This window comes from Dermacentor albipictus, chromosome 5, assembly GCF_038994185.2.
Source record: "Dermacentor albipictus isolate Rhodes 1998 colony chromosome 5, USDA_Dalb.pri_finalv2, whole genome shotgun sequence".
NCBI classification, from domain to species: Eukaryota; Metazoa; Arthropoda; class Arachnida; order Ixodida; family Ixodidae; genus Dermacentor; species Dermacentor albipictus.
Window position 1 is genome coordinate 126,385,596 of NC_091825.1, and position 129,651 is coordinate 126,515,246.

Consider the following 129,651-nt stretch of genomic DNA (forward strand, 5'->3'; position numbering starts at 1 on the left):
TACTTCATTATAAGATTAATAATAATTAAGTTACTGTTCCTAAAGTGAGTTCTTGTGGTTTTTGAGGTCAGAACAGAACACTTCATGTGAGGAAGGAGTATAATGCAAGAATGCCAAGTCACTGCAAAGTTCTAATTGGGTGCAAAATCAGTGCCAGTGATCACACCTGCATGGCTACAATGCATATTGTACATTCAAAATAAAGTAACACAGACTGACACAATGGCCACACCTCTTAATGTTGGGTTATTACAATGACGAAACAGCTGGAGGTTTCATGCCAAGTTAGTGCACTTAGCTTACAAAATGAAGCTACTGGACACTGATGGCAAGAGGGGATTACTGCTTAGCTTGAACTCTAAATCACATTAAGAAGGCCAAGATGGACAGCATCAGCAAGCATAAAACACAGCCAATGGACAGCATCAGCAAGCATAAAACACAGCCAATGTACAGCACAGCTAATCTGAGTTCATTGTTCATGTTAATGTCAGGTGGCACTTTTCACCTCTAAAACTAAGTACAAATGTAACAAATATTCAGACACAAATGTAGTTTTTTTTTTCTTTCAAAGTTTCTGTTCTGTTCAAAGTATAAAAAAATGTTAATTTTCTTAAAGTGATCACTTACCCCGAAATATGCTGATGGCAAGTGTCACAGCTTTTGCAAAGATTTTTGACACTTTGTTAGTGATGATGCTGGTACTAAATACACCAGCTACTCTGCTGCTTGCTTTGTTTGTCATTCATTGTCGCTTTGCTGCTTGAACAAAATTGGCATGTGTGAATCTTGCGCAGGTTCTCTCGGTGCCATACTGCAGCCAGTGCTGGCCTGGGAACCGGCAGACCTTCCCCCAAGAGATGCCCTGGGATCCCAACGGAAGCCACCACGATGTGGTGCCTGATGCTATCCCCATACCTCACAGCAGGCGCCACGAAGTTATCGCAGCATTACGCGATTCTGGTACGTCCGGTGATCGCCAGCAGGACAGCTCTGAAAGAAACCTGCACAAACCTGCGCCTGCGACCAGGGATGCTGGTACCATGACAGAACCACAACAGAGGCGTTCAAGCTACAACAAACCCGCATCTCCACACTTGGATTCTCACCACTCAGAACAGCAAGGGAGAAAGGCGATGCTTGGGAACAACACGGAGAAGCCTGCACGCAAATAAGAAATGCAACTGTTTTTACTTTGAGAATTGCGTTGTGGTCCAGCACAAGAAACAAGTGGTGGAAAAGGAAGTCCCACATTGGGAAATGAACAGCTCCTCCATGTGACTAGGAAGGAATGATAGTGTTTTCACACAGTGCGATGTAAGAACCACCCTGGCAGAAGTGGCCAATGTCCAAGCCGACCAACGAATTTGCAAGTCCACAGTGTCGTGAACAAAAGGCACAAAGGCAGCCACACCAAGTATTTGCTGCGCTTCACCTCAGCAGGCAGTGGTGGCCACTGTGGCTGGTACTCGACGCATCCTTCCACCTGCATTTTAGAAAAACGACGACAATGTGACGTCTGCTTCACCATCCTGCACCGACACAGCAGCAGCAAAGACAAGGAAGGAAGTGGACGACTGCAAGAATGCTACCTCAAATTCTAGTAGATGACATAGTCAAAACTGGGATGAATTGATATGGCTAAACCAATGTTTGTGTGTGATGTGGAGAACATCTGGATGATCACATGCTAACTGAAGAAGACTCCCAACATTTGCAAAGCATTACATGATACACCAACTCTTTCGACGTAAAAATGTGTTGACAAAGCATGCATCAATTTAGTGAATGCATGCTTCCAAGGACAGCGAATGTGCAATGCCGGATGCCTTATGCGCATGTTGAACGAAGGCTGAATGATTTATTTGTTTTAACACCTCACGAGACGTTCTAGTAACTTTGCCAGTGCCTTATGGGTGTGAGGCCTTTATTTCTGTCTTTACTTCGCATTCATAGTACTGTATCTGAATGAATTTGCAGCTGACAAATAGCATATGCATAATGGAAGGGCTACAAGCCTGTATGAAATTAACAGAGCAGTACTAGTTAATATCATTAATTAGTTAGGTAGGAAATATAAAATACTTCCAAGGCAGGTGGTCACAAGAAATAAAATTTTTTTGTTGATGCCTTACTGATTGTTTGCTCAGTAATCCTTGTGTTGCAGGAAAATTAATGAGCTTCACACGAAATGTAGACAAGAAAGACAAGTCTTTTCACTTATCAGAACTGAAAGACAATCCAGTAGTTTGATTAGCATTAATGAACATGAATGGGCACACAAACTGCTGAAAGTGCAGCGGTGAATGAGCGAAAATTGTTTAAGAAGAAAGTGGTATGACCAAGGGTACTGCTGTAGAAATACAGGGTAAGTCAATCATGGCACATCTGCCAAATTCAATGTACAGCAAAACCTCGTTAATTCGGATTTGAAGGGACCAAAAAGAAAATAACTGAATTAATCGAATGTCGAATTATCGAGAATCAAGAAAGCAAACGAATTCTCACTACGTCAACACGTTATCTAATGCATTAATCAGCAAGTCCTGTTTATATTTTACACAATAGTACGTGATCTCGACACTGATTAGCGCTCGCAGCGGCGAAGGCCTCGCGACCTCCTTCACAGGGAGGCCGCGGCAGGCGTCTTCACCTGACTTTTTTTACTACTGCGCGCACATATCGATTATTTTTGCGCCAGGTCGCCGGCCATCGCGATGCAGACGGTGCTATTCATCCAGGACAGCCCTGCACTAGTAAAAACGAAACTACTGTTCGCCGCAACCGCCGAGTGCGAAACCGCGGCCGCTGTCGATGTGATCATGGACGGCGACCTTGCGGTTGTGAAGGCGCGCTGCCGACGCACGCACTGAGTGAAAACGAAACTACAGTCTGCCGCAACTGCGATGAAACCGGAGTCGCTGTCGACGCGATCATGCATGGCGACTACGCAGTCACGAAGGCACGCGGCCAACGCGTGTTAACGAGTCAATGCGAGTCAACTACTGTTTGCCGCAACCGCTGCGGACAAAACCGCAGCCGCTATCGGCGCGATCATGGATGGCGACTGCGCAGTCATGAAGGCACGCGGCCAACGCGTTGCTATGCGCAGCGGTAAACGCAAGAATAAAAAGGCTTCAAAGGCACAAATAGGCACGCAGCGTTCTGGCGTTGCTGTCAGTCATGGAGGAAGGAAACTAAGGAGAGGCCCTGACGTCACTCTTTGTGAAGCAAAAGTGAAGCCGGAAGTTGGCGTTGCTCATGGCGATGCTCCGCCTTTTGTGCCACCCTCCTCTCTTGTTTACATCTTTCGCGAAACCACGCCGCGCTGCGCGTGGTTTCGCGCGGGGAGCGCGCGCGCTCGCGCAACATCCGGCAGAGCACGGTGCAGGTAACACAGCGCAACAAGAGACGGTGACTAACGCAAACCCGCCCACACAGCGCCTTTGCCACGGCACGAAACCTATTAGAGCAACACGTGTGAGCGCTCAAAATCAGAACAACGCCGCCATTGTGGCCCAAAAGGCGTGGCCATACAGCAAAAAAAAATAAAAAGCAGCAAAAAAAATGAGAACCTACTACGTCATTTCCGCCACACTTTTCTCCTAGCGCGCGGAGGGGGTAGGGCCTCTCCTTAGTTTCCTTCCTCCGTGCTATAGTGAACTAGAATGTATTCTAGTTCACTATACTCCGTGCTGTCAGTCATGTACGATTTCCACTGATGACTATGGCGATGCGAACTCCGCCACTTCGTGCTCGTGGACGCCAATACCGTACTCGCTCTTGTGCGTCGCGCATTTGCGGCGCTCGCCGAGCTCCGAGAGTTGTCCGAATTAACCGACGCGCGGCCAAATACGCCCGAATTAACGAGCGTTTCATTGCATTATATAATACACACGCCTGCCGGGACCAACGGCCGAGTCCGAATTATTCGATTTTGCGAATAAGTGAGGGTCTAGTTAACGAGGTTTTGCGGTACCATACTTGCACAATTCTACCGCACCCCGCCCTCCCCCCCGCCCCCCCAATTGTAGCGCGCATTTATATTACCGCCACAATATTTAAAAATTAACTTGGTGCCGATTCTACTGCGCACATCAAGCAACAAAACCTGAATCGACATGTATCGATCGTGTTGAAACAATATTATGGAACGTACTAAAACACACTACACTGGAGGAAATAGCCGAGGCACAAGAAAGAGCCCAGTTCATTAGACTCTCCATCGCGTGATCAGGAAGACATATCCACAAACGGATTGGTATACCAATTACAGCACTATATAATAACCACAGAGAAATTCCAAAGATCTGGGGAAGAATATCACAATCATGCCTGTTCCAAGGAATGTTCACCCCATTCATAATGAGGGCAGAAGGCAAACCAGAGCCAAATCCCTTCTAGAGAAAGCTAAAAATCAGGCTGAAGAAAGCTCGTTCGTTGATGCGGCTTTCATGTCGAATAGACGAGCCTTCACAGTGGTTCTTCTGAACGGCAAAGGCGAAGTCGTCAACTCGGCTTCCTCGTACACCATGCAACCAGAAATTGCAGAATAGGTAGCCATCGCATTGGCACTTTTAGACTTAAAAAGACCCAGGATCCACAGCGATTCTAGGGTAGCCATCTGAGCATTTGCCAAAGGACTCATCTCTAGACAGGCCCTGGCAATTCTCGACAGAAAGGTCGTCAAACCCCACAAGATCATCTGGTTTCCTGCTAATATGGGAGAAATCACCGTTCTCGTGCGAGCCTCAACAAATCTGCCTACAAGGCTGCATGAGGACTTGCCAACTGTGCAGCCACAAGGAAAGAAGATGCTGAGGTTCCAGATTGCAGGGACCACCTCCTCACGTACAACGAGCTAACCAAGCACTTCTACCTAGGGCACAGGGCTTCCCCCTGCCCACATTAAACTAAACAGATATCAGGCCATTACGCTAAGACTCCTGCAAACAAGAACCTATCTGAATCCGCTTCTAAACAGCAAGATCTATCCGGAGTTCTCTACACCCACAACATGCAATAAACGTAACGACACCATAGATTTTAGTCATATGCTCTGGCGTAGCTCCGTGTTACACAGCGACAAGGACAACACTGAAGAGCAGTGGGATGCAGCTCTACGCAGTATTACGTTCGAAGAACAGATATGGGCAGTCCGACGGGCCTGCGAAGTGGCCGAAGGGCTTGGCCTTTCGATCCCAATGTGGGAGCAGCCCGCTTCGGGTAGGAAACAAGCGCGATCTAATGGACCATAATAAAGTTTTTCCATCCATCCATCCATACGAAGGCACACAGGCATGCACACAGCTGAATCTTAGCAGCTAGGTCACTATCAGAGTCGGAGGATACCTTCTTTTCGCTGTCTACCAAACACGGAAAGTCATCTTCAGTTCCATCTAATGCATCAGAAATGCCAGACGTACAACAAACTTGAAGATAGTGACCCTAAACCAAATAAGAAAAAGAAAAAATGTATGTTTGATGGTAGTGTGGGTAGCTACCTTGCATTGAGCTTTTTTTTTTTTCAGTAAGAATCTATTTTGTGTTTAATTTTGAGTAGAATTACAATTGTAATGCGCAATTTTGAACGCACCTTCTATCTAAAAAAAGGAGCCTATTAGAATCGTGCAAATATGGTAGCAATTCCTTTTGCTCAATTAAACTCCTTATAATCCATCTTTCATGACTGACCAATCCTAACGATAATGAAGGCAGAGCGCTACTCCAACCACTGACAAGGTGTGAAAAAGAAAACAATTGAAATAGAATCGTCACAATATCCCAGCCCTGAACTTCCAACTACATATCGCCTCAATGTGTTCCATCCACATGCACAGATGACAGTGGCTTAGAAACAGCCATGGTATCTGAACCAGCTTCAATCATACTTGCCTGTCAATGAAAGAGCACACACACTGGCTGCTGACTCCGGCTGCGGCTACTTTTAGCACATTACCAAAAATCATCGGGCCAAACTCCTTCAGGACATCTTAGTATATACAAAAGCTTCAATAACGCAGCTTAAGCAGGACCTAAACAATACTGTGGCAGTACTTTCGCCTCCTGCACAGTACTGTCCAATGGCTTCATTATTACACTAACTAGAAGTAACGAAGGGAGTAAAAACAGCTAAAGACAGCTAAAAACAACATAAAGGACAGGACAAAAGCAGAGACCACATACAAAGCGCTGTTTTCACCCCCTCCATCATGAACCAACCAGCCCAGTTCAGCACACCCCGACTAGAAACAAAACACTAAAGAACTATGTTTTCTATCAGGTGTTCCATTTATCATTGGTCAAATAAATGAATGTTTGAGCATGAAAATTTGACATCAAGCAACAAAAGGGCACAAAAGATTATCATACAAATAATACAGGAGAGAAGGACAGCTTAAGTGTATGTGTGCCTGCCAGTGTTGTGGTTAAACCAACCAGAATGACGGACAGTTCACTGATTTGCCTTTTAATATTTAAATGCATTATTCTGGACTCACATGTCCTCGTGGATTCTTATGCTAACATTCTTATGTGACACGCTTGTCACTGCAAATTTGTTACATGGCTATGATTAGTCATGGTGGTATTCTACTGCTTTCAGAACATTACGGAGATAGTTGTTCAGAATATCATGACTAATCAACTCACACCGGGTTTTATTCTTCGGATATAATTTAGACAGCAACAAATATATAGTGCTCAAATGCGTCACAATTAATATATTAGCAAGAAATTACTGCTTCATTAACTAATCATGCAAACAGTGAATAGTCAATTGCTGAAACAATGAAAGGCAAGCACATAGAACAACTGAGCCAGATTGCAAATAAAAATGTCGTTATGTGTTTCCTTCATGACGCCATATGAAGCCATTGAAAATTCACATAAAGTATGAAACAATACAAGAGGGATAACCTAATTTGTTATAATTATTCACTATGTGTTTTCATCTTAATCCGTTATGTTAATGCATAAGGAATAGCTTTACAATTACACATGTAATCTCACTGAACACTTTTCTGTGGAGCATGTGTGATCAGCCACAGCGGCCTCTTGAAAGCAATTTGTATGTTCCCTTTCATATCTTTTGAGAGGTACTACAAATGCTTACCAAAGTGGTTGAGTTTCCATAGAGTTTTCATAGAGTTTCCTACAAAATTTACAAGATGGAAATCTAGCCCTAGTGTCGATTGGAGCTGCAAGCACGGTGGTTCAACCAGCATGGGAATGAAGGTACATGTATACTACAAGGGGCGTTCATAAAGTTTGTGCTATCAGTACCATAAATTTGGAGCACACCTATATGATAGGCATAAAAATGAGTGCAAGTTTTAGCCTAGTTTTGGCGGAATTTAAGATTTGTATCCTATGAACCAAAGACTATGAACACCACTAGGGCATCAAAACAAAATGGACGACGTCCATCAGGAGAGTTGATTTCAGAACAGGCCGCAATCCGCTTTCTGCATTTGAAGAGACAAAAGTCCAAAGAGATCCATGCCAAGCTGGTGGCGGTGTACCAGTGATCGTCACCATAAACTGGGCTGTAAGGTGATGGTCACCATACACTGGGGTGTATGGTAAGCCAAGCACCTGAAGATAAGACAAATCCATGTCCTCCTGCACATCGTTTCAATAGCAGTAAAACAATAACAGTCCCAGATTTTCCTCTTCAGTGGAAAAGTGTAGAGGAAAATCTGGCATGTCTGGCAAGTTCCCTGGTCAAAATGTTGGGCCCAGTGACATTCTTTGTTTGACTACTGTTTATAAAGATTTCCCTCTAATTGAGTAGGCAACCCTATGAATTATACAACAGCAGTGCCCCATTTCCCTCTAGTGACACAAGTAGAAAGCTTCATGGCAAGCACCAACCTTAGCTGCCAGCTGGTCTAGTTTGCGCATCTGCATGGCCAATGAGCGCAGTGCCTGGTGGGCTTCCGCGAGCTCCTTACGCAAGTGGCGGGTGCTACAGAGGTCACGACCCAGCTGCAAATCTTGGGGTCTCTTAGTCAGGTGATTCCCCAGGTGGCTTACTGACACCTCTAGGTGACCCAGGTGCTGACGCAGGGTCGACACAACAGACACCGCCTCGGGGCACCTGTGTAGAGAAGCACAGCAGTGGCGCTACGTCAGTATTGCGAATTGAAGTAACTCCAAAGATACTGCGTTACAAATTGATTGTGATATTGTAAGCAACACGGTATTACATATTGCAGGTTTGATTACACAAGGTTCTACTAGGCTGGGCTAGCTGGTTCACAATGAACAAAGTGAACAGCACAGACGACGAGGCAAGTGACATGAACAGGACAAACACACTGTCCATATGCGACAGATACGAACAGGACAACGAATCACTTGTCCTGTCACCTGTGCTGTTCACCATGCTGATTGTGCAGCAATTCAACACTGCTCTTAGAATTGCTAAAAGCTGTGGCACAATTCTGAAATTTTCATATTATGAACAAAGACAAAAACACATTATGCCACCAGCTAACCTTGACCCTTATTTTTTGTACAACATACAGACCTTGTCCTCCCACCTATGTCCCTTATTCCAGCTCTTTTCAGGTGCCGATTCCCCTCCCCCATCCCTCTGGCGTATATATTGTCTTTCTACATGCATCTCTCTTTAATGAGCTGCCCTACCAACTTCTTTTTTTCATTACAAGTCCTACCTCCCTGCCTGCAGCCCTCTCCCCTCCCTTCTTTTCATACTAAAGAATTAAGGGGCGAAAAAAAAAGTCGCAAAAATGCTGCCCATATGCTTCCTTATGTCAGCAAAATTTTTGCAGTGCATGCAACCGTGGTCCTCAGTGCTTCTTTTTTTTACTTTTGTATGTCTGCAATGCCACCAACAACACACATTCACTGAAGAATGACATCCAATTAAGGATATTCCTGCTCCCACTCTCCGTTCTTTGTTAAACTACATGTCGCCAGCTTTGAAACTTCAAACGGTTGGCACTTCATCGATATGAGGCCACTCCGACTAACTATTTCCAGCCATTCCTTCACTTTCCCCAGCCCATCTCTCATTGGCTCCTCTCGCACTGAGCAATTGACTGACCCATCTTTTTTATTTATACATGGGTGCCTGTTAGACCTAGCGGCTTTTTTTACCAGTCTTCCCAGTTTGTCGATACCCTGTCTTTTTTATTTGATACTGCTCCCCCTCCCCCATTCCATTTCACCTGTTTTTGCCCCTCTTTATCCAACTCAGCTCTCACCACAGCAATGACTAGAAATGCAAAATAACAGCATTCATTTTCTTTTCAGTTTCTTTCTTTGCAGGTAGTCACTATCGCCAGTGACACCAGATCACGTCAGTCTTCTAACCTTTCAAAACTAACATGCCAAGCATGGGACGTATTCTGAAACGTTCGCCGCGGCGAACTTTTCGCACTGGCCACGCCTCCGCCGTAGCGGCGCGCGCTGAATGGCTGCTTTGACAAAACCGGAAATTCAGGTGGCGCAAGTGAATTTGCGGTTTTGTCAAAGCAGCCATTCAGCGCGCGCCGCAACGGCGGAGGCGTGGCCAGTGCGAAAAGTTCGCCGCGGCGAACGTTTCAGAATACATCCCCATGACGAGGCCACCTTTGACAAAAACATGGCCCACCGACTGAAATGTTGGCCAGCCTGTCTGAGGCACTTTAACCCTGTTTATCCAAACTTTATCCCGCAGTATGTTCACTCCATGTAATGGGGGGACCATCAAGGGGCCTTCAAGCCAAAAACATTGAAAAAAGCTGCAATGAAAGCACTGGTGGTGGGAGGAATGGAGTGGGAGTGCTCGCTTCCACTGAATTGTATCTACTCAGCTTTAATACGGGGTACGGACCAGAAGCACATGGTTAGCAACTAGCAAGCGTAGACACAGCTAGTGCGTGAACTTTTGCATGAGCAAAAGAAAGAAAGGCTGCTGAAGGCTTTCATTTCTCAGTTTATATGTGGCACATTTTGCACAATAAAGGGCGTCTATGCGCCATGGATTATGTGTATACATAGTACTATGGGAGGATAAAAGGGAGTCAGAAAGCACGGCATTATATCCAGAATGCTGGCTCCCTAAAGAGAGCCATATACAATAACTCTAATTTCAGTAATATATTTTTTGCAGTATATGCGAAGTGCGTGGTTATTTTGCAATCTAGTGAAACGCAAAGAGCACGAAGCTGTATGACGTACTCTGATGTCATGAACACTGCTCGTGACACATTACAGTTGGTTGTACATATTCATTCCCTTTGGTCTCGTTATTATTGAAAAAAATAACACATACACACACTCCACTGTTCACATTTGAATGACTAAGATTGTACACACTATATCACATGAACTGGGATAAGTGCCCACAGCGGCTATCACAGTGAAAAACCTGCATGTGGCAGAATGTGGCAGAACAAAGCAGGGAAGGGCAGCACAAACTTTTGCAGCAGCACTCACGTGATGGTGGATGCTTTGCGAAAGTCTGGTACGCTACTCTTGTGCCATGGCAACTGGTGAGCCCGACGTATTGCAGCTGCTAAACGCGCCCGCGAGCCAACCTGGGTGATGCCAGCTCTCTCGAGGCCCTCCTCATCCAACTTCAGCAGGGTGTCCAGAGTGCTCACACCATGCTCTCGCAGAGTGTCTCCAAGTTCTACTGTGTCTACAGCTGACAAGAATGACTCTAACGCATAGTCCACATTGACACCCCTGGAAGAAGTGAAACACAGCATATGTAAAGGCCAACATTCTGTACAAAAGAAAAGCACACATTTAAGCCATGGTGACTTTGGGCCGCAAAGCAACATAGTACAACAATTTCAAAATATAATCCAAATACAGTAGCCTTCCACCGATTAGATATTTTGGGCAATTCGATACAGACCAAAGGTCATAGGTGGTACCCATACATCTTTATGTGCCAAAACATTTATCTCAATCTTGAAACTGGTCTTTTCAGATAATTCAAACTTAACTGGTCAGCATGCACATGTCAAACCTCAATGGCCACAGTGTATTGGGAGCAGTAGAGGACAGAGAATGTGTCGATGACATTCTCATCTTCTGCTGAAGCTGCGCGTCTTGAGCCCGCCCCAGGATTTTCAAGTGGAAATAACAGCTCACAATGAATGATTGCCAATCGACTCAATCCTAACACATGCCTTCTTTCCAAGGAGATTTGTCCGAATATCGCCTGCACGTCGCAATTGGATATGAACACAAAACTGCATTCGCTGTGATCGCAGCAGCTTGCCATCAAAGCCAGCACCACTGCCACATTCATCACAAAATAGCAACAGAAGTTTTCTCGTAGAATGGTGATGATGATGGGCCACTTCCAGCTAATTCTAAAAGCCCATTTAAAAGACAAGTTATTTTTCACAACAAGCTAGTGGCAGTGAGTAGCACTGTTAGTGTTTTCAGCATTCCAGCGAATTGGATGAGTCATAAGAGGAATTGGTGAACTTTTTTGTCTAGGCAAGGACCATCATACCATTTGTGATTGTTGCAGAGCCATTTGACAAATTCGGAATATAAAACACACTGGACCACATTGAGGACGACAAGTTGTGGCCTATGTACAGCAACCAAAAGTTTTCGGAGAGAAAGAGGGCAGTGAAATTTAATCGTAAATTTACATTCTGTGAAGATAAACTTCACTGGCTCCACCTTTCCTCAATGCCAGAATCAGTGGCATGCTACATTTTTCTCGGTAAATAACGAGCTACGTGTTAGATTTAGGTGCACCTTGTTTCTTACTCTGAACCCATAATAAACGGGTGCACTTCAGATTCAATTAAATGCTGCCAAGTGAAGCAGCAATTTATCTGAACGTAGTCTGCACCTTCTTTAATTTGACCTGCTAGATAATTCGTTGAATTCCACCAGCCCCATCAAATACAAATTAACAGAAGTTAACTGTAGAACTAAATCCTCCAAGCGCCAATTCAACAATTGGCACATATAGTTGCCAAATTTTGGAGCATGGGTCCATTTAAGAGTGTCTCGAGATCTTTGCGACTCTCTGAATATTCTTATTTTCATTGGCATTGCTGATTTAGATGCAAAATGTTGTTGTGTACAATGGTACAAGCAGCAACTAAATGAGAAAGTAGGTAAGCCAATTCAGGAAATTAAGGTGAAATCACTTCTTTGGCGCATTGTCCCATAACTGTGCAAGCTGTGCGCAAATAAATGACATGATTACATTTCATTCTGCTTGCAACATAAACATGCTGTACACACCTCATAAAAGTACACTCCAATAAGGAAACATGCATACTTAGATTACTTAACCATTTTGGTAAAGGTACACGAGTTTACAAGACAGGGATATGGTGACAAACATTTGGCTTGCGGTGCAACACTCACGATGATGAGGAAACTATTTGGAAGCGTCTGGTGGATTCTACGCCTGCAATAATCTTTGCACGTTCTTCCTCTGATTCAATACCCATCTGCAAGCGAACAAAAACACACCCACCACACTTGTCAAGACAACACAAATTCTGACTTAACGATTTGCGAAACCACAGGCTGGGGCAAGTTAGTAAGTGGTTAAGAGAAGATACAGAAGGCCTAAATACTAATAGTATGAATAGAAAGAAGCATGCACACAGTCCACTCAAAACTAGCAAAGTTTATCACCACAACATATGCTATAAATAGATAGATACAATGAAAAACAAAATGAAAACACAAAAAGTGGCAATGTGCACGCATTCAAGAAGGACTGTGTGCAGCTGACCAGCAGCTGGAGCAAAAGGCTTCTCTGTTGACTAGGCAAGACCCGCACACCTGCTGAGCCAGCACACTACACCGCTGCATTTTTTTCTCCCTCTGTTCCTCATTCATTTGTTCGCTCTGCCTCTACTATCCTATGCATCACTTTTGTTGTTCTCAGGGGCTGTTGTGCAACTTGTAAAGGCATTGCCTGGCTACGCCGACAGCTAAGAGCTCTGTGACCATTTCGATCCTCTCTCTCTTTTTTTCTTTATGTCCCCCTCTCCTTCCCCAAGGCACTGAGCTGTGCTCCCTAAAGGGTTGCAGAAAATAATGCCCTCTACTCTTTGCAATCCCTCTCTCTTTCTTGGTTGGGGCACCTCATAGAGAAGCATGCTTGCTGCCTCACTCGTCTGCGGGATTTTCCAGCAACCACGTTATAACCGGTATTTTGCCTTGCACGACTGCACTATAAGCGGTATGCATATACATAACACTGTGTTCTATGGGAGGATAACCAGGAGTCGGAAAAGAGTGAATTATATCTAGTCCTGCACTATAACCGTTACGTTATAAGTGGTGCGAGCCGTAGTGTGATACATTGACAATTTGAAATATAAAATATGCCTATCTCAAGGCTATCTGGAAAGCAGTGAAGCAGGAAAACTTAGGGAAGCACAGATAACCTACGTGGTTTAAAAACAGAAGTCTTTTTTGTTATTAACCGCAGACATTTCTTTTTCTATTAACTGTTCACAACACAATGAATGCAGCTCACTAACACACAGGTGTGGGTGGCATTTGTACCTTGCAGAGAGCCTCTTCGTCGAGGTTCAGCATCTCTTGGAAAGTCACACCATGCTCCTGAAACAATGGTAGCCGTTCCTCTGCTCCAATGGCAGCCAGGACCAAGGCCACATCACCAAAGGCATCCTGATATTTACTTTAGCAAAACACAGAGTGCACACATACTATTTACTAACCAGACTGGCAACTAATATTCTGTCACAAAGTGCCAGATTTCCTGCCAGATCAGGAATCAGTACAATGCTACAAGACTCGATCTACAGTGCAGCCCATGGTTAAAGCAAACACATTAATGTGGAGCACACGCACTAATTTTTCTCTGAGAAATGTAAAATCACCTGGCTTTGCAAATGACTTGTGATCAGTGACTTGCAGCTAGAGTAAAAACAAAGTGACAGCCAAACATTAGTGTTCCCTTTAATACTGGTTTGCACTGTACATTGGGGCCCTAACCCACTCACAGAAAAAAAAAAAACATTAAAAAGAAATACTTGATATTTTTTTTATTACTGCTCCCTTAATTTTGCTCAGAGTTTGCAGCATGATTGCATCTTATATATTCTTTTCATCGTCTTGTTTGTGCCCTACATATGAGATGGCGCTTCCAACAAGCCCAGCCATTTCTCACCTTAAAACCCACCGCAATGCCTCAACAGCAGTTTGACTCCCAGTCACGGCAGCTGCGTTTCTATAGGGGTGGAATGCTAGAACATTCCTGCATTTCGATTTAACCCTTTCAGGGTCAAAGACTTAAGCATATGGTGCAGTGAACAAGTTCCAAATGGTCGATGCCATATATTTACACCTCCTGTATGTTTGAAAAATGCCATTTTTTAACTCTCTGTTGCCCAACAGGTGCTGCCACTTTGTCTGGATACAATAATTTTTTTTGTGTCGGTGTCAGTGGCGTAGCAACAAAAGAAGACGTGTCACTCACGAGTACTCATTAAGCATGCACGTTTTGCTAAAGCTTGCGTCCTGTTATGTGTTGTTTCTGTTGCAGCCATGGAGAAAAACGTTGAAACACCATCTAATTCAAAGCAAGGTATTGCTACAGCGAAAAAATATTGTGGCTCCTTTTTTTTTAATCAAGGGCAAACTTACAAAAAGTAGGCTGGCCAGATAACGCAAAAATCTAGTATACACTCACTTGCACTCATAAATTTTTTTCAGGTATCCACTAACGTCTATCTCTACTCAGTCAAGCCCACAGAGACTCACACTCATGAGTGCACTCATTAGTTATGCCGACAAAAAAGTGCTTTACATTGATTATATACAAATGTTCAAAGTTGTATATATCGTCATGAGCCACAATGTAAACAACTGACAAAACATATGTCTTTTCTAAGCCTGGAGCACAGCAAAAAGAGACTACTGCAATTGGGCACACTCATGGGTGATTAATCTAAAGGCATTTCACCAAAAAACTGCTATACTGAACCAAAAATGTCACATCCTGTAGCTTCAAAACCATTGGCAAATAAAAAAAGAACCTTATAACAAATGACAGTGATCATGATTTAATTCAGAGGTAGAATGTATGCACTACTGTGTCACAGGAAATAATTTTTGGCCCTGCCTTCTATACACGCATCACTTTGCATCATCTTGACAACTTTGGCCAAAGCTTCAGAGAACATGCAAATTTCGCAAATCCATCCTTCCGAGCATAGGTGTGAAGAGCTCGGAGGGACTGATATGCAAAACTTACATGTTGTCTTAAGCTTTATGAGCTCACAAGGACTTTTACATTTTACAAGCATTTACATGTTTGCTGACACTGGCCAAAGTTTCCTGTCATTCACTCAGTCACTGTTGCCAACACGTCCTGAAGCTGCGCCACAATGGCCCCATATGTTGCCACCGTAAAAAGAAGCAGCGGAGGTCGACTGGGGCAAGAACTGGAAGCGTTACAGCGTGATCAAACATGGCAGTACCCACAGGGTACTGCCATGAAAAGCGTCTGTAGCCTGGACAATTCGAACGCTTGGCACTGTTACTTTCCTGGCTTGTAAAGTAAAAATAATGCATAGATTCTTTTACCTGTGCCACTCTTTTTCAGCAGTACCCAAAAAAACCGCAAAGAATGGCCTCAGAGATTGGTTTTCATTGCTCTGATTAACCTGTCGTTGGGAGGTGCAATGAACTGGTACCACTTGAAGTGCAGATGAAGGCAATTAAATTTTTTTTTTCTTGACAAACCAGAAGAGTAATTATGCAGTTATTCTAAGTCCTGACTGGGGTCATAAAATGCGATCTTGCCATGAAGTTTGGTCAAAGCTAAGCAATGGGAAGTGCAAAATCTTCTTAAACGTTTTAAGATAAAAATGCAAGTTACCACAAAACTACCAAAGTAGGTCGGTAAGCATTCATTATGGCGGAAAGCAAAACTAAACAAGTGCAACAGGCTTACAGACAAAACAAGTTGCCAACAAACCACTTCCCTTAGTCATGCTATTAGTACTAAAGGCAGTAGTTCTAGATATGATGAGTTATTTGCCTACAGTATCTCCTTGTTTTTGTTTGTTTGTTTATTTGTTTGTTTACTTGCTTGAAATGCGCTGCACCAAGCGCAATGTGTTTCAATCGTTATTCCTGATATATGCTGATAAGCGAGTTAAAAGTCAGTGTGTGTATACGTTGTTTGTGTGCCTTCATGTCCTGTCTATTTGCACTGCAAAAACCCAGTTTTTAAGAACACTGGACTAACCAGCCAGCAAACAAACTCTTTTGGCTGTAACTATTCATTTGCAAAACAACAAGAAAAAGCTTCTGAGAGTTACCTATTGTCGCACCTCCAAATGAAGCAAACGGGAAACAGCGTGTAGCCTGTATGACTGCTTTTAAAGCTGATATCCTTCAATATTTGTATGATAGTCATCTTAATGAGCAGCTATAATGAATGCCCTCCCATTAGCAACATCTACAGACAGTTCATTACCTTGTAGACTGGCTTATAGTCCATGGTTCTGCCGAATTGAGGCTTGGTGCATCTTCATTGTTGCGTTTCTGCCGACACTCAGTCTCAAACTTGGACAAGATTTGTGAAAGCTACAACAACCACACAAACAAAAGGAATGAACTTCTCAGGAAAAGCACAATAACCAATATAGACACAAGGGCATGAAGCCAAGGCAAACAGCAGTGGAAGCAGTACCATCTGGTGCATGCATTGTGAAGCAAGCGGCCTTGTGACACCAGAAGGTGCAGCGGAGAATGGCTAAGCCTGTTCCACTCGACATGCCTTTGCGTGTTATCTTGATGCCTATACACAGTGCTTTAGCGTGAACTACGATCTCGTACAGTTGTTCATGCCCATTTTGTTGAACTGTGGAGTTTAACATGCTGACGTAGCATAGTGGTTTACAAGGGACACCATAGTGGAGGGCTCCAGATTATTCTGACCACCTGGGTTTCCTTGAATTACACCCAAGGCACAGCACACAAGCATTTTTGCATCATGCCCCATCGGAATGAGGCCCCCCACGGCCGCGACTCAACTTGTAACCTTGTGCTCAGCAGCACAGCACCATAGCCACTGAGCTATCACGGCAAGTTATTCATGGCTGTCAACTCGCATCTAAAGCTTTTTAAAGCTTTTTTTTTTTTTAAGGCTTTAAAGCTTTTTTAAAGCATCTAAGCTTTTTAAAGGGGGAACACTAATACCATTTCCTTTCTTTATCAATATTAATGTAACGTTACATGCTTGTTAAGTTTCTTAAACTTATTTCAAGACTAATTTATTTTTGGTACCACTCAATTAATTCCTAAGACATTTACCATTTCAATTTCATTATTTAAAGCTACGATGTAAAAAAAAAGTAGCATCATACATTTTTTTTGTTAGTGAGGTTACAGAGCCTAAAAATTAAGGAAAGAAATGTTAGAAGCATTTTGTAATCTCACAATTATAAGCTATATTACAGCCAACGGAATAAGAGCTTTGAAAATGTTGCGGCAGTGTGGCAAAATATGTAGCAGCATAATGTAGTACACTCAAGCCTGGTTATAACAAAACAAGCTATAATGACATAATAGATATAACAAAGTGAATGAAATTTCCAGTACTATATGCAATAATGCAGTGTTTTTGAAACTGCAGGTCATGACCCCCAAATAAGCCATCAGCCATTTTCTGCACAGTCGTGGAGGGTCCAACCATATGCACATTTTGTTGGCCAAAATATTAAGAATTTTCACCGACACTCACACCAAGGTGTGAGTGTCACATAAATAGGAATGCCATAGGTACATGACTCCTACACCTGAAATGCTGGCTGACTTCCCTTCAAATTTCATACAGATGTAGCAATTTACAGTGGGTTCAGTATGGTATAATACATTTGTGAGCAATATTAGCTTGATTCATTCACAAAAAAAGCTGAAGTTCATGCAGTCGTCGATAAAAGTTGAGTCTGCCCCAATGAAACCGTGCATCTGTTATCGTTATGACAGAACATAGTAGTGCTGTATCGTGCATAGTAGTGCTGCTGGAGAACACTGTAGTGCTGACAGATGGTGCTGCCATTGCATTGAAAACATATTTTTTTAGCAGTTCTGCCACAGATGGTGTACACTTTGGCCTTACTGCAAATGAAACAGGCAAGTAATGCTCACGAACAGGTGTAGTATTGAACTGAATCCACTGCAAAATGCTACCTCGGAGCAAAATTTGAGCAGCAATCAGCCAATGGTTTGCTGGAAGAGCCATGTATTCCTGGCGCTCCTATTAATGTGACACTGAGTATATATATGCCTGCTCACTGACCTTGTGGTATCCTTGGGAGAGGGCCAGATCCGAGGGCATCTGTCCTTCGAGTGTGGCAAGCGAGATCATATCAAAAGGCACCTTCATGAGAAGGAAACGGGCAGCCCTGCCTTGCCCCGCAAAGGCTGCCCAGCTTAAAGACTGCAAGTGAACAAGGTGCAATGTTAGCATAGATGAAAATGGTACAGGTGGTGCAGCATTGTGAAGAAAACAGGCACTCGCCTCGAACAGCAAATACATAATACCTTCTGAAGTGTTTTCTCTTTAAAAAGAACAGAAAGCAGTAAGCATGTACAAGCTATTTGTGTGGTTAATGGATAACAGTTCTTACACTACAGAGAATCAGACAATACGCATTGTAGAGTACATCTAAGCTTGTCATGTCTTCCCTGAGGAACATGAAGGTGATTTTCTTTGTCATTTTATTTCTCAGCTTAAGAGAACAATAAGAACACAAGCAAGCCGCCAGTGCCAACAACTGGCAGTGACAAGTTTAATCCGATATAGCACCTGGCTGACCAGCACAAGAGGCTGAATTGCAGGTTATGTTGAATATGCAATGTGCTAATGCACATGTGCGATGAACACAACATAAGCGCGTTACATAGATATCGCAGACATGTGTAAGTGGGGTTTCAATGGTGCTTACACCCTCATGCTGCATCGTCTGCTGCGCTGCTCCTTCGCACCTGCACTATTTCACCAAGTCGGCCCTGTCAGTAGGGAGGGTGCAGAGAGATTATGAACCAGCCCTGCACCGCTTTTGCACCTTTTGAAATGAACAGTGTGGTTCAGGAAGCACAACTGCTGCACCACTGAAACGAATGGCAGAGTGCAGTACCTCATGAACTGGTCCATCTCAATTAGAAAGCAGCAGCCGCAACTAAAATGAAACCCGTGACCTTATGGTCAGCAGCGGATTGTATTAGCCATTGCGCCATTGTGGCAGGTCAGTGTATTTTCGTAAAGAGCTGTTATGAGTTTAGTGTACTACAAATCCCACCCAGACATAGAACAAATGCCACACCATGATAGCAATCAACTTCCATGTATGGTGTGTGTGTACATTCAGTTTGTGTAGCAAAAACTTCCGTGAGCAGCAATTTTCTTTCATATACAGTTTTCTCTTACCTATCATCATGCAAAGTTATGTTGAATTCCAATGGCGGAGTCGGAGCAAGTTTTTCTGCTCGTTTCGGAGCAAGTTTGTTCCAATGGCAGAGTGAGGGCGGGAGTAAGGTGTTCCAGTGAGAGGGTCGGAGGGGATTCAGAGTGGGAGTCACTCCGTGGAGCAGAAAAAGCTGCTCCGCCAAAATCGGCGGAGTGGAACGGAACTCTGCCTGACGTATTTCCTTTACCACGTTTTTCTGCTGGGAGGCGCCACCGGTCACGACTCGCGAGGAAGCAAAAGCTGCTGCACGCTTGGCGAGATATCCATGCCGCACTTTTAAATAAACAACAGGTGAACGGCGCTGAAGAGACAAGTGACCGGTGCGGCGGTGCTGGGAGCAAACGGCGGAAGGAAATGACAACACGCAAGGTATCCTGGGTAACTCGGTGATAGAACTTCCGCTTCCGCCTTGCTTCGGCGGCGCAGGTTGTGTTCCACTCGCGGATCTGGAGTGGTTGTTCTTCGCCAGAGTCGAGTGCTCGCTCGCGGAGTTCGTCGGCTGCTCCGACTCCGCCATTGGAATTCAACATTAGTAGCATTTAATTTATAGGGTGGAGATTCCAGTCTGTAGAATAGAGATTCAAGGCGAAATGAGGTCACTAACCTCATTTCAGCTTATCATTGACCTCATTTCAGTCCCACAAAGATCTAACATATACTCGTGATAATGATGATTTCCAATAGCATAAACCTATCTCCAAGGCCCCTTTACGTTAAAGGCAAATATTAAGTTAAGATAAAGTGGCAGATTAGTGCTTGAGAATCTCTAAGGCGTCAATATTATCGCTAACAGAGCCTTAATAATTGAGAAATTGAGGTAAATGCAGGACATGATTAGCGACTCCCTTGGGACATTCAAGTACTACTTGCCCAATGACAAAGGCACTCCTTATTTAGATTCTACTGCTAGTGCTGAAACGCTCGTTGCAAAAAGACATTGTTGTATTGTATAATAAGACGAAATAAAATGCTACTTATCCAATTCTATTTTATTTCTAGAAAAAAGAACTAATTGAAATTACCCTTGCGAACAATGCAGGTGGTCAAAAGGCTTCGTTTTCGCTCAACTCTGCGCCACCCACGTTTTCGCGATACATACAGCAGTTTCGTTATCGTGTAGCACTGTGCTGGTTTTGCTGACTTGCACAAACTGCAAGTAGCAGAGAATTCACCTTCGACGTTATGTCGTGGGATGCCCGAACACTCTACGCCACTTGACGAAAAAGCAGCTGCACCGACGAATCCACCACTCTGTCTTGGCTCGGTGCCGCCGTCTGTCGGGTGCCATTTTACTCACTGACGGCAGCAAAGGCCGGTGATGGTGTATGCAAGGTCACCACTCTCCTGGTTGGGTGGCGGGAGATTTGTTTTTGGAAAAAGTTATTCAGACCCTTCAGATGCAATTTTCTTGTAAATTAGGTCCTTTCCTTTTCTCGTAAATTAAGTCTTTTAGTTTGCACGAAACAAACGTTGCGGGGTTTCTGGAATGGTATTTATACAGTCCACATCGACTTAATATTTGCCTTTAGTGTCTCTAATATTAAAGTGGGCCTAAAATACAAGTATGAACATTGCACAGCACCTACAAGGTGGAAGAATAAGTAGTCTTCTGTAAAGCAATGACACTTGTAATAAGATATCTCAACAATTCCAATTTGCACTTACTGTCCACCCCTGGCTATCCAAGCGTTTTGCATCGACACCTTGATCCAACAGCAGCTCTATAAGTTGGCAGTAGCCTTCTCGTGCAGCCAACATGAGAGGTGTTACGCCATCCCTGTCACAAAAGCCAGGGACAAATAGGGGTCACACTTCTTCAAATCAAGAATCAATGCAGCCTGATTTCTGTGCACGGACAGGCATCTCATGCCAAATATTGTCAAGTGAAAGTGATCTACGTGTAGTGATAGACAGGGAACAATGAATGGCAAGTAAAGAAAAAATTTACTGGGCCATTTGGGATCGCAAAAGGTAAAGCCCAACACGGCAAGTTGTAGCAGCAATACTGGCAGCATAATCAATGGTCATCAGATGGAATAGCAACTGTATGGACACTCCAGGCAAATTTTCACTGTAAATGTCACCATGAGGTTCCATATAAAATCCAAGTGCGATAAGATCATGCCTAGAGCCATATACTGTGGGTGGAAGGGAAAGCATGCGAAGGTTGAGCCGAGAAATATTGTGACTTGATGAGCGCCATGCATCCATTGTTGAACATCATGTGATCAAGTACATGCAAAGGGAGGAGGGGGGAGTGGAGCACGTGGTAAAGTACACGCACCATTTGACAGTTTTTCTTTACAGGCCTTTGGACTTTCATATGCAGCAAAAAACTGAATTGTCAAGGGGATTCACTCTTGATTCATTAAACTGTTCACCTCTCATGAAACGTTCATGCTATACGAAGTTGTGAGACTGAACGGACCATTCTTTCAGTTCATTGTTTTTATTATGAGCTTTTGCCCGTGAGCAGCGCTACTTCTGCTTCTCTCTGATATATCTTGTCAAAAGCCACCCATTGTACGCACTTATCGTGTCAGTTGGTGCTTTCAGTTTGGGCCACATGAGCAAAACGGATGCGCACTGTTCATTCACCTGCACTCATGCATCCCTGGGCTATGGAAACCATGCTCAGTGGACTGTTGGTTTAGCCTCTGGTCTATATTAAAGATTCTTAAATTTAGTGTGTACCAAATTTCTATAAAGCCTGCACACAAATTTCATTCATACAATGTTTTTACCGGTATCATCAATTTATTTTGTTTTCTTTCTCTTTCTTTTTTCGTTCAGTTTTGCGTTCACCCTCAGGCTTCCCCAGTGTCATTTTCTTTCTCAGAGAGATGGCAATTTTAAGCAAGACCACAAAGCTAAAAGGAGAACCGTTGAGTGTCTACCTGTCAGCCAAATCGGGCTCCGCCCCATGCTTCAACAAAACCTCGGCACACGTGACCAAGGCTGCCTCTGTGCCTTTCTGAGAACCACAGACTGCCATCAGTGGTGTGGCAAAACCTGCAGCGTCAGAGAGAACCAATAGTGTAAACAAAAACTTGCTCGTGTAAGCATTTTTTACTCCTGTCATAAATACAAGGACCGTAGCCTTGTCAAAACAAGATTACCATCTGTTGCGTGCTGTTTATATATATATATATATATATATATATATATATATATACCAAATTTCTATATGCAGCAAAAAACTGAATTGTCAAGGGGATTCACTCTCGATTCATTAAACTGTTCACCTCTCATGAAACGTTCATGCTATACGAAGTTGTGAGACTGAACGGACCATTCTTTCAGTTCATTGTTTTTATTACGAGCTTTTGCCCGTGAGCAGCGCTACTTCTGCTTCTCTCTGATATGTCTTGTCAGCAGCCACCCATTGTACGCACTTATCGTGTCAGTTGGTGCTTTCAGTTTGGGCCACATGAAACGGATGCGCACTGTTCATTCACCTGCACTCATGCATCCCTGGGATGTGTGCAATGTGTGCATATATATATATATATATATATATATATATATATATATATATATATATATATATATATATATATATATATATATATATATATATATATATATATATATATATATATATATTTTCCCCCACCTACTTCACTCAACGACATGTTGCATGGTATCCTTCAATTTTGCTGCAAGAATAAAAGTTGTTTAACAGTAGGGAACACCTAGTGCAGCACTTCCTATTGTGTTTTTCCACTGCACATAACCCTCTTTATGCACTCTGATCATTGCAGGGTTCATGTTCAAAGGTCCTTCATGTTTTGCGCACAAGAACCATTGTTAACTTTGCCTGTATGAGACATAGGCAAAGGGAGCTGGTATGAACAGGCTCACCTTTAGCAGCATTCACATCTGCTCCATGATCAATCAGCAGCTGTACCATCTCGGCACAGCCACTGTAACTGGCCTGCACCAGCGCAGACCAGTTACACCGGTACTCCCTGTTGACATCCAATCCTGTTGCAAAAAAAAAGGGACAAAAAGCAGCAACATTGGCCATTTGCAATTTTCTATGCAGATTGTAGTCTGTTTTACGCAATACCACTTATAGACAAAGGAGTTGCAAGAAAGTAAGAGATTTGAATTGATCAGCAGTACAATAACAAAGGAAGCTTCGGCATGGAGCCAATGTTTCGGCAAGTGGACTGATGAAAGGGACATCAAATGCCACTATGAAATGGTGCCACCAACTTGATCACCACAAACACAAGTCAGTATTGCATGGATCTATTTGTATAACTGTTATTTGTATGACTGTTGCGAGCATGACTGGGAATGTCTATCTCTGTCGAACCATAGATTTTTTATCCAAATAAGATTGTTAGGAGTTCGAATTACTACGACTTGACCGCACTTCTCAGATAGCTGGCTCATCTCCTTGAAGTGATACATTCAGCACTACATCGAGCAAGATGCGTGCAATGTGTGCATACCTTAGTTCGTACAGCGCTGACGTCTCGTTTACTGCTGCACAGTTTTGACATCACAAAAAAAGACACTGAACTGTTAATGGGCACTAATGCCAGTAGGTAAAGAAAGTAACCCCTAACCTTGTGCAATTAGGTTACGAGCAAGCTCAACATTGCCTCTTGTCACTGCCACTCGAAAGTCTTCTTGTAATTCCGGTGACGTCCGTGGCACGACTGAGATTTCTTCGTCTTTTTCCAACTTCTTGACATCATGCAGAGCTGGAGCAGGAGCCTGGAACAATGCAAAATATTTTGAATAAGTACGGAACAAACACAGTTGTTTTATGCAATGCCGACAAACTTAGCGACAGCGAATATGTGTTTCTTAACTACTTTTGAGCACATGTTTGGCTAACACTGCTTTACATGATTAGTTCCTTCTGAAAGCGCAAGGAAAGCACAGCCAATGATGACTGCCAGTGCTGCGAGAAACCTCGGCTGCCTCCACACAAGTCTCCACTTTCATGACGATCGGAGAGCTAGGCACCACGCAAGAATGCGTATCCTTGATTCAGCACAAATTTATTAATTCTGAGTACTACGATCCTGGCTAGCTATACTCATGTAGTGCGCCACCTTTCACATAGGTTACCTGATGAACTGACAGTAGTGCAACCCAATGTAACACACAGCAGGGGCTACTGTTTGGGTTGAATGACAAGTTTTAAAGTGAAGCTTTCTTTGCTTCTTCCTTCGACTTTCCCACTGCTGCTGATGTCAGACACACCGCACCGAGGGGGGGGGGGGGGGGTCAGAGCGTGTGTATACATGACAGGAGCGAGTCAGAGAGGAAAGGCGACGCTAGAAACTCGTTTTCACCCCACCGTGTCGAATGTGCACAATGCCCTCTGGAGCTCCCTGGCCGTCACCACATTACCCTCCTGAGAACTGCAATTATCCGTTATTCCCCTCAGAAGCATTGCAGAAACTGCAGCGCTTCCCTTTCTAGCAACGTGCGAGTCCAGAATGGACGCAGATAGAACTGCAGAGAGGAGGCAGGAGAAGAGGCAGTTTCCATACAAGGGAGGAGGTGACGTGAGAAGGCAAGGAAGCCCTACTACTATACGACAGCGGTTGCGGGAAAACTGGATAAGCTTACGTCCAAGGTACGGCACAGTACGTTGCCACTATTTCTGAAAAATAAACACCATGCAAATATGTCAAGCGGGCAAACCACACAGGCCGTGCAGAAGCAGAGCCGCATTAATTAAATCGCCGCAGTAGCTTTGCGGCTATGGCATTGCTAGAGGCCGTGGATTTGATCCCAACCGCGGCAGCCACATTTCGACGGGGGCGAAATAGCAAACGCACGTGCGCTTAGATATTGGGACACGTTAAAGAACATCACGGCGCCAAAATGAATCCGGAGTCCGCCAATACGGTGTGCCTTATAATCCGATTGTGATTTTGGCACGCACAGCCCCATAATTCAATTTAAGTTTAATACTTGTGCGACAATTCCATGAGCCATGTGAGGCAGTGACTATGCTCAGCCCTCAGAGGTTACGAAATATGGCGCACAAGAACGCGTCAAGCCAATTGGTCAAGCAAACAACTGTCCCTGACTGCTCTGTGTACTACGCAGACAAACAGCAGCGGTGCCCGCAAGGTTATGTTTAACATCAACTCACCACTCTCGTGTTAAACTAAACAATGAATAAATTAAGTTTTAGCCGTCAACATCACCGCTAATTATCGTCAATCAAAGCATCCAGCACGGAAAGCTTCGCTTACATCGATTCCCACAGTGGGTGGAATCTGCATAATTTTCCTTACGTCGCGGATTTCTCGCAGAACACATTTGCTACCTCATATGCAGCGAACAGACACTGCTACGATGAAGGGAAGTGGTACTGCGGCGACGCTAGCTACTAATGGCTTAGCTGTATAACTACTGAAGCACTTCCCCACCTCCAGTAGTTTTGGCATGTCGTCGGGGCAGTAGTCATCTCCAAATACAATCTCGTCATCGTCCGACTCCGACCACTCAAGATAATCCGCTGGAATTCCCGCCATGGTCTTCAACTTGAAGGCGTAGGTCTCACAGGCATCAAAAACTTCGAGCGCACTCAGATTTTCAGAAACGCGAATGAACGCGCCCGTAAACAAACTCAACCTCGTGCGACCTGCGCGCCAAGGCTGGCTTTTGGCTGTGCTTCGTTTGACTGATAACGGTCTGTGGATACGGCTGTGCCGTTTAGCGAAGCCACAGAAGCGAGAGCGCGAAGTTTGAATTTCTCACGCAGCGTTCTGGTTACGTTTGTCTGGTTCCTTAATATGTAGCTGTTTGACCTTACTTGTGCGGCTTCACCACTTCAACCGATCGTTCCGCCAATTCCCTTAATCGCAATGATAACTGCTTCAGTTGGTTGGCTGTGTGATCCTAGGTGATACAGTTCGCGGCTTCATCGACGAGACTTCGGTGGCCTGTTCACAAACACTAAAATCGCCTTTTAGATTTGCATGTGAACCTTGATTGCTCATTTGCTTTCTTGAAAACGCCTTCATTGTTAATTTTTTTTATATGCGCGAAAACAAATTGCTTTTCCAAGGACAGCCATGGCCTCGGTTTATATAGGTGTTCTGTGGCAGAGTGCCCACCTCGGCTGCGGGAGGTTGTGGGTCGCTTCCCACTGCAGCTGGGCGACCGCTGGTTCAAATGAGCACAAGTCTTCCAAGGCCTGGCGTTAGGCTTTCTTCAGGGGTGGTACGCTTGGGAAAGAAGCCTACACTCTTAATTCTCGACGAAACACCTGAACCCCCCCCCCCCCCCCACACACACACACACAAAAAAAAATATTAATAGTTTGGGCCGCTCTCATGACGACAACGTGGCGCCCCAAGTACACCTATTGAGGTGGGAGTGCCTTCGGGCTGGGGACAAACACTGCTTTCTAAGCGCTGAGGTTTGAAGTCCCATAATGGCCGAGCACTAGGTTGAAATCGAGCGCGCTTGTACCTATTTTACCGGTAGGGTACCGTGCGGCGGAAACTCGTGACATATCCACTCGGCCTCCTTTCGAGACGTGAAACCCCACGACAGCCGAGCACCGGGCCAGGAAATTCTCTGCTCATTAGGAAAAAAAAAAAAAACGGTGGGTTTCCGGCGGCACCAAAATTTTAACTTGGTACCTGTGCTGGGTGTGGCGCGCATGCCTGCGACTTTTTTACGCTGTGTACGTTTAGCCGGAAAATACAAATACTCCCAACATAAGAAATTATTCTTGCTCCATGACCTAGTAAGCTATATAGCAGTCAAACTTCTAATGCCAGAGTGTCTAGTTAAGCCCATGCCGTGATTACAGGCATTTAATCACGGCGGCATGCTTTCTTCAACAGGTAGCCTTACCACATACCCTGGAGATGGGCAAGAACAATGTTTAGCTGTCAAACATCATTCACAATCTTGTGTCACCATATGCATGCATTAGATATTCTGCATTTTTGAAGCCCCACTCCAAATACAAATAAAAAATGATCCTCCCTTAACTTCACACCTCAATATGAAGCGAGCTCATCCAGCAGCCAACTGAACTTAGTGAGAACGCAGTCTCCTACGAGCACTTGTCACCAAGGGAGCAAAGCAGTCTAACAAAGTGGCCTATGAACACAATGCACGCCCATGCAGTCTTGTCTCTGCAACTACAGCTCACCAAAGCTTATTCGTGACCTGTGCAGACAGCACATTGCTGTCCTGCTAGAATGCACGGTACAGTGCAACTGATCTGTTTCTGCAATACAAGCTCACGTAGGTGGTCCTACATGGGCACACATCACTGTACCAGACAATATGGTCTGCTATGCTAAAACTTTTATTTTAATCAGACGGCTGATAATGATAAAGCAAGGGCACTTAGCCACTCGGAAGGACTGGCCAATAATCAATGGTCAAATCTCTGTTGCATCTTCTTTATTTTCCCTTCTGAGCCTTCAAAAGTATTGATACCATAAAATTCCTACCGAATGCACACAAAGCAAATTCCTTGGAGCTTTGCATGTGCATATGCATTATTCTTGCGTACCACAACATTGTATTTGGTGCACTATACCATCCTGTCCACGAACAAGTAGATAATAGTACTTGGACACAGGATGCCTAGTAACGTGGCCAAATCCTCATCCCCGAAAATATACTGGCCACATCACCAAACTAAACATATTCATGTGTATATTAACACTTTAAGAATTGGTTGATATTTTCTCAGCACTATCAAAAAAATACCACCCAAAGGTAGACATATCCTGCCATAAATTGCGTAAAATAATTCAAGATTCTTTAAACGCCACAATTTCAGCAGATGTGGCACACATTTCTTTAAAGGGGCCCTCCACCACTTTTGATCGAAGTGGAGAAAGGAATTTGAAGTGAATATAGGCTACTTCAGAAATACTTTGCCGCAAAAAGTACTACAATGCGTTCAGCAGAAGCGGAGTTATTGGCAATCAAGCATGGCCTCCACTGTGCTCCCTTTCCTTCTTCAATGCCTTGCACTGCAAAGGCTACGGCGCAGTGGGGCGTACCCACAATGCTCCGCTTCCTAAATGCCACCGTGGCGTGCAGTTCAAATTTCATTTTGGTTGTTAACGTAGACGCCACGACTTCCGCGTTTGGTGCCTATGCTAAAACGTTAAGCTGAACGCGGTTGTCCTCAGTGAACCACAGTGCGCTTGGTCAGTGGACTCGTGGCAGCACCTCACAGCGGCCACAGTCTCTATGCCATGTAGCCGACCGCAGCTTGGTGTCAGCTATCGGCCAATAGCAGCCACCTAAGGGAATGACTAAATGGTGCGTCCGATGACAATATAGTGCATATAGAAGAGAGTGAGGACAGCACTTTCTGTTGAAAAGGGACCGTTTGAGAGAAATGTCACTTCGCAATCCACTTGAGCTCGACACACCGCGTACGACAGCAAAACTTAGCCGAGATGTTCACAGCAGCGTATCTTACCTGCGGACTATTATATTTCGCCAAACCAGAGGGGTGGTTCAGGGCCCCTTTAAGTGCTATATTGGCTGAAATGCATCGTGCATTTTAAAAATTTGGTCACACTCGACCATAATGGCTTAAGCACGTCGGTAAAGTATTACACCTTATTACATATTTATAGTTAGGTATGAAGGCCCACCTGAAGTTGCACACACTTAACCTAACAATTACAAGAAATACACGACAACACACGAAAAAGGGAAAGCTGCATTTATTGTTCGCGAACAATTCATGTATTACAGCAAAAAAAAAAAAAAAGTAATCAGCGCTGCATTTGCCATTAGAGCAACTCGTGCGTGCAGATTGTGTTTGTGTCAGCGTATCTATATTTGTAGTAACATTTAAAAGCCTAAAAAGAAAAACGAGGACATCATCGGAGGTAAATGAAGCGAGAAACCGGCACCCGCATGGCCTTTTTTTTTTCGAGGAACATGCGCAACTGTTGGCTTTGACTATATTACATTTGGCAAGCCATATCACACAATTTGCCCAAGGACTCCAGTCATCATTAGTCGGCCGAAAGAGCATAGGGTCACCCGCCCGCACAAACAGGGCAACGAGAAACTGCGACAACTGTGTCTCTCCAGCTGGGCTCTCTCCTTCAACTACGCGCTCAGTAACGACGCCCGCTATAACGACGCCCACTATATACAAAGTACAATCTCAAGCAAAACAAGTTAGTGCTCGCAAATCCCCAGGAAGAAAGACTTTAAAAAATGCGGGTGAAACAGTCCCCACCACTTCCTGATGAGGTTTGGCCCGCAAACCTCAGGTCGCAGCCGTGGAGAAGAAAAAAGCCAGCGGCAATATGTGACCGGTGTGTGGAGAACTGCCGTGCCTCCTCGGCACACATTGGTTAGCCTGGTTATAGCCCCAGCACAGCAGTCTATCCTCGAGAAACAAATGCACTGGAAGGGGATTTAGACGTGTGGTCGTCACAAGTCCCTGCGTTGAGGCACACAGGTCTTCTTCACAGTCCACAGATGATTGTGGATGGTAAAGGCATCTATGGTGACTGTTAGGTGCTTCGTGTGAATCTGAGTGAAGCTCTTGGCGCCAGAGTTGTATCTGAAATGAGAAGAAACAAATCAGTCAATCCAAGTGGCCACTCAAAAACAGCTAGCCCCACCAAACAAGGAAAATCATTCCAGCATCCATGCCGTGTACCCCTAGTTCTTGTGTATGCGTTCTCTCGCTGCTTGTCATCTTAGTTACTCATAAAACATGGCTTGGAAAATGCGATGTCACATTCGTGGCCTACTGGCGAGAAATCTTTAGTACCTGAGTAGAACAAAAATTGTTCATTAATGTTTCTCCAATATCGGCCCAATGGCGCTGTGGTGGCGCAATATTCGCTGTGCCGTGGGCTGTGGCTGATGATCATGAGCACCATGCAAGACTGGCACAAGATTAGAACATGCTAGCACACCCAGCCTAAACAGCTGCATCAGCCAACTGCTCTCGGGAACCATCGATACCATGGCTGGGCCAGTTAGATAAAATTGTGGCCATGGTAGCTTGCTCGTTGGGCCGCCTCTACGGATTGGAGGCCTAGGCACGATTATAAAGCTGGGTGTTCAAATCACATCTAGGTCACCAATCTGTGGAGGTGGCCCGAAGAGGAGGCAGGGATGGCCACAACTTATTATATCCAGCCAGGCATAATGTCGATGGTTTCTGGGAGCGTTTGTTAGAACATCAACAATAATAAATGCAACACTGTGAATTCTCTCAAACTTTTTTTTTTCAGGCTCCCTAATGTCAACAAAGTGCTAACTTCAGCCACTTGATGCATACTTGGGTGAAGAAACAGCACTGGTTGTAACATCTCCTCTTGCTCTGTTCTAAAGCACTGTTCCTACACGCGGGTTTCTCCTAATGTCGTATCTACTTTTATGCCAACTATTTACTGTCCCCTAGTAATGGGGAGATTCTGCAGTGCAGCAATGTGGCACAGCTCTTTGAAGAAAACTGGCAATGGGTACAAGAGGTCTCAAATGCATGCATCCCCAATGCTTACTTGAAGAACATGTCCATCATGGATGGCAGAACACTGCGCGGTCCGGTGCCATGAAGCCGCAGCACTTCCTCTCGCTCGGGGTAATACGAGTAGAGGCCGCGAAACTGGCAGCCAGAGTCTCGAAACAGGATCAGAAAGTGCTTGCTCTCAGAGATGTTTATCTCCTGCAGGCAACACAGAAATAAAGTGTCAAGTGACCACTGCCGAAATGACCACAGCGAAAAAACTCGGAAACATAAAGCACTCGCACAATCCTCGCACTTCTTTTTCTGTGGAAAATCGATGCAAAGTTTCAGGGTGCGATAATTACGCGGGGAAATTTTACCTCGAGAACGTACAAAGGTCTAAAACAAAAGACACAGTTTCGCCCGAAAGGCAAAGCATTGATTCTGATAAAAAATTAGTAGACAGCCGTACCAAGTAAGGAAAGTAGCCTTATCAGCCGTACAGACTTGGAAATATTTGCTTAGTAACTAAATCAACAAGCCTGGTATCAGCACGCACAAGCAAACATGAACACATCACACTCAATGATCGCGGACGCTCGCTGTCAAAATGCTGGCACGAGGAAGCGCGGCAGCGAGCGAACTGACCTTCATGCTGTCTATCGCTTCAATGCCAACTGACCGATGAGAACACTGCACGCACAAAGGTATGAGCTGCCTGCAGATGGCTTTCAAAATAGGCACGTGTGACTGTGAAAAGTACGCAGTTGGAGCCGGATTATAATGCAGGCCCCCCTCCCACCACTTCCCTCCCTGCGCGCATGAGACTGAGCTGCGATTGTCGGTTCCCCATGTGCACAGTCGCGAAACACGCAGTTGCTGTTGGAGAGCAACATCATCCACCCTCTTTTTCTCCCATCCTCTCATCCCCCCACGGCCTTTTGCGTGATGGAAGACGGTGTGTTCCCTGTCGGCTTGTGCACACCAGATTGAGCCGCGATCGTTGGCTCCCCTCACACGCTTTCAGGGATGGCGCTCCACTGTCATATGATATCATCATCAGTCGCTGGAACAAGCAGACAACATCCACTGCTGCAATTTCTGGGGGTGCGATGATTACTAGAGGAAAAAAAATATTTTTGATGGGCAATGCGAGGGGTGCGAGCATTACGCAAGTGCGAGAATTACGCGAGTAAATACGGTAGCTTTATGTTTCTAAATTTTTAGCCAAGCGTAGAAAGTGCCGCCTGAAGTATGTGCAGTCATGGAAGATTGGAATGAGAAGTTAGCATTAACTAGAATGCGTTACTTCATTAATGCTTTTGTCAATATGTGCATTATTAACAGAACTTCAGCTTGTACGCTTAGCATGAGAGTTATGCCACAAGCAGCAGCACAAGATCATGCTCTTGAGCTATATTACTTGCGAAGAGTGTTCCGCTTTGCAATCTTCTTTATTATTATTGTAAATAGAGTTTTGAGTATCATTTGTCTGTGAATGTACGTTACTATAGTCACCCATTTTAAATAATGCTCTGTGCTTTAAGAAATAAAATGCCTTACAAAATAAAATGGAGAAGAATTTCGTCAGTGAGTATGCATAGTCAAACACAAGCACTGGAAATCCAAGTGCTGCCATTTCTACTTGAAAAACGTCCCCTAGGACAACTGCCAAAATCCACTAGAATGCACTAAATAATTTTGCGAGTCCTCCGAAAGCTGACTGAAAAGGCATCATTCCAAGTCTGCCGAAAGATCTATCACATGCGATTTTGCTTATAAGGATGCCAAATGGAAAATCTACAAAAACAACATACTTCTCTGTTATTTCTGAATAAAAATTCTATAAACAGGCACTCTTATTGTCTAGTTGAAGGCACCAGAAGAACCAAAGTAGCCTGAACTAGCCTACCACGCAGAAATGTGTGGTACGTTAACAGTTGTGCACTGTGCATGACAGGTGAACCCAAACTTGTAGCACTGTTCCTGAGGAAAGCAAGAAGTGGTCGCACACCTCCAAAACTTTCCTCTTGGTTTCAGAGTTGACAGCTCCTGCTAGAACGGTGTTAATGGCATTGATGATGATGCTGCGATTGGACTTTGCTGTAGGCTTGACGAACAGCTTGGGCCCCACGTATTCACTTGATGAGGGCAACAGCATGAGCGAGTGGGTCGAGGCTGTGTCTGATGCCCCATCGCTGGCCGAAGCGCGCCACTCGGTTCCCGAGGGTGGTGGGCTAGCAGCACGCTGCCTTCCGCACTCTGCACGGAACCAGATCAGTCATGCTTCAGTCTTCAAGTTAAAGCTCTTGACAAACAAAGAAGCAAACAAGAAAAGAGAGAGAGAAAGAAAAAGAATAAAAGAAAATATGGGAGCAAGAGACGAAAAACTTCATCAGTAGGCTGTTTATTCTGGGCATTTAGGACACGACGGCGAAGGAAAATATAACACATGGTGAACAACCAAACTATAATATACAATGAAATGTTAATGGCAGCCCAGTAAAAAAAAAAAAGCATTTCGAATCTAAATGCACACATTTCTGCAAATGCTTACCGCAAATCCAGGTCCATCAAACGATCCTAATAACAGCACAACGACATACTCAAGTACCAATGTAGCAATAGGGCATTGTGGTGCAGCAGCAAACGCGGTTGCTGGCAAGAATAATTTAATAGTCATTTGCAATAAGTGCATTCCTGTGCATGACAATGGCTCTTAATGCCAAAGGCTACAAAGCAATAAAGCTAATATATAATGCCGCAGCAAAGAGACCTCAACTAAGGTTTATTAGATAAAACACATAACATTCAACTGCGGCGCAACCTAATTGCAGCGAAGCAGGAACTTCATGCACATGTGTGTCTTACCGTCAAGACTGGTATGAGAGCCGCGCTGCAACGAGCATGGCCCGAGGTGCATCGACTTTGGCCGGGGCCGTGAAGACGACCGCGGCTTGGCACTGCTGCGTGTTAGCGTAGCACCGCCTTCGCCGCCACGCAAGCTCATGTTGCTGCCCCCATGGACTGCAGCATCCTTCTCAGCCTCTTCCTGGGCTTTGCGCTGTCGATACTGCTCAAGGATCATCTGTCGTCGCTGACGGTCTTCCTCTCGCTTCCGTGCCTGTTCCTCGCGTCGCAGTCTGCATGCAGTTGGGAATTTCACATGTTGCTTCTGGAACCATCCCAGCTAAAAATGCTAATTCATTCTCATACCTGCCAACCCGTTAACGTAAAAATTTGTAAAAATCTTGCAGACATGATATCAGAAGGCCGGGAGGAGAAATAGCCTGCTATAAAAAAAAAAAGATAGCAGGCTATTTCTCCTCAAGAATGCAATAAGCATTCTTAGAGTACTTCAAACATTTTTAGGGGACTATCTGGCTGTCTGGATGAGTCTCTAAAAGTATTTCCACCAACTTGAATTCCTTTGTACAATGAAACCTCGTTAAGCCGTAATTGGCTGGAGCTTGGAAAAAGTATGTACTAAACAGTAGTACTGCTTAACCAAAATAGCGCGAGATTGTCCACTTACCTGTCATAAAAGGAACTACAAGAAAGTGTGATGAAAGGGCAGAAAACATGCAGTATCTATTCACTTCGCGCAGCAAAAGTATGTTATTTTCGTTTGGTGTAGCGGCGGGCTAGTAGCGACGGCGGCAGCCTCAAACTCGTTCAAGCTATGAGCCAGCTTCTCCGCCAGCCCCCTCTTCTCGGCAAACACCCGCATGAGGCTGCCACTGTAGGGCCTGAATCACCTGTGCTGTCTCTTTCTGTGCCGTCCTTATCACTGTCGTTAGGAGAAACTTCAGCGGTAACGGAGGCAATTATGGCAAAAAGTGAAACCTCGAACAGTCGAACCTATTAACCGACGTATTTTCACAGTCGCAGCGGCATTGCTGGCCATTCCAAATGCCACACACACCGTGGACAACAGTACCTCCCTCTCGCGTGCCAGCATCGACTTCTTCGTGCCACGTTCGGCAGCACAAACGATGTTCAATTTTCCTTCTATACTGAGCACCCGGCTTTTGTCCTAGCTTGCACAACACTACAACACAGGCCACAACGCTCTGACTCTAGCACGGCGCCGAAATGACACTGATGTTGATGTGGCCCCACCTTTCCAAGTGTCCTCTGCATTTGCGCTTGGAGGCCATTTTGATCTCTGAGGCTCTTTGTTATGCCGGGTCGACGTACCGCCATGATTACGTGACGAAAAGTGGAAACACTACATGTTAACCGATACGCATGCAATAAGCTGGTATGGTTTATGCGGATACAACACACATTATGTTCAATGGCCGCTGAGTCGGGCATCCGACTTTACTACTTTTAAAATGAAACAACTGTTTAAGCGGGTACGGTTTAACGAGGTTTTACTGTATTACAGTACAGTCCATGGTCAAATGGCTAGAACATCGGGCTACCGTGCTGAGGAAAGCGGGTTTGAAACCGACTGTTACACCAACTTCGGTCACTGCGTATGACCAACTGGGTATGTGCAACTATTCAATGAACCTCTTTGATGACAACTTGAGTCGCTGGGTATGTGCCTGTGGGTGTGAGCCGTACGTGCCGTTTTTCAATGGCAAAAAAATCCTTTAAAATTTCTCTTGTGTTCGGCGGAATCAAACCTGTGTCCCATATATTCATATAATCTCGTCTGAATATAGCACGGCCATACTGGTGGCTCATCAGTGTTCGGTCCCGAAAACATCTGTGTGGGTTACGTTGACAGCTCTTGAAGTAGCGTGAATTAAGTTCGTCACCACATATTTGACATGATCTGCATCCCTATTGGCAGCTAATCGGCCTGATTTTGGCACATGCTTTCGCACATTACGAAATAAGCGCTGCTTTTGTTGCCATTCCCTCAGTCCATGTGGCGCTACGATTTTTTTAGGCCCTGTTGACACAGATGAACCTTGTACGGACAGGGGCAGACCTGGTCGACATGTCACAGTTCTGCAAATTGCAGCATTCGGGCGCTGTGTGTGCGATCTCCACATTCTGTCGACGTTGGGGAGACCTCGCAGTGACAAAGTTCGCTACGTCCTCAGTCAGGGCAGCCTGTTTGCAGTGCGCTTGATGCCCCATTTGCACCGAAAACAAAGTGAAATGCTCACTTGAGAGGCATCAAGCATGAGGGGGGTTCGCAGCACACACGACATGTAGCATTGCACGGTTCTCTACAGCGAATTTATTGATATTTTAGTTGCAAATTGAATTATTTGAACACTCACTATTGTATTTGATTCGGTGATGTTCAAGCATATTCGCACACCCCTAAAATTCAGTCTATAGCCATTATGTTTACTGATGCAAAACATAAAAGCGCAGAAAATGGCAGGGATTTAAACAAGTTGAATTAAATGCCAGGCGGTTCCTTTAGCAGGAATGTGCACCACGCTCTGTGAGTACAGGATTAATATATGGCTCAGGTGTTCACGAGAGCATAGTCTAACAACTAGGTGGGATTATTCTTTAAAATTCAATGAGTGCTGCAGTATCCCTTTAGGAATACTTACTTTATACCAAACAAATAAGGCAATGAATACATATTTAACTAAACCTGAGAAACATTAGGAAAAAGAAAAATGACACTGACTGCTCTTGCATTCGCTTGACAGCATTTCGTTGCTCTTTGGCAAGCCTGGCTGCCTCCTGTTCTTCTCTCCTCCGCAGTGAGACCAGCATCATCATCTCCTTGCGCCGCTGCATCTCATTCTCCGCCTCCTGCACAACATGCAAAACAAAGTACAAGTTTCATTACCTCGAAATTGAGAGGTGTTTGGCCACTGCTGCAATTTGGAAAATTTGTTAGAAGTGTCACACAAAAATAATGACGATTCCTTACATATGTACATCAAGACATTTCTGTAAAGACTCTGACAGATACACTCAAGCATATTCTCGGATATTAAACACCAGAGGCACTTGAGGCAAGACGCCTTATGTGTGTGTGATCTTCCTCAGACTGAAGTGCGCTTTTGCACCATATCTCAAAATTTCAACATGATGTCATAGGTGGCAATATCACATGAAGAGGGTTAGAACTCGCGTTCTCAAAGGCAATGGTTGTCATGCATCAATGAAGGGTGCCTACATTTCTCCTCATAATGCTGTTAAATGCTAGAAACCTTTGTAACCTCTCATTGGTGTCCCTTTATGATACCTTTGTGTGTGTGTGTCCACTAGCATTGGCTACACAAGACTGCTTTCTCACACTTTTCGATACTCTTTTCAGTAGTTCCATGCAGCACTGTGGAAGCTACAGGCTTCTTCAACCAATAAGGGGGGCAAACACATCTTAAAGGTGCCCTTCCGTGCCCTGTCGTCTGCTAGCGGCAAGTGCTGCAGTGCAGGAGACAGCAACAGCATCTACAAAGACTGGAACTGCACAGCGAGATCAGCTGTTGTGGTAGCAGTGGTAGAAACCAAAAAGATGCGAGTCTTCAAGATATTTTGAAATACAGAGGAGAAGGAGGGTTGCAGAGACAGTGGAAGCGGAGGGTTCAGAAGGAGCGCTTCGCCAGTGTGTCCCACAGGATGGTGGCGCCATCTCTTGATCCCTCTTGTAACATTCACTTGTACACGGCGCGCTCGCTGACATTCATAAGTGCATCAATTTTCTTAACCAGAATTCGTGCACGTTTACTGCACTCCTTCCGCACTGATCCGAGCGTGTTCAACGCCAACTTATTCATTCCTTTTGTGTAAAAGAGCACCTTGGAACAATACCACACAAGCAAAGCCTGCGGATGCCATTGATGCGAAGGACAAACCACTACCCAGGAAGGAGTCCTCCGCAGTGGTATGGCAGCGCTGACTATAAGTATGAATTTAGTGACTGTCTAATCAATAAGTTGCTTGTAGTTCTTAAATGCAAATTAGAATCACAGTCACTGACCAAGCCTGATGAATTGTCCCTGTTTGCGCCATAAGTACTTTATTAAAGAATGAACAAAATCTCGCAAGTGCCCCTGTGCTCTGTAGGGAAGCTTCCCAGAAAACACCTGCCGACAAGACCACTTGTCAAGGCCATTTAGTCGTCTAACAGGTGCCTAACTGTGGCATTACATCTCATTGCACCTTACTACATCTCACTTACGAGTCGCATAGCCTTGGTTCTGCAGCATGGAACTACTAAAACAGAGTATGAGGACTAGTGTTCCTTTTGTCACCTATGGTAAATCACCTATGCTTGTCATTCTCATTACCTGGTTTTATTTTGTCAGTGTATGCACTGGTCATGGCACCACCTGTGGTGATGGTGTGAGAGTACCTCGTGGCACTCATAACCACTACACATGGCACCAGAGAGAGAGAAAGCGTTCACGCACAGCACATGTGTGCATGTATGTGTACGCAGAAATCCGTGTGGGTGGGATCATACTAACCACTGTAACTGAAGCTGCCCAGGCTGAACAATTTCTGCATAACTGTTCTATGTCTAGTGATAAATCAAACTAAAATGAGGAAGCAAAGGTTCGTCAATTGCTTCTTGCATGGGACACCAACGTGCACAAACAACGTGTCAATAAGCTAAGTAGAAACTTCTTACCTACATTTACTCAGATTTACTGGCATTCTGCACAAAGAAAGGACTGGTGGCACTTTTCCTGTCGCCGACTCTTATTTGTCATCTTGTTTTGTGCCGATTATACCAAGATGAACTTGTATGAACTAGGCCAACAACAAATCCTACTCAAAAGCATTTTACCATCTGCCAATGCCTGCACTTTTCCTTACTCCTAGACTTACAAAGAACATAGAACTATGCTGCCACTCACCGGGTCAGGATTCACCAAGTCAGCTCCTATGACAAAACCAACCCCTAATGGCCCACTGGGAGGTCCTTGGTTCTCTGATGGGGCGCTGTTTGATGAGTTCTCAGAGCCTGCAATGAGAAAAAAAAAAAAAGAAGGTTCCTGCCATGCCCTTGCTGACTGAACTTCCAGATTTCCCTAGCGTAATTCTTGCACAAAATTTCATAAAGGCACAATTGGCTATCATAATGCTGCTGCATTTCTGAGGTGAGACGAGAAAAATTATCCGTTTACCTTTTGTGCTTTCTGTAGATGCTGCTGTGAGGGTACCATTGCTGAGGCCAAGCTCTTCTGGCCTAGCATTTTCCTCTGGCTTTGAAATTCTTGGTCGAAGCTTGGGCTTTGGCTTTTTGGGTTGCTGATCATCAAAGCTGATAAAGAAGCCCACTTCACTGCCGTCGTCAGATGGTTTGGCCTGATTCCGTGCTGGCTGCTGCCCTTTAGAAACACGGTACGTCTTGCCAAATTCAACACTCCTGGGCTGCGAAGCTAAGCTGCCCATTGACAGATTCTCAAGGCGGTCTGAAAGCTGCTCTTCCACAGCAGGCGGTGGCGGCGTCTGTGACGGGCGCTGAGATTCGAACTGAGTGGGTGCGGCAGCAGTCACCTGCTCTGTACTGACTGTGCAAAGTGCTTGGAATGGTGGGGGCAGTGGGTGCTGCTGTTGCTGCTGCTGTGGCTGTTGCGGCAGCTGCTGCTGCACCGGCTGCTGCGGTTGCTGTTGCGATGGCATTGTAAAACTGGCATAGCCCACTTGCTGCATGGTGGTAGCAGTGCCATTCTGGTAGAAAGGCGGTTGGTATGCAAACTCATTTTGGCCTGAGGGATAGACTACATAACCCGGGTCCACCAGTGCAGGGGCTGGGGCCCCCCAGCGCATGGGTTGCTCGGCAAGTGTGACCACAGGAGGGCCCCATTGCCCTCTTCTAGGCTGCTGCGGCGGAAGGATGGGTGCCATTGGGTATTCCCACTGACGTCGTTGATGGGACTGCTGCTGCTGTTGTTGCTGCTGCAGTTGCTGCTGCTGCAGTTGCTGTTGCTGCAATTGCTGTTGCTGCAGTTGCTGCTGCTGCTGGTGTTGCTGCTGCTGCAGTTGCTGCTGCTGCTGGTGTTGCTGGTGCTGCAGCTGCTGCTGCTGGAATAGTGGTGGTCTCACCACTTCAGTGAGGTAAGGTTGAGGACTGGCATGTGCAAATGTGGGCAGGCTCTGAGGCTGGCCGCCATCATTGCCACTATGCAGGAAGAACTGCTCTTGAGGCTGTGGCTGCAATGGCACCGCCTGGGGTCCGTGCAGAAGATTCTGAATGGCCTGCTGCTGTTTGGTGATGCGCGAGATGTCAGACTGCAGAACCGTCAGTTCTGTGCTGAGTTGTTCAATGGTCGTGGTGCTATCCTCAAGGTCCACATCATCACTCTGAGGGGATTCCTGCACGGGTTGTGGGCTGCCATTCTGATGCAGCCACTTCTGCTGGGAATGCTCAGAGTCAACACTGTCGGCAGAAGTCTCGTCGAGCAGTGTTTCACCAGATGACTCATGGATGCTAGCGCCTTCAGAGACTTTGCTGTCACCACGTGCAACAGCTTGCAAGAAAGCTGCCTTGCTGACCTTTTGTCGCTGCTTCTTGACACGATCTTCCATGCGGCGCTTCTCTTGTTCGATCTTACGCCGCCTTTCTTCAAGCTTTAATCGCACATTGTTCAGCTGTGCTGCCAGAGGTGATGAACTGTCCTCTGCAGTCCTGTTTTCCTCACTGTCTGCAGCCTGCTGCTGCCATGTGGTTGTTGATGATGACGATTTACTAACACCATCGGTTGGCGTCGTCTTCCGCTTCTCTGGTGGCAACCGATTGCCAGAGCCGTCCTGCTGCATGTAGACAATATTGATGCTAGCTGGTGCCTTACCGGAGTCTGTGGTATCCTTCATCTTTGACAGCTGTGCAAAGCTCATAACCTGAGCAGCCTTCTTCGTTCGTTCCCTGTGCTCTGCAAACATGTCAGTCTCAAATGGATCTGTCATTTCCAGGGCTGCTTTTTCGCCAGAAAAATTGTACATGTGCGAGAGGGATGACTCTCGCCGAAGTGGATAGCCCGCCTGTTTCTGCAAACCTCCCCCCAACTGGTCGTAGTAGGTTTCCAAGGTTGAAGGCTTCTTTGCTTCGGTCTCCATTGCAAGCCGACCCGTCCTCCGTATGGGAGAGCCTCCATAGATGTCAGTCTGCGAGGTGCTGCGACTCAGCGTTGTTGGCTGGAACAGGTCTGATCTGGAAGAGTTCCTCCGCAATGGTGAACCAACATCGGACTTGGAGGCACTCCTGTGCAGAGGCGAAGCGTGATCCGAGCCGACGAGGGTGCTGCGTGACCCACTCCGGTGAAGAGGAGATCCCAGTTCCGAGCGAGAGGTGCTCCTTCGAAGGCTCAGGTTTCCGCTTATGGATGATGCCCTGTGTGCTGGAGACCCCTGCTCCTCTGCTTCCCGCGCTCGGAGCATAGCTTCGTGCAGGCTTCGTGCGGGGGACTGGGGCGTAGGTGAAGAGCCTAGTGAGGTGTCTTCACCGCGCTCCAGGTACTTTGCGACATCACAGTTATTTCGCTCCTTGGGCTCCCGCAAGCGTGCCGGCAGAAGAGGGTCCATGGCTTCGACTGAGTGCCGTCGCAGAGAGGAACTTGGCCTCCGGCCAGTCAGAAAGGCATCATCTTCATCCGAACGACACCTGCAGAAGAGGTGGGTGCTCTGGAGGTTCACAGTAGCTAGCAAGCACACACAATCTCAAGGCACCACAATGTTAAACATTGCATCGTTACCCTAAGGACATTAAGCCAGGACCGAAATAAACATTTAAAATATTGTACTTTCTTTTTCAGCCCATTCTGTACAGCTTCCTGAGGAGCCATGCTTACAAAAATGAAGGTTTAACTCTTGCATCCCAACTGCAGAGTCTGGTGTGTGGTCTACCACTACTTCACTGACAGCATCTGCCACGGTTAAAGAGTCACGATTACTGTTTGTAGTGTATTGTGTAGTACAAGCTGCATGAACATGATCCCAAGAAGCTCACTGCCTTCACTATAAAGAAAACGAACCTGTAAGAGTATTGGTAAGAGAAAATGGTGAATAATATGGAGAGCAGAAGCTAAAATAAGCACGGTTCCACTTAGCCATCTTGAAAATGAGGGAATCTTGTATATACAATAAGAGCTTGCAAGAAGCTCAAACATTAGCCTCCCGTGAATGCCTGGCCACAGTCGAGCAGCATATCTAAGCAATGTTAAAGGAAAAAAATGACCTTAAAGCCAATTTCAACATGTCTACGCACGAACTAGCTCACAACTGGTACACCTGACACGCAATTCAGCTGCTCCTTAGAAAATCAATGTGTATGCATCAGAAATGGCATTCGACATCAGTATGTAAATCACAGAGGCTGCTTACACAGGAAAACATGGGAGCGTGAAAAAAATGTGTGCATGCATGAGGTTTACCGAGTTCTTTTACAAGCATTTGGCCCCAACATTAACTGTTTGGTTTGGTTTTCTGGGTTGCTCTTGTTTTTTCTTTCTTATGCATCAACAAGAACATTTTGAGTTATTAGAAACAAGATAGATATAGCAGGCACCATAAACATGAATGGCACGCGCGGAGGTAAGAAAGGCAAAGGTCAAGCCAACAATCACTCGTGGCAAGAGCTAGGGCACAGTCTAAAAATAAATGAACTGAGGGATGCAAATTGAACTATGTGTAACAACGCAGTCCGTGGTCACATTGGAAGCACGCACATGCAGGCACTCCAATGTTGACAAATGTGCACTTCACGTGGCACACAATGCGTATCCATTGCTCTAGCTCGTCACGCAGGCATGGTCGCATCAAGAAATTTAAAAAATGAGTTTTCCCAGACATCTCGAGGCGGCATATCCTCCTGCTATCACTTTCTCGAGCTTTCATGCGACTAAGCACGGAATGCATTGACATATACCACTGACAACACTTGTCACACTATGCCAAGCTCTCTATCGTCACACAGTACTAGCAATGCCAATCCACCAGGGGCTCAGGGTTGTAAAAGTGATTGCATGCCCAAAAGTGATGACTGGAGAATACTGCACCTGCTTTAACGTTATAGAGATGTGGCCAGAATGCTACTGGTGCCTGTGTCATTCAGTGATGTCATTGTGTCACTAAGAAAGCGCCCAGTCATGCTGTCACATTTTTTATTTAGTGAAATGCAAGTTGCCTTTGCACATGCCCTCACGGAAGCAATTGCTCACAGTTCTAATACTCCACCATGGCCTCCATAATCATGGCTGCCATGCTGGGGTACTATCAAGATGAGGTGCTGCATCCATTAAAAAGAATTTGGCGGTGTGTTTCTCATGCAAGTAAACATGATGCATCCATAAACAGCCACATAATTGTTTGTCTTTCAATAACTCTCAAATTTTGCGCAGTTAGTCACAGGCCTCGATTATAAGACAGAATACACAGCACGGTCACATGGCAGTTGGGAAAAATTTATCGGAAGGAGCTTTTCCAACAACCAAAATTCAAGAAACAGATGACACAATCCTTGCTTTCGTCCTCTTATCAATGCTCGCTAAGAATGACATTACTATGTTTGGGCTAGTTGTATTACATTGTTAAAACCAAGAGTGTGAAAACAAGACACAGAGACAGACAGAGCACAGCGATTTTTGATGTCTGTCTCTGTGTCTTTGTTGTTTTCATGCTCTTCGATTTTGCGAATGAGCCTAGCACACTTGTACAGCCAGTGAGGCCATCAGTGAAAATGTTACCTAGGCGACGAGCTCAGCTGATCCGAATCTTCATCCTCCCGGACAGAAGAACGTGAAACACGAGTGCTAGGCTTTGCACCTGCAATTCAAAACATGTTCACAATGCATCAAAAGCACCATTACACTGCACATGACTGTTTCACAAGCTTCAGGTTGCAAAGCCTAGTGACATAACATGCTGTGGATACTACATCGACCAGGCTTCGCTAGTTTCAGTTTTGATGAGGCGCCAGCAACATGGCCTGCGACCATGCCTGCAATGCATCAAGAAAGAAGATACCAAAGCAACAATATTGCTCTTTCTGCTCCGACAGGCGGCCGAATTAGCATGTGGTCATGCAAGCATAGTCCGAATTACTGAACTCGTGAGTGCACAAAGCACTGTGAGGTGTTCAAATTTTGGTTGTCTTTACAGATTAAGTCTATAGACCAGTTGTGGTGCCATGAAGCTGTCCAAATTATCAGTCAATGCAAGTATTTCACCAAGAATTCCATTGGCTAGTGAAAAACAGAAGTGTGCTCACCCTGGCTCAGCCTTCGCACTCCTTCTGGCCAGGCCCCATTGTGCTTTGTTTGGCTGATGGAGGAAGCAAAAATAAAGAGTGGTTAGATGGTTAACTGTACATGCCTACACCATACTGCAAACTGAAAGTTGTAAGTGCACACTGTTGGCAAGCATCTACATGTTGGCTTCTGGCAAGTATCCACGATTCTTACTCACCTTACAAATATTTCCTGCTACTATTATGCCAAGATATCGCTTACTGCCTTTCTCTGACAAATTATATTTGCTGGCATGGAGGGCGGTGAGTCGTGATACAATTATTAGAGGCAGCACAAAGGACAAGGACGAAGCAAGACTACAAACATGGTGCTGAATGAGCAACTGGAAAGTTTATGGAAAAAGTAAAAATATATATACATATGTACGCAGTACAAATCACGTGATTTGCAAACAAAACATCAACAAGAAGTGGCGTAAAAGCACCCCAGAAGAAATGTATATTTTTCCTTTTTCAATAAACTTCCAGTTGTTTGCACAAGGTTTGTGCACAGTGTTTGTGCACAGTGTTTGTGCACAGTGTTTGTGCTCTTCATCCTTGTCCTCTGCGCTTCCGCTAATCATGAACCTTAACCAATTTGCTCAACTCACCGCTTTTCTAAAGTCAGGATATTACAGTAAGTGGTTTCGATATGGTGGTCAATGAAAATTTTTATTTTTGAATGAACAGAAATTTTCAATTAAGTACACATTTGAACTTGAATGATTGCAGGTTGACTGTAACAGCAAGAAGTGTGCCTACAAACAATCAATCATACATACTTTTTATGCTTTTGGCAATCAGTAAAAATAAAATATGAACAACCTGCAAAATTACCATTCCAAAATAAGACACATGGGCTTTACACTGTACAGATTGTGGATGGGAGAGGGGCAGCGAAAGAGGGGCCCTTACTTGTGGTCGTCGGGTGGGCACAAATCTGGAATGTGGCTACATGAGTTCTGCAGGGCACGCGCCTTGCGTAGGGACTCCCCGCGATGCCGAGCCGCTGCACACAACAAAGGCATGGAAACGTTACATTGTGCTTTCGGACATGAAACACAATGTAAGAATGATGCGCAACTGCCCCTTTACGACAAGTACTTGACAAATTAGAGTTCGGAAACTAAACTTCCCAACCCCAAATTGTGTCAGGCGCTGTGTGCACAATTATGCATGCCAGGATAGTGCATCAAAAGCAAAAGCACTGATGAAAATATTTCGTATTTCAAACAAGTCACATACATCTTGAAACACTTCTCATAGGATCTGTGCTGCAAGTTTTACTAATATTTGTCAAATATCTCAGTAAAAGAAGCAACAATGTAGATGGACTGGAGTTGCTTTGGGCATCGGTATGTTGTCATGTAATGGGTTCGCTTATTTCACTGTTTTTCTATGTGTTTTACATCAGGCATACTTTTCATGTGGCTGAGTAGGTGATTTCCAAGTATGCTATACATGAAATAATGAATGTTTCCAAATGTGCCATTTCTGTTGAGAGTTGTCGCATGGAGTGTACATTTTGTAAACTTGACAAAACTCACTGAAGAATTGAAAATGTTTAACCTGTCTTGCAGCTGTACGTTTCTTGTGATTCTAAAGATGTAGAAAATGTGGCGAAATTAAATTTTCAATGGACACAATCAATGGACATCTGAAGGGAATTGTGAACGTCGAAAATAGTGTTGTATTCAATTGGCTGATGTCAAGTATGTGAAATAAAGAAGTGTCCTTTTGAACTCCAAACCACTACCAGAGCATTGCATTCAGAACGTAAAACTTTACAGTTTCCATATTCAAATAAAATGTATAAAGTGGTTTGTTGCCTAGAGAGATAATCAGTTCAAATGTTTATCATAAGAAAGAGTAACAAACACTAGCAGATCTTAGTAAAGCACAGTAATGCTTCTTTCACAACTGTGAGCCTTCAACGATGCAAAAGCTAAACACAATTAATAAAAGTTTACTTTGAATATTTGCGGGCTTTGTTTTCATCAGCCGCAAGTCGGTAATGGTAGTATTAACACAATATTGACAAATGCAATGAACACTTATTTCATGTCATAACAGCTGATCAGCAATCAAATTTATTCCCCACTGCTGCATTTTTAGCAAGGTACGTGCTAAGTTTAGTGTTGAATTTCAAATCAGACATTCTCGAGCTGCAGGCTGACTTGCTCCTTGACCTGCAAAGCTCCACTACATACAAGAGTTTGCAGTCGGCCGAAATGCCACTCTGATGAATACCAACTGCTTGTGGGCGGCCTCTGAATATGTAAGATCTGCCAAACAAACAGTGCTATTTCACATACTACCTTCCATTCAACAGCCCTTCTAAGCACCCAATATTTGAATCCTCGGCTGCGATAATGCATCAATTCTATTCCAATGCTATTCCTTTTCATGCTTCATCAGTGGTTCGAGCGGTGCTACACTCACTTTATAACAGGGATAGCCTGGCCGTGACCGGTGGATGATAAGAAGGGAACACAACTGAGCTGAAGGATTTCTTGCATTATACTGGCACTGGAGTGTTCAAATGCAGAAGCTAGTGTATTGAAGAATTCGCCCTCCCTCTCAAGCATGAATATTCCCAAGACATTCTATTTGCTGAAAGTGACTGTGTAGATTAGAGGCGCGTTATATGCTTCACAATTAAAAAGCTACGCCTGATACGGAACTGCGAGAATGAGTTTCATCAGCATTTACATAACATGGAAGAATCCATCCCCAAAACAGCTGAAAACAGTTAATTTCGCTGGGCAAGCGATGCACACTGCTGTCACAGTGAAATGCTGATTTATAAAACAGTTGCTCTATAAACAGGCCTAGGAAACAGAAAATCGTAAAATTCTTCACTTCACTGAATTCTTCAACACAATTCTTCACACAACACACAATTCTTCAGCACTACAGTGTAAGATATATACTCTTTAGGTGGGAACACTTCTCGGCTTGCTTGTGCGATGCAATCGACCGGATAAAATAGCAACAGCGCGCGTCCATCTGCTTGGTGACAACAGCAGATAGCTATTGGCAGGACGACGCAACTTCAGTTCGAACGCAGGTGAGAGCCTGCGCAGACAAGAAATGCGTAGATAACACAAGCAACCAGAGAACAGTGTCTGTATGCAGTGTTGCGTCGCTGTATCTGCTCCAACGAGGTGATGCCCTCTCCTCCATGCTCTCCCCTAACCATGGTGACCTACTTTCACATGTCACTCCATCATTCCGGATTTCCCATGAAGCACCAGTTTCTATAGCAACAGCAGATAAAACCTTTCCCGTCTTGAGGTTGCGCTCTTCCCTCCGAAAGGTATCCATCACTGTCACTGAGCCAGCGGACGTGTGCTGTTGCTACTTTATCTGGACGATTGTGTCTCGCATGATTGTGTCTCGTTGGCATTATTGTTTTCACTTTTCCGGCTATTGATGCATGCATCAAAATTAAATTTTATTTTTCCATTTTTTCATGATAGAGGCTGGAAACATTAGTATGTGATTTTTAATTATTTTAATCAACTTGTGAAATAATTAACAAAAACTAAATAATATTTGGAATCAGCATGAGAAACTAAACAAGTATACCTAATTTCATCAAGATTGATCAAAAAGTGATGATAAAAACAAGTTCACTTTCAGAGCCAGGCTGCTCCCATAAGCATGTCAAGGACAAGCATGGATGAATTCATATGTTCATAAAATTTATTCGAAATACCTGCAGCGCGCAAAGGCATTACTGCAGGGGGGGAAGAATACATATACATGTTGGACTTGGGAACGGTGCCCGCATCTACACATGGCATTCAATGTAAAATGCTTTACTAAAGGATGAAGAGTTTTGCGACTGAGTTTGTGCCCAGCCCATCTAAGCATAAGACACACGAGATTGAGAGATAGTGCTTTACACAATGTTATATGTGGGCACGTGTGCACACGCAAGCACATGCACACACACAAATGAAACAAACAAAAGGACATTTGCCACTACAGTGCAATCTGCAGCACACCGACTGTGACAGTTTCAGCCTTAATTGCCCAAACATGAGTCTGGTCACTTTGATTTCATTATGTTTAATTGCTGTTCATACAAGCAAAGTTTAGTCCTGCAGCTGTGTGTGGCTCGTTGAGGACAGACAAAGGTGAAAAACACTTCTCTTGCATCTCAAATCTCTTGCATTCAGCATATTGGGGTTGGGGATGAGGTTGTTTATGACATGACGACAACTACCAACAGCAACAACTACATCGCTTTTTCTAACAAGGGAAGAAGCTCACAACCGCTATTGCAGCACATCTAAAACAATGTAAAAAAAGAAGAGAGGAGTCTTACCCTGAAGAGAGTTTTCAGCACTGGGCGGATCGTACCGCAGTCCCGGCCGTCGCACACACTTTGCCGGCCGGATCTCAAACACAAACATGAGGTCGGCAAGGAGGGCGAGAAGGTTTTGACGGATGGAAGGGTGCACAAAGAGCACATCCTCCACCGTCAGGAAGAACACATCGTGCGGCAAATGCGCATCACAGAAGCGCTGGCTCAGCTGCAGGTTGTAAAGCGAGTCGGCTAGGCTGTCGCCCGGCAGGCACAGGTCGTGCCAGGGCAGGTGCTGCGGGCAGTAGAAGCTGAGCAACGCGGCCAGCGCACAACCGTCATTCAGGTCCGCCAGGTCCTGCAGCACAGGCGGGCCCCCAACAGGCGGCTGCCCGGGCCCCAGCTCGTCCTCGATGCGGTGCCGCATCTTCACTGAGCACTTGTTCAGCCAGAGCAGCGCTGCATCCTCTGCGTCCACGGGAACTTCCTCCGGGTAGCCGACAGCTGAAAACCGTCTGCAGGAAGAACAGTGACCCCTCGCCATTGCTTACAGTGTACAGTGTGTTTTGCTGTTAAAGGACCCCTCACTAGGCTTAGGCACTGAAAACAGACAAGTGCAGCGCACCGATCGCACACTCACGATTGTGTATGTATAAGAATCAAACCATGCAGCAAGAACAGAAAAAGAAAGCATCCAAAGCTCATGAGATAAATGGTACGTGGTCTCTCGGCTCTTGTATGTGAGAAGGCAGAGAATAAAAGTTGCTTGCAGGCACTAGTTGAGGCAAAGGTAGAGAGTACTGATGTTATCAGTAAAGCTCACCTCCTAGCAGAACGGCGACACAAATTAAATTTGTTTTGTCTCCTCTAATAATGAACTAGTTTGAAAATTTGTTGTGGTAAAACACTTCCTAGATGGCACTTAACAACTTCCAGTATACAAGCAAAATTTCAGATGGAGTCTGGTGACAGGCCCTTTCACTTTGCTAGCATCCTAAGCTGCAAGTGTCAGCTGAAGCTATGTCCACATGCGACACAAGCACCCGAGTAGTAAAGCCCCAGTGCCACTCAAATCAGAGTGATTGTACAGAGCGACTGCCCAGCGATAGTACTAGAGGGGGACAATTAGCATGTTGTATGTTCTAAAAAAAAAAATTAAATTATGTGGTTTTACGTGCCAAAACCACTTTCTGATTACGAGGCACGCCATAGTGGAGGACTCCGGAAATTTCGACCACCTGGGGTTTTTTAATGTGCACCTAAATCTAAGTACACGGGTGTTTCCGCATTTCGCCCCCATCGAAATGCGACAATGTATGTTCTGCAAGAGGTAAACATGCCACTGCAAATGAGATAAAAAAAACACTGATAAGCCACCTGATGGAATTTCTGTCACCCTAGTGACACATTCCATTTATTTAACATAACACCATTTTGGCCATTAATGGCACTGACTAACACAGGACTAAATTTAGTACAAAAAATGTGGATGAGGTGATAAATGTCACTACAGCTCAATTAGTGGAGCATCACATGGGTCATGCAGAAGAGGTGGGTATGGCTCCGAACGGCCACAAGCTGCCTGCCAATCTGTTTACTTTAATGTCTCCTTTCATTTTATCTGAAAATTTCAATTGAAAGAACAGTCAATTTTTTTCCCATGCTTTCCTTGATTTCATTGTCTGTTAGCTTCATCCACTTGTAAATAATAAGAGAAATCAAGGTCCTCAGTGTACCATTACTCTTGTCACTCATAATACATGTGAGAATAATAATCAATATTTTTACGCCTCAGGAGGAAGTTAACAGAAAATGAATATGCTGGCTGGTCATACCTAACAGCTCAAAAGCCCATTGTACACAGCCATACCATGCTTAAACTTGAAAATTCGCAAGCAAATTACAAGTCTTGCGCCAAGGAGAAACTGGACACGTCCGGCATCCGGCCAATTGAACTTACCTGACCACTTCAAAGACCTTGATGGGTATGAGCACTTCTTTGATGTACAATTCCATAATGCCATTGATGACAGCCATGTGGGCACTCTGTACAGCAAGAGAACAAGCACTGAGAACATGCCCCAAATGTTTCTTTCATAAACTGCGCTCACTCAAATGAAACGTATTAGTCAAAAAGCATTTGTAGATCACCTTTGTCACTTAGTTATGCGAACTGTACTCATGAAGCAACCTTATTTGCGAAGGTTCGTGCAGAACTTTCACTCAATGCACAAGGACAATTCAAGGATTTCAAGGATGACAAAGACCGAACTTCAAGGAGAGGAAACAAATCATACTTGTACACAAACACTGGAAAATAATGAAATCTTGTTTGTTTTTCCTGCAATTTCTCGCAGCTAAGTAGTTGCTGAGTACGACATGCGCTTTGAGCACTTCAAGTACCTTTTCAAGCTTGCCTTTTCCATTGTAACGATGTCCTTCTAGCATAATGGTTAGTAGTCTCCGACTTCAGTCAAAGATACTGGTCACATTAAAGACAAATGGCTGAAACTTACTTTTCACCAGCCATTTCTAGAGCTTAGGGCATGAAATTGGAGCCATGCTGGCTGCGGTACGAAACTAGCCAAAACAACGAAAATAGTGGTACGACTTGGTCCCTTGATCTGGCTTTGTCTAGTTCCATGATGGCAATGGTAATTTAAACATGCCTGTCATTGATGGCTGTGGACACTTCACATTTTATCACTTAGCGGCACTATGAAAAAAATATATATCCATGGTCATTTCCCGATACACAGAGTCTATGGTATAGCTGTAATGCGGAGTTTGTTACTTTGAATGTTCAATAATTGTCCCCAACCTCAGTTTTTAAGGAACACATTCATTTTCAAGGAACTTTAAAGGGGCCCTGAACCATTTTTTATCAAAGTGGAGAAAGACGTTTGAAGTGAAAATAGGCTATTTCAGAAGCACTCTGCCACAAAAAGAACTCCAAAGCGTTCAGCAGAAGCGGAGTTATCGGCAATCAAACACGGCCTCAACTGTGCTCCCCTTCCTCCTCCAATGCCTTGCACAGCGAAGGCTACGGCGGAGACATGACCGTGGCACACAGTTCAAATTTCTGATTTGGTGCCTATGCCATGCTAACCATAAGCAAAACGCGGCTGTCCTCAGAGAGCTGCAGTGCACTTAGCCACTGGACTCGTGGTGACACCTCGCGGCGGCCGCGGTGTAGCCGAGTGCAGCGACCAATAGCAGCCGCATATTGGAGTGTGCTTTATGACGAAATAAAGCACACAGAAATGAGCGAGGAGCATGGGGTTTTCGAAACGAGAGCGTTTGAAAAAAACATGACTTCGCACTCCGCTTGCGAGCTCCATGGACCGCGTACGGCAGCAGAACTTGGCTGAGATGTTCACAACAGCATATGCTACCCGCGGACTATGTTATTTCACCAAGCCCGAGAGGTGGTTCAGGGCCCCTTTAAGAGCCCTTGAGTTTCTTTTTCCAAATTCGAGTGTTTTCAACTATTTCAAGGAGGTATACGGACCTTGATTCACTCTTCCTTAAAGGGACATTAAAGAGAAAGATGACTTGAGCTGTATCAGTAAGTTACTCTTCCACAATACCAAAACAGCTGCTCTTACTGCAAGAAGTATGGTAAGGCAGAAAGGCACAAAAATATAAGACAGGCAGTGTCGACACCTTGAAATTCCCGCATGAATTCCAAATTGAAACTTTGGCCTTCATTTTCTTTTCTAATAATCACCCTATTACTGAGAGATCAATGAAAGTATAATTTTTCAAGAAAACATTATCAATTTGGACTGATTCAGTGTTTCTCTCTACGCTGACGATGTACCCTCAACAGCAGTTACTCTAGAAACAAGCTACAAACCATGCGCAGCGGAGCAGTCTGGGCAAGCACAGTCTCGGTGAGGGGGGTGTGGTCGGCAGGTGGCTCAACCTCAACACCCTTGCGCTGCAGTGCCTGCACGACGCCCTGGTGGCTGAGGCTGTGATAGTTGGGGTCGGCATAGATGTTGGCCAGCGCAAGGCAGTACAGCTCGCCACTGGCCAGCGCCTGCACAAGCTGCGGCCGCAGCCGGTCCTGTTCCGCCTGGTCCCGATAGAAGACCTCACGCAGCTCGGGGGGCACCCGGTTCTGGTGTGCCTTGGACACCAGCCACAGCACGGATGCTCGCTGCTTGGCCTGCATGCGTACACACACACCATATAATTTACTTGCTAACACATAAGTGTTCTTTTGCACTAAGGCAATATGCTATCCAAAGCGCTGCTGCTGCATGAAGGGCCGTAATTATTCAACTCTTGCACATACAAACACACAAAAAAATCTTGGGATTAATTATCCACCTAAGGAGTTGGGTTGAGGGAAGTGTGCTGCAAATGGTGATGCAGTATTACTCAAAGATCCCAGAGCTGTACAATGATATGAGGGCACCATAGTAGATAGTAGAAATGCCGATTAATTACAGCCACCTAGGGTTTCTTTAACACATTGACTATGTCGTGAGCCACCGGTAGGTCACAGCAGTTATTCCCGCTGCATGGCTATGCAAGGCTTTCCTGTAGTGCAAATGCGACACCTTTGCTAGAAATCAATGAAAAGAAAGAAGAATTGTTGTTTCTGGTCTAACACATTATGGCGCTATCTGTCTGCACCTTGATGAAGTTTCAAAGGAGCACAACTTCCTGGTGACTTCACGAGTGGGTTCTGACACATTAGGCATTGAGACTTCAAAATGTACTGCTGCAGTGAACGTGTTAATGTGCATCCGAAGCATGACATGCGAGCATTTTGCCTTCCTTTCCCATCAGAACGCGGCCACCGTGACTGGATATCGAGCCTCCAATGTTGTGCTCAGCTACCATGGCAAGTATACTTTTGCAGAATGCAAAGATATTGTGCAATGCGTTTAGTTAAGTGCAATCTTTCTTCTTTCAAACTTAGTTCACTCTTGCACAAAGAGATTGTGCTGAGAACCATGCTTAGTTTAAGCAGTACTGCATAAACGTGACGCTGACGATAAAACACAAAGTCACTAATTGTGAGATATTAAAGTAACTAAAAAAAACTTACATGAGCAAAGCATTAGTGATGAAAAGAAAGGCCAACAATGCACTACAAACACCCTACACTGATTGACTATTACGATTAAAAGGAATGACGCATAAAAGATGCATAGTTCAGAATGTAAGTTGAAGTGCTAAGAATGCTTGACAAAATTCTGCACCTTAATCTCCCCTTTTTTCAGAATTGCAGACAGAGACCATATTTTTCTATTTCATTTTTCATTCTTTTTACTCTTCGTCATTGATTCCCCTATCAAAATGTCCCATATGACACATGAAACATACGTATTCATATCATCATCATCATCATCATGTTTTATGTCCACTGGAGAACGAAGGCCTCTCCCTGCGATCTCCATTACCCCTGTTTTGCACCAACTGATTCCAACTAGCGCCTGCGAATTTCCTAATTTCATCGCTCCGCCTTGTCTTCTGCCGTCCTCGACTGCGTTTCCCTTCTCTTGGTACCCATTCTGTAACCCTAATGGTCCAATGGTTATCTAACCGCCACATTAGATGGCCTGCCCAGCTCCATTTTTTTCTCTTGATGTCAATAGAATATCGTCTATACCCGTTTGCTCTCTGATCTAAACCGCTCTCTTTCTGTCTCTTAACGTTCTTAATATTCATATGAGATTATTGAATTTGTTGCATACGTGCCATACCGAGATTTTTCGGTAAGGTGGGTTACGACTCGCATGCCACTGCGCCGCCGTTATCCGTGGTATCGGCCATTCGGCGTTACAACGTTATAAAATGCGGGCCCCGACATGCAACACCGTTACACAAATCACACAGCCATTAAAAAACACAGCCAATACTCCACAATTTCCAGGTACCGTCTTACTGATATCTTGCATGTCACTGCTAACGAATCAAAATGACGTGCGTAGGTGAGATAACACGCTCGAGAAAATTTAGAAAACATGAAATTTGACTGCAACTTGTAGGCCAGAGTATAGAATGAAAAATGTAAATCATATATTTCAAGTACACTTTTTCGTAATTACACGATTACGTAATGTTGCCTACAAGTTCCTACGCCAGGCATTTATCTCACATTAAATCGCGAGGAAGGGCGCAGGCGACCCGCGAACGTGCACCCGAAAGCAGGCCTCCGAGAAGCATCGTGCGGTGCGCATCATGGATGCCATGCATAGTCCGGGCGCCTTTATTATCATCATCATCATTTATTATTCCCTTAAGGGCCCCATGTGGGGTATTACATAAGGGGGAGGCAAAACAATTATACAAACGTCGAAGGAATGGTCATGTACAAAGCAAAAAAAGGCAACAACTGAAAAGACACTAAGAAGAACAGTCCGCAATTGGGCTGTAATGACGCGCACTTTCATAAGTAAGTCAACCATCGGTGATACGCCAGCATTAGTAAGTGTAGGGGCTTCAAGAGCTCAAGAGCTAACGCAATGACGCGACAACTGTTGCGCACTTGATGGGTACTATTCCAAGCAGAAGGCACCCATTTCCTTACTTTCATCTTGAGCACTGGCTTCAGTTTCAGTTTCCGGGAACTGTGCACGCCTTCGTAACAGACTATAAATAACATTCATAATGGTAACAGCGCGAACAAAACGGTGACAGTGAAAGGACACAGGACGATCGCTGTCTCTGTGTGTGTCAACGCTCGCGCATGTGTCCTTTCACTCCGTCGTCGTTTCGTTCGCGCTTTTACCATTATGAATGTATGTACCTACTCACCCAACTTTCCAGTGGCAATAACATTCAGTTTTTCCAAAATGGCAGGCTGTGTCGTAGATCCACAACTCTCGGCAAACGAGGCGGACTGCCATTTTTTCTACTACGACGCGTCACATTCAGGGAGGAGGAGGAGGAAAAAAGGGGGAGGGGGATCAATTTCTCTAAAGGGTGTTGGGGGGATGCACTGCCGGCGGCCGCTCGACCAAAGCGCGTGCATGAAAATCGTTTCATTAGGAAGGGATCACCGCACCGCCAGCTGGTCTGCCCCACGCACGCAACGGCGGCGCGCCGGAATACCCGCGCGCCCATTGAGGGGATTTCGCGCGTGTTTGCGGAGGCCCCAGCGGCGGCGGCGGCCCGCACAAACACACGCAGAGTGCGGTGTGCGTGGTTTACGGCGGCCAGAGCCAGCGATCCGAGCGTCGGCCGAGCGCGGCGCGCCCACGGCACGACCCACGAGTCGGCGGCCTTGGCAAGAACCCTCGCGCGCGACGAACGAATGCTGCCGCAGCCGCCGGAGGCGTTCGGGGCTGCCCGCCCAACGCCCCCCACGACCACGCGCGCGTCGGCGCACCTTCGTGTTCGCCCTCGCCTCGCACTCTCACGCCGGACGAGCAGTCCGTGTGGGGTACCGTCGGTCCGAGCAGCACCGGCAGACTTCCAGCAGCCCTGCACGCGCAAAAAGACGCGAGACCGTAGTACGAAGATCGGTTAGAGTATGGGGACGGTTGGAGCACGATCTCCTCTTTTCGCACGACGATAGCGCTGCGCGATCTTTAGCGGCACGTGATCGATCAGGCAGATGATCCACCCCTTTCGGGACTGCTTGGAGTGCATCGTTATTGCCGAGCGAAAAGATGATAGAAGAACGCCCCCCCCCCCCCCCCCCACCCGTTTGTCGCATTGCGTGTAGAGGTCGAAATGCGGTCTCTCAGCGTCCGATTCATACCATCACGATATATCAGAACACGAACTGTTCACAACAAACAAGTCGACCTCGTTAGCCGCGGTGGGCGCAGTTACCTCGATCATTTGGCACGTGCTGTAAAATCAGAGAGAATAAAAAGAAAACATGAAAGCGTCACAGACGACTCTTGCTTTCGAAGGGTAGGTTTGTGTCGCCTGTACGCTGCTGCCACACTTCGTTCGAGCGATCATGCGCAATCGCCCAAACATGTTCCTGAACGCAGCCGTGCCCAAGCAAGCAACCAAACGGAAAGGAAGGGGACACCTAAGGCGCCAGCGCGCAACACCTGGCGTCTGCCAGCTACTATCAAGGCAGCGCTAAATTCCCTTTGGCTCTTGCGTCAGGCACGCAGCCATGACTTATGCAAGACTATTTGTCGCCTGGAAAAGGCTGCGTGTACGAGTGCCTTGTAATATCAATGAATTGAGGCTCAGGATACGTTTCACCGTGGTTTAAAGGGACAGTAAAGGAAAATATTAAGTCGACTGTGTCGATAGATTCTTCGTCTAGGAGTCTGTCATCGTTTCTTGTGTGCCAATGTGTTACTTTGTTGCGTAGAAAATAGCTGCCGCAGGTGTCGCTGCTGCTCCTCAATTTCAACCGCCCGCGCCACAGCGCACGAGTTGGCGTAATCTTTAAGTGGGTGCATGGATGATGCATGGAGGAAGAAAAATATAGAAAGGAGCACTGTGTCACACAGGCAGCCTTGGCAAGAGAAGCCACAGCGGTGGTCCAACACGTGACCTCTTGCGTCGAGATCATAGAGCAAGAATCGAGATTTGCTGAGGCGCTTGGTTCCCAGTAAATAAGCCAGTAGTTTTCATTCGGTGCGCGCTTGTTCGACTGCTATGCCGTGGCATTGCCTGCTGAGCGGAAACACTAAAACCAGAGTCCTTTAATGCTTTGACGAACACTGCTAAAACCAACCGCGCTTTCCGACTTTCGATCACTAGTTGGGCCACCAGGCTGGCTTCAATCACGTTGCGGTATGCGCCCTCCTATCTTTTTCTTACTCTATGGATGGATAGATGGGATTGAAGGATCGATAGATGTATGGATGGATGCTATGAGCGTCCCATTTGAAACGGGACGATGGCTCGCGCCACCGAGATTTTTTCTTCTTACTTTGACTAATGTCTAACAGACAAACATTTCCCATTCTATGGTGCCCTTTGTGAATGAGTCAGTACTAAAGTGACAGGAAAGGTACTAGAGTCCACAACAGGTGGCGCCACTCCAATTTTCCATTTTTCTCTTTTCACACTTACTAAAGCTCTATTCTCGCTACGCATGACGAAATTATTAGATGCCTAATCTTTCAATCTAGCTCGACTTAATATTTTCCTTCATTGTCCCTCTAAGCTGAGGATACAGAGAAATACTAAATCAGCCTCGGACAGGCATACCGACCCTCAGAGAACTATTTCTGCAGTTCTTCGGCGGCAAAAGACTGGCTCAGCGCAAAATAAGAAAGCCAAATTTTGCTTCTCGAACAACGCGCCGATTCTGCTAGGTTGCTGATGCCAATATGACGTCACAGACGCCGCAAACATGACGCAAAGGTGACGTATTTTTCGCAAATAGTTTTCGCGCGCTTCTGTGCAGGAAAATTGCACAAGTGTTGCGAAAATGAGTTCTTTTCGAATGCAGCGCGACTGTTCTTATTTGTAAACGATTAGCTAGACTCGGCCAGATTAATGCTAAAATACATGACGGCACCAAGAGCTGCTGCCTATGGCTGGTGCAGGGTTTGCAAGGTGAAGTCGCTACCTGGATTTTTTTTTTCTTTTTGCAATTTTTGCTGCTTGCAAATCTAGTTGTGCAACCAACCAATGTACTATAATAGCTTGACCTCATTCTCATTAGGGCCCCTTTTAAAAAGATAATGCGACTGTTCGTTCGATGTTGTTTCCAAAGGCGTTTGCGGTATGTGAAGAGCAAGCGCACGTTCCAAAAGCATTACACACGCTGTCGTAGTGAGATATCGCGCAAGCATTCTCTGTGACCCAGAGAGATATGGGAGCATTGCGAGTTTCGAAGATAAAATGAGAAAAAGAAAGAAATACCGCGACAATGCAATTTTTGTCCAGAGCGCGTTACACATAGCGTTCGACGTATATCGAAAGATTAACATCTGGGCAAACGTAGAGTTTTCTTACTGTGGGGAACTTGGTAGGAACCCGTGAGCCATGTTGTGGTAGAATTCCACAATTCAATTTTTTTTAACCCTTTCAGGCGCTGCGTACACAATTGTATGCACCAAGGTGTTGCATCAACAACAAAAGCATTGATGAAAGTAAAAATATTTAAATTGTGTTGCGTACAACTTGAAACACTTCTGATTAGAATAGCGCTGTAAGTTTGCAAGTTTGAATAACAGGTGCAGAATGTTTTAGTAAATGTTTTAATAGAACGAGTGAGAAGGTAGGCAGCTGGGTATTTTTTATCGGTGTCAGTATGTCGTTTGTAGCAGGTTGACTTCTTTCGTTGTTTTTTTCACAACGTTTTCCACCAGGCATTATTTTCAAGTGGCTGGATAGGTGCTTTTCAATCCTGCTAGACATGAAATAGCTAATGTTTTCACATATGATGTTTCTGTCATGGTTTTTCACATGGAGTCCACATTCTGTAGACCTGACAAAACTCACTAAAAGAATTCAAAATTCTTATATGCTTTTTATGATTCTGAAGAAGTAAGAAATGCAGTGAAATAAGTTTTCAATTAACAGAATTAACCGACATCTAAAAGGGTTAAATTCGGCCGAGGTCGCCGATTTGCAGGCGTATCCGCTGATTAGAGACAAACCTGCAGGCCTCTATATGCCCAATAAAGGCTGTAATACGACCTTTATCGCATTCCAGCAGGCGGAGGCGACCTTTGTCGTCAAAGCCGGTCTGCGCAGTCAAATATGTTCCTTTAATTGGTTCATGCGCCCCACCGATGACTATAGCGCCATCCTATACTACTGAACACTCATTCATTCAGCATACGGTACGGTGCGGTATAGAGTAATGCGCAAAACAGATTCACGACAACGTCGACCGATAGAATCGTGCGACCGGAAGTGTTCTGGTGTAGCAGTCGCATTCCTGCCACCGCGAGCATCGACGAAAGGATCCACAGCTCCGCAAATGCCCAAAGAAAAAAGGCAGCAGTTCACGGCGCAAAACCGGCAGACGGCAGCAGCAGCGCCCTGAGGTAGCCCCCTCGGAAATGCGCACCGCCAGAGGCATGGCCTCAGGAATCGGAGCGCACCCGCCGATGTCGGAGGAGACGCTGGAGGATACGCGGCATCTCACATGGACCTTACACGGCGCCACAGTCTCGCAATACGGGTGTTCCCAAAAAGGAGCCGCGGGTACTTTGCATATATACCTCAACATGTCACCGCCCGAGAGCGTGGCCCTCTTCCGCAGCCCCTTCCCCTTCACGCTCGCTCGCTCCCTCTCCCCCCCCCCCCCAACCCCGCCCCAGTTTCAAACATGCATCGTACGTACTACATGCACGCGCTATAGGAGGCGCCCTTATAACGATCCAGCGCGCTTCGCTGTCTAAACATCCCGGACGGTTGGCACGAATGCAGCCTATACAACGAACGCGAGGTCAGTCCAATCGGTCAGGGGCGCTCTTGACAAAGTGAGGAGCGGCGTAGAGAGCGCTATGCGCACAAACGCCATGGGCGTGTAGAAAGGAGGCGACGCATTGAAGCCAAGTATAGTTACGGGAAAATATTGGCAGCATTTGGCGCCGCTTGTGCCTTGGAAGCAAACGAAAAAATAATAATAATAATAACGACAGCCTCGTTTGTCCTTACAAGATTTCGAACCACAGAAAATTTTTCGCACCTGACCAATATGACAACGCGCTCAACACCCCCTTCTTGCCGACAGCTACAGAGGCGTTTACTGCGTTGCATCAACGCAATCACCCCCCTCCCCCTCCTCCCCCTCACACACACCCAACCGCACGCTCACACGCAACGTTGCTAGATTAGTAACGTTGGCACACACGCGAGCGCGCATATACACAAGTGCGCTCGTTAAACTCCAACCGGCACGCACTGGGGGGGTCTATTTCTTTAGTTTCGTACACTTTGCTCTCAAAAGAAAAGAAACAAAGAGAGAGGCTACCGAACCTCGGCAGCACAAAGCAGCCCTGTGACATGTGTCTGCTAATGAACACCATTGTCTTCTTTACACTCTCAATACCAAATGCCCAGCTTTTTTTCTTTTTCTTTTTCCCCACGCACTTATTTCGGCGGTGCACTCCTCTCTCGCGTTTTCCTCGTCACCGCCGTAACTGCCTGAAGAAGCATAAAACCCACCAGAATATCGCCGTTACTTCAAACATCACTTACAGCGCATACAAGGTCAAGGGACCGAAAGAACGACTAAGACAAGCGCTGCCACCTATGCCCGCACCCAAACCTTGCTTCAGTACATCGCCTTTAGTTAACGGTGCGCCGTCACATACCGAGCGAAAGTTTTGCCGGGGGTGGCGCGCCCGGGAAATTCAGGCACCTGTGGGTTCAACTTCTAATACCCATGAGGCGCGCCCCCGAGATGAACGCAACTTTTTGTTATTGTTGTTGTTGTTGTTGTTGTTGTTGTTGTTGTTCGCGCTTGCTACCGCCGACGTCTCCCATACACGGATTGTGCACGCACGATGGTCATCCGCGCAAGGTCGCACACACGCCTCCGTGCCCTCGTTTTCCTGTCGCATTAAAAACATCACGGCGGACCAAGCAGGATCTCGTCAGTCGCCGGAGGGGCTCGGCTTGGCTCGGCTCGGTCCCCGCTTTCGGAAGAGAGGCACGGCTACAGGCCGACCCGGAACATAACGCGGCGGCTCGTACAGAACAGACTCCGAAGAAGCGTTCCGAGATAAGAGGCTATTCTTGGGAGGCGCCGCAGAAGAATGCGCCGTCCCTTCCGGGTTCCAGACAATTAAACTGACATTACGACGCGACGCGTACGTCATCAAAGAAACACTTAAAAAGAAAAATAATTCGGAATGTATCCGTAGGTTACCCTTCCACAATGCATACAAAAAAAAAGGAACACTATCAGCGCAAGGAGACTTGGTATATTTAAGTAAGAAAAGAAGCAAAAAGAAAGGATCGGTCCACCAGAAAGACCCACCAGCTCGATGGGACGTCATGGATTTTGACTGCGGCTACTCAGGCCTAGTTGAATATTAACTGGCAAAGATGGGCTACGTTGTACTCTATATGAGCCAAAGAGTGAACTGGCCGAATTTCAAGAACTTTTGCCGAGTCGCAGGCACCCAAGTACGAAAAAAACAAAATTCTTTGAGATGCATGACGTCGCTCTAATGTACTTGCTCTGGGGTTTATGAGCGAATTGCGAAAAATGTAACTCGGACCTTCATTTTGTATCCCAATAATGAGCACCACGACATTAAAAAAAAGCGGTTTTAAAGAATAGTTTATCGGTCCAAATTGATTGAGTGTTACTTAAGCAATAAAGCAGATTGATAAAGTAGGTGTGCGCCAATATTCGCAATTTCGAATACAAATATTGTGCTATTCGATTCGAGAGTTCGCTTTTCGAAGTCCACGAATATTCGTTTCTGTTCGGGTACTAAAAGGGAAGACGACAGCTGTTGTGGTATGCGGGGGGAAAAAACGACGTAAGTGGTATTTAAGACATTACCGTAGTAGTCATTGAAGCAACATATACATTTACCTTTCCGGGGTTTTTTTTGTTTTTTTTTACGATTTACAAGCCTCTCAATTGACGCGCAACCTATAAATCACATCATGTAATTTCTTTCCTTATTTTCCTCCTTACTGGAAACCTCCATATGGTAATTTGTTTAGAAAAAGAACATATTCGGTATTGGATACGATATTGGGAGGTCGTGCTTCTCGAAATCCCGATAAAGTATTATTTAAGAACTTTATTTGCGTTCACTTCTCGGTAATCGGTTTATAATTAGAATAGGAAATGAAGGTCAAAATTCCATTCTTTAACTTTCGCGCCGAAGCATCAGCTCCCGCACGTACGTCAGTGTGACGTCACAAATTTCAGATATTTTTTCTCGCGTATTTGGGCTGTAATGGTGCAGGAAAAGTTCTTGAAACTCGCTAAGGCTTTGGCTCCTTTCTTCAGAATACACTGTGGTCCGCCTTTGCAGATAAAAAAAAAATTAACAAGACCAGAGAAGAAGCCGGCAAAATCCGCGACGCAACAGCGAACTAGTGCGGCAACTTCACGGCGGCGTCGCCACAATGATAGGAGCGGCCTTTTCTATTACTTTTTTTTTTGGTCAATAGTTTACGATAGCCGTGCGTCGTGCGACAGTTTGCTCGCGCGTGTGTACACAACCGCTGCCGTCAATGGCACGCACAACTTCAGGAATGTCGTTCACAACGTACGTATTGTATTTCTTCAAACTGCACGACGGTCTGCCACTTCTCTCTTCCTTTCTTTTTTCGTGCCGCGGTTCTTGAACAAAGTAGACAAATAAAGCGCGCCGGCTGAAAAGGCGGCACAAGGTGAACGACCTTTGCGGGCATTCACGGCGGCCGCCGCGGCACACTGAGCACGTTTCGATTTCCAGAGAGCGAGAAGGAAAGGCTGGCAGTTTGGAAGCCTCTGCCGGTATAAAACACCTCCGGTCGACGACGTCGTCTCCTTCAAACGCACGTCTCACGGATCTTGCGACACCCCCCCCCCCCCCCCCCCCACCCAAGCACGGCCGAAGCTCATTGGATAGATCACTTGCAAACAGTTCACGGAAAATTTGGAAAAAAAAAAGAAAAACACCAGCACGTTTACAGTACAGGAAATTATACAATCTCGCACTGTTGCGAGAACATTCTTACATCACAAGGATGCGAACGAGATGGCAGCGCGCCACTCTACACCACTTTCGAACTTCTAAACAGTTCCATATATCCAGCAGATTTTCTTCCTAATCCATTCTTTATGCATCCCTTACGTCTTCAGCCAACCAAAAAATACTGAGATTTTCTTTCTCCTCCTTTTTTTCGCTGTAATCATACGTCTCTATCGCCAACAACCCCTAAAGCCCAGTTAGCCGTCGAAACACGATAATTCTGTGCCTCTTACGCGAAAATACAAAATGCAGTGAATGCGATCACAAGCACGAAGCCAACTTAATTTACGGGAAATGTCAGAAAGCAGCTAAAGCTAATGCGACACGCCAAAGAAAGACGAAATAAAACACGGTTGGAGCGCGCAACAGTCTGATGCCTCATATTCAAAGGGCAACCCCGGCGTTAAGATAAGTGGGTAAATGCACAGGTCCTCCCTGCCACAGGTTATAGTGCGCCAATCAGCTCGGAAACATGGAAACATTTTAAATATTCGAAAAGCAAGGTACGTAACCGAAAGTGAACAGGACAGCTTGGAGACGCCCCTTATGATGACGTCAGTGCCCACCTTTGTAAACGAGTAGAGCGTTGGTACAGCGTCGTTCTCCAAGTGCCTACCGTATAGTTTGGCTTCGCCAGCCTGAAGGTTACCGCCAAGTTCAAGTATAAGCAACTTGCGAAAAACAACGAAGCCGCTGAATATGCTATACCACGAAAAAGTAGGTGTGCTTAAACACACAGTCGTCCTAATGGAGGCCGAAGACACGGTTCTTGCATCTACTCGCGTTTGCGCAATATGACTACTTGGCAAGCACCCGCTCCTCGGTCATCCTCGTCTGTTAGTAGGCGCTGACGTCAGCAAGCAAAGGCTGGTCGGTAAATGTTCATACATTCGGATGCACGAGCCGGGAGCATGTATGTGGCAATCCTTCAAAGTTATTTTAAGGGAAACTAAAAAGAAAAACAGAACTTTCAGTCGTATACCGTTAGGCACAAAAATGATCAAGAGTGTCAAAACAGAACACGTAGTAAAATTTTTGTTTAGATTCGCTGAGCTCGAAAAATCGCCGGAGTTGCCCTTTCATTATTCAATGAGACCGTTATTGCCTATTATTCCGCATCTGGGAGGGGTTCAGGCACCCGTCACCGTATTATTCCAGACGTTGGCTGAAGCGCGCCACAACGCTCGTGTCCAAGTGTTGGATTCTGCATGCATCCACGCACAGCCGTATAGCGCGGGTTGTCCGCGGAGCAGCTGTTTTCTCCAGAAGTGCGCGTGATTTAGCGCGCTCAGGGCCCGTACATGGTCGCTCCGCCCGTCCGTTCCGCCCTCGTCCGGTCGCGAGCGGAAGCCCGAAAAGCGGAAGGTGTCGCAAAATTCGATGCACGCTCAATCCGCACGAGCGGAACGCACGCGCACTCCTATTGGGCGACGCGGTCTGTTGACAGCTGGCAACCGTTCGGCGGAGCAAAGGTGTTCAAGGTTGGCAACGACCTTTGACAGCAGACGACACTGGCATATTTTTGCATATGTGATTTCAATTTTCCGCGTTCCGGCGAAAATGCGACTCCAGGCTGCCACATTCTGTTCTGCATGCCGTATGTGTTGCATTGGCACCGTCATCCTTCTTCGAAACATTGCACAGTCGTCTTATCTGCGCCACCTTTTACAGATGTATTGCAATCGCATCACGTCGCAGCACGCGACGTATTCTCGGATGATTACTTTCAGTGCACGCTGCCTTGGCTGGTTGAACAAAACATCTCTAATTATCCAACGTGATGCGTTCTACGTCACGCGAAACTGAGAGTGTCGCCGGAAGCGCGGTGGCGCGGTTTCTGTAGTGCTAGTGACAGCTTGCAAGAATACGGAACGCACGCACATCTGTCGCGGAATGCATTTGCGTAGGTCGCCAAGACGCACCTTTTTACCACTGAGCACGCGTGTGAGGCTCCGAGTACAGCTTGCTGACACGCTTGCTCGTGCTTTTTTTTTTTTCACTCTGCCAATTTTAAGAGAGTGCTTAAAGCAGTTGGATTCATGGAATGCATTTTCCTTAAATTATTTGCTCAGCGATGACTGAAGTTCTCACCGTGTGCAAAAAAAAAAGTTATGCATAAGTGGTTAACTTCATGCAGCAAGGAATTGAAGGTTAAGCAGTGAATCTACAATTCATTATGACTGGCTTAAAGCAATATGTATGTATAGCGGTGACCTTATGCAGATATATGCATACTCATGAGATATGTTTCCAAGGGGAGTACTTATTTGAAAGCATATAATTTACATTGCTGATAGGAAAACTTATTTTGAGTGAAATCAAACAATTGCATTCTTTCTTGCCAGCCTGGCTACCCAATATGTTGCCAGCTTACTACTTAACATACCTAATTTAACATTTCAACAATGTACAAACATTACCAAAGCACACAAAATTAAGCAGTACCTTGACAGGCATGCTCCCTCTCTCACCCATGGCACCAAACAAGGATATTCGATTCGAGATTGTTTGATACTGTCGGCATCATACATGCGTGTTCTATTTTGATTACTCTACTTATAAAAAATAAGCTCTAATCAGGTTATATGAGTTAGTTGGGCATGAGCTGCATGTTGTTTATGTATTTATGTAGTAACAACCTTGCTAGCTCATGCACAGCCATATTTTAGGAAAATGAAAAATGCATAGCGTAACATAAACAGCTGGCTAGTGCCTGTATTTATTTGAGAGCAAACCGACATTATCAAGTGTAGCTTAGCAGTGAGCTCAGTGACCTCTTGTGGTGTGAAAAGGTTGATGTAGTTAGTAGTTTTGTGTTTGTCTTTCTTACTTAGTTGCTGTTTTAACATGCACATGACAATGAAATGAAGGTGCGTAGGGCAGAAGACAGGGCCACACAAAAAGCGAGGAAACATTCTTTGTCATTTTTTTATTTCCATAACAAACCAGCGAATAGTTCCTTAGGTTCAGTTTTGTGAATAATGCACAAGGTGTTCTGCGTAAAACTGAAAGATTGTAGTGCTCTATTACCTATACACTATTTGGGTAGCCAAATGAACGATACTCCCATTAGCACTGTGAGAGCACAGAAATTTGCAGTCAAGAGGCCGCAGTGGCTCAGCCTCTGTGCCAAATGTAAAATTGTTCCAAAAGAAAACATGCATACTGGTGAATTGGGTATGCATTCACATCTGCTATTCAAATCCACACATCACAAGTAATCTTTCATTCCTTGGCACATTTCTCACCATTGTACAGACTTTGCTTCAGCGCTCTTTGTGTGCAGTAATATAACTTGGTAAATCAAAGCTGCGGTTATTCAGTACACTGAAAGAAACTTTGCGTGTGGGTTAGATAAAAATAATGCTCCTACATATGGGTCAGCTTAGTATTATCAGCCGTTTTGTTTACTAGTTCACTGTTACGCCTGAACTATACGGTGCCACTGGACAATGCTGTATCCCTGTAGGCACGCTAGAACAGCTTGGATATGCACAAACAATCCTTTACATCGCACTTAAATTAAGGTGGTGTAGATTTGCTGTCACAATGTGCTTGTAAGCATAACTGCCGAGCATTCAAAAAAGTGTTTGAAATGTAAGGGTGGATGCTCAGGTTTGCAGGTGTGACATTTTACATTTATAGTGCAAGGACACACCGACGAACAGGAGGGATACCACACAAATCCTCGTGTTGTGACCTCGCAGTCACAATGCAAGTAGTTTTCAGTGGTGTTTAGCTATAAACATGTGAAGCAATCTGTAAATTCAAAACTGTATTAAGTAAACTGAGACACCATGAAAAGCAACATAACACTACGGTGTACACATTTTTGTCACATCAGCTCTTTGTGGTGCAGGTCAAATATGTATACAAGCTATTTGTAGGAAGTAGGAAGCCTATCCAATATAAACAAGAAACTTGCAGGCAAGGTAATCACAACAAACCAGCTGAGACGGTGGTACTATTCTACTTGTTTTCGTTTGTGATAGCACAAGTGTTCCCACTTGTGCTGCTGGATGGTTGCGACTGATATGCTCGCGAAGGTTTGGGTCATTCACATTTCAAGGGATGAGTAACTGTTACATACGTAAATCATCTTCCTCTGCATGCAGCCGCTGTGGCTGGCAGTCGATCCCGTAGCCACATGCTTAGCAGCCAAACACCACAAACACTAAGCAATCACGGCGGGTAACTGCTCCTCAGGTTGTGCAATCTGTGTGGCTGTATCAAAGCACTGATGTAACACGTGTTTCAGTGGGGTCCAACTACAGCACAGAAGTTGTGGTGCAGCTCTTCCTAATGGCAACATGTGTTGCAGCTGGGATACAAAGAGTTGAGCCTTTGTATCCGATGAGCATATGGTAAGTGGAAACTTTGTTTCCACTTCTAAAAATTTTTGAGTATGTTCTAAATGACATGAGCCAATGTTGTAATGCTATTTTAATTTTTATAATAGCTGTACACGTTTGTGTACATCAAGTACACCATGAAATAACAGTCATCGGGGTATGCTTGAAAGGCACCTTCAGCATCTGCACTTCAAACCGCAGCTATGTCGTAGCCATTGTAGGTGAAACAGCAGTAGTCAACGCGAAATTGACCGCCACTTTAGCAGTTTGCATGCAAACACACATTCATGTGGTGGCATTGTTTATTTTGGTTACCTGGCCCAGGCAAGTAATGTGAATAAGAGAACAATTATGAAACATCATTAGCTTAGTGAGGCCCAAAATACTAATTCGGGTAACTGTTAATAGAAGTAGTCGAGGGCACGCTTGAAAGGCACCATTAGCAGTCTGCACGTCAAAGCGCAGTCAAGTCGTCGCCACTGTTGGTGAAACGGCAGCACTCAATGCGAAAATGACAGCCACTGTTGGCAGCTTGCATGCAAACACACATTCATGTGGTGGCATTGTTTATTTTGGTTACCTGGCCCAGGCAAGTAATGCGAATAGGAGAACAATTATCAAACATCATTAGCTTAGTTAGGCCCAAAATACTCAGTCGGGTAACTATTCATAGCAGTAGTCGAGGGCACGCTTGAAAGGCACCATTTGTAGTCTGCACGTCAAAGCGCAGTCAAGTCGTCGCCACTGTTGGTGAAATGGCAGCAGTCAATGCGAAAATGACAGCCACTGTTGGCAGCTTGCATGCAAACACACATTCATGCGGTGGCATTGTATATTTTGGTTACCTGGCCCAGGCAAGTAATGCGAATAGGAGAACAATTATCAAACATCATTAGCTTAGTTAGGCCCAAAATACTCAGTCGGGTAACTATTCATAGCAGTAGTCGAGGGCACGCTTGAAAGGCACCATTAGCAGTCTGCACGTGAAAGCGCAGGCAAGTCGTCGCCACTGTTGGTGAAACGGCAGCACTCCATGCGAAAATGACAGCCACTGTTGGCAGCTTGCATGCAAACACACATTCATGCGGTGGCATTGTATATTTTGGTTACCTGGCCAAGGCAAGTAATGCGAATAGAACAATTATCAAACATCATTAGCTTACTTAGGCCCAAAATACTCAGTCGGGTAACTATTAATAGCAGTAGTCGAGGGCACGCTTGAAATGCACCATTAGCAGTCTGCACGTCAAATCACAGTCATGTCGCAGCCATTGTTGTATTTGTTTATCTCACGGCAAGTAACACCAATGTAAGCACAATTATTCACCCTGAATAGCTTTGCTAGCATTGTTTGTACTAAAAAATTCTGAGTGAAGTTGAATGTGTTTTATTGAGGCAATTATTTAATTCACAAGCCATCGGCATAGTGATCGACGGCCAGGTTCAAACAATGACATTTGTGAAGTAATAAATGGTGAAAGTTGCAAAAGCTATCAGTGCACTGCTTTGCTGGGCTCCATTTACTGAAAAATGTCTTTGCAACGACAAAAGCATCAGACAGGAAATGACACCCCACTGCACAATGTTATTCGTGTTGAACTTTTTTGCCATCATATGTGATGGGCAGCGAAACCATCCGTTTACTAAGACTGATTGCATGAAAAATGCAACAGCATAGCAAGGTGCAGTTTCACAATATGGCACCCTTTCATGTGCACTTCTGGCGAGCTGCCACATGCACTGATGCATAAACATGAACTGAGGTAAGAGGCTAAGTTGCTGTGCAACCCCCATGACGCTTTTAAGAAAATCTATCTCTAAACCTTTCTGTTTTCATAGGCGATGAAAATCTGTTTTGAGCAAGTTGGTTAATCACACTGCAGCAACAACACAAGAACCAAGGACAGAAAACACAGCGAGTAGGCAGACTGAGAAGACGAGGTAGACCAGTGAGAAAGGTTTTAATGAGATGGAAGAGGCCTGCCCTGCCGTGTACATGAGTTAGTGCTTTGAATAAGATTGGTTTATGAAAATGTCTAATGACTTTCCTGAAAGAAAACTAGCAAAAGCAAATGCTAATATAATATAAAAGGACAGAAATAATGGTAAGCGCAAGCACGCATGGAAACAGGCACGTATTCACACACAAATGCGAGAACTAAGAAGAACTCCAACGTAAAGAAATCTGGGAAATAGAAAAAAAATTGACAAACGCAAGAAAACATACATTTACAAACAGACGCGTGTCGAGGTATTATAGGAGCGGGTTCACAAGCTGCTGTGCTTACCTTCTCATATGTTTTCTTTTTTAACCGTTCTCTTAATACTGTCTCGGGAAATTTTAATTGCATTCATGACATTAGTGCTCTCAGGCGCGTCCACATTTCACGACAGCGCTGAACGTCTTGACGTATGCAATTATAATGTTGTTCCCTAATTTCCCCCCACCGATAGAAGCATCTTTAACCATGCAGTAACAACTTTTGAAACAAACGATAGATGTCCGAAGCAGAAAAGGCCGGTGTGATAGGGCTTCTCTATCGGGCTACTACATAAGAAAACGCAATCGGCAACACTTATGCTCAGCTCACTTCTGAGCACACGAACATCGCGTAGTACGACCACTTCTACACCCAGTAACGCTGCAACACATCGCACATATATATCACGATTTGTAGCTCGCAAACGCACTTCATAACGGCAAGAGCACAGCTCGAACGTCGCGGTCACCACGGCGCATCGCAGCCGGCAAAACGGCTCATACGCAGTACAGCACACGCAGAATGGCAGCGATAACTAGGCGATAAAAACTTATCGCTACTGATCGTATCGTTACTTTTGGTAAGTTGCGAAGGGCTGGCGTTCACCACACCGCGGCAACGATCGGCATACACAGAGCAGAAACCAAACGTGTACGCTGGGTGCGCAAATCGGACGCTACTTATTTCGCCACGACTTGAACGTGTGTGCTGCTCAGAATGCAGGTGTATGTGATGGAGTTCTCGTCTGCGACGCGCACGCGAAGCATGGCACAAGAAATCACGAAGTCGACGGCTTGAAATATTTCTTCCGACGCTCTCGTAAACACAACACACACTTCCTGCGCTCCGTCTGTTTCTGTTGGCGATCGCACGCACTGATGAGGTCTGGAAGCGTACACCGGCTTGCTTCTTCCGATGAATATCTCCGTGGGTGCCACATATCTCTGGTAAAAATCACAAACAGGAGAAAAAAATAGACTGTTTCTGACGCGGCTGTAGCCTAGGCCTTGCGTCCCTGCTTCGCTTCGCTTCGAGCACGCGCCATGTTTGCTGTGACGACAGCCGAACTATCCGCCTCGGACCAGCCAATGAGAGACGAGCAGGCGGCCGGACGGGAAACTTGCGTCCGCTCCATGGTCGCTCCGCACGTCCGTTCCGCCCTCGTCCGGTCGCGTGCGGATAGCTCTCTACTGGCGAGCGGAGAGCGGACGCAAGTTTCCCGTCCGGCCGCCTGCTCGTCTCTCATTGGCTGGTCCGAGGCGGATGGTTCGGCTGTCGTCACAGCAAACATGGCGCGTGCTCGAAGCGAAGCGAAGCAGGGACGCAAGGCCTAGGCTACAGCCGCGTCAGAAACAGTCTATTTTTTTCTCCTGTTTGTGATTTTTACCAGAGATATGTGGCACCCACGGAGATAGTCATCGGAAGAAGCAAGCCGGTGTACGCTTCCAGACCTCATCAGTGCGTGCGATCGCCAACAGAAACAGACGGAGCGCAGGAAGTGTGTGTTGTGTTTACGAGAGCGTCGGAAGAAATATTTCAAGCCGTCGACTTCGTGATTTCTTGTGCCATGCTTCGCGTGTGCGTCGCAGACGAGAACTCCATCACATACACGTGCATTCTGAGCAGCACACACGTTCAAGTCGTGGCGAAATAAGTAGCGTCCGATTTGCGCACCCAGCGTACACGTTTGGTTTCTGCTCTGTGTATGCCGATCGTTGCCGTGGTGTGGTGAACGCCAGCCCTTCGCAACTTACCAAAAGTAACGATACGATCAGTAGCGATAAGTTTTTATCGCCTAGTTATCGCTGCCATTCTGCGTGTGCTGTACTGCGTATGAGCCGTTTTGCCGGCTGCGATGCGCCGTGGTGACCGCGACGTTCGAGCTGTGCTCTTGCCGTTATGAAGTGCGTTTGCGAGCTACAAATCGTGATATATATGTGCGATGTGTTGCAGCGTTACTGGGTGTAGAAGTGGTCGTACTACGCGATGTTCGTGTGCTCAGAAGTGAGCTGAGCATAAGTGTTGCCGATTGCGTTTTCTTATGTAGTAGCCCGATAGAGAAGCCCTATCACACCGGCCTTTTCTGCTTCGTACATCTATCGTTTGTTTCAAAAGTTGTTACTGCACGGTTAAAGATGCTTCTATCGGTGGGGGGAAATTAGGGAACAACATTATAATTGCATACGTCAAGACGTTCAGCGCTGTCGTGAAATGTGGACGCGCCTGAGAGCACTAATGTCATGAATGCAATTAAAATTTCCCGAGACAGTATGAAGAGAACGGTTAAAAAGAAAACATATGAGAAGGTAAGCACAGCAGCTTGTGAACCCGCTCCTATAATACCTCGACCCGCGTCTGTTTGTAAATGTATGTTTTCTTGCGTTTGTCAATTTTTTTTCTATTTCCCAGATTTCTTTACGTTGGAGTTCTTAGTTCTCGCATTTGTGTGTGAATATGTGCCTGTTTCCACGCGTGCTTGCGCTTACCATTATTTCTGTCCTTTTATATTATATTAGCATTTGCTTTTGCTAGTTTTCTTTCAGGAAAGTCATTAGACATTTTCATAAACCAATCTCATTCAAAGCACTAACTCATGTACACGGCAGGGCAGGCCTCTTCCATCTCATTAAAACCTTTCTCACTGGTCTACCTCGTCTTCTCAGTCTGCCTACTCGCTGTGTTTTCTGTCCTTGGTTCTTGTGTTGTTGCTGCAGTGTGATTAACCAACTTGCTCAAAACAGATTTTCATCGCCTATGAAAACAGAAAGGTTTAGAGATAGATTTTCTTAAAAGCGTCATGGGGGTTGCACAGCAACTTAGCCTCTTACCTCAGTTCATGTTTATGCATCAGTGCATGTGGCAGCTCGCCAGAAGTGCACATGAAAGGGTGCCATATTGTGAAACTACACCTTGCTATGCTGTTGCATTTTTCATGCAATCAGTCTTAGTAAACGGATGGTTTCGCTGCCCATCACATATGATGGCAAAAAAGTTCAACACGAATAACATTGTGCAGTGGGGTGTCATTTCCTGTCTGATGCTTTTGTCGTTGCAAAGACATTTTTCAGTAAATGGAGCCCAGCAAAGCAGTGCACTGACAGCTTTTGCAACTTTCACCATTTATTACTTCACAAATGTCATTGTTTGAACCTGGCCGTCGATCACTATGCCGATGGCTTGTGAATTAAATAATTGCCTCAATAAAACACATTCAACTTCCCTCAGAATTTTTTAGTACAAACAATGCTAGCAAAGCTATTCAGGGTGAATAATTGTGCTTACATTGGTGTTACTTGCCGTGAGATAAACAAATACAACAATGGCTGCGACATGACTGTGATTTGACGTGCAGACTGCTAATGGTGCATTTCAAGCGTGCCCTCGACTACTGCTATTAATAGTTACCCGACTGAGTATTTTGGGCCTAACTAAGCTAATGATGTTTGATAATTGTTCTCCTATTCGCATTACTTGCCTTGGCCAGGTAACCAAAATATACAATGCCACCACATGAATGTGTGTTTGCATGCAAGCTGCCAACAGTGGCTGTCATTTTCGCATTGAGTGCTGCCGTTTCACCAACAGTGGCGACGACTTGCCTGCGCTTTCACGTGCAGACTGCTAATGGTGCCTTTCAAGCGTGCCCTCGACTACTGCTATGAATAGTTACCCGACTGAGTATTTTGGGCCTAACTAAGCTAATGATGTTTGATAATTGCTCTCCTATTCGCATTACTTGCCTGGGCCAGGTAACCAAAGTAAACAATGCCACCACATGAATGTGTGTTTGCATGCAAGCTGCCAACAGTGGCTGTCATTTTCGCATTGAGTGCTGCCGTTTCACCAACAGTGGCGCCGACTTGACTGCGCTTTCACGTGCAGACTGCTAATGGTGCCTTTCAAGCGTGCCCTCGACTACTGCTATGAATATTTACCCGACTGAGTATTTTGGGCCTAACTAAGCTAATGATGTTTGATAATTGTTCTCCTATTCGCATTACTTGCCTGGGCCAGGTAACCAAAATAAACAATGCCACCACATGAATGTGTGTTTGCATGCAAGCTGCCAACAGTGGCTGTCATTTTCGCATTGAGTGCTGCCGTTTCACCAACAGTGGCGCCGACTTGACTGCGCTTTCACGTGCAGACTGCTAATGGTGCCTTTCAAGCGTGCCCTCGACTACTGCTATGAATAGTTACCCGACTGAGTATTTTGGGCCTAACTAAGCTAATGATGTTTGATAATTGTTCTCCTATTCGCATTACTTGCCTGGGCCAGGTAACCAAAATAAACAATGCCACCACATGAATGTGTGTTTGCATGCAAGCTGCCAACAGTGGCTGTCATTTTCGCATTGAGTGCTGCCGTTTCACCAACAGTGGCGACGACTTGACTGCGCTTTGACGTGCAGACTGCTAATGGTGCCTTTCAAGCGTGCCCTCGACTACTGCTATGAATAGTTACCCGACTGAGTATTTTGGGCCTAACTAAGCTAATGATGTTTGATAATTGTTCTCCTATTCGCATTACTTGCCTGGGCCAGGTAACCAAAATAAACAATGCCACCACATGAATGTGTGTTTGCATGCAAACTGCTAAAGTGGCGGTCAATTTCGCGTTGACTACTGCTGTTTCACCTACAATGGCTACGACATAGCTGCGGTTTGAAGTGCAGATGCTGAAGGTGTCTTTCAAGCATACCCCGATGACTGTTATTTCATGGTGTACTTGATGTACACAAACGTGTACAGCTATTATAAAAATTAAAATAGCCTATTACAACATTGGCTCATGTCATTTAGAACATACTCAAAAATTTTTAGAAGTGGAAACAAAGTTTCCACTTACCATATGCTCATCGGATACAAAGGCTCAACTCTTTGTATCCCAGCTGCAACACATGTTGCCATTAGGAAGAGCTGCACCACAACTTCTGTGCTGTAGTTGGACCCCACTGAAACACGTGTTACATCAGTGCTTTGATACAGCCACACAGATTGCACAACCTGAGGAGCAGTTACCCGCCGTGATTGCTTAGTGGTTGTGGTGTTTGGCTGCTAAGCATGTGGCTACGGGATCGACTGCCAGCCACAGCGGCTGCATGCAGAGGAAGATGATTTATGTATGTAACAGTTACTCATCCCTTGAAATGTGAATGACCCAAACCTTCGCGAGCATATCAGTCGCAACCATCCAGCAGCACAAGTGGGAACACTTGTGCTATCACAAACGAAAACAAGTAGAATAGTACCACCGTCTCAGCTGGTTTGTTGTGATTACCTTGCCTGCAAGTTTCTTGTTTATATTGGATAGGCTTCCTACAAATAGCTTGTATACATATTTGACCTGCACCACAAAGAGCTGATGTGACAAAAATGTGTACACCGTAGTGTTATGTTGCTTTTCATGGTGTCTCAGTTTACTTAATACAGTTTTGAATTTACAGATTGCTTCACATGTTTATAGCTAAACACCACTGAAAACTACTTGCATTGTGACTGCGAGGTCACAACACGAGGATTTGTGTGGTATCCCTCCTGTTCGTCGGTGTGTCCTTGCACTATAAATGTAAAATGTCACACCTGCAAACCTGAGCATCCACCCTTACATTTCAAACACTTTTTTGAATGCTCGGCAGTTATGCTTACAAGCACATTGTGACAGCAAATCTACACCACCTTAATTTAAGTGCGATGTAAAGGATTGTTTGTGCATATCCAAGCTGTTCTAGCGTGCCTACAGGGATACAGCATTGTCCAGTGGCACCGTATAGTTCAGGCGTAACAGTGAACTAGTAAACAAAACGGCTGATAATACTAAGCTGACCCATATGTAGGAGCATTATTTTTATCTAACCCACACGCAAAGTTGCTTTCAGTGTACTGAATAACCGCAGCTTTGATTTACCAAGTTATATTACTGCACACAAAGAGCGCTGAAGCAAAGTCTGTACAATGGTGAGAAATGTGCCAAGGAATGAAAGATTACTTGTGATGTGTGGATTTGAATAGCAGATGTGAATGCATACCCAATTCACCAGTATGCATGTTTTCTTTTGGAACAATTTTACATTTGGCACAGAGGCTGAGCCACTGCGGCCTCTTGACTGCAAATTTCTGTGCTCTCACAGTGCTAATGGGAGTATCGTTCATTTGGCTACCCAAATAGTGTATAGGTAATAGAGCACTACAATCTTTCAGTTTTACGCAGAACACCTTGTGCATTATTCACAAAACTGAACCTAAGGAACTATTCGCTGGTTTGTTATGGAAATAAAAAAATGACAAAGAATGTTTCCTCGCTTTTTGTGTGGCCCTGTCTTCTGCCCTACGCACCTTCATTTCATTGTCATGTGCATGTTAAAACAGCAACTAAGTAAGAAAGACAAACACAAAACTACTAACTACATCAACCTTTTCACACCACAAGAGGTCACTGAGCTCACTGCTAAGCTACACTTGATAATGTCGGTTTTCTCTCAAATAAATACAGGCACTAGCAAGCTGTTTATGTTATGCTATGCATTTTTCATTTTCCTAAAATATGGCTGTGCATGAGCTAGCAAGGTTGTTACTACATAAATACATAAACAACATGCAGCTCATGCCCAACTAACTCATATAACCTGATTAGAGCTTATTTTTTATAAGTAGAGTAATCAAAATAGAGCACGCATGTATGATGCCGACAGTATCAAACAATCTCGAGTCGAATATCCTTGTTTGGTGCCATGGGTGAGAGAGGGAGCATGCCTGTCAAGGTACTGCTTAATTTTGTGTGCTTTGGTAATGTTTGTACATTGTTGAAATGTTAAATTAGGTATGTTAAGTAGTAAGCTGGCAACATATTGGGTAGCCAGGCTGGCAAGAAAGAATGCAATTGTTTGATTTCACTCAAAATAAGTTTTCCTATCAGCAATGTAAATTATATGCTTTCAAATAAGTACTCCCCTTGGAAACATATCTCATGAGTATGCATATATCTGCATAAGGTCACCGCTATACATACATATTGCTTTAAGCCAGTCATAATGAATTGTAGATTCACTGCTTAACCTTCAATTCCTTCACTGCTTAACCTTCAATTCCTTGCTGCATGAAGTTAACCACTTATGCATAACTTTTTTTTTTTGCACACGGTGAGAACTTCAGTCATCGCTGAGCAAATAATTTAAGGAAAATGCATTCCATGAATCCAACTGCTTTAAGCACTCTCTTAAAATTGGCAGAGTGAAAAAAAAAAGCACGAGCAAGCGTGTCAGCAAGCTGTACTCGGAGCCTCACACGCGTGCTCAGTGGTAAAAAGGTGCGTCTTGGCGACCTACGCAAATGCATTCCGCGACAGATGTGCGTGCGTTCCGTATTCTTGCAAGCTGTCACTAGCACTACAGAAACCGCGCCACCGCGCTTCCGGCGACACTCTCAGTTTCGCGTGACGTAGAACGCATCACGTTGGATAATTAGAGAGGTTTTGTTCAACCAGCCAAGGCAGCGTGCACTGAAAGTAATCATCCGAGAATACGTCGCGTGCTGCGACGTGATGCGATTGCAATACATCTGTAAAAGGTGGCGCAGATAAGACGACTGTGCAATGTTTCGAAGAAGGATGACGGTGCCAATGCAACACATACGGTTGAAGAACAGAATGCGGCAGCCTAGAGTCGCCTTTTCACCGGAACGCGGAAACTTGAAATCAGATCTGCAAAAATATGCCAGTGTCGTCTGCTGTCAAAGGTCGTTGCCAACCTTGAACACCTTTGCTCCGCCGAACGGTTGCCAGCTGTCAACAGGCCGCGTCGCCCAATAGGAGTGCGCGTGCGTTCCGGTCGTGCGGATTGAGCGTGCATCGAATTTTGCGACACCTTCCGCCTTTCGGGCTTCCGCACGCGGCCGGGCGAGGGCGGAACGGACGGGCGGAGCGACCATCACCAGTAGAGAGCTATCCGCACGCGACCGGACGAGGGCGGAACGGACGTGCGGAGCGACCATGTACGGGCCCTCACCGGGCTCTGAATGCACTAGCAGCAGAAGTCGCCGACAAGGGATACGGGGGCGGCTCTACACACGGCGGTGCACAGGGGCAAGGTCCATCATTGCGCGCGGTGGCCGAACCGCCAACGCTAAAAAAACAAGAGTATAGAGTTTTAGTTTGTCCGCATCTTCTTATAGTTTGAGGATTACCGTTTACCGAAGTCGTAAACATGAGATGACGGGCTGGTGGTGCCACCTGGTGGCGCAGAGCTCAACCAGAGAAACACAAAGCTATTATTGCAGTAACCAAGTGCATTCCACTTCACTACTAGCGTAAAATTTCGGCAGATGTGTGATCGTGAACACGTTGCCTCTTAAAACGCTTTGTTTTTCGACGGGGACACACATGGAACATGAAAACATGTCTATATGGCAGTGGCAGGTTAGTGGAAGCGTCACAAGATGTTACCACCGTCCGGTATTACCCGTTATTACGCAAACGACATTGCACGTACCGGAATACTGGACACGCCAAAAGACTCCCTAGTTTTAGCTAGTCTGTAAACGCATTATCCTTTAGCGACACCGGATTGCGGGAGCTGTTAGCGGCAGTAGCAACGCTGGTAGCGACAGCTTGTGACGCTTTGCCCAACTACACAGCGCGTTTGAAACGTTGTTAGCGTTGCGTGAGTCTTCTCAAAGGAAAAAAAAAATTGCGACACAGGGAGAGAGGCTGCATGTTAACGCTTAGGGTCAGTGCCAGCAGCCAAATATAGAATACGGTTCGTCATTACAGTAATTTCTGTGTATTCTCAGGTTAACGCTTTCGCTAAAAGATGGCACCACGCTGGAATGTGGTCCGTGAGTCCAGCTGAGCAAGTCTGGTGGCCGGTTGGGCTGAAGACCCACACGGCGCCGATGTCGTCGATAACCAGAAACACGTGCGAGCTTGGTAAGCCGGAACAGGTGTAAAACGCAAGGCGGGCTTGAAGTGCCTACGTGATGCCACGAGATTTGAACGGCGACGGCTCGAGACCAAAAGAGTTCTCGAAATCAGCTGATAAACAGTCCATTGACAGACAATGATTACAGTGCATACCGCGGGAACGAGAAACAAACGAGTTTTGGGCATTTCTACAGATCAAAAATGTATGATTGAATACATAAGTACACAAATGAAATAGAAAGGAACGAAAACTGCAAGAAATAAAAAAAAAATACCCCTTCAAATCTGTGACATCGTACTAACACAGCCGACACTGCGGTACCGCGCAGGAGTTAAGAAAAATGCGCAGGAGAAAAAAAAAACGTTGGCGCTCACTTTCACCGATAACAAACCGTTTTCTGCCAAATAAATACAAACCGAGTCCCCAAAAAAAAGGTGGGGGGGGGGGGGTATAATCAGGTTAGACGATGTCGGGGAAGTGCAAATATTCAAGTATTTCAAACAACAAATTTAATATTTTCGAATATTCGAATAACATTTCGAATATTTTATACTAAACAAACTGAAGCAAACGTGCTATAATTTTCATCCCGGTCATAGGAGACGTAAAACGTGAGAAGTTTACGCAGTAGACATAGGTGTGCGAATATCAAAACTTCTGAATAGCGAATAGAACATATAATGCACTAGCAGTATGCAGGCGCCACATCGAATAATCGAATAACTACTACTCAGACTGGCCTTTTAGTAGCCACCATTAGAAGATATGAATAATTTTCGAATACTTCATGTCATCGACTGCACAATATCGAACACGAAATAGAAGCAAAAATGCTATATTTTCCATCGCATCCACAATGGACATGAAATACTAGAGCACGCAGCGTCGCTCTCAGTCACGCTTTTCCGGATAAACGCGATGACTCGCAATAAAATGTCATTTATGCACTGCATTTGGCAGTGGGTATTGTTTGGTACTATTTTATGGACGCAGCACCTGTGTCCTCTCATTGCATTAAATCGGATACGTTTCACTGCAACATACTTCATACAATGGTGGCGTCATCTGCCGCGACAATTAGAACTCGAGATAAATTTTTTCTCCTTTTTTTTTTCTCTGCTGCGACACGCATGCCTGGCCGCAATGTATGACAGATGGTATTAATTGGCCCACAAGACTACGTTTATAAATTTTATATGATAATGAATGACGGCGTATTCTCCTAAGAGTGTGCGCGTGTTGTGTACTTCCCAGGAATCTCGTCCTTCATCCGGGGTTGCGCTGCCCACCCACCAACTCGCCCAGCTTGCCGGCTTAATTCTCCTCAGAGTCCTAAGTTGGCGAACAATCTGCTCAGTCGCTCCTAATGCTCCCTTCGCGCTTTTCATAACGAGCAGTGTAATGGCAAACTTCCTATTGTTGTGAATACCGGGTTGCTAAGATTGCCTGATATTAATCGTGAGAAGGTAGTACATGATTCGCAAAGTATTCGAAAAAACAATCGATTCGATTTTCGCACTATTCCATTCGGTCTCAAAACTGCTACTCGCATGCCCCTAGCAGTAGAGAGCCTGGTTCATCGCTCAGGAAGCCACGAGGTGTTGACGATTTTCGACTGAAGTGCGACCATTAGTATTGAAACTTCTCTCAGACATGAAATTAGGCATTGTGGAATTGTATCATACTATTTACGGATGCAGTGCCTGAGTATACGGCATAAATCTGAGTACACACCTTCGCAACGTTATCTGATATGTATTAACACTATCTACAGCTGTCATTCCAAATAAAGAAATTGTGCTTTATCATTTTTTTTTTTTCGTTTCGCCATCGGCTCAGGCAACAGGCCTTTTTCGATTTAGCGCGAACGTTTACGCGTGTGCTAGTGGGCTCTCAAGATTGCCTTTATATAAACTTCATTCTCATAATGCACGACCCCGTATTCGGCGAGAAGGTCAGAGTACGAGAACCAACTGCTTATTTGTTCCTAATGTTCCATTTGCGCTTACAATAAGGAATGCTCCAGGATATGCAGTGTAAAGACGTAGACTTGCTTATGATGCGAATGCTTATAGGATGTGAACATTGCATTCTATTAATGGTGAAAAAGGCTGTTCGTTATTCGAAAACTACTCGATATTCCATTCGGTTATGGCTCCAATCGACTCCCATTCGGTTCGGTCTCAAAAATACTACTTGCAAAGCCGTAAATTTTAGGCTTTCTCTCTATCGCGTCCCTTTAAGTGCCACTCAAGTAGCTGTCCCGAACGGCACGGCACAACATAAGTTGTGAACTGTGGCTTTTTCTTTTTTTTTTGCGCGTTATGACGGATACAACGAAAGCTAAAAGCAACTATAACAGCTGCGACTCAGGCGAGGAGACCCGCCATAGTTGCTTAGTGGTTATGGTGTTGGGCTGCTAAGCACGGGGTCGTGGGATCGGCGGCCGCATTTAGATGAGGGCGAAATGAGAAAACACCCGTGTGCTTAGATTTAGGTGCACGTTAAAGAGAACCCCAGCTGGTCCGGAGTCCCCACTACGGCGAGCCTCATAATCAGATCGTGGTTTCGGCACGTAAAACCCCACGATCCAATCTCAGGCGAGAAGGCGGGTGAGAGAGGGAAAATAAAATGACAAATCAACGAAGGAATGGCTCTTCCAAGCAACTGAACTCATTAAATTACAGTTGGTGTAGATGAGAGCGAAGTTCCGATATCGCCAGAACACGCCTCGTATACGTTCCACTTCAGCGCCACATCAATCTGAGTATCGCGGTGCCTCGATCGTGATTGAAAAGTTCAACGCCAATCGACTCAGGCGAGGACCGAGCCCAACCCCGTGTGAAAGGGGTCGGTCTCGCATGTGTGAAGCCTCTGCAAACGTTATTTCCAATGGCGTATAAACAGATATGAGAAAAATAAAGAAAACGACGCGGAAGAAAAAAGGACGGCGACAAGCGAAGTCGTTTTTTATCCGGACGCCTTTGACGAAAGCCTGGAAAATCGAACGCTCCCCCACCCCATCCACACACACACACAACACACACACACGGTTCAGCACTTCCTCCGAGATGGTAAAGAGGCGTCGGCCTTCGATGACGCGTGAGAAGCACGACCAAAGTAGTGATCAACGGAGCGGATCACGGCAGTTAAAGGAGGCGCAAAGGAGGAAGGAGGCGTTAATTTATTCCGCAGTCAAAGGGTCGCAGGTTTTTTTTTTTTTTTCATTTTAACCCCGCTCCTCATCGCCTGGTACAAACGGCCATTGCACTTTCACTCGTGCTCAAGCCGACGCGCGTGCGAAGCCTGCTGCAATACGCATCGTTTCGTACAGGTGCGAGGGTGTCATAAGAAAGGTAACGGTAAAAACTGCATACTTACAGACGCCAAGCATTCGAGGGCCCCTGGAACGGAAGGCGTACGTTTATACAGATTGTGTTGATGCACTGCAATCGTCGTTAAGCACTGAACGATCGGCAGTACGTGACATACATGGCAACGCCGAATGTAGCTGTTCGCCTAACTGCCTCGTCGATGCCGCTTGTTCTTATCGCAACCGTTTTCGTTCTAAGTAGGTTCAGGAACCTCGACGTCGGCTCCGAACGGGAGCACTGTTTCGAGGCCCTTATGGCCGCCGCTCCATCGTGTGCATATAGCCCTGGTAATCGTATGACCTCTGAAAAAAAATGTACACCATTTGGGGCTTATCTTGTACCAAAACAATAATTGTCATTACGCGCACTTCCTTTCTCAAACACTCGGCCGCTCGCAACTTTTCTTCTAAGAACGCTATGTCGCTTACATGGGCACGTTCCGTTCGTGACCTGAGCGGATGCAAGCGGCTTGCATATACCCAAAGAACCCAAATTCTGAGTTTCGCTGGGACACGAGCCGGGTTCGTATACGCAAGCGGAACGCACGTCTCCTGCGTACTCTAATATAAACCTGTATGTTCGGGAACAAGATCAGCTCGAAATGGTGTAAACTTTTCTTAAGAGATTAGCTATGCTATATATACACGGTGACAAGCTCCGCCCACAAATCCACACAGCACCTTCCCTCTATGCTCTGGCGCCTCAAGACTACTCCGTTTCATACTAAGCAGGCAACGCTGTGGAAGACATGTGAAGATATGCGCGTAGTGAGGTCGCGGAAATGTATCACTCCGCGCGTTCCAAAGTGAACTGGCTTGCGATCTGCAACGTCGTCTACGGGCCAACTTCTTGATGTATTAGAACTATAACGCATGGAGCTAACATTACGTCCAATCAAGCATTGTTTTGCATGTCTCGTGCTTCCAGTAAATGACGCACTAAGTTTAGGTCGCGAATGCTGTGGACTGAGTGCGGTCGAACGAACGTGTCACTCCGCCCGTCGTTCTGCGGTTATGGTTCAGATCTGCGGAGTCACCTATGTGATAACTAGTTTCCTATATTGTGACTGTAATGGATCAAGTCAACGTATCGGCGAACTACCAAGCACAGTTCTTGCTGTCACGTGGGAGGCGCCACTTTTTGGTCGCGAATTCAGGTAGTGCGAAAAGTTGCCCTAGCGTCCCCTGCAGCGTTACCCGATACGCTTGCCGCTCTCATGGAAATGAGAACGCAATTGGCCAACGCATGTACACAAACTGAAACGCAAACACGAAACAGATAATAACGAGTTAAACTAACTTTCCTTAGATATAACAGTAGCTCAACCGTAAGTCCTTCTTAAACACTGTTACTGGTGCCCGAGACAACTGACGGATCCAGATGGCAATCTGACACGGAGGTGCATACGCTGAAACGCGCTTGCGCCGTCAGCACGATCGCGCTCCTCCTGATTGAGTGATGCCAGCTGCAGCTTCCGTTCCGGCGCCAACACAACTGTAAACGTCGCAACAGTCGCGGGAACACCTAAGTTAACAATCCCTAAGTCCTGTCCTTCCGTCTCACGAAATATCGAACTAGCTGATATAAAACGACGTTTAAAGGTGTTCTCAAACAGGGCACGGAAGCCGTCCTGCTTCCAAATTGTCGATTAGCAATGAGTAAACACGCCATAAAAAAATAGGGCACCACGGAACAGACGCGTAGAAATGGGGACCACTAAGGACGTGCCACGAAACTTCCCAGGCTCGATCGAAACCGAAACCAGCGGAAAAGGGTTGCCGAGCCTCGTCGCAGGAAAAAAAAAAAAAAGTACTCTCCCATTTATCAGAGAGAAAGCAAAAATAAGCCGGCTATCAGCGACGCGATGTCGTCACGATGCCAAAGCGATCGTTTTACGCCTGCGAGAGGACAGTTCAGGCGCGGGCGCTTCGCCTCATGCTGATGTGGGCGCGGGGATATGTGGGAGTCGTGTTGGTGAAGGAGACGAACGAATGCAATGTTGGGCGGTGTCCTAGGTACAATATTTCGTTTTTCGTTTCTTATTCTGCGCAAAAAAACAGGAGGGGGGGAGGGTTGAAACGACAAAGAATGACCCCACCGCACCTCACTTCCTCCGCAACCAAAAGGGGAACCGGACGCTTTTGTTCCAACGGAGCTGCTAAATATACCGCATTCACTCGAATATAAGCAGCCTCCACCTCCAACCTCCTTTTTTATTATGCCCAGGCTGACCAATTACAGACGTCACCAAAATTGATATAAAATGTGCTTATTTCGACACTTAGCACTACTGCTAAGTCAAACAATGGGAATAGCCATGCTGATTTTGTTGTTCTGCTAATATTTTGTCTAGTCTAAAGGTAATAACAAGCACAGTGAAATTTGCAGGAACAGTTTAGAGGTAATTTCAGAGCCAGGTGTCATAGGAGCTTGCACACACTAGCGTTTATTTCAGGGCTTTAACTAATTCTGCTCGGTTGTCTTGACCTCACGCACAATATTCAGTATCCTGCCAACTCCAGTCTAATAATAACGGCTTTAACGATCCAATGTTGAATGACTCTGTGCTGTTGAGCACTTCTCTGTTTGCTAATATGTTAGCAATGCCGATAGACTGCTCCCAAACATCGCTGCGCCAACAAGAAAAAGGTTTTCTTATCACCAACTTGTCATCGAACATACATTTTTAAATGATCACACTTGTTGTGAACCTGCTTTAGAAAATAATTACTTCCCAGGGAAATCCAAGAATAGCCCAGCATGTTTTTTTTTGTGCCTTCCAAAGCAGCAGCAAAAAGGAATGCAGCATAGTGGCTATGCAGGTATCACCATGACTCCAGCCTCTTTCACAAAACCTTTCTTAACAGTGGATTATTAAATGAAAGAAAAGGAAGACATGGCAGTAAAGAAATAAAACACTCATCCACATGAGACCACCATGCAATGTGTACTGATTGCCTGTACATACTAATCTGTACAATGTCAGTGTATCATGCCCAATGCTGTACATCTTGTAGCAGCCCTGGGAGCCCAGGCTCAATAGCCAACAAGGAGCTAATGCTTGAAGAGATGGAGAACCTAGAAACCAAACAACCTGTTCAGCATGGACTCACACTGGTGACCACATTTTTGTCTGAAGCTCTACGTTAGCTGTCTGAAAGAACTTCTGACAAGCCTCTGTCTTCAAAAACGACTAGGCATCCACATTTGTCTGCCGATTGGTTGCAAGCACTTAGCCAATTCAATACCAATCGATTTAGCTTTGTCGATTTACATGTAGATCATCAATTAGAGAGGAGAAAACTACGTTTCTCATCATAGAGCTTTTCTTTTACAATGGCAGTTCATTATACCATGGTCAGGGTGGCTGTTCTTACAAGTCCATTGGCTTTTCTTTTTTTGTTTTTGAGTTTTCATAGTTCCACACTATTTGAGTTCTGATGAGCCTGAAAAAATTTACCGGTTAAAAGAAAGTAACTGCAGTCATAGCAATAATTTATTATCATGAAGTAGTGCTATTTAGGTGCTCCTAACGGCTGTTTTTTTTTTTAAATCTAAACATGGCAATAAATGCAAATATGCTGCTTTCGAATCTATCACTGTTGGCAGCTGCTGCCCCAACACGACTCTCACATATATTTTATCTGGGCTGCTGTAATTTCTGGGTTCTTGGGACACCAGTGGTCGACACAGGTAGTAAATTCATTCTTCATGTTTGTGTTCAATTCTCATGAAGAAAGAGAATGCTTTTAAATTTGCATGACAGGTTTTTCAAACATGAGAAAATAATACTGACCTTCAGGACACAAGAAAACAAGCAAAATCCCCCCTGTGGACAGGTGCTACCAATGAATGGGCATAGAAACCTGATTGTGTATATTTATACACAGCTCAGTGAGAACAGTATGAAACCCTGTTATCCCGTTACGATCAATTGTGTGATGGTAAAAGCACGCACTGAACAGTTATTTGGCGCCAAAGTTTATTTAAAGTAACCTCTGATCGGTGCTTTGACGCTCATCGTTTCGTGATCAATAATTTGTAAGATGCATGCTCAGTGACCAATCGTCTGGGTGCAGTGATAACTAAACTGGCCAACGCATGCCACTTACGCAAGTGTTCTCTGACGACACTTTATCCTACCTAGCGAAAAGTGAAAACGAAACTAGGCGATCATAAATAACGCAACCTAAACTACTTCGAAACCACCCGAACGTGAAGCAGAATACCAGGTGAACACACAACCAACGCACACAAACATAGATCATCCGGCCTTTGCACTGACTATGTCACCCCTAAAACGCGACAAGTGGAAAGGTGTTTCGCGTTGGTACAATGCAACGAGGCTGCCCGCTAACCCGATTATCTTTCATCGGGAGAAACGAGACAGCCATCGTCGTACGCAAGCCGGGCTTTCAAGCATTTCGGCGGATCGTGCGCTTCCGGTTGAAAAGGGGGCCGAAAGATTTTTCTTTTTTTAATTCGTGGGCGCTTGGCGAGACGTGGCCCGATCGTGTGCCTGCCGCAGAGCCACGAACTCGAGTCGTACGGCGCGGTCCGCGACCCTGTTTTTTTCTTCTTCTCTATTTACGGTCACACAAACGGCGCCCGCGCAGAGGCGTCGCAGGAATGCCTGCAAGAGCCACCCACACCCCACCACCGTGCCGAACCCAATGCGCCCATGAAGGATCATCTCTTGGCGGTGCACTGGCCAGCCACCGTTTTTCGGGGCATCGCTGAAATGAGGCCTTAGAGCCGCAGGCTGGCCGAACGAAGGGACCAGTAAATGTCCAAATAAGGACCGCTCCGTTGAATGTAGGACGCCAGTGACCCGTAGACGCGTTCACTCGCACGAGCCCGCGAGCGCAAGCGGTAAGCGGACTTGTCGCACTATCACCACCTGTCAAAAGCGGACGTAAACTCGAACACGGTAGAAATGCTACTTCTGGCGACCGTTTAGCGGCCAGACGCTCGCCCCCGCAGCGGCCGTACCTTGGCGAAGTCGTACTCTTCGATCGGCGTTAGCTCCACACCGTCCAGATCGTAGTCTTCGTCCATGGTGTCCATAACGGCCCGGTCGGATCGACGGGAGCCGCTGTCGACGACGTGAAGTGGTCCTCACGTGTGCCGTTGACGGGTTGCTGCCGTGGCTGTTGCAAGGCCTAGCATCACTGACTCACGGGTCCGTCAGTCGCCGTCGGCACCGTGCCGCTCCGGCAGCATCGCACCTCGCCCGCGGACAGTCCCACACGTTGTTCCATCACCCTCTCCGTTAATGTGACCGCGAGTAAAAGTCGTTCTATGCGTTTACGGGAATCGTATCCGACCATTGTAGCATTTTGAAAGGGGCCAAAATAAAAGTCATACCCCCACCACCACCAACGACAGCAACTACACCAACAACACGCCCCGAGCCGAGCAGCAGCACGAACGAGCGTGAAAACAAAACAAAAAAATCCAAACTTAATGACTTCAATGTGGCCAGGCGACTGGCTTGCGAGTGACCAAACTTGGACGAACCGAGATGTTTAAAAAATGTACACGTTGATGACAAATAAAAAATAAACGCATGCAAACAAATTATCTTAAAGACGAGAAGAAAAATATTTGCAAATTATTTGCTTTATGGTTCACACTGCTGTTGTAAGAGATGACGTGTGTTTTGAGGCGATGTGATGGCAACTTGGAGGTGGACGCCGGCTGCTGCTGCTTCTGCTATTTCCGCTGTTTATACAATGCCTTCTACTTTTTGGTGCAAAATATCTATGTTATTTATTGCCCTGGTGCAACTAGGAACATTAGTGTGCGCTGGTAAGTTAGCCGACTTACAGTTCGTGGGTCAAAATATCAATTTTTCATGGTATGAGTCTCGTCGGTCGTACTTGAAAAAGTTTCGTTGCTTGATGATTCACTGAATCTGTTATCCGCGTGTTCTGTGCAAAGTGTGGGGTAGCGAATATAGGAAATTATGGCACCGTTCTTCGACTGCTGTGTTTTGTGCGTGCTCGCGAAGTCGCGCCTTGCTTCGGTGCTACGGGATTCGCACGCATATACCTTCGATCAGTGCACAATTCTGACTGTCTTGAAGTTCCTTTGAGAAGTTGAGAGGTTTCACATCTTTCTTAGTGCAACGAAATACATGCCGCTTTTCAGCTTTTCACGTTAGCGTACAGATGTGACGCGCTGTAAGAGCTTGCTCGCACAAAAGCTCCGGTGTGTCCGTGCGTGTAGTGTAAGTGACGTGGTAACGTTCTTACGTGTCACGTCTAGACATGGCTACAAGCACACTCATTCATTTTCTCCGAACAACTTCTATTCACTGTTCGAAAGCCCTGTTGCCCTTCTGTGATTTGTGGTTTACTCCACTATACTATTTGAGCGATTGTAGTGAGCTTCGCGTGGCAGTAGCTTCTTAGGAATTCCGACGTTGCCCTGCTTTTCTCACTTTACCTTTCTTTTTCTTTTTACAAGAGTCAATCAATCACGCTCACACCAATTGTTCTCCCGCACCTTGCAGACCTACAGTATGTAACGTGCGGTTCGGTGCTGAAGCTGGAGAACCAGCAGTACCAAGTACGTCTGCACTCCCACGACATAAAGTACGGCTCTGGCAGCGGTCAGCAGGTGAGTTGTACGCATGCTGTGTGTGTTTGCATGCTGTTTGTGAGTCGGCTAATCAGAGCATCTCATTTTGCATTTGCCCAGTCTGTCACGGGAACTATGGATAGAGAAGATAATAACAGCCACTGGGTCGTCAAAGGCAAGCGTGAAAAGGCCTGCCTGCGTGGGTAAGGATCGCGACCTGGTCACAGCATGTCTCTCGACTAGGTGTACTTGCGTTCTTTTATGTGCAGTTCGTTGTCTTTCTTACTCACTAGGTTCGTGCAGGCTCGCCACCACTTGGCCGATCCCTAAGGGTAGATGGCACGTCACGCCATATTTTTGTGCCATCAAAAAACAGGAGCACTGTATTTGCTACTCCAACTTCAGGAAACTGTATAACTTGTCCCTGAAGTCGCATGCTTTCCTTGCAAATTCTCATGGCACGCTGCCAGCACTTCATTACCAAAGAAGAGACTATGTCTGATCATAAGTCGAAGACAGTGTTAGTTGGTATTTTTTGCAACATAGGATCAATAACACACTACTGCACTGCATTTTGGGTCTTCTATTTCTTCATCTTCAGCTTTCTGCATTGCTCTTACCACATTCAGGAAGATACTGTACCTAAAATGCTGCTCAACATACCTTGCACACTACTGCTCGAATTAAAACGAGCTGGTCTTCATCGAAAAGGAGCTTACGCAGACATCCAAATTTTCAAATGAGGCTGCTGCAATGTAGTGGGTTAATCTTGAACCGGGGGCACTCGTAGACTATATGAAAATTTTAGCAATTTCAATGCTTGTTCCACTTCTGTGGGGTTGCTTGTGATGGTTACCTGAAGGGTTGACAAAGGGTCTCTTCCTTTGATATCAGAGAATCTGTTCATTAACTATGAACTTTTGTGACGTACTAGTGGCAGAGGCATATCTTATTCCTGGAGATGAAACTGAATCTTCACTCTAGTCGAAATGCTGACCTGAAAAGAGCTCTGCACATATTAGGAACAAAAGCGAAACATAAAAACATTACATGATTAAATGTAGCATAAGTGTTATATGTTATAACCGTTGTAGACAAGACCTAAACGCATATAGATCATCATTATCATTGCAAATTTGGACAACTTCACTACGAAATGCATGGAGTGATTTTACAATCCCACTTATTGCATGCCCCCACAGCACTTTGTATGAAAAGGAGGGAACAAGGTTGTAGCTTCTTCAACTTGTGGTAGCTACAAGACTTTCATGAGTAAGTTGGTTCATACCTGAAAACTGCATTACAGTGCACTGATTGAGAAGTGGAACTGAAGGGCTCAATCTTTAGTAACAACCATGTGAAGCTAACATACAATTACGCACAGTGCATTGCAGTATATGTGCTGAGAAGGAACATGTTAACGAAACTGAAACATACAGGTAATGCATGCCCCTCCCTTGTCATCGTTGTTACCTTGCCTAGCTCAGCACCATGTTCTTGCAATAGCCCCGGCGATGACCTCATGACGATCTCATAACCTTATGACGACGTTATGAAAACATTATGACCTGCAAACCTTATGACGACCTCCGTCACTGCAGCTGCAGTTACTGTCAGTCCTTTCTCAGTGCAACACCACCTGGCTGTGCCACCTACGGCTCTGGGTAGCCTTCACAAATTCTTACTCGTTACTCATTGGAATGGTTACCCCCCCCCCCCTCTTTGCCACCATTGAAACTGCAAAGAGACCCTCAGGCATGTCCACTCCCACTGCACCCACTTCAGCATCCAACGTCAGTCTCCTCTGAGCGCGCATGGCCAACTGGACAGTTGGCCTTTTACAGAGGCAAAGATCTTGGGGGCATGAGCTCACTCATCATCAGTCCAGAAAGGTGTGCGCTCTCTAGTGACTTTCCTAAAATCAATGGACCTGAAAAAAACGCCTGTAGACACCCTGCATCTGCTACTGTGCATATGAACGCTCGTTTCCTTTACCTTTTGCTTATTTCTTTCAATCCTTCATCTCCTTTCTCCTGTAGAGTCTAGCCAAGCGGATGTCCATCTGGTTAACCTCACTGCCTCTCCTTGTTTTCTCCCTCTCTCTCTCTGTGAATCTTGTGACAACTTTGCATGCGTGCACCAGTCTGGGCAGCAACAACTTCCATAATGAATGTCGCCATACTGCACCATTTTGAGCCATTGTGCACCAGCCTGGGACCCTCAATGATCAGCTTGAACTGGGCAGCACCACATGGCAGCCAGGGCTGCCACATTGATGATGTAATCATGTTTGTGTGAGACAAATGATCTTGTTGACAGCAGAGTACATTATTGCAGGGATCCAATTCCGTGTGGGTCACCTGTGAGGCTGGAGCATCTGGTCACTCACAAGAACCTGCACAGCCATCATTTTGTGTCCCCGCTGTCCAACAACCAGGAGATCAGCGCATTTGGGGATGGAGGCGAGGGTGACACTGGTGAGGTCACCCTACACTTCTGAAGTAGAGCGTGCACCGCAAATGAGTTAGGAGGTAGCTTTATTTGAGTCAAAATGTTCATTTCCCTGTACGTATAAATGTGGGACCTGAAACTGCTCCCATTAGTGCCACTGGACTCATTTGAATAAACTTGTTGCACTTTAAAATAAAGTCAAAGTTTAGTGGCTGTTATAAGCAGAGCTTTTATTTAGGCCATCTGAGAGATATATCTGAGATATCTGAGAGAAAACTTTCTCTTTTTTAAAATTTTGTGAAATTTCAAATTTCATCAGTGTTTCTAAATTCACATAAAGGGAAGTTTCAGCAACTGGCAAAGGTGATGTTGCTTTTCATTTTTTTTATATGCAACAAATTTCATTCATATCGTTTGGCCACTTGCCTAATGAGATCTTAGCAGAATTTTTAGTATCACCTGTGGCAGAAAGCACAATTTTAGTCCTCGATCTAGATTACTGAAAGAGGCTGACATTAGTTGCACAATAAATCGAAAATGCATAGTCTTCTAATTAACAAAACTCACTAATCAAATTTCTAATTAATTGGTTTAAGGCCCATATAGCCAGTGAGCTTGCCAAGTGTATCCACTCGACTCGAAACGAAATCACTGGATGACATGAATGTCAAGATATTCATTTCTAAAGCGTGTCACAATATACATTGTCATTCCCATTACTTTTATACTCAAGTGCAGAAACAGCCATTTTATTTAAAACGTAATTGGAACAACAGTTCATTTTTACCGCGAGTTTGATGGCAATATCTTGAAACCAATGCCATCCTCAGAATTCATTCCAAACTCACCGGCTACAATTATTAGATTGCTAATATGTAAGAAAGCAATTACTTAAAACTTAATTTAGTGAAGCTTCATTGATTAGTCAACTATGCATTTCAATTTATTGTGCAAGTTATGTCCACCTCTTTGAGCAATCCAGTTCAAGGATTACAATTGCGCTATCTGCCACAGGGAATTTTTTTTAAAATTCTGCATAGGTTTAAAACATCAGGTATACATACTTCCATTGACTGCCCGAGGACATCCAATATGGTAGCAAAAGGGGCTCCCTGTTGTGTTGTAATTGACCAGTGTAACTGGTACAGATGGGAGTATGCAGGGCCATAGGGCATGTAGTAACAAGGGTGTTATAATTGCAGACACAAATGTGCAAGCATAGCAGGCCAAGCCAGCCTCAAATGTGTCCACCAGCAAGGCAGTGATTTTGCAGCCGTATGCACAATGTGCTGTCATGCTTAGGTGCATCTGTATTGCATCTCACAGGCTTTGCAGTGTGTAATTCACATCAATAGTGCGAAGGTTAGGTTAGGTTAGGTACGCATGTGTGTGCGGGTGCATGTGGTAGTTGTGCATTGTAGAAACTTCATACGTCGACACATGTGAAGGGAGGCTTCCTTGTTGCTTACACGAGATCTGGGAGGTAGTGGCTTGAAAGAGAGGTTATGGAAACCAATTATGTACATTGCTTTGCAGTAACAACAGCATTGTTTGTAGTGTATGTGTCATTAAGTAGGACATGCGTTGCTTCCACTTTTGAAATCAACACTCTTACTTGAAGATGTCACGAGAGCACTTACTAGTCCTGCTCCTTTCATTTGATGCTTGCATTGTGCGCTCAACTTCAAATGACTGGAACAGGTTGCTGTCTAATGTAAAAAGTAAACTTGGAGTACAAGAAACCTCTCTTTTTCTCTCTCTCTCTTTTTATGTTGGTCATTGACCTGTTCTACTAATGATGCTTTTACCTCATGTAACGGTGTTCCATTGAACTCTTGATTAAATGACTGATAAGTGTCTTCTCTGTGCAGGTGATAACTGGACTGTAGTCTGCAGCTCAGACTTCTGGGAGAGAGGCTCACCAGTTCGCTTCAAGCACGTCGACACTGATGCGTAAGTATTGGCACTGTAATGCACGTCTAGCACCTGACATCTTTAATTAAGCTTTCCTGGGTATAACATTGCAGAAGGCCAGCCCCCAAGATGTTTGCTTCATGTAGGACATTCATGTTCACGTTCGCATGCAGCATGCTTGTTCACGTGCCTACACACTATACTGAGGGCTCTTGCAAACCACTGCCTCATGAGATTAAAGTACTTGGAAGAAGTGGGGACACAATGGTCCACAGTATATTATTGTTACATACGTTAACCTGGGAATTAGATCTGATTGGAAAAGTCCTTTGGATCCATTTGTGTAGTAAATTTACCACTGTACCTGCACTTTACTGAGTGGCAGTGTATTGTATATATGGATGTCACTTCTAGAACAAAGAACTAGTTGCAGGTAAGCCCTTGTTCCACTGCTTTTATTGTATTCTGTTTTCATGCTAGTGTTTTTCTATAGTATGCTGTATGTCTGTAAATGAATCCTGCTGGTGCCACACACACACTAGCAAATGTGGAGTGGGAAATGCTTCATAGTACTTATATGCACTGTAGTATGGACCGATGCGTTTGACCTCTTTCAACCATCTCCCTCCATTCCATGATGCAGGTGGCTTTGCTCCTCAGGCCAGACATATGGACGGCCCATAGGCGGCCAAATGGAAATATGTGGGCTGAGCTACCCAGACAACTCGTGTCAGTGGAAGAGCGTTGAGGGCATCTTCATTAAGCCAACGGCAGAGATATCTTCTAGTCGACTGCTGCATGACCACTCAGAACTGTGAAGCCCCCTTCCCCTACACTCCTTGTGCATCACTCTTCACTGCATGGACTTGCCGTGTGCCTCCAGGTCCTCTTCCGTTTGGCCTGCACTTGCTGTACTCCCACCTCGTGCAATTCTGTGCCCGCATTGCCTTTGGGCAGAGCAGTTTGTGTTACTCCGTACCACTTCTCAATGCTCTCTTCAGCATTTGGCATCTGCTCAACCATTTCAAAAGCGTCTGCATCGAACTGTCTTTGCTGTTTGACTGAAGATATAGTACAGGGAATGCAAGCTAGTGTTGTGACAAATTCCACTGGCTGTTATTGAGGAGCAGCTTGAATCCTGGAGCTAGTGCCTAAATACCACTTGGATTTTCAAGCCAGCAGAAGCGATGCAACATGCTCAAGGACTTCCAGTTGAGTCTACATCCTGGTTGCAGAGCGAGAGAGCAGTCCACCGTAAATCAAGTGTATTGAGGACAACGAGTACAAATAGAAAATGTTTCCTTTATGGACGAGTGGGAAACGCATTTCCACCACGCAACAGAAGAATGTGCTCCAAGTCAAACAGCAGGGTTGACCTTTAGGTTGAATTTCAGCTCACTGCTACCCATGCGGGCCAGGCTCAGCTAGTGCAGGCAACAAACTGACGAGACCTGCGGTGTTTCTGCTGGCATCACTGGTGTCACTGCCCAAGTCACAAGCAGGAACGGAATGAAGAGACAAAGCCTCGCAGAATGCGCCTCGATTCAAATTGTATTCTTGTCTCACTGCACCTCTCATCAAAGGAACTGTTCCCATCTCGTCCGGCTTGTAGCAGCTGCCAGTCATTATCAAGTTGCTGCTTCACGGGACAGTTGAAAAACAGTTCTTCAGGACTTTATTATATAATATAGTACACAGAACCTCGTATGTGACTCGCTGCAACAGCCTAAGTATGCTTTGATGTTTGAGGTTCACTTTTTTCGCGCACAGTTGTGGACAGTGCTGCAAAGGTGGCGACTATTGTTTATGTTTCACATGGCGGTTTAGAAGACTACTTCAATGACAAACCGGTCTTTTATGTCTCAGCGAAATGTCTCGGTCTGTCACAATGAAAACAACATGCCGTATATTTGAATGAATTGCAAGCATGAGACATTACATGTTTAATAAAGCATTTCAATATTAACAAATGCATTTAGTGTTCTTTGCTTTTCTTTAGCCATATTAGCTTATCGATGCTGTGCATCAAATCTGCACTATTTCTAAGGTTTTGTTCATTAATAAGGCTGCTGCAACCACACAAGTATGCTGCAAGGTTTGGGATTAATGTTAATGTTGCTGGAAGGCACTAAATACAACTCTGCTATCAAGAGCACCTTTTCCAGCTTTTTTTGCAACCATCACAGTTATAATCATCACATCCCTCATTTCCTTGATAGAATATTGATAAAAGATATGACCTTTCTTGCTTCACCCAGGATTCTTGCAGCCATTACTGTTCGTGCCATCATGCTGTTGTTGCCCCGGGCACTGATGCTTTGGACAACACTCTGGGCTTTCCTATAATTGGCTCTCTGCAGTCGTGAAGTGAAGCGTCATTTGAAAACACTGCCAGACTTTCCTGGCCGTGGTGGTTGCTGCTGTTTTGCCGAATAGCTCATATGCAAGATAGCACTACCATCATATACTGCCTGGCTGCTGGCCTTGTTTTCTATGGAATGACTCTGTGTTAAGAAAGTTTTACAAATGTCCTCACTGCAACAAATGCATGTCGTAGCGAGCACAATTCCTTTAATAAAGCAAACCTTTCTATGCCTATTTTCCTAGGGCTTTAGCGCATCTGCTTGGTCAGTGTTTCACCGAGTGAAATGAAATTTACTGTTGCGCTATCTTCAGGATCGAGCTGCTCTAGTCAGCACAGCGTCATAGCAAAGGGGTCCAATCCCAGAAACAGTATAATGAGTGGTCATGTGGTGAACCATGTGAGGTCTTCAATGGCAGGCATGTAATTGCTATGGTTCAAAATGCTGTGCAGAACATTAGTTACGTGGCATTTAACTGCATCACAAAAGCTTTGCTTCTCAGATTCCAACATATGTGTTGGAGCTGCATAATTGTTTTCTCACATGCAGCAACCATTGAAAGGGGTACCTCACTGAAACAGCTAAGAGCCTGCTGCAGGATGTTGAGAATGAAAATGTGTTCATTTCTTTATGCTGGTCTCATTAATGTGAAACACTTGCTGCACCTAAGGGTGTGAGGAGGTTACATGGTTCAGTGCTCTTGCAAGTGGTTGCTAGGCAACACGTGGCGGTGCAAAGTTGGGCCGAGTTTTCTGGTAACACTTCACGGCGGAACTAAAGCTTAAACAGCTCTGCTGTTAGTAAGTTTTTGGAATTTGTCGAACTTGCAACGCCTCACAATTGTGAATCATTTGCATAGGTATCCTGCAGAGTTGGGAAATTAACCTGGTGCTTTGGCTTGTACCTAAAACTAAGTACAGTGCCACAGCCCAGAGGCCTAGTGAAAATGTATTATATGTTCCAAAAAACATAGCTGGTGCAAAATGCACACAATCGGAAGCTGTTTCACGGATACAGTTGGGAACAGAAGTTTGTGAGCCACAACTGCAGAAAAAAAAAGGAAAAAGCGTCCCCGCATGGCTTTTGCGTGTCCTGGCATTCGGCTTCCGTGCACCGCACACGCGATGACAGAGTCGGTGTCGTTGCTATATATTGTTGCTTCCAGCTGCGACGAGAGATGGCGCGCATGTTCAGATGCTACCGCGCTACCTGACGGCATGGATAACGTGCTAGCTTGCTCTTCGGCTGCGGGACATCGGCGTGCTCTACAGAGAAAAATATTCTGATCGGTATTAGCAAATTATGTTTATACAATACCAATAAAATGCCATTAGCCATTATATTACCAGGAGAAGAGGCTCGGTAAGTGAAAAAATGCCCAAAAACAAAAGATCGGCAGGTGGCGTCGCCGCCTTGAAGTTCCCGCACCAGCTTGCCGTGACGTCATGAATTTTGGACGACGTCTGCTCGAGCCTTGATAATTCTTTATTGGCAAAGATGGACTACAGTGTGTTTTAAAAGTCCCAAATACTGAACTCGGCAAGTGTCAAGAACTTCTACTGAGCCCACAACTGCACAAGTACGAACATTTTACTTTGAAATCCGCGACGTCTTGCCGATATTGACGCTGTGGAATCGGTGCAAAGTTCCAAACAAAAAAAGAAACTGACCTTCGTTTCAACTTCTATTAATCAACCTATCACCGCGAAATTAACAAAAATGGACTTTTGAACTACTTTATCAGTGAACATAGTAGTTCACGATTGGCGGGACTAACCCGTGGGAGGCTTCCCGTTCGGCTTCTGAAAGCGGCACCGGCATGGACGAACACGATCGCTCCAACATGGTCGCTTTCGTTCGCAAGGTCGCACTCGGCGGATGATTCGCCTCGGACACAGCCGAAATATTCGCTTGGTAACTCTTGTGTGGCGAATTGAACTTCATCGATTTGGAAACATGTTCCATCGAGGAACTATTCCTTGTATTTTGACGAGCTGGCTTTTTCTATAGAAATTGCTTAATGCCTTTTTTTTCCGTGTGCACTACCGTGTTGTCGCTTCTTTTTTTAGAGCACTCCAGACCCCACAAGGCATTACGGTGACCTGAAGGTTGGCATGTAGCATTCTGAATGTGCAGATTTGGCTAGGTTATAGGTGTACTGCATCTTCCCTCAAAAAGGCACTTAAAATATTAAACAAAAAATATTTTTTTCTATCTACTAATTCATCTGTGTATGTTTCTGCCACATTGCAACACTGGGCATTCAGATCGTTCTACATAAAAATATTTCTACATGATCTGAATATGAATGGCTGGGTGTAAACGAGTTCCCTTTATGTGCATCTTTCCATCACTTGCATCGAGCTGTTTGCACAGCTGTTCTTTAGATTGTCACACCAGTGCCACATGGGCGTTTTCGATAGAAACTCGATCCAGATTGGGCTCGACCATGATCAAAAGTGCCCCGCGGGACTTGGCTATTAGGGGTGAACTACACAATGTAGGTGTTGCCACTTTCCCTGTTTTTGAAGGAGTTTTGATGCTTGTTCGCAAAAGTCCAGCATGTGTTGCAGCAACACACACAGCTTTTTCAAGAAATGTGTTTATTTAAAAGCTTGCCTAGTCCCCACAGTTTCGCATCGGTTGGTTGGTATCTCACCATATAGGACACAGCTAACAGGCTTATAATGCATAGCAAGGAATAGGTCCGCAATATACTATCAGTGAGCCCACCAGCATTGTCTGTAATAAAATATTAAATCACGACATAAAACCTGCACATGTCAGCTCATAAATGTTTCTAATGCACATACACTTTACTTAAATACGATACTCAATGGCTTTCTTGAATTCCTTAAATTTGGTTTACCCCATTCTTAGGCCATTTGGTATATGCAACTGGATATGTCCTGCAACCTAAGGGGTACAGATTCCTTAAAATATGTTTACAGATGTGTCACGCTTTCTATACATACTCTCTAATCGCCATTCTTTCCTTGACAAGCATTGTACATTGCCTTTGTCCTCACAACATTGCTGCATCAACATCTCACATTGTGCATCCATTTTATTAGGTGCTTGCATTTTTCCATTGCTTGCGAATGATGCAGTGCATAGGCAGAAATTTTGCATGTTTACACGTTGCACTGCATGGAAATAATTTTATGCATCACATTTAGGTAGTCGCATAGGATTTGAGACTTCATTAAGCTTCATTTCACGTCATTCCAACAAGTGCATTCAATATGCATAATTTTTTTTTCCACAGTATTCACAGGACAACCAGCAAGAGCCATGTTATGTCAATCCTGCTAGCAGAGATGGGAACCAATAGCATTATCAGGACCTGCAAGTGTCAAACTGCAATATCACACATGGCCTAATACAAGAGTTGAAAGTAAAAAATTGAGAGAGTTCGTATCAATCAAGCTTTTAATCCGGCACATCTTTCCATTCATACAACAGCAGCAACAGGAGCCAAATAACAATGACATCGCACTGGAAGTGTTTGAAATTTCACATGCCAATAGTTGCTTCTTGCAGAACAGATTAATCTTGCTTAAAATGGAAAAAAATAATAATAGTTTCTTGACAACTGTCTAACACAGAAAAGTAAGAACAGCAAAGCATAACTGCTACACTGGTAGGCATGATGGAAATGGCTGCGTGGTCAAGAACAGTTCTGTATCTCTGTCACAAACAATGATAAACTACACAATGAAGTCAAACAGCCGGGGCAAAAAAAAGGTAAGCAGAGCTATCCAGCCTGTTTGCTGGTACTGCTTGGTTGACCAGATAAAGTTAGATGCATAACTTTAAAACTCCTCACGCAAATAATTTCTACTGCCTTAAAAGCTCAACATAGTTAAAGATCACTAGTAGTAACATATCACAGCTCCTCTTTACAGAACCATCACGAATGAGCAAAGCAAGAAAGAAATGCCTGCTGCAACCAAACATAATAGAGGAACATTATTGTATCTTGAATACAACAAGCAACTTTCAATGCAACACAAAAGTGCATGATGCACATGATTCTTGTGAACGCACAAGAACGGCAATGCTGCAAGAAGAGCCACAACAGATGTCTCAATCACACATTGTGCATCGTGTGATCTTATTCACCATTAATTTATAACAGAAACAAGCACTGTCATACGTAGCCAAGCATGTGACTGCAGCATGAAAAGGAGTTCTACATAATCACATAAGGTGCACCCATCCCTGGTTCCAATTGTTCCTGGGGGAGTGCAAGATGTCACAACGAGGCAAACAATGCCCCTGTCTCACAGCAATGGCAAAAACAAATATTGCGTTCATAAAGTGCTATATGTATAATCTGTAACAACAGTAAATATGATTCCATAACTATCAGTACTGCTTTTCTGAAAAAAATATATATGTATATTGCTATGCAAGTTTGCTTTTCTCACAAAAATATGTATTGCTGGGCCAGAATGAAATGCAAAGTAGAAAAAAACAATGTGGGGCATGACTCTGCATTGGAGGAATTAGACATAAGTATTACGATTTTATTTTTTTCCTACTTGCGTATGATTGCAGCTCAACATCACAAATAAATAAACTTCAAAATCTGGAACAACCACACCAGATACATTGCACTGCATATGTGGTGCGATGTATGTTATCCGTGACGAACAGATTTCATCAAAAGAAACCAAAGCCGCTGCACCTATGACTGCAGCTAACTCTGGGACGTTCAGTTGGCTTCTTGTTGCATCCCTATTTTTTAAAAGTTTTGAAGAGGTATTTGAACCCTTGTCCTAATTTTCCAGGAATCAAGAACTCTACAAGTACAATGCGATGCAGCGGTCGCAACACTAATATTTCTAGTGGCTATGTTTCTTCACAAGCCTTCCTTGTAATTTTACATCATGACAATTTTAAGGTTGTAATGCACATAATGGACAAAAATTTTTATCAACCATGTTGTATAATCACAATTGGGCAAATTAGGGCACTGTTTCAATCACAGTTTCTACTGGAATGGCTCTCCAGCAAATTGCTTTGGTAATGAACAAAAATGTTGAAAAAAAAAAGCAATGCAATGAAACAAAGAATGCTGCATCGCACTCCATATAAGCAGCATAAATGCTTTGAATGAGTTGGTATAATTTCATACTAAAGTGCACGAAGGACACTGCGAGGAGATAACAGCTCAACACAACATAGCCAGAATGGTGCCGTCATACCAACAGCATGAAAGATGTTGGAGATAGCACCAGCTTTCTTTCCTTCCTTCTCCTGTGTCCTTTGTGCCAGTCAGTATGAAACTCCAGGTGATTAAACTGGATGTCAGTAACACATATCAAAGGACAGTAATGACCTGGAGCTCATCACTGCCTGAACATGCTCACTGTGCTGCTGCATTTCGCTCAAATCAACCAACACCGTCATGCAAGTAAGTTGCCACGAGGCTCCGCTGCATCATTCTTGTTGTGGGATTTGCTGCTCATTCTCCTGTTCTCTCTCAAGGATTTCGAGCACAGCCTGGGGAATGTTGCCTTGGTCCATCTCTTTGAAGTACTGTTGGTACTGAAATACAAGGAACGAAAATACCATTTTTTTACACAGCTAGCTGTTGTTCTAGCAAGAAAGACTGCAAGGATAGGCTACATGTACTTACTCCAGACATTTACCACCTAAATATGTACACCTGCTATAGGACTTAAGCTGAACAATGAAGGCACACATATGGCAGCCAAACTTTAAGGAACAAAGGCTGCAAGGCACAGAAATTGAATGCATTGGATTAAAAATGCATCAAGCTAGCAACCAATCACAAATGTCTAGCGCCCTACTCAAGGAAGCAAAGAAGCACTTATGGTGTGTTCAGTTTAAAGTATGACATGTACCGCATGCTTGTGTGTAAAAGCAATTGAGCACTTCTACCCCCTCCAATTCTGGCCTCTATTTTTGCATTAGCCAGCAGAGATGTTGCCATCTTTTCTACTTAGGATGCCCTTTAGGGGTATGCCTACATCGTAAACAAGAAATAACATAGCTGTTTTGTCAAGTGATGTGCAACTGCAGTTTGCAACATGATGGAATGTCTATTACTTTAGCATGCAAATGTGCATTAAATGTTAACCGTTACATATATTTACCTCACAACAGGAGAGGAACATAGCATTTTTATGTGCACTTTGCAAAACAAGGTATAAAGGGCCACTAAAAGAGAATTTCAGTGCCACAATTAAATAATTAACTTTGATAGCTGCCACTTCACTCGTCTTTTTCTATGACTTGTTCTCATGGCACTTTGTTCCTACAGCAATACCGTTGCTATGGTGGCTTTAACCACAGCTCAAAACCAGGTGGAAAACCAGCTTCTGTCATTCATGCTGGCCCTTTTAATTCATTGTAGTGTAGACCGTTTTTTTTGTAGGCGCCGCCATATTGTGAACGCAGTGACGCCGCCTATGAGCAGCGCCATACTGGCTTGGGTGAAAGCGGTCTTTTGAATGGCAGGTATACGCTCGGCGGTAGGTTCTGGTGTTTGTTTTCGCGGTCGTGCGGTCTGTTTAGGATGACGTGCGTCGTCTACATGGTAAACAGTTCTGTGAGGCGTGTTGAAGTGGTTTAAGGCGTCATGGCTGGAATTTCTGCTGGCATTGAGGTGGACGAAACACGCAGCGCGATGTGTGCGCACATATTTGAGCCTACAATCAGCCTCGGAGATCAATTGTGTATTCTGAATGTTCCAATCACTAGTGTGACCTCAGTGCAGTATTATCCTCCATTTCTAAGCTGCGGTTTAGGAGCCATGAAACATAGGCAACGATCGTAACAGCGTGGGTACCGTTCTGCTACGATAAGAGCTGTGATGTTATACTTTGACAAGCATTCAAACTGTTCGCTGCAGTTTACATTGCGTGACTACTTGGTTTGATGGATGAGGTTTCTGCCCCTGATAAAGTAGTTTTGGCAAGTAATAGCAGCATACCTGACAGTCTGAATTAAGCTCTTCCAGCAAAGGGACTGTTTACGAACTGCGCAAGCGTCCTAAGCAGTGGTAGGTGCTGGATTACAGATATCTTTGTTCTACATACCGCATGGTCCACGCATACAGCATCAGCGGTTATATATCTATAAACGTCGTGCGGCGTGACTATGCGAGGTCGTATTGCGGCGTTAGCCCGTTTTCTCTTGCTTTTTCGAGAAAGAGGATGATAACCGAATTTTTGTTTTTTTCAGTTGTGTTCGTTCCGTTCTCTACGACGCACTCACACGTATTACGGAAATTTTGTCCTCAAAAATAGGTATCGCATTCTTTTTATGCGATCCCTCTCATATATTATGGCTGTATACAGGCCAAGAAGGCTATGCCGAAGCGCACAGCTTACATATGTATCGTGCTGGTTCACCAACCGCAGTGATTGCTGTGTTGAGCAGCGCCTATAGCTACACCATTACAAGATGGACGCTTATGTTCAAAAATGCTTTCGAGTCCCATTCCCCAGGAGTTACCCTAGAACGAGAAAAAGGCAATAGTTGATATTCTAGTTCACAACAAGGAAAGAAAATGGAGCTCGGCAGGCCACAAAACACGTAGGGCAGATAACCGGTGGACCATTAAGGTTACAGAATGGGTAACAAGGGAAGGGAAGTGCAGTTGGGGATGACAGAAAATTAGGTGGGCTAATGAAATTAGGAAATTTGCAGGCGCAAGTAGGGAATCAACTTGTGCAAGACAGGGTCATTGGAGATTGCTGCGAGAGGCCTTCATCCTGCAGTGGACAAAAAAGAAAAGGCTGACGATGACCCTCGAGCTGCAAGCTGCGGCACTTTTGCGTACACATTTACTATGGTGATATTGCTCAGAACAACAAACATAGAACCAAGCTTTAAGGTAAAAAATGATATTGGGTTAAAATAAATATGCCCACACTATAATTTTTTTATCACTTCTGTTGGTGCACCATGGTCGTCAAAAGTGCTGAAGAGACATCATGACAAAAAGTACACAGTTATTTGAAGCAGCTACAAAGTTTGTGTAACATAGCCAGGAGATATCCGGAGCTGAAAGAATTTAAGTGCAACCACTGTAGACCCACAATAATTCTTCATGCATTGAATGCTTTTGCTTCACAAAACCATCATGCGCAATGCTGCCCAATGAGCCACATAAACATATCAACAAGTGCCTTTTGTTACAGCAAGAGCATGTACCAACTGTTAAATTGCGCAGACATGGAAGTTGTAGAAACCAATTGCACTTGGTCAAGAAATATTTTGCAATGGTTATTCTCCTGACCCATCCTGTTGATTTTCTGCTCGTGGCAACATAAATTTAAACTTTGCTTTCCTCACGTGCATGTCACACCATGTCACTGAAGGACAAAGGTTCACAATGTCAAAATGACATTTGCACAAGCTTTATAGTAATCAACACGAATACTTTTAATTAAGGAATTGGAGCAACTCCATTAACGTAGATCTGGAGACAGCTGTCCCTATCAGCTTGTAAGATTGGAACATAGAAACTATGAACAGAATGACAATGAAAAGCTGGGCTGGCATAATGTGACGATTCCATTCCTTTACCTGTTTCATCAGAGGTCCAAATGTTGCTCCACCAACATTATCAGCAGGATCGGCCAGTAATGGGCGATGAATGATAAGAAAGGAATAGACTGAATCGAAAAATATTGTCACATTATACCAGCCCTGTTTGCAAAGGTATGCCACATGTCTGCGTTATGCCAATGTTTTTTTTTTTTTACTCTAACCCGCCACCTACCGAGCCCAATGTTGGTGCCTGTACATTCTATATTGATGACAGCCCATGCCAAAAGAGTACATCTAGGCATAAAAATGTGCAAAGAAGCAATTTTGCACGTGCTTATTACCACTGCATGTATGATGGTGTTTGCAAGAGGGCACACTTCAAGGGGGCCAGATCACAAAATTTCAGCATTCCATTCCAATTCTCTTGTCATGGGCAACAAGAACGGATCTCAAGAAGAGCCACTGCAATACATGGCGCCACCAGGAAGCCTGCAGCACTCACCAAATCGAGCTCATGGCGCAGCACCAGCACGGCCTTCTCCCGGTCGGCCACCAGTTCCTCGAGGTACTGGTAACGCAGCTTCTTACGTGCCCGGCACTCACGTGCACTTTGTCGGCTGCGCTCCAGCTTGGCTCGCATATCACCCCGCTTGCTCCCACTGCTGCCACTGCCGCTGCTGCGCCCTCCTCCGCCAGTCGCCGAAGTGCCAACCGAGCTGCCTGAGCTGCGCCGACCCCGTCTTCCGCCGTGGCCCTCCTCCTCTACACTCTCCTGCATTTGACGGACACAGCACGGATGAGCAAACGGTCAGTTGAATGGAGGAGTGGTAGAGGGCACCAGAGAAATATAAAAGGTGATGAGATTAGGAAATGTGTGGATATAGGGTATATTTATTCATTCATGATAAGGGTGGCTGGAGATCTCTGGGAGAAGCTCTATCCTGCAGATTCTTTAGTTAAGCTGCCATTGCAAGAGTCAATGATGAAAGGCAAACATAAAAGACACAGTTTAAAATTATGTTATACGTGCAATACGAATAGTGGCATGGACAGTGGCCATGTTGAATCCCATTCCAAGCCAACCAGGCAACCCACACAAGCCAACTCCAACTTGTGACTTCAGGCAACACTCAAGTTCTTCAATTCTTCCGATTCAATTAATTTAATGGCGTAATTTTGCATCCTGGAAGTAGGCATTTTCAGTTTCCAAATGTGTAGCCATGTTTCTGCGAAGCCCTCGGCAACATATGCTGTACTTTTGCAGCACAGAGTAATATTAGTGTGTAATGCATGCCTGGTTCTGCACGGTGGCAACATGCGGCAGCTAGAATGATACAGGAGGGAGGTCATTAAATTGAACATATGACAAGATGCATTACACAAGCATAAACAAACACCCACTACTCACAGAATGGGGATGTAAAAAGGAAGAATACAACAGCAACGGTGCAAGAAAAAAGGGCAGCAAATGTGGTTTCACTGATATTGAACAACCTTTTGCTGTCAAGAATAGGCACCTGTCTGAAGATGCCACAGCTGCAGGGGTATAGTTAGGGGAGTGGGGGTATAGTTAAGGGAGTTGGGGCAGAGGGGCGCACCGAGCACGTGCCCCCTTTCTCCGGTCAAGTGGGTGACTCCATAAAAAAAAGTTACTGGCTATGCCACTGCACAGCCGAGTCTTGACTAAATGTTTATCATCAGCACATCTCTCTGCTCTATTTTTTATATGTTGTGAGACTTTTTCATGTCACTGACAATCACTATTCTTTAGTGTAGCAGGGCAGGAGATCCACACACACTGTACATCGACAAAGAAAAGTCTGCTGGCTTTCTTCCATATAATTATAGAAGTGGGCAGGCTGTTAGCTCAAACACAAGTCATTTTGATGATATGTGCAGGTGAATGAACCTTCCGCTCCCCTGCAAACCACAAATATACATTGGACATACCACGAAAGACCAAATATCCAGGGCATTTAACGACTACTAGTTCACTTTGTGATTGGGACATCTCTTGCACATCCAAAGCTTCTGTGCATTGTCTGTACATTGTGAGTTGTGACTAGATGAACGCACCATGATGCAGAAATACAAGCAAATTGTCTCTAATGCCTAACAATGAGATTCTGGGAAAGGAAAAATCGCGCTGTTGTCTATTCCAGAACTGTAGCTGGGCATTTACTTTGTTTTTTGTAGTCATGTACATGTCCGAGATCCTACGAGAGGGAGAATGTGTTCCTGAATAGCGAAATATCCATCTGTTCATTTTAAAATGATTCAAGTTGAAGTATTAAAGCTCAGAACTTCACTTATGACCCCATTTATTTTTTTGTCAGGCGGTTATCAGCAGCAACTTTGCACCACCTCTGTACGCACTGCTGGACGCCATGCGTCAGAAGCCAAAACTGCGGTTTCGGTTATCCCATCTTTTTTCTCATACATAAATGCTTTCTTTTTCAGTTATATCTATTAGTACACAGTTAAAAAATGTAATCTTTAACTTGCCAACATATATGGATAGATTATAAAGAAAAGCACACTTCAACTTGCAATATCAATATCTTTGACTTCACATTGCCACGGATATCAAATCAGCATGGCCCTTGACGTAAGTGCAGGGAAATTTACCGCACGCGAGCAACATGAAGTGTGCTGTATCGGTGTGCCTTTTCCACTTTTGTTCGGTTGACCATGGCCCAAGTACGTATATACTAGGTAGAACTGTACTGTTGCTTACTGAAATTTAGAGCGGTGCTTCTGACTACTATTTGTGGTATGTTTGTTCGCCTTGCGGAGCACTTATAGAAATGTCCTGAGGGCAACATTTTGGTAGTTTGGTTTCAGACATGTTTGTGTGGCTTGGTTTCTAGCGTACCTCTTCATGTGTCGAGATATTATATTATTATATAATATCTCGAGATATTATATATTAGCGTTATCTTTTTCAATGGTTATCTCAAAGTCTCTGGCAGCATTATGTTTTTAGCACTTTCGTGGTGCGAGAAGCTGCCTGAGCAAGTTGCTTATCAAGATGAACATTCCATCTCAGGATTCTATTCGTGTGGGTTTTCTTTTAGTATATATTTTTAAATATGGCTAGAAAGTACTGGCTTTCTATCTTGAATCTCATGGCCCAGATGCAGGTACTGTCATGCAGGCCATACCCTTTTGGTCATTCATTAGTACGATATTATTACCTCCCACTAATCAGTTTTAATCCTTCAAATGTAACTGTGCCATTGTGACTGCTGGTCATTTTCTGAGTTTTAACACCTATTTCTCATTACTTTTGCTTTAGTCAAGTTGAATTTCAAAAAATTTTATTGGAGTTAAAGTTTTTTTTAGAGATCCATGTTTAACCTGTTTGTACACAGCTAGAACTTGCAATTTTCATACATGTGCCTGGCTGTGTGCCAATAATTTTTGCAGTAAAGCTTTATCAATTGTATAAATAAAAAGTAACATTGATATGACACTGAGTCTCACTTGTGTGCTTTACCTAGTGCTTACTGAACTCACTTTTTCATGTAGCCATTGCAGGATTTGTAATAATTCACAAGGATCAAATACAGATCTACGATTTCGTCAGCCCAATTTTCACATTTTGATGAGTTCTAGGACTACATATAAAAGTTGACAGTCACTTCAGCATATGCTAATGACGATGAAGGCCTGGGCACTCACAAGACATTCGTTATATTACTTGTCATTCTCATTCAAATGCATTTCCTATTACTTGTTTTCTCCCACCAAGGTCGTGAGTTCGAGTGCTTTAATTTACTTGACCTCAATTAACTGTGCCTCAACTTTGCCCTAATTAACACCAGTGGTCGTGGGTTGAACCTCTACCAAAGGTCGAGGGTTTTAGTGCTGTAATTAACTCTATTATAACTAGCAGCTTTTCATTAACAGTGCCCTAATTAACACCAAATGTAGTGGATTTGACTCCTACCAAAGGTCAAGGGTATATGTGCCTTAATTAAATATATCTTAATTAACGTCACCCTAATTAACATCAGATGTCATGGGTTCGAATGACTTAACTCTATCATAATAACCTTTACCTTAAGCGTGGCAGTTTGGGCGAGTTGGTATGTCATGACTTTTTTTTAGGCTTGTAGTGCAGCTTAGGAAGAGCAAAAAAGGAAGGAGGTAGGGGCAATGAAAGGGAACGGAAAACAGACAGAATGGCTCACTCTGTTTTCCGTTTCCTTTCATTACCCCTACCTCCTTCCTTTCTTGCTCTTTCTGAGCTGCGCTACAAGCCTAAAAAAATACCTCTACCTTGATTAAAGCCAAAGGTAGTGGGTTCGACTCTCTACCTTCACCATGGCAATTGGAATCCAAATTGGAGATATGGTTGGTTTGCCCATATCTCCATGTTGGGTCGTGGGTTCAAGTGCCTTAACATTGCCTTACTTAACACCAAAGGTTGCATGTTCAACTCCCAACAACAGACGAGGGTCCAACTCGCACCAAAGGTCATAGGTTCCACTCTCGACCTTTACGATGTGAATTGGAATCCTACTTGGAGATATGGCTGGTTCGCCCATATTCCATCAAAGGTGGTAGGTTAGAGTGTCCTAATTAACTATATTTTAATGAACTGTGCCTTAATTTGCTTCACCCTATTTAACACCAAAAGTCGAAGGTTAAAGCCCGAATTTTGGTGCCATAGCATCGGACATTGGGTTTTTTAACGCATGAGCCGTTTAAGGATTTCGCCCTAATAAGAAAGATACCTCAGGAGTGTTGCAATCTAAATTTTTACATTTACACGTTTACATGTTAACAAAACATTTAAAACAAGGTCACCATTTACTTGACGACAATGGTGCTAACTGTGGCATCAGTGTGCCTCAGCAGATGTACCAGTGAGGACAAATGAAATGCAAACAGCGGAGCATGTGGCCAAAGGCATAACTAACGGTACAGTGCATGTCATCGGCTAGTGATTGTGCACGTGCATGGGCATGTGGTTATTGCACAGAGTGTAGCGCTGCTCGCCATACTACCATAAACGTCACCCATATTTCGTCTGAAAGTTGTTTCCTCATCTCTCCGTGGCAGTGCCATTCCCACCTGGCAGTACACTGTTATGGTGGCTTGCACCATCGCTGCATCTGTAGCATGACATAGCTGGCATGTACCTAGTTTCATAACGTCTGTTGCTTTGCTTTTGTTACCACAATCAAAGCTGCCAGTGTCTAAGTGTAATTTGAGTAGCACCAAAAATGTATTATACTGGAGGAGCAACAGTGCTAGCCACCTTAACAGTAATCGCACATGGGAGCGGCACTGCAATGGCGCTGTGAGAATACAAGCTTCAAACAAAACACAGGAGACATAATCGCACTAGGACAAGCAGCCCCGCATTCCGCGTCAAAACCACATGCGTGTGCATGTGTACAACGATTGCTGGCCGACGCTGCACACTTTGTGTTCAGTTATGCTTCGACCGCGTGCTCTGCTGTTTGCATTTCATTTGTATTCCATAGTACATCTGCTGTGGCACTTGAATGTATGCAGCTCATTATAGCGTGAACAGGTAAGATCCATTACATGTTCTATGAACTTCCTGTATCCCTAAAAGAAACATCTATTAGAGGTCACTTATGCCCAGCTGTGACATCCTTTCAATGTTGCAGCAACATAATCTGGATGGGACATAGATTATCCATAGTGCGCATCTGCAATGTTGTTTGGAGAAATATAGATATCCATAGGATGTGTGCAATGTCTAAAATATGATGTTCTCTGGACATCTATGGGACATAGATGGTTCACTGGGTCTATACTTCCGTTATAGAAATACAGCTCGAGTACATATTGCAAATATTTGCCATGTCTACATAAGTGTTTCGTATGTCGGGATAAAGAAACCTTAACAAAGCCTGGAATATTATAAGCACCATTCCAAAGTATCTGTAAAAGCAAGGTCAAACAAGTATTGCGCTATTGTATGACCAATCGCAACACGACGACGAAGCTGGGCCAACAAAAGCCGACCTATTGCGCCTACCGACCTGCCCAACGCAGTCGAGCCGCACACGGCGTCACGCGCAATATGACGCAGAAGCGCGGCGGCACGTCAGCAGCTGCTTTCGCTACTCCAGTAACACCGGCTGTACAACCGACTGGCATACGGAGGCCGGCGATCGAGCAGTGAATACTATGGAGGTGCCGTTGTCGGCGAGCCGACGACCCACCGGAGTGGCTCCGGCGAAATGCGTCGCAGTACGAAACCCGCCACACAAAAACAAGCACCAACTTCTCGGGGCACTCAGTGCGCCGCGCCGCTGTATACGACGGCTATACGTACGTGCTTCACTTGTTTCAGTGTCGGATCTCTTTCGTTCGAGGACGTTGCTCTGTGAGCCGTGTGTGCGTTCTAAAGATAGCGGTAGTAGTAAAATTCTGATCACAGCAGCGATGCGCGTCGCGCTTGAACTTACGTGCCGCTGACCGCAACCGTCGCACGGAGTGGTGGTAGAGAAGGTAGAGAGAGCGAGAAGGCGCTCGCCCCTAGGGACAGTGAGACACTGATTGCTCCGACGCCGAGCCCGTCTTGTCACCAGATTCTAAAGCGCTTTGCCGCTTCGTGCAACGGGACGCTCAGTGAGATGCCGAGTACGCCAGCTACGCGATACACGAAACGCGGTTATTCTAAACAGCTGGGGAGGCGCCAGCAGTGACTGGAAGTACCTTTAGTGATAGCAAACCGCTGTCACAAGCGTTATCCAATGAATAAAAGTAGCATACACAAGAAAAACAATAGATGTTCACTTCGACACAAGTGATGGCGATAAGAACGTTGTCCGGTAGTGCTTGTATGCGTGCGCGGTCGCTTCGCACTCCGGTAGCAAATAGCACAGCACGGGATGTTCACGGCGTCACTGCAACCGGATCGACCGGATGCAGTGGCCTGAGGAAAAGTACCTAGGAGCTAGGGAAACGAAGGAGTCAGACTCAGTAGAGAAAACAAGGTCTTTGAATGGATTGCATAAGGATGGATGATTGAAACCGACCAAAGGTATCCTTATGTAACGGCAGTCGCAGCAAAACAAACTGCCTAACGTTAGCAGCGATGTATACGTGCGCTCAACAAATGTAACACGAGATGACAAAGAACACAGATTTAGGGACGCGCGTTCATCTGTTCTCTGTGCATACACCGCATACATAACAGCTGAACGCAGGGCACACTAGACCTTAAATGTGCCGCACGCGTGGCAGATTGTGAGCGCGAGACATCCAAACCGCGAACGATCATCCAAAATGGCAGCGCGAGCACGTCACGACATGCATTGCAAGGAGAACCGCCATTCTGCTAAGGCAACATGACAACATTCTTTGACAGCGACTGGACAGAAGAAATGTGCATGAATTTCACCACTGAAGTGAATCGCGAGGGGAAAGTGACTGCGCGACAGTATTAAGTACCTGCAAGCACTCAGTATTACAAGACAGAAAGAAACCGTACAGGCGAACCACGCTAAGGAACCGAAGGTATATACCATCACTATAGGAACAGTTTAGGCATCGAAGTTACCTTTTGAAGAATTTAAACTTCATATACTCACCCTTTTAACGTAGTGGACGTCGTATTCGGCCGTTTCCATCTGCATTATCCGAGTGACATATTTAGTAGCAACCGCATTCAAGCAGTCACATCTCTGCAGCCAACGTGTGTCTGTTTACCTCGTCATATGTTTGGGAGGGTTTTAGCTGTTAGTAGCGAGCCGAGGTTTCGTATGCAACAACACAACATTCAAGGTCGGCTTAATCCAGCAAATTCTACAGGTATAAATTTCACCTAAACGTCAACCCTTGTTCAAATAATAGTGCATAAATATGTCTAATTTACCGATTCTTTAGCGCAACTGCATGTACGACAGGAAATAATTTCACCTTTAAGATTGCGCGCGAATTTTGAACCCTGATTTGAAGGTCGATGGAACTACGAAACATTGTCACGCGTTCCCACAGCTTTGTTTAACAAATCAACAGCTTTACCACATCAGTGTACGATCTATGTCTACAGGTTACCGTTTGCTTAATGGAAAACAGCGATCAGGGACGGCCCCGAACTTTAAAAAAGTTTACCATTCTGTTCCTTAGCGTGTCGATGAATAATCACAGTTTCGCTATACGGGCGAGGCAATGAATGCGATATCAACATGTTAGAATATTACACGAAATGCAAGACTCGTAGTTGCAGTGGCAATACGAAGTAAACGTAAGCTGAGTAAGTAAAAACGAGCCGTTGTGCTAGGGGTCATCTGTTTGAATCATCCCATGGAACAATTTCATTTATGTTTATTAAATAAAGCCACCGTCTATCTTAGGGGCTTTACCACCAGATTTACGTATCGAACATGTTTCAAACCTCTCTTGTGGGCCGATCTCGGAGGTTGTGCACAGCCACGCCAATGAAATTAAATCATTTGGAGGTTTGAACTGATATTGTTTTGCACTTTTAATATTGAAGCCTGCGAATTTTTAAGATGAAAGGCATGCGCTGTCGCTGTTTTGTTTGATGACATTTGTTCGTGGGCTGCCGTTCTCCAAATTCTGAGGACTAATTTTACCAAGCATGTAAGACCTAAGCAACATTAGTTATAGAATGGTTTGACAATAAAACCCGCATATACCGCGTGTAATATAACAGGGCGTGGCGTATAGCATACCTAAATTTATGTGGAACCTCACGGTGGCAACGATGACAAAGAATTCGCTTAGAGTGCCCATATATTGCAATAAAAAATCCCAGCACCACTCATGCTAGGCCACCCTACCTGTGCCAACACATGTTCATAAATTTTTAAAGGTGAGTGTAGAGGTGGAAAGACGTCTGCAGTTATCCAACTTGACACATCTTACAGAAGTGGTTCGTTATGAGAAAGGAAAAGTTGGAGCTATCTTCTGGAGCTATTCTGCGTTTAAAAGACTACGTTCTCTCTCTCTCTCTCTCTCTCTCTCTCTCTCTCTCTCTCTCTCTCTCTCTCTCTCTCTCTCTCTCTCAAAATTAGTCGCTCTCTGTCTTATCCTGCAGAATTAATCTGCGGAAAACTAAAGTAATGTTTAACAGCCTCGCAAGAGAACAGCAGTTTACGATAGGTAGCGAGGCACTGGAAGTGGTAAGGGAATACATCTGCTCAGGACAGGTAGTGACTGCAGATCCAGATCATGAGATTGAAATAATCAGAAGAATAAGAATGGGCTGGGGTGCGTTTGGCAGGCAATCTCAGATCATGAACAGCAGGTTGCCGTTATCCCTCAAGAGAAAAGTGTATAACAGCTGTGTCTTACCAGTACTCACGTACGGGGCAGAAACCTGGAGGCTTACGAAAAGGGTTCTGCTTAAATTGAGGACGGCGCAACGAGCTATGGAAAGAAGAACAGTGGGTGTAGCGTTAAGAATTAGGAAGAGAGCAGATTGGATGAGGGAACAATTGCGAGTTAGTGACATCTTAGTTGAAATTAAAAAAAGAAACGGGCATGGGCAGCGAATGTAATGAGGAGGGAAGATAATCGATGGTCAATAATGGTTACGGACTGGATTCCAAGAGAAGGGAACCGTGGCAGGGGGCGGCAGAAAATTAGGTGGACCGATGAGACCAAGGAGGTTGCAGGGACAACATGACCACAATTAACACATGACCGGGGTAGTTGGAGAAGTATGGGAGGGGCCTTTGCCCTGCAGTGGGCGTAGCCAGGATGATGATGATGATGATGATGATGGTGTCTTTTCCTGTTCTGCTCCGTTCCTTACTCCGTGCAGCATCTGATAATACCTGGGGTGTGACAATGAACCCCTTCGTCAATTTTTCACGTCGTTTGTTCTTGACTGCGACAAGCAGCCGATCCGGCGTTTCACAATATCGGAAACGATTGATAGACTCTGCAAGTTTAGCAAATTTGATCAGTAATGGCCCCTGGCGATCGAAAAAAAGTAAACACCTTTTAGGCGGAAATAACGCCTTTGCTTTCTTTGGGAGTGATGGATTGGAATGTTTCCACTGTAAGCATTGCCGTCGTGTTACAGGCTCGTAATAGTGGCCCCATGATTCGTCCCCGGTTACAATTGCGGACAAGAAGTCATCACCCTCGTTGTGATACCGGATCACATGAGTCAAGGCAGTGCCGAACCTCTCAGTCTTCTGGCGGTGGTTCGACATCTTGGGCATCAGTTGCGCATACAAGAGCCGATAATCGACATGTTGATGAATTATGGTGTGAACCGAACCGTGAGTGTTGTTCGCACGCTCTGTCAGTTCATCGATGCTTATCCTCCGTTCTTGTATAATTAGCTCATCAACCTTTGATATTGCGTTGGGGGTGATTGCACGGTGGCTTTGGCCCGGTCTTGAATCGTCTTTGCAACTTTCACGTCCTAGTTTAAACCGTTTGCTCCAACGCTTCACAGTGACCAATGAAATGCAATGTTCAACGTATACGGCAGCCATACGGCGACTAATTTCTTTTTTTTTTGGGGGGGGGGGGGACACCTTCAGTGGTCGAAAACCTCACGAAACCACGCTGTTTAACTTTTGGAGCGTCCGTTATGTCACGCAACCATGTTGAATCCTGTGTATGAGAGCATTAAATAACATTTGTGCTCACACCTGTGTGTCACTTTTCTATATGAGAGATGCCTGTGTGTGCTACGTGCATGCATGGCAGATAATGAACCGAACCATTATTACGCGGGGTGGGTTGGCTCACTTTCATTACACTCGTCCTCGTACATTAGAAATGCGAAGATACAATGGAATATACAAATGCGAAGATACAGCTTTATAAAGCGCAAGAAAGTTTCACTGGAAACCAAGTTCACTGCACGTATACACAAAACCTTGCAACAAGACATTTAAATATACGTATAGGTCTCCAGTAAATCTAATATCTAAGAAAACGTCACTGCATATAACGCGTTAAACAAGGCAAATAAATACGTTGGGCAATCACATAATCCTAAGACCCCTCTCCCTCCACTCCCCTCGATGTATCACGCACTGTTAGGATCGGCCTGCAGGGGTACCGCTCTGCAAAGCTATTTCAGCCCGCTGCACGTGCTTCGATCGACCCGCGGTGGGGGCGCCCTACATAGAACCACCGAGGACAGCGCTAACCAACCATGAACTTACTTCAGAGAACTGCGGACTGCGGCACCTCTGGAATTTAGAGGCGCCGGCTGGGGTCGGTCGTGACCACCTGGCTACGGGGACGCAAGACAATGGACACCACGACGGCTGCGTTGTGAAGGTCAGCTCCGAGTGCTGCGAAGGTCGTCTGCCCTGGGAGGGGGGCAGTGAAAGTGCGTACGTGTGTGTGTGAGCCCTCCTCCTCCAAAAAGGTGGGTCGTCTACGATGACGTCGAACGATGACGTCGAACGATGACGTCGAACGGAGTGTTTATAAGCAGCTGTTTGTCGCTGCTACAGTGAGCTCGTCGTCGTGCTCTGTGCTCGTCAATGTACTCGTGAGCTGTGTGCTCGTAAGGTGTGTGCTGTATGTTCGTCTTGCGTGCTCCATTTGGGAGCCACGCTTAGACTGTTGAATGTATCCTCTTGTTTAAAATGTAAATACTGAAAATTAACCCTGCACGCCCTGTCCCCCCAAGGTACTTCCTACGACTACGAACGCCAAATCTTACAGCGCGGCGGAAGGCGGCGTGCTTCTTTCCCACTTTTCTCACTTGCGCACAGAAGACTGAGCCACCATCGTTGGCACACCCATGCCACCCCCCAGCCCCCCTCGCTCATGCAGCATGCGGCACGTGGTAACGATGTTATCGCCCTTGAACTTTATAGGGAAGATAAGGGCGACGGCGACGGTAGGAATGTACCTGCAATGTCCATATAATTGCTATCGCAATAATATAGTAAGGGTATCCGGCAGCTGAGACGTCCCGTGGCCCTTTACTTTCCGCAAAAGAAGCAACGAAATCGAACTTTCGCCATGCGGCAATTCACAGCGCCGCAACAATGTCTTTTGTTCTTTTTGTGGGGCCGGAGAACCGTAAGGAAAAAAAACGCAAAGGAAACTACGTTGGCCACAATCTAACGCCTACTTTGGGCACCTAATGTGGCTACCGAAGGAATATCGAATCAAACGCGAGAGGCTTGGCCCACAGAGAACCATACGTATACTGCTCGGTATCCTGCACCGGCGAGACAAAAGACTTTCCGGAGAGTTTGCATTCAAGCGAACGTGTTGCAAATTGCAATCCGTCGAGTCCCCACAGTACCTTTCGTCTCGTAGGACCTCGCCATATGACCTCGCTACGTGCTTTGTCAACTTGTCTGATAGTGTGTTGATTTGGATCGTATCATTGTATGGTCCGATGTAGGACTTTAGAAAAGTTAATGCACCTTTGGCGTCAAATGTTTATCACAACATTAAACCCACAAAGTTCCGGAATTGAAAATCTAGAACACGACTTTGGAAATGTCTGCACCTTTCACACAAAAAGTTTATGAGAACTTTATACCCATAAAGTACCGGAATTGAAATCCATGCGCTCCGTAGATTACTCAGCCTCCGCGAGATGTCGCGACGAGCCCGCTCGCCATCAAAACGCCCTTGGAAACTTTGTGCTCGGATGGCGCTCCTTGGCGTTATGTGACCCCCGGTGCATGGCCGTTGCCGCGAAATCCAGCCCGAGTTTGCAATGTTCGCGCTAAAATGTATTTTCGAGTGTGAAAAAGACATTCCAGAGAAAAGCCATGATTTCCGGCGCCGGGGTTTGTTTTGGTCGGCGGTGAATGATAGCCCGAAAAAATTTCGGGGAGGGGGGGGGGGTGGGGGGGGGGGGGAGGGCTGAAGCCCCATAAGTCTCCTCCCCCTCCCGGGGCTACGCCCCTGGCCGTGATGTCTCCTTCTCACTCAACACTATGACTGGAGGCTGTCGTGCTTCTGCGATGACCAGGGGGCAGCTTTTTTCACGGGTCAGTGTTGAGGCGTTTTTGAAGTGAATAGACAACTTTCCGTGCCTCGACCCGCACCCTCAGGCTCTTGAAAACCAGAATTTGCGCCAATATCTCGCATATGCAGACAAATACTTTCTTGAGACTCATAATGGCAAGCCCGTACCGATTACGGGCGAGAAAAACTTAATTGAAGAAAGTGAACGCGGAAGTGAGAAGCTGCCCCTTGGCTACCTCGTGCGTCTACAGAAATTCAGTGCTCCCGTGATGCCCACTAAGTCAGTAGTAGAAGAAAAAAGAAAACTAGAAAACATAAAAAAATAAGCTGGTGCAAATGAATGAGCCATGCATAGACGTATATACTAAGCGGGGGGGGGAGGGGGTGGCAAAGGGCACACCTTTTCCCTCACTTTTGAAAGCAGGCTTTATCGGCTACCCATTGGCTAACACAAGAAAACAACAGCCGAGGACAAGTCTTCATTCGGAATAGCGGCGATTTAATTAATTTTCTATAGCGTTTTTTTTATTTATTCCGCCGCAAGTTTTAAACTCCACCGCTTGCATTATCCCGAGTTTCTTGGGGCCGTCGAACTTTTCTTAAACAAAAGCAACAATCCTTCACTATGCATGAAGCATTATAATTTACAGGTCCCTACTAGTTGAACACGCGTGGTTGTCAACCAGATGAATTAATTGTAATGTAGCGGTGCGCGAATATTCCAAATTTCGAATACCAATTCAATAGTCATTGGTATATTCGAATCGTATTCGATTGGAGAATTCATTCTTCAATATTGTCGGGATTCGATCTTTTCTTTCTATTTTTTTTTCAAATATAAGTAAAACTAAGAGTCAACAGGGAAAGGTACTGATGTAGGTGATGAGAGTTCCGCATGCTTTTGATACAAGAGAGCCAAGATTGTATTGCGGAGAACCAGTTTCTAAAAATAAATATTTTTGCATCTAAATAACAAAAAATCCTAACGAACGCATTGGGCAAATAATTTATCAGGATTGTCCAGTCATTAAGATCAGGATGGCTCGCCTCTAAACAGCTTATGACTTCGTCGTGTCGGTTTAGGCAAAGAAATATATTATTTGTTTACCTCATCACATTTGGTGGTGTGCCTCAGAGGCGTAGCGGGAGAGGGAGGGGCTTCAGGCCCTCTGCCCCCCCCCCGCCCCAAACAAAAAAAAATATCTGCCGGTGTCCGGCTCCCTTTCATGCCTGGCACGTCGATACCAACAAAGGGGCCTATATGCTTCGTTCGCCCGTCCGAAACAAGTACAGGATGGTACACGACTTCAGGCAGACCAAGGGTCTGCTCAAGGTAATGGTTGTATTATTATGCACCAAGAATAATGGCACCTTAGCCTTCCTGCCCGAAAAAAGAAAAAGAAAAACTGGCTACGCGCTTGGAGCCTTTAAAATGGTGTGCGGTGCTGCAGTACTACACTTTGCAACAAACTCAACATTCTACGTGCATCCGTCAAATGACCATTTTGTCTCATTACGGTCACTGTCGTGTTACATTAGACGCGATAACTTTTCGCTTGTTTCTCATTCAAGGCTCCTCCGTTCACTGTGCGTCTAGTTCTGAACGGTAGTACATGTATACAATAACGTAAGCAAACATCTTCTTTTTAACGAAACACACTCACGATACGCACTCCATAAAGCACTTTTATTCCTACTTCTTAGAAATCATAGAATATTCGGTGTTCGATTCAATATTCCAAAGTTATTTTTCTCGAACATTCGTATTCAATTCGGAAATGTCACTTTTCGAACGCCCCAATGCTAAAGAATGGCGCATTTTTCAGCTTCTTTTATGCAACGGCAATGCGCAATGATATATCTGTTTTGATAGAAACAGATATAAAAACACACGGTATTTATTAACAGTGCGCATACTCGGGCATGTGGAAGTCCGCTCGTTTATTGTGCATGGTAATCGAATTATATATAAGAGCCGGAGTCGTCTCTGATCTCGTCACTGGCATCAGTGGCGAAGGATTGCCTTCAATCGTCAAGATGCTTGATTTCCATCGCTTCGGCCGCTCGACAAGCATATAACCTGCCTTTTGAAGGGATACACTCTATACTTCCTCACGTGAAGGTGGGTTATTTACGTGCCTCGACCATTGCAGCGCCGCGAGTGTCTAAATTTGGGCCATGTTAGCGCTGCGCTGTCTGCACTGGCCAGACGACTCCGCTGTGCAGGCAGTCACGGCTAATCTTTTTTTGTACGGTCGAGGCAACAAAATGCTCGAATTGCGATGGCATCCATGAGGCACACTCTAAAGATTGTCGCGCGATAAAATAAAGAGATCGCAACACTGCAAAGCATGAGCATGAACAGCTTGGGGCACAAAGAGGCGGCAGTTCGCAAGCAGAGCAAGCGATATAATTGAGCTCCCTCGCTCCCGTCATGCCGGACCAGTAAGAGTTGTCTAAAACGACTTCGGGTGGACCTCCAGAGGCGACGCGTAAAGTCAATAGCGCCAGCCTGGAAACGAATGCATGGCCACGCGTACCACCGTGGACACCCGAATGTCAGCAAGAACCATAAGAGCACTTCGAGACGACCCGATCTGACTCGGTCATCAAGGCAAATGCTGCGACAGTTTCTGTCTCGCTCATATATGCACGTGTAGCGAGAACAGCTGTGGAAATCATGGGTGCCATATAGACGGTCTCCTGGGTACGATCCAGTAGCCCCGATCCCTCTCCGCTAGAGTGGATGATATGCCGTGCAGCGTTCCCGTGCCAGTTGCACAGAAACAGTAGACTGTGCAGCAGCTGTCGTCAGCGCCTTCGTCACGTTACCTTGTCTTTCTACCCTGTCTGTCGTTCCCACAAATCCCTTCTTCAGCGCGGAGTAGCAGGCTAGAGGAATGCACGTCATTCAGGCCTACCTCTCCGTATATTTCTCTCATTAAAGTTTATCTCGCTCCTGATTGTCGACATTAACTGTGAGATGAGTTGTGCCAGACTCTTTTTATTGCGTATTTTTTTAACCACGTAAATCGCTTCTGCCTCCATCGCTTCTGCCTCCTGCGACGTCCTCCAATATTATCATTGCAACATGCTGGCCTTAAAACAAGTAATTTAAAAGTTCATTTACGAATCTTTGTTAGCGAATAGATTGCGACGGCCACTGGACCACTAGCGCTGGCCTTGCTAAAAGAAGAATAATAAAAGCAAGGAATAATCTCATCGGTTAAATTCAATTTTGAAAAAAAAATCTGATTTGTTAGAGAGAGAGAGAGAGGAAGTGAGAGGTGGTGAGAGAAGTTGCAGCTCCCCCACCCCCTTCCCCCCAATTCGAGAACTAGTTGGCATGCCACTGGAGGCACGACAATCTGAACACGTATACATTTCGGCAGCTTCTGCGAATGTGTGTAAAGGTGCGTCCACAAAAGATTTCTACGGAGGTACCTGCAAGGTATGGCTGTACTACATGCCCTACTAGCCCGTTTCTACCATTGCAGGAACAAAGTGTCCTTAGCCACGGCGAATGCACTATACGTAAGGCGCCGCGCTTAGATTATAGCGTTTGATCGAGTCTGTTCTGGGTCTTATGCGAAAACTTTGCGGAGAGCCTACATCGATTGCTATCCAAGAATACATGAAGCATGCGTTTGAGAGGCGGTAATTTTTGGCATTATGCGTTATGCGTTGCGCCTCCCTTACCGCCATGCCTTACAAGTACGCGGGAGCCAACCGGTACTACGAGCACCACTTCCTCAAGGACCAAGTTCGGAACCACGTACAGTGTCTGCCACATCCTTTGGTGTGTGGTTCTGGGCATCGCCAAATTCCGACGTATTGTCGATATTCGCCATCTCGTTAGCCCTGATTGGTTTGAAGGTGGCTACGACCTATGTGATTGGCTCAAGAATGCCGCCACGACGGAATTCCAGAATATGACGCAATTCGGCAGCGTCTAGAATAGGCGCCCCTGGTTGCTGAGTCACAGCGGCTCGACGACAGCGTCTCAAAACTCTAGAGATGCCGCAAGGGAATAATGCGAGAACGCATCCTCCTGACACTTTACCTACCACTAGCGTCCCTATATATATGCAGGAAGACTACCTACCACCCAAACGCCGCGCCACAGGGCGGTACCGCATGGTACCACCAGTAGCTGTACCGATACCACCACGTGGTTTTTAACGGCGTTAGACACCGCACTGTGTTCGGGATCGGCCTAAGAAAAAATATAAACACGAAAAGATCGATCTATATATCTATATAGAGCGGCACAAGAAAACTAAAGGACACCTCTTCAAGAACTTCGAGGTCGAGCTTGCGCGCATTCATTACAAGTTTTAAAAAAACGAGACGGCAAGGGGCGATACGTTAAGTAATCCTGGCGCCCGTGGCGATAACATCGCTAACATACAGACCTCGGATTCCCCATGCGCTGGCTCGCCAACAAGGCGGCGGCCGAGGCCATCCCACACACGAGCCAGCGCAGGACGTCGCGTGCTCGACGCCGACACGAGACGACGGTGAGGCGAGATCATCGCTTCGTCGCGCCGTTGCTTTACTCGCCGGGGTCGAGGGCTGCGTGGTTTGCAGTTCGCGTGCGAACCCCTCGAAGTCGTGAGAGTCCAAACGCATTGTGTTCAACGATACGTGGCGGACGTAGCCAATGTACCGAAAATACGCGGCTGTAACCCAGTGGCTGTGGCGTTGTGCTATACTAAGCTCGAGGTCGCGACTTCGATCCCCGCCGTGGGTGGCCGTATTCCGATGGGGGCGGTATGCAAATTAGGTAGAACACATTCTTGATGCCTGCATGTCCATGTGAGCGAAGCTCTCTTGGTTTTTGGAGAGCGGTACATTGAAAGGCAACACATGGTACATGCAACGGGGTGGTCTCTTATATTTGCAGATTACTGCTTGTCCATAGTTTTGGGTTGTTTCCTTTCTTTTATGCGAAGCATACTAGCCGCACAACCACGCTCTTCCTTGCTGCGCCGCGCGCGGCCGCGTAGCTACCATATGACGTCATAACAGCTGCAAAAGCGGATGCTCAACTCGTGTGCTCGCTTGCGGCCGCGTAGCTACATAGCCGGGTCTCAGCTCGTGCGCTCGCCTGCGGTCGCACAGATGGTACTGCGGCCTAACTCCCGCTCCTCCCGCTAGGGCACTGACGTCACAACAGCTGCAAGCCGGGCTCAACTCTTGCAAGATGGGCTGGGTGGGAATCGAACCAGGGTCTCCGGAGTGTTTTGTTCCGCAGCTGTCTGGATCTTCCGTGAGGACGCCATTCACAACTGAGAGAAAGGGTATTCTGCGGCCTCCTTTACATACGAGTGCTGACATCAGTTCCCTATTTGCAATTAATTACAGTGCTTCCGAGTAGCTTTCCCAGTTATTTGCGAAACGTAACTGCTCTCGCTACTGTAGAAAGATCCCGTGCTGTCTCTTTCCGCGCATTTGAATTGCTTTCTACTATGCGCGTGCCTCCTAAATCACGTGAATGAACTAAGAACACATGTAGCGCACGACCTTCAGTCAAACGCCGCAGTCTATCGGGGCTCATAGGATATTCATGCATGAGCGCCGAGTGCGGGAAGGGTGTATAGAGGAAACTCTGGCGTTGATCCACGACTGGAATTATGGGAAGTACATGGATTTGTCTGATAGTCGTGCTTGTGGATTCAGAAGTTCTTGTCCATTCGTTTATTACGCTTCGCGTGCCTTCATTGTCGCAAATTTCAGCGCAATCTAAACTCTTCGAAGTGCAAAAGACGCAGCGAATTAGCCCGCGCAATCGCTACTAATTGCAACGATTGAGCCTGTCGAGGTGGCCAAGTGGAAACGCGCCAAGCGTCTCAAGGCGTTGGCATTGCCCGCGATAAATTCATAACGGTGTTATATATGTCGCTTGCCGATCGATGCATGCGTCCGTGGCGTAATAGTTTCGATATCGGGCGCCTGTGCTAGAGGTTCTGCGCTCGATTCCTGCAATCATGATTTTAATAATGCTTATTTAGCAATTTTAATAATGCTTATTTAATGACTTGTTACGCAGTACATCGTGGAAAATGACGAGTTCACAAATTCACGAAGCCGTTTGAAGCCAGAAGGACGAAATATAGGCAAATCCATGTACTTCGCATAATACCCATGCTGGGGCTCAACTAATAGGGGCCTTAGTCTCAACCACTCCCATTGCAGCTCCCGTAGACACTAGCGCCAGAGTTCCTTCTAGTAGTTGTTGCATGAAACTGTATGGTGAGAGAGCTAGTTGCCCTTACATTCACCGCACGTGAATGTTGCGCGTTTTAACGCGACAGCGTTAAGGAGCTCGTGTCGCAGAAAAGGTGGTGTCGTCGGCGTCTGCGGCGTTGGCCGTGAGCGATAAATCCCAGCAGGCACTTTTCAGTTCCCTGTATATACATCGTCATCTGGCGGATAGACGCGCCTTTCTGTGCGTTGCGCTTTAGTACAACTAGTCATGCGCATCAGTCCGATCGTTCCACCGATAACTGCTGGCTTGAGGCACTTCATGAGTGTAATTCTGTACTACACATTTGTTTGGCCGTCATGAGTGCGTGGAGAATATTACTGCAGACCTCTTGCTCGTCGATACGGAAGCGCTATAGATGCTCAGAGCGCATGGCTGTCGGCACGCTTTGCGCCACCGGTGGGCGCAGAGGACGCCGAGCTGATGCATTGTCGCATGCCACGAAAGCGAGTGCCTTCCTCTCGCATTATGATTGCACCACTCTGTCGCCCAGCTATTAAATTTAGGGGAAAATTAATTCTGATGGTTCTACGTGCCAGAACCGCGATCTGATTGTGAGGCTAGTCCTGGTAGGTGACCCCGGATTAATTTTGACCGCCTGTGGTTCCTTCTTTTATTTTCTTTAATTGCACCCCATGCACGGTACGCCGGCGTTTTTGCATTGCTCTGTGTGAAATACACTGGGCTTACGCGTTTGTCAATGTTTTCGTCGATTGCGAGGGACGAAACCCTCATCTAATATTTACTTTTATTTACTCGCGGAAAAAAGTAGCATTACGTTAAAGGAATTGACAAAGAAAGCAACTTGGAAATGTTTTTCAACATCTATATGAATATAGAAGAAATGAAGCCATCCTATAATAGTGCAGGCTTTTCCAGTTCGCATAATAGTAACAATATTAACAAATAATATTCAAATAATAGGAGAAACAACGTCAATGGGTCGAAAAATATAGAGCGCACAGTCATATATGCACACACGACCATACAGGCTGTCCCACGTAGTTTGAGCCAAACTTTAAGTATATGCAAACGATACGTAGCTGGACAAAACCGAGGTAATGTTGTTTGCCGTCGCTTGGAGATGCTCTGATTACATTTTGCATTCCGCCTAATTACAAAATTAGACCATTAATCAATCAGCTTCTCAAATATTATAATTAGATGACAAGTGTCAATGAGAAAATTGTATAGCAACACGAAAAACTTCCGATGGAGCTTTCTGTTGCTCAATACGTGCTACACATAAGTGTGTTTCCGGGCATTAAAGGAGCCAGCGAATACAAAAAACATTGCTGCGCGACTGGCCGCTCTAGGCACTTTGCCTCAAGCGGCCAGTCGCGCGGCCTTTCATTCATTCATTCATTCATTCATTCATTCATTCATTCATTCATTCATTCATTCATTCATTCATTCATTCATTCATTCATTCATTCTTTCTTTCTTTCTTTCTTTGTTTCTTATTCATATTGCATATTCATTTTTGTTTGGAACGGCCGATAGCTCCAAATGCAATTGCTGCGGTGTGTAAGGGGCTATAGAACACCTCCCGTGCTACTGTGCATCCTTTAAAAATGAAAGACATGACCTCCACACATCTTTAAGTCAGTTGGATGGAAAAGCTTTCACATTGAACAAGATCCTGGGACCATGGTCTCGTATATCGCAGCTAAAGAAGGTCACAAAATTGATGCGGCGGTTTATGAAGGCTACCAGACTGAGTGAGTGACCGTCTGTGATACAGAGCAGAGAGCTTTCACTACGTCGGCATTATCAACAGTAGACTTTCTTTTCTCTTACCCTTTGCTTCCCATTTTCTTCTAACTCCAGTGCAGGGTGGCCAACCGGGCTCAGTCCTGGTTAACTTCCGTGCTTTTCACTTATCCCTTTCCCCTCTCTCTCATCTTTCTTTCTTTCTCTTTCACTTCTTGCCAAAAGAGGCGTTCAAACCACAGCACGAAAGATTAAAATTTTCCGCAATTATTTAGGGCGCTTTTGGTTAGTCCCCTGACTTAAGGTACGTATAAATCATTACTGTGCAGCTTCTTGGACCTCTGTTTTCTCTTAACGCTTTTTCGTTACTACATTCTCATTATGGTTTCTCTTCGCTGTCGTGGTGGTCATTGTTCTCGTAGAAAATAATCGCACGACATGACCGCCCATTTCTTGTCCTATCGTCCACAGTGGGTTTGTGGCGATCCTGCACCATAAATTACTGCAGCAAGTCCACGGAAAAAAAAAAATTATCGAGTTTTACGTGCCAAAACCACTTTCTGATTATGAGGCCCGCCGTAGTGGAGGACTCCGAAAATTTCCACCACCTGAGGATCTTTAACGTGCACCTAAATCTGAGTATACACGGGTGTTCTTCGCATTTCGCCCCCATCGAAATGCTGCCGCCACGGCCGGGCTTCGATCCCGCGACCTCGTGCTCAATAGCCCAACACTATAGCCACTGGGCAACCACGGCGGTTAAGTCCACGGAAGACCTAGCTCTAAACCGCAGCCTCTGTGGTAAAACAAGTCTTGCTGTGCACCGCCCCATAGCTTCTTTAGGCGAGTGTTTGCGTATGTTTTTGCAAGGTCATGTTTTACCGAGGTCGTTCCTTCTCTGCTTTTGTTCATTTGTTTTTGTCACCTTGTCGTTGTTAATTAGAACGTTGCAATAATCCTGTAGAAAGGAAAGAAAAAACAGATGCCTCCTTAACCATACACAACACTTAGGAAACCCGGAAACTATATGTAAGCAGTGCCCTTACAAGCTCAAGAACAACCGTAGGTTATCGGTGTCCACCGATCGAGGCTCGATCCTCAATGAAGCTTTGAATTTGGCACGCGCATACAACGAGCGCAATTATCGCGTCTCCCGAGATCCGAGATGCACTCTATGATAGCACACCCAGTGCGAGCAGACGCGAACGATTTTGTGCACTGCTTGGTGCTTTTATCTTCTTTCCTTCCAGCGCAGTGCAGCCTCAGTGTCAGCACTGTTCGCAGAGTCGAATGTGTGGGAAGGCCAGCCCAAGGATACCTCCTCACAGTGCCGCCGCCGTAGACGCATATCTTTATTCCGACAAACTGCCTCGTTTTTCTCAATTTTTTTTTTCGCAATCATTTGCTCGGGTCTGAACTTGGGTGGACGAAGGGCTCGCATATTAGCTGTCATGGCCGCCGCGTCCAATCCTCGCGATCACCCGCCGATACAACCGCGTTCGTCCTTCGCCAGCGAAGCGAGCGAAATAGAGCCGAACGATATGGGAGTAAGAAAATAAAAAAATATAATAATAAAGAAGGACATCATACGCAACAGGCCATGACCCGGAATTGAAATGTTTACTGCGATCGGACGACCTATAAACAGCCTCTTCGAGCTCGGACAAGATTGGTGCGTAAACAACGACATGCAAACGGATAGATAGACTGAGTTAGATGAACCGAAGGGTTTGACCTTTAGTAACCTGTTTTTCAATAAAGAACTCTCTCTCTCTCTCTCTCTCTCTTTAGTAACAGCCACACGAAGACAGTAGACAAGAGAGAAAGAAATAGAAAGAGAGAGAGTTAACATTAAAAGTCTTTCTCTTTCTCGTAACAACCACATGAAGCCAGTAGACAATAGAGAGAGAGAGAGAGAGAGAGAGAGAGAGAGAGAGAGAGAGAGAGAGAAACCTTTAATGTTAACAAGGTGGAGAGTCGAGCCGTGGAGGATGTGCTTCTGACCTTATTTATGCACCTTGCGGCGGGAAGGGGAAAATGGGGACATGATAGATATACGGCGGTAAGAGGTGACGATTGTTAAACAAATGCATAATGCCACACACATTAACTGAATGGAATAGAATGCTGGGGTTTTACGTGCCAAAACCACGATTTGATTACGAGGCATTCCGTGGTTGGGTAGGACTACGGATTAATTTTCCCCACCTGAGGATCTTTAACATGCCCCCAATGCACGACACACGGGCGTTTTTTGCATTTCGCTGCCCATCGAAATGCTGTCGCCCCGGCCAGGATTCGATCCCGCGACCTAGTGCTTAGCAGCGCAACACCGTAGCCGCTAAGGCACCGCGGCGTGTACCACACGCGTGGGGTAGCAGGGTTTTAATGATGGATGCCGTCAATCAAATTAAAGAATATTAACAATGTTTCAACTTGAATTGTAGAAGTAACTTTCAATAAAGTTTGAATTAAGTGAGAAGCTTTACGATATTAACGAAGGAAGAGAAAAAACTGGGAGTGTACAAAAAGAAATCAACACCTTACTGACTTTTGTCTAAATAGCCTATAGAAACGGATTAGGCAAAAAGAAACAAACACCTCATCAACTTCTTTTTAGAGACAGTCCACATATTTTGTATAGACAAACTTGAGAAAGGCAAATCAGTTTCAAGAAAGTGATAGACAGTCTACAGATTGCCTAAATTTATTTTTGTAAGGGATTTTCTAAGCATCGTGGAATAATATTCCGCTTAATTTGCACGCTCTTTCTTGCAGGAATCTCGGGCGCCTTCGGTCATATCACTCGCATAGAAACCGATACCGCGAGAGCACGCGGGCAAGGATTTGAGAGCGACGCAATCGCAGAGAGCTGCGCGCATTATCAAAGCGCGAGTGATCGCTGACAGACTCCGAGTTCTCGTGGGCTCCGCGATAGAACGGACAGCACGAAGATGCAGGAACCGGATAGCTGACGCGGTCGCCGCTTCCCCATCTTCTCATCTGGCTCACCTCCAGGTCTCGCAATACGAGATTGTGGAGCACGCCCGATCGCGTTGACGTTTCCGCGTAGGAAAGTGCGGTTAATTTTGTACTACACAGAGCGAGGGTGCGTCTTGTCTTGTATCCTAAACAGTGGCGCATACCCACTGTGGGGGAACGTTATCAGCGTCTGCCGCCGCGCTGTCGTTTTCTTTCATTTGTAGGTTGTAGAAGCTTCAACAACAACAACAACAACAACAACAACAACAACAACAACAACAACAACAACAACAACAACAACAACAACAACAACAACAACAGATTCCGTCAGAAGCCATCTCACGTTGAATGCCCACGTTAATGCGATTAGCATTGAAGCAATGTAGTGACACCGTGTTGTCAACGCCGAAACGTGCAATGAAGCCCGGTTCCGCGCGCTTCCCGCTGCACACGCTGCGCCATCTGGCGCTGCCGCCTCGAAGCCAGCGATGAATTGGCACAGTTTTGATTCCGCCGTGAACCAGAGAAATTTAGAAGAATCTTCTTTTTTTTGTCATTCAGCAGGGGCACATACGCCGTGGCACATAGCCGGTCACTCTAGTGGGCGTCAAAGAGGTTTACTGAAGGGTGTCACGTACCCAGTGCTCCAGGTTGACATCAAAGAGGTTCATTGAACAGCGGCGCATACCCAGTGTCGCATATATGTCCAGTGACTCAAGTTGGTCTGACGGTTGGTTTCGAACCTATTCCCACAGCACGGCCTCCCGATGCGCTACTCTTTAGAGTGTGGACTACCTACGGCTAGTCAATCCGGAGTCCCCCACTACGGCGTGCCTCACAATCAAATCGTGGCTTTGGCGCGTAAAACCCCAGAATTCATGCCTACACCCAGTGACCGAAGTTGGCTGGAAAACGGTTAGAGACACATGTGTCAGCCCCAGGAAGGGCGTGAAGTGCCCTAAGAATGCTAATTCGGAAGTATAATAATATTGAGTAGTAGTAGCAGCAGCGGTTATTATTATTATTATTAGTATTAGTAGTAGTAGTAGTAGTAGTAGTAGTAGTAGTAGTAGTAGTAGTAGTAGTAGTTGTTGTTGATGTTGTTGTTTAGTAGCAAGGCATCTTTGTGTAGACAACGAGCTATCCGTTTCTGAACCTGGTTGGCAGTGGCCGTGCGCGTAAATTTGAGCATCGAACGCACAAGCTTCCTACGTGCCGGCACATTCAGTACCCGTAATGGACGAGCGCAACAAGGATTGGTGTCATCATCATCATCATCAGCATAATAATAATCATCATCATCATCCTCATCCTCGTCATCTTCATCATCATCATCATCATCATCATCATCATAGTGATCATCATCGATAACAACACAAACGACAACTAGAACAGAGTGCCCAAACATTTGGTGGCATGTAGGCCACAGAGTTCCGCTCGGTATCTGTCCCTTCAGATGGTGTTTGAACCCTGCCACGTAGTATCAAAACTCCACGATCCATTAATTAATTCGCTGTTGTATCCAGCATTGAGCTGGCATCCTCTGTTCTCGCGACAGATGCAGAGCAAAAATCTTGACCAGATTCCATGTCCTTCCCTCAGTTATCTTAAGCCAGTCTCACACAAATGATCTGCGCTATGGAGCAGTATGCACTCTTTGTATAACAGTTTTAACCCCTGCCATGTTGCTGATTCAGCAGACTGAAAAACACAGATGTCCGCTGCCTTGTACCTTCTATGTTTTGCCAGACTACCGAATGATCAGACACTTCGTTGTGCGGTAACACGGTACGGCTAATTCTCTATGTTGTCGAATGTTCTTTATTTTCTTCTTTTTCATCTTTTTTTTCAGAACTCGTTCCCGCTGACACTTCCAGCGAAAATTAGGGTGTCATCGTTTTCTGCGTCCCTTACAGAAGTCGTTGTAGAAATAGTAGGGAAACTTGGGCGAGTTGGTGGAAGTTCCTACTTGGCAGCAGCGCTAAAAGGCGAGGAAAACGTTGA

The 129,651-nt window shown here is 45.3% G+C and overlaps 4 protein-coding genes across 7 annotated transcripts; 1 reads left to right on the forward strand and 3 right to left on the reverse strand.

Annotated features, from left to right (window-relative positions):
* Window positions 1-1,172: 1,172 nt before the first annotated feature.
* On the reverse strand, window positions 1,173-26,128 carry LOC135913952 (ankyrin repeat, SAM and basic leucine zipper domain-containing protein 1-like). 2 transcript variants are annotated; one of them, XM_065446655.2, is made up of 12 exons: window positions 25,874-26,128; window positions 24,044-24,194; window positions 23,328-23,450; window positions 22,361-22,475; window positions 21,129-21,240; window positions 18,293-18,433; window positions 16,466-16,575; window positions 13,522-13,657; window positions 12,364-12,449; window positions 10,450-10,701; window positions 7,876-8,101; window positions 1,173-1,486 (listed from the first exon to the last, which is right to left on the reverse strand). In XM_065446655.2, exons 1-12 carry the CDS (start codon window positions 25,976-25,978, stop codon window positions 1,304-1,306), a joined length of 1,740 nt encoding a protein of 579 aa, XP_065302727.1. In that variant the 5' UTR covers window positions 25,979-26,128; the 3' UTR covers window positions 1,173-1,303. The 2 variants fall into 2 exon arrangements, with proteins under 2 accessions (XP_065302727.1, XP_065302728.1); XM_065446656.2 differs by lacking the exon at window positions 25,874-26,128 and adding an exon at window positions 25,697-25,832.
* Window positions 26,129-29,143: 3,015 nt separating this feature from the next.
* LOC135913947 (patronin-like) lies at window positions 29,144-87,370 on the reverse strand. Of its 3 annotated transcripts, none has more exons than XM_065446646.2 (14): window positions 86,902-87,370; window positions 52,255-52,569; window positions 50,356-50,441; window positions 48,417-48,910; window positions 44,996-45,089; window positions 44,063-44,115; window positions 43,539-43,617; window positions 38,982-41,458; window positions 38,712-38,818; window positions 36,527-36,654; window positions 33,787-34,058; window positions 32,930-33,177; window positions 30,971-31,134; window positions 29,144-30,018 (listed from the first exon to the last, which is right to left on the reverse strand). In XM_065446646.2, exons 1-14 carry the CDS (start codon window positions 86,974-86,976, stop codon window positions 29,886-29,888), a joined length of 4,725 nt encoding a protein of 1,574 aa, XP_065302718.1. In that variant the 5' UTR covers window positions 86,977-87,370; the 3' UTR covers window positions 29,144-29,885. The 3 variants fall into 3 exon arrangements, with proteins under 3 accessions (XP_065302718.1, XP_070394965.1, XP_065302719.1); XM_070538864.1 differs by lacking the exon at window positions 86,902-87,370 and adding an exon at window positions 56,196-56,219; XM_065446647.2 differs by lacking the exon at window positions 86,902-87,370 and adding an exon at window positions 55,173-55,310.
* A 191-nt stretch (window positions 87,371-87,561) lies between these two features.
* Window positions 87,562-94,833, forward strand: LOC135913948 (stromal cell-derived factor 2-like). Its single transcript, XM_065446648.2, has 6 exons — window positions 87,562-87,720; window positions 88,427-88,533; window positions 88,615-88,697; window positions 90,832-90,971; window positions 92,817-92,898; window positions 93,503-94,833. The coding sequence occupies exons 1-6, from the start codon at window positions 87,585-87,587 to the stop codon at window positions 93,675-93,677; spliced, it is 723 nt and encodes a 240-aa protein (XP_065302720.1). The 5' UTR covers window positions 87,562-87,584; the 3' UTR covers window positions 93,678-94,833.
* Window positions 94,834-98,636: 3,803 nt separating this feature from the next.
* Window positions 98,637-111,494, reverse strand: REPTOR-BP (REPTOR-binding partner). Its single transcript, XM_065446645.1, has 3 exons — window positions 111,338-111,494; window positions 104,257-104,526; window positions 98,637-100,778 (listed from the first exon to the last, which is right to left on the reverse strand). The coding sequence occupies exons 1-3, from the start codon at window positions 111,380-111,382 to the stop codon at window positions 100,671-100,673; spliced, it is 423 nt and encodes a 140-aa protein (XP_065302717.1). The 5' UTR covers window positions 111,383-111,494; the 3' UTR covers window positions 98,637-100,670.
* Between the last annotated feature and the right edge of the window lie 18,157 nt (window positions 111,495-129,651).

What these genes read in the sequence shown, in the direction of transcription:
- LOC135913952 (XM_065446655.2), bottom strand. Translation starts at nt 25,978, where the DNA reads ATGGCGGGAATTCCAGCGGATTATCTTGAGTGGTCGGAGTCGGACGAT. An exon ending in TCTCCCAAGGATACCACAAG is followed by an intron (nt 16,576 to 18,292) that starts GTCAGTGAGCAG and finishes TGGTTGTTGTAG; the next exon opens with CTTTCACAAATCTTGTCCAA. An exon ending in TAGACCAGCTGGCAGCTAAG is followed by an intron (nt 1,487 to 7,875) that starts GTTGGTGCTTGC and finishes TCTAAAATGCAG; the next exon opens with GTGGAAGGATGCGTCGAGTA.
- LOC135913947 (XM_065446646.2), bottom strand. Translation starts at nt 86,976, where the DNA reads ATGGACACCATGGACGAAGACTACGATCTGGACGGTGTGGAGCTAACG. An exon ending in ATCTACAGAAAGCACAAAAG is followed by an intron (nt 38,819 to 38,981) that starts GTAAACGGATAA and finishes TTCTCATTGCAG; the next exon opens with GCTCTGAGAACTCATCAAAC. An exon ending in CTCTCATACCAGTCTTGACG is followed by an intron (nt 33,178 to 33,786) that starts GTAAGACACACA and finishes GGTTCCGTGCAG; the next exon opens with AGTGCGGAAGGCAGCGTGCT.
- LOC135913948 (XM_065446648.2), top strand. Translation starts at nt 87,585, where the DNA reads ATGGCAACTTGGAGGTGGACGCCGGCTGCTGCTGCTTCTGCTATTTCC. An exon ending in AGGAACATTAGTGTGCGCTG is followed by an intron (nt 87,721 to 88,426) that starts GTAAGTTAGCCG and finishes CGCACCTTGCAG; the next exon opens with ACCTACAGTATGTAACGTGC. An exon ending in TGGAGGCGAGGGTGACACTG is followed by an intron (nt 90,972 to 92,816) that starts GTGAGGTCACCC and finishes TTCTCTGTGCAG; the next exon opens with GTGATAACTGGACTGTAGTC.
- REPTOR-BP (XM_065446645.1), bottom strand. Translation starts at nt 111,382, where the DNA reads ATGCAGATGGAAACGGCCGAATACGACGTCCACTACGTTAAAAGG. An exon ending in ACGTCCACTACGTTAAAAGG is followed by an intron (nt 104,527 to 111,337) that starts GTGAGTATATGA and finishes CGTCAAATGCAG; the next exon opens with GAGAGTGTAGAGGAGGAGGG. An exon ending in TGCGCCATGAGCTCGATTTG is followed by an intron (nt 100,779 to 104,256) that starts GTGAGTGCTGCA and finishes CTTGTATTTCAG; the next exon opens with TACCAACAGTACTTCAAAGA.